Here is a 144179-nt window from a genome sequence, read left to right as displayed (position 1 = left end):
GCCAGTCCAGTCCAGTCCAGCTTCTCCACCACAGAGCTCCCTCTGGCTCTGTGCCAGTCCAGTCCAGTCCAGCTCCATCACCACAGAGCTCCCTCTGGCTCTGTGCCAGTCCAGTCCAGTCCAGCTTCTCCACCACAGAGCTCCCTCTGGCTCTGTGCCATGCCAGTCCAGCTCCTCCACCACAGAGCTCCCTCTGGCTCTGTGCCAGTCCAGCTCCTCCACCACAGAGCTCCCTCTGGCTCAATGCCAGTCCAGTCCAGCTCCTCCACCACAGAGCTCACTCTGGCTCTGTGCCAGTCCAGTCCAGTCCAGCTCCTCCACCACAGAGCTCCCTCTGGCTCTGTGCCACTCCAGTCCAGCTCCTCCACCACAGAGCTCCCTCTGGCTCTATGCCAGTCCAGTCCAGCTCCTCCACCACAGAGCTCCCTCTTGCTCTGTGCCAGTCCAGTCCAGCTCCACCACCACAGAGCTACCTCTGGCTCTGTGCCATGCCAGTCCAACTCCTCCAACACAGAGCTCCCTCTGGCTCTATGCCAGTCCAGTCCAACTCCTCCACCACAGAACTCCCCTCTGGCTCTGTGCCAGTCCAGTCCAGTCCAACTCCTCCACCACAGAGCTCCATCTGGCTCTATGCCAGTACAGTCCAGCTCCTCCACCACAGAGCTCCATCTGGCTCTATGCCAGTCCAGTCCAGCTCCTCCACCAAAGAGCTCCCTCTGGCTCTGTGCCAGTCCAGTCCAGTCCAGCTCCACCACCACAGAGCTCCCTCTGGCTCTGTGCCATGCCAGTCCAGCTCCTCCACCACAGAGCTCCCTCTGGCTCTGTGCCAGTCCAGTCCAGCTCCACCACCACAGAGCTCCCTCTGGCTCTGTGCCAGTCCAGTCCAGCTCCACCACCACAGAGCTCCCTCTGGCTCTGTGCCAGTCCAGTCCAGCTCCTCCACCACAGAGCTCCCTCTGGCTCTGTGCCAGTCCAGTCCAGTCCAGCTTCTCCACCACAGAGCTCCCTCTGGCTCTGTGTCAGTCCAGTCCAGTCCAGCTCCATCACCACAGAGCTCCCTCTGGCTCTGTGCCAGTCCAGTCCAGTCCAGCTCCTCCACCACAGAGCTACCTCTGGCTCTGTGCCATGCCAGTCCAACTCCTACACCACAGAGCTCCCCCTGGCTCTATGCCATTCCAGTCCAACTCCTCCACCACAGAACTCCCTCTGGCTCTGTGGCAGTCCAGTCCAGTCCAACTCCTCCACCACAGAGCTCCATCTGGCTCTGTGCCAGTCCAGTCCAGTCCAGCTCCACCACCACAGAGCTCCCTCTGGCTCTGTGCCATGCCAGTCCAGCTCCTCCACCACAGAGTTCCCTCTGGCTCTATGCCAGTCCAGCTCCTCCACCACAGAGCTCCCTCTGGCTCTGTGCCAGTCCAGTCCAGCTCCACCACCACAGAGCTCCCTCTGGCTCTGTGCAAGTCCAGTCCAGTCCAGCTCCACCACCACAGAGCTCCCTCTGGCTCTGTGCCAGTCCAGTCCAGCTCCTCCACCACAGAGCTCCCTCTGGCTCTGTGCCAGTCCAGTCCAGTCCAGCTTCTCCACCACAGAGCTCCCTCTGGCTCTGTGCCAGTCCAGTCCAGTCCAGCTCCATCACCACAGAGCTCCCTCTGGCTCTGTGCCAGTCCAGTCCAGTCCAGCTTCTCCACCACAGAGCTCCCTCTGGCTCTGTGCCACGCCAGTCCAGCTCCTCCACCACAGAGCTCCCTCTGGCTCTGTGCCACTCCAGTCCAGCTCCTCCACCACAGAGCTCCCTCTGGCTCTATGCCAGTCCAGTCCAGCTCCTCCACCAAAGAGCTCCCTCTGGCTCTGTGCCAGTCCAGTCCAGTCCAGCTCCACCACCACAGAGCTCCCTCTGGCTCTGTGCCATGCCAGTCCAGCTCCTCCACCACAGAGCTCCCTCTGGCTCTTTGCCAGTCCAGTCCAGCTCCTCCACCACAGAGCTCCCTCTGGCTCTGTGCCAGTCCAGTCCAGTCCAGCTCCACCACCACAGAGCTCCCTCTGGCTCTGTGCCATGCCAGTCCAGCTCCTCCACCACAGAGCTCCCTCTGGCTCTGTGCCAGTCCAGTCCAGTCCAGTCCAGCTCGTCCACCACAGAGCTCCCTCTGGCTCTGTGCCAGTCCAGTCCAATCCAGCTCCTCCACCACAGAGCTCCCTCTGGCTCTATGCCAGTCCAGTCCAGCTCCTCCACCACAGAGCTACCTCTGGCTCTGTGCCAGTCCAGTCCAGCTCCTCCACCACAGAGCTCCCTCTGGCTCTGTGCCAGTCCAGTCCAGCTCCACCACCACAGAGCTCCCTCTGGCTCTGTGCCAGTCCAGTCCAGTCCAGCTCCACCACCACAGAGCTCCCTCTGGCTCTGTGCCAGTCCAGTCCAGCTCCTCCACCACAGAGCTCCCTCTGGCTCTGTGCCAGTCCAGTCCAGCTTCTCCACCACAGAGCTCCCTCTGGCTCTGTGCCAGTTCAGTCCATTCCAGCTCCACCACCACAGAGCTCCCTCTGGCTCTGTGCCAGTCCAGTCCAGCTCCTCCACCACAGAGCTACCTCTGGCTCTGTGCCATGCCAGTCCAACTCCTACACCACAGAGCTCCCCCTGGCTCTATGCCATTCCAGTCCAACTCCTCCACCACAGAACTCCCTCTGGCTCAATGCCAGTCCAGTCCAGCTCCTCCACCACAGAGCTCACTCTGGCTCTGTGCCAGTCCAGTCCAGTCCAGCTCCTCCACCACAGAGCTCCCTCTGGCTCTGTGCCACTCAAGTCCAGCTCCTCCACCACAGAGCTCCCTCTGGCTCTATGCCAGTCCAATCCAGCTCCTCCACCACAGAGCTCCCTCTGGCTCTGTGCCAGTCCAGTCCAGTCCAGTCCAGCTCCACCACCACAGAGCAACCTCTGGCTCTGTGCCATGCCAGTCCAACTCCTCCAACACAGAGCTCCCTCTGGCTCTATGCCAGTACTGTCCAGCTCCTCCACCACAGAGCTCCCTCTGGCTCTTTGCCAGTCCAGTCCAGCTCCTCCACCACAGAGCTCCCTCTGGCTCTGTGCCAGTCCAGTCCAGTCCAGCTCCACCACCACAGAGCTCCCTCTGGCTCTGTGCCATGCCAGTCCAGCTCCTCCACCACAGAGCTCCCTCTGGCTCTGTGCCAGTCCAGTCCAGTCCAGTCCAGCTCGTCCACCACAGAGCTCCCTCTGGCTCTGTGCCAGTCCAGTCCAGTCCAGCACCTCCACCACAGAGCTCCCTCTGGCTCTGTGCCAGTCCAGTCCAGCACCTCCACCACAGAGCTCCCTCTGGCTCTATGCCAGTCCAGTCCAGCTCCTCCACCACAGAGCTACCTCTGGCTCTGTGCCAGTCCAGTCCAGCTCCACCACCACAGAGCTCCCTCTGGCTCTGTGCCAGTCCAGTCCAGCTCCTCCACCACAGAGCTCCCTCTGGCTCTGTGCCAGTCCAGTCCAGCTTCTCCACCACAGAGCTCCCTCTGGCTCTGTGCCAGTCCAGTCCAGTCCAGCTCCACCACCACATAGCTCCCTCTGGCTCTGTGCCAGTCCAGTCCAGCTCCTCCACCACAGAGCTACCTCTGGCTCTGTGCCATGCCAGTCCAACTCCTACACCACTGAGCTCCCCCTGGCTCTATGCCATTCCAGTCCAACTCCTCCACCACAGAACTCCCTCTGGCTCTGTGCCAGTCCAGTCCAGTCCAACTCCTCCACCACAGAGCTCCATCTGGCTCTATGCCAGTCCAGTCCAGCTCCTCCACCAAAGAGCTCCCTCTGGCTCTGTGCCAGTCCAGTCCAGTCCAGCTCCACCACCACAGAGCTCCCTCTGGCTCTGTGCCATGCCAGTCCAGCTCCTCCACCACAGAGTTCCCTCTGGCTCTATGCCAGTCCAGCTCCTCCACCACAGAGCTCCCTCTGGCTCTGTGCCAGTCCAGTCCAGCTCCACCACCAAAGAGCTCCCTCTGGCTCTGTGCCAGTCCAGTCCAGTCCAGCTCCACCACCACAGAGCTCCCTCTGGCTCTGTGCCAGTCCAGTCCAGCTCCTCCACCACAGAGCTCCCTCTGGCTCTGTGCCAGTCCAGTCCAGTCCAGCTTCTCCACCACAGAGCTCCCTCTGGCTCTGTGCCAGTCCAGTCCAGTCCAGCTCCATCACCACAGAGCTCCCTCTGGCTCTGTGCCAGTCCAGTCCAGCTTCTCCACCACAGAGCTCCCTCTGGCTCTGTGCCATGCCAGTCCAGCTCCTCCACCACAGAGCTCCCTCTGGCTCTGTGCCAGTCCAGCTCCTCCACCACAGAGCTCCCTCTGGCTCAATGCCAGTCCAGTCCAGCTCCTCCACCACAGAGCTCACTCTGGCTCTGTGCCAGTCCAGTCCAGTCCAGCTCCTCCACCACAGAGCTCCCTCTGGCTCTGTGCCACTCCAGTCCAGCTCCTCCACCTAAGAGCTCCCTCTGGCTCTATGCCAGTCCAGTCCAGCTCCTCCACCACAGAGCTCCCTCTGGCTCTGTGCCAGTCCAGTCCAGCTCCACCACCACAGAGCTACCTCTGGCTCTGTGCCATGCCAGTCCAACTCCTCCAACACAGAGCTCCCTCTGGCTCTATGCCAGTCCAGTCCAACTCCTCCACCACAGAACTCCCTCTGGCTCTGTGCCAGTCCAGTCCAGTCCAACTCCTCCACCACAGAGCTCCATCTGGCTCTATGCCAGTCCAGTCCAGCTCCTCCACCAAAGAGCTCCCTCTGGCTCTGTGCCAGTCCAGTCCAGTCCAGCTCCACCACCACAGAGCTCCCTCTGGCTCTGTGCCATGCCAGTCCAGCTCCTCCACCACAGAGTTCCCTCTGGCTCTATGCCAGTCCAGCTCCTCCACCACAGAGCTCCCTCTGGCTCTGTGCCAGTCCAGTCCAGCTCCATCACCACAGAGCTCCCTCTGGCTCTGTGCCAGTCCAGTCCAGTCCAGCTCCACCACCACAGAGCTCCCTCTGGCTCTGTGCCAGTCCAGTCCAGCTCCTCCACCACAGAGCTCCCTCTGGCTCTGTGCCAGTCCAGTCCAGTCCAGCTTCTCCACCACAGAGCTCCCTCTGGCTCTGTGCCAGTCCAGTCCAGTCCAGCTCCATCACCACAGAGTTCCCTCTGGCTCTGTGCCAGTCCAGTCCAGTCCAGCTTCTCCACCACAGAGCTCCCTCTGGCTCTGTGCCATGCCAGTCCAGCTCCTCCACCACAGAGCTCCCTCTGGCTCAATGCCAGTCCAGTCCAGCTCCTCCACCACAGAGCTCACTCTGGCTCTGTGCCAGTCCAGTCCAGTCCAGCTCCTCCACCACAGAGCTCCCTCTGGCTCTGTGCCACTCCAGTCCAGCTCCTCCACCACAGAGCTCCCTCTGGCTCTATGCCAGTCCAGTCCAGCTCCTCCACCACAGAGCTCCCTCTGGCTCTGTGCCAGTCCAGTCCAGCTCCACCACCACAGAGCTACCTCTGGCTCTGTGCCATGCCAGTCCAACTCCTCCAACACAGAGCTCCCTCTGGCTCTATGCCAGTCCAGTCCAACTCCTCCACCACAGAACTCCCTCTGGCTCTGTGCCAGTCCAGTCCAGTCCAACTCCTCCACCACAGAGCTCCATCTGGCTCTATGCCAGTCCAGTCCAGCTCCTCCACCAAAGAGCTCCCTCTGGCTCTGTGCCAGTCCAGTCCAGTCCAGCTCCTCCACCACAGAGCTACCTCTGGCTCTGTGCCATGCCAGTCCAACTCCTACACCACAGAGCTCCCCCTGGCTCTATGCCATTCCAGTCCAACTCCTCCACCACAGAACTCCCTCTGGCTCTGTGGCAGTCCAGTCCAGTCCAACTCCTCCACCACAGAGCTCCATCTGGCTCTGTGCCAGTCCAGTCCAGTCCAGCTCCACCACCACAGAGCTCCCTCTGGCTCTGTGCCATGCCAGTCCAGCTCCTCCACCACAGAGTTCCCTCTGGCTCTATGCCAGTCCAGCTCCTCCACCACAGAGCTCCCTCTGGCTCTGTGCCAGTCCAGTCCAGCTCCACCACCACAGAGCTCCCTCTGGCTCTGTGCAAGTCCAGTCCAGTCCAGCTCCACCACCACAGAGCTCCCTCTGGCTCTGTGCCAGTCCAGTCCAGCTCCTCCACCACAGAGCTCCCTCTGGCTCTGTGCCAGTCCAGTCCAGTCCAGCTTCTCCACCACAGAGCTCCCTCTGGCTCTGTGCCAGTCCAGTCCAGTCCAGCTCCATCACCACAGAGCTCCCTCTGGCTCTGTGCCAGTCCAGTCCAGTCCAGCTTCTCCACCACAGAGCTCCCTCTGGCTCTGTGCCACGCCAGTCCAGCTCCTCCACCACAGAGCTCCCTCTGGCTCTGTGCCACTCCAGTCCAGCTCCTCCACCACAGAGCTCCCTCTGGCTCTATGCCAGTCCAGTCCAGCTCCTCCACCAAAGAGCTCCCTCTGGCTCTGTGCCAGTCCAGTCCAGTCCAGCTCCACCACCACAGAGCTCCCTCTGGCTCTGTGCCATGCCAGTCCAGCTCCTCCACCACAGAGCTCCCTCTGGCTCTTTGCCAGTCCAGTCCAGCTCCTCCACCACAGAGCTCCCTCTGGCTCTGTGCCAGTCCAGTCCAGTCCAGCTCCACCACCACAGAGCTCCCTCTGGCTCTGTGCCATGCCAGTCCAGCTCCTCCACCACAGAGCTCCCTCTGGCTCTGTGCCAGTCCAGTCCAGTCCAGTCCAGCTCGTCCACCACAGAGCTCCCTCTGGCTCTGTGCCAGTCCAGTCCAATCCAGCTCCTCCACCACAGAGCTCCCTCTGGCTCTATGCCAGTCCAGTCCAGCTCCTCCACCACAGAGCTACCTCTGGCTCTGTGCCAGTCCAGTCCAGCTCCTCCACCACAGAGCTCCCTCTGGCTCTGTGCCAGTCCAGTCCAGCTCCACCACCACAGAGCTCCCTCTGGCTCTGTGCCAGTCCAGTCCAGTCCAGCTCCACCACCACAGAGCTCCCTCTGGCTCTGTGCCAGTCCAGTCCAGCTCCTCCACCACAGAGCTCCCTCTGGCTCTGTGCCAGTCCAGTCCAGCTTCTCCACCACAGAGCTCCCTCTGGCTCTGTGCCAGTTCAGTCCATTCCAGCTCCACCACCACAGAGCTCCCTCTGGCTCTGTGCCAGTCCAGTCCAGCTCCTCCACCACAGAGCTACCTCTGGCTCTGTGCCATGCCAGTCCAACTCCTACACCACAGAGCTCCCCCTGGCTCTATGCCATTCCAGTCCAACTCCTCCACCACAGAACTCCCTCTGGCTCTGTGCCAGTCCAGTCCAGTCCAACTCCTCCACCACAGAGCTCCATCTGGCTCTATGCCAGTCCAGTCCAGCTCCTCCACCAAAGAGCTCCCTCTGGCTCTGTGCCAGTCCAGTCCAGTCCAGCTCCACCACCACAGAGCTCCCTCTGGCTCTGTGCCATGCCAGTCCAGCTCCTCCACCACAGAGTTCCCTCTGGCTCTATGCCAGTCCAGTCCAGCTCTTCCACCACAGAGCTCCTTCTGGCTCTGTGCCAGTCCAGTCCAGCTCCACCACCACAGAGCTCCCTCTGGCTCTGTGCCAGTCCAGTCCAGTCCAGCTCCAACACCACAGAGCTCCCTCTGGCTCTGTGCCAGTCCAGTCCAGTCCAGCTTCTCCACCACAGAGCTCCCTCTGGCTCTGTGCCAGTCCAGTCCAGTCCACCTCCACCACCACAGAGCTCCCTCTGGCTCTGTGCCAGTCCAGTCCAGTCCAGCTCCTCCACCACAGAGCTCCCTCTGGCTCTGTGCCATGCCAGTCCAGCTCCTCCACCACAGAGCTCCCTCTGGCTCTGTGCCAGTCCAGCTCCTCCACCACAGAGCTCCCTCTGGCTCAATGCCAGTCCAGTCCAGCTCCTCCACCACAGAGCTCACTCTGGCTCTGTGCCAGTCCAGTCCAGTCCAGCTCCTCCACCACAGAGCTCCCTCTGGCTCTGTGCCACTCAAGTCCAGCTCCTCCACCACAGAGCTCCCTCTGGCTCTATGCCAGTCCAATCCAGCTCCTCCACCACAGAGCTCCCTCTGGCTCTGTGCCAGTCCAGTCCAGTCCAGTCCAGCTCCACCACCACAGAGCTACCTCTGGCTCTGTGCCATGCCAGTCCAACTCCTCCAACACAGAGCTCCCTCTGGCTCTATGCCAGTACTGTCCAGCTCCTCCACCACAGAGCTCCCTCTGGCTCTTTGCCAGTCCAGTCCAGCTCCTCCACCACAGAGCTCCCTCTGGCTCTGTGCCAGTCCAGTCCAGTCCAGCTCCACCACCACAGAGCTCCCTCTGGCTCTGTGCCATGCCAGTCCAGCTCCTCCACCACAGAGCTCCCTCTGGCTCTGTGCCAGTCCAGTCCAGTCCAGTCCAGCTCGTCCACCACAGAGCTCCCTCTGGCTCTGTGCCAGTCCAGTCCAGTCCAGCACCTCCACCACAGAGCTCCCTCTGGCTCTGTGCCAGTCCAGTCCAGCACCTCCACCACAGAGCTCCCTCTGGCTCTATGCCAGTCCAGTCCAGCTCCTCCACCACAGAGCTACCTCTGGCTCTGTGCCAGTCCAGTCCAGCTCCACCACCACAGAGCTCCCTCTGGCTCTGTGCCAGTCCAGTCCAGCTCCTCCACCACAGAGCTCCCTCTGGCTCTGTGCCAGTCCAGTCCAGCTTCTCCACCACAGAGCTCCCTCTGGCTCTGTGCCAGTCCAGTCCAGTCCAGCTCCACCACCACATAGCTCCCTCTGGCTCTGTGCCAGTCCAGTCCAGCTCCTCCACCACAGAGCTACCTCTGGCTCTGTGCCATGCCAGTCCAACTCCTACACCACTGAGCTCCCCCTGGCTCTATGCCATTCCAGTCCAACTCCTCCACCACAGAACTCCCTCTGGCTCTGTGCCAGTCCAGTCCAGTCCAACTCCTCCACCACAGAGCTCCATCTGGCTCTATGCCAGTCCAGTCCAGCTCCTCCACCAAAGAGCTCCCTCTGGCTCTGTGCCAGTCCAGTCCAGTCCAGCTCCACCACCACAGAGCTCCCTCTGGCTCTGTGCCATGCCAGTCCAGCTCCTCCACCACAGAGTTCCCTCTGGCTCTATGCCCAGTCCAGCTCCTCCACCACAGAGCTCCCTCTGGCTCTGTGCCAGTCCAGTCCAGCTCCACCACCAAAGAGCTCCCTCTGGCTCTGTGCCAGTCCATCCAGTCCAGCTCCACCACCACAGAGCTCCCTCTGGCTCTGTGCCAGTCCAGTCCAGCTCCTCCACCACAGAGCTCCCTCTGGCTCTGTGCCAGTCCAGTCCAGTCCAGCTTCTCCACCACAGAGCTCCCTCTGGCTCTGTGCCAGTCCAGTCCAGCTCCTTCACCAAAGAGCTCCCTCTGGCTCTGTGCCAGTCCAGTCCAGCTTCTCCACCACAGAGCTCCCTCTGGCTCTGTGCCAGTCCAGTCCAGCTCCTCCACCACAGAGCTCCCTCTGGCTCTGGTGCCAGTCCAGCTCCTCCAACACAGAGCTCCCTCTGGCTCTATGCCAGTCCAGTCCAACTCCTCCACCACAGAACTCCCTCTGGCTCTGTGCCAGTCCAGTCCAGTCCAACTCCTCCACCACAGAGCTCCATCTGGCTCTATGCCAGTCCAGTCCAGCTCCTCCACCAAAGAGCTCCCTCTGGCTCTGTGCCAGTCCAGTCCAGTCCAGCTCCACCACCACAGAGCTCCCTCTGGCTCTGTGCCATGCCAGTCCAGCTCCTCCACCACAGAGTTCCCTCTGGCTCTATGCCAGTCCAGCTCCTCCACCACAGAGCTCCCTCTGGCTCTGTGCCAGTCCAGTCCAGCTCCATCACCACAGAGCTCCCTCTGGCTCTGTGCCAGTCCAGTCCAGTCCAGCTCCACCACCACAGAGCTCCCTCTGGCTCTGTGCCAGTCCAGTCCAGCTCCTCCACCACAGAGCTCCCTCTGGCTCTGTGCCAGTCCAGTCCAGTCCAGCTTCTCCACCACAGAGCTCCCTCTGGCTCTGTGCCAGTCCAGTCCAGTCCAGCTCCATCACCACAGAGCTCCCTCTGGCTCTGTGCCAGTCCAGTCCAGTCCAGCTTCTCCACCACAGAGCTCCCTCTGGCTCTGTGCCATGCCAGTCCAGCTCCTCCACCACAGAGCTCCCTCTGGCTCAATGCCAGTCCAGTCCAGCTCCTCCACCACAGAGCTCACTCTGGCTCTGTGCCAGTCCAGTCCAGTCCAGCTCCTCCACCACAGAGCTCCCTCTGGCTCTGTGCCACTCCAGTCCAGCTCCTCCACCACAGAGCTCCCTCTGGCTCTATGCCAGTCCAGTCCAGCTCCTCCACCACAGAGCTCCCTCTGGCTCTGTGCCAGTCCAGTCCAGCTCCACCACCACAGAGCTACCTCTGGCTCTGTGCCATGCCAGTCCAACTCCTCCAACACAGAGCTCCCTCTGGCTCTATGCCAGTCCAGTCCAACTCCTCCACCACAGAACTCCCTCTGGCTCTGTGCCAGTCCAGTCCAGTCCAACTCCTCCACCACAGAGCTCCATCTGGCTCTATGCCAGTCCAGTCCAGCTCCTCCACCAAAGAGCTCCCTCTGGCTCTGTGCCAGTCCAGTCCAGTCCAGCTCCACCACCACAGAGCTCCCTCTGGCTCTGTGCCATGCCAGTCCAGCTCCTCCACCACAGAGTTCCCTCTGGCTCTATGCCAGTCCAGCTCCTCCACCACAGAGCTCCCTCTGGCTCTGTGCCAGTCCAGTCCAGCTCCGCCACCACAGAGCTCCCTCTGGCTCTGTGCCAGTCCAGTCCAGTCCAGCTCCACCACCACAGAGCTCCCTCTGGCTCTGTGCCAGTCCAGTCCAGCTCCTCCACCACAGAGCTCCCTCTGGCTCTGTGCCAGTCCAGTCCAGTCCAGCTTCTCCACCACAGAGCTCCCTCTGGCTCTGTGCCAGTCCAGTCCAGTCCAGCTCCATCACCACAGAGCTCCCTCTGGCTCTGTGCCAGTCCAGTCCAGTCCAGCTTCTCCACCACAGAGCTCCCTCTGGCTCTGTGCCATGCCAGTCCAGCTCCTCCACCACAGAGCTCCCTCTGGCTCTGTGCCAGTCCAGCTCCTCCACCACAGAGCTCCCTCTGGCTCAATGCCAGTCCAGTCCAGCTCCTCCACCACAGAGCTCACTCTGGCTCTGTGCCAGTCCAGTCCAGTCCAGCTCCTCCACCACAGAGCTCCCTCTGGCTCTGTGCCACTCCAGTCCAGCTCCTCCACCACAGAGCTCCCCTCTGGCTCTATGCCAGTCCAGTCCAGCTCCTCCACCACAGAGCTCCCTCTGGCTCTGTGCCAGTCCAGTCCAGCTCCACCACCACAGAGCTACCTCTGGCTCTGTGCCATGCCAGTACAACTCCACCAACACAGAGCTCCCTCTGGCTCTATGCCAGTCCAGTCCAGCTCCTCCACCACAGAGCTCCGTCTGGCTCTGTGCCAGTCCAGTCCAGTCCAGCTCCACCACCACAGAGCTCCCTCTGGCTCTGTGCCATGCCAGTCCAGCTCCTCCACCACAGAGTTCCCTCTGGCTCTATGCCAGTCCAGTCCAGCTCTTCCACCACAGAGCTCCTTCTGGCTCTGTGCCAGTCCAGTCCAGCTCCACCACCACAGAGCTCCCTCTGGCTCTGTGCCAGTCCAGTCCAGTCCAGCTCCACCACCACAGAGCTCCCTCTGGCTCTGTGCCAGTCCAGTCCAGCTCCTCCACCACAGAGCTCCCTCTGGCTCTGTGCCAGTCCAGTCCAGTCCAGCTTCTCCACCACAGAGCTCCCTCTGGCTCTGTGCCAGTCCAGTCCAGTCCACCTCCACCACCACAGAGCTCCCTCTGGCTCTGTGCCAGTCCAGTCCAGCTCCTCCACCACAGAGCTCCCTCTGGCTCTGTGCCAGTCCAGTCCAGTCCAGCTCCTCCACCACAGAGCTCCCTCTGGCTCTGTGCCATGCCAGTCCAGCTCCTCCACCACAGAGCTCCCTCTGGCTCTGTGCCAGTCCAGCTCCTCCACCACAGAGCTCCCTCTGGCTCAATGCCAGTCCAGCTCCTCCACCACAGAGCTCACTCTGGCTCTGTGACAGTCCAGTCCAGTCCAGCTCCTCCACCACAGAGCTCCCTCTGGCTCTGTGCCACTCAAGTCCAGCTCCTCCACCACAGAGCTCCCTCTGGCTCTATGCCAGTCCAATCCAGCTCCTCCACCACAGAGCTCCCTCTGGCTCTGTGCCAGTCCAGTCCAGTCCAGCTCCACCACCACAGAGCTACCTCTGGCTCTGTGCCATGCCAGTCCAACTCCTCCAACACAGAGCTCCCTCTGGCTCTATGCCAGTCCTGTCCAGCTCCTCCACCACAGAGCTCCCTCTGGCTCTTTGCCAGTCCAGTCCAGCTCCTCCACCACAGAGCTCCCTCTGGCTCTGTGCCAGTCCAGTCCAGTCCAGCTCCACCACCACAGAGCTCCCTCTGGCTCTGTGCCATGCCAGTCCAGCTCCTCCACCACAGAGCTCCCTCTGGCTCTGTGCCAGTCCAGTCCAGTCCAGTCCAGCTCGTCCACCACAGAGCTCCCTCTGGCTCTGTGCCAGTCCAGTCCAGTCCAGCACCTCCACCATAGAGCTCCCTCTGACTCTGTGCCAGTCCAGTCCAGCACCTCCACCACAGAGCTCCCTCTGGCTCTATGCCAGTCCAGTCCAGCTCCTCCACCACAGAGCTACCTCTGGCTCTGTGCCAGTCCAGTCCAGCTCCACCACCACAGAGCTCCCTCTGGCTCTGTGCCAGTCCAGTCCAGCTCCTCCACCACAGAGCTCCCTCTGGCTCTGTGCCAGTCCAGTCCAGCTTCTCCACCACAGAGCTCCCTCTGGCTCTGTGCCAGTCCAGTCCAGTCCAGCTCCACCACCACATAGCTCCCTCTGGCTCTGTGCCAGTCCAGTCCAGCTCCTCCACCACAGAGCTACCTCTGGCTCTGTGCCATGCCAGTCCAACTCCTACACCACAGAGCTCCCCCTGGCTCTATGCCATTCCAGTCCAACTCCTCCACCACAGAACTCCCTCTGGCTCTGTGCCAGTCCAGTCCAGTCCAACTCCTCCACCACAGAGCTCCATCTGGCTCTATGCCAGTCCAGTCCAGCTCCTCCACCAAAGAGCTCCCTCTGGCTCTGTGCCAGTCCAGTCCAGTCCAGCTCCACCACCACAGAGCTCCCTCTGGCTCTGTGCCATGCCAGTCCAGCTCCTCCACCACAGAGGTCCCTCTGGCTCTATGCCAGTCCAGCTCCTCCACCACAGAGCTCCCTCTGGCTCTGTGCCAGTCCAGTCCAGCTCCACCACCAAAGAGCTCCCTCTGGCTCTGTGCCAGTCCAGTCCAGTCCAGCTCCACCACCACAGAGCTCCCTCTGGCTCTGTGCCAGTCCAGTCCAGCTCCTCCATCACAGAGCTCCCTCTGGCTCTGTGCCAGTCCAGTCCAGTCCAGCTTCTCCACCACAGAGCTCCCTCTGGCTCTGTGCCAGTCCAGTCCAGTCCAGCTCCATCACCACAGAGCTCCCTCTGGCTCTGTGCCAGTCCAGTCCAGTCCAGCTTCTCCACCACAGAGCTCCCTCTGGCTCTGTGCCATGCCAGTCCAGCTCCTCCACCACAGAGCTCCCTCTGGCTCTGTGCCAGTCCAGCTCCTCCACCACAGAGCTCCCTAAGGCTCAATGCCAGTCCAGTCCAGCTCCTCCACCACAGAGCTCACTCTGGCTCTGTGCCAGTCCAGTCCAGTCCAGCTCCTCCACCACAGAGCTCCCTCTGGCTCTGTGCCACTCCAGTCCAGCTCCTCCACCTAAGAGCTCCCTCTGGCTCTGTGCCAGTCCAGTCCAGCTCCACCACCACAGAGCTCCCTCTGGCTCTATGCCAGTCCAGTCCAACTCCTCCACCACAGAACTCCCTCTGGCTCTGTGCCAGTCCAGTCCAGTCCAACTCCTCCACCACAGAGCTCCATCTGGCTCTATGCCAGTCCAGTCCAGCTCCTCCACCACAGAGCTCCCTCTGGCTCTGTGCCAGTCCAGTCCAGTCCAGCTCCTCCACCACAGAGCTCCCTCTGGCTCTGTGCCAGTCCAGTCCAGTCCAGCTCCATCACCACAGAGCTCCCTCTGGCTCTGTGCCAGTCCAGTCCAGTCCAGCTTCTCCACCACAGAGCTCCCTCTGGCTCTGTGCCATGCCAGTCCAGCTCCTCCACCACAGAGCTCCCTCTGGCTCTGTGCCAGTCCAGCTCCTCCACCACAGAGCTCCCTCTGGCTCAATGCCAGTCCAGTCCAGCTCCTCCACCACAGAGCTCACTCTGGCTCTGTGCCAGTCCAGTCCAGTCCAGCTCCTCCACCACAGAGCTCCCTCTGGCTCTGTGCCACTCCAGTCCAGCTCCTCCACCACAGAGCTCCCTCTGGCTCTATGCCAGTCCAGTCCAGCTCCTCCACCACAGAGCTCCCTCTGGCTCTGTGCCAGTCCAGTCCAGTCCAGCTCCACCACCACAGAGCTCCCTCTGGCTCTGTGCCAGTCCAGTCCAGCTCCTCCACCACAGAGCTCCCTCTGGCTCTGTGCCAGTCCAGTCCAGTCCAGCTTCTCCACCACAGAGCTCCCTCTGGCTCTGTGCCAGTCCAGTCCAGTCCAGCTCCATCACCACAGAGCTCCCTCTGGCTCTGTGCCAGTCCAGTCCAGTCCAGCTTCTCCACCACAGAGCTCCCTCTGGCTCTGTGCCATGCCAGTCCAGCTCCTCCACCACAGAGCTCCCTCTGGCTCAATGCCAGTCCAGTCCAGCTCCTCCACCACAGAGCTCACTCTGGCTCTGTGCCAGTCCAGTCCAGTCCAGCTCCTCCACCACAGAGCTCCCTCTGGCTCTGTGCCACTCCAGTCCAGCTCCTCCACCACAGAGCTCCCTCTGGCTCTATGCCAGTCCAGTCCAGCTCCTCCACCACAGAGCTCCCTCTGGCTCTGTGCCAGTCCAGTCCAGCTCCACCACCACAGAGCTACCTCTGGCTCTGTGCCATGCCAGTCCAACTCCTCCAACACAGAGCTCCCTCTGGCTCTATGCCAGTCCAGTCCAACTCCTCCACCACAGAACTCCCTCTGGCTCTGTGCCAGTCCAGTCCAGTCCAACTCCTCCACCACAGAGCTCCATCTGGCTCTATGCCAGTCCAGTCCAGCTCCTCCACCAAAGAGCTCCCTCTGGCTCTGTGCCAGTCCAGTCCAGTCCAGCTCCACCACCACAGAGCTCCCTCTGGCTCTGTGCCATGCCAGTCCAGCTCCTCCACCACAGAGTTCCCTCTGGCTCTATGCCAGTCCAGCTCCTCCACCACAGAGCTCCCTCTGGCTCTGTGCCAGTCCAGTCCAGCTCCGCCACCACAGAGCTCCCTCTGGCTCTGTGCCAGTCCAGTCCAGTCCAGCTCCACCACCACAGAGCTCCCTCTGGCTCTGTGCCAGTCCAGTCCAGCTCCTCCACCACAGAGCTCCCTCTGGCTCTGTGCCAGTCCAGTCCAGTCCAGCTTCTCCACCACAGAGCTCCCTCTGGCTCTGTGCCAGTCCAGTCCAGTCCAGCTCCATCACCACAGAGCTCCCTCTGGCTCTGTGCCAGTCCAGTCCAGTCCAGCTTCTCCACCACAGAGCTCCCTCTGGCTCTGTGCCATGCCAGTCCAGCTCCTCCACCACAGAGCTCCCTCTGGCTCTGTGCCAGTCCAGCTCCTCCACCACAGAGCTCCCTCTGGCTCAATGCCAGTCCAGTCCAGCTCCTCCACCACAGAGCTCACTCTGGCTCTGTGCCAGTCCAGTCCAGTCCAGCTCCTCCACCACAGAGCTCCCTCTGGCTCTGTGCCACTCCAGTCCAGCTCCTCCACCACAGAGCTCCCTCTGGCTCTATGCCAGTCCAGTCCAGCTCCTCCACCACAGAGCTCCCTCTGGCTCTGTGCCAGTCCAGTCCAGCTCCACCACCACAGAGCTACCTCTGGCTCTGTGCCATGCCAGTACAACTCCACCAACACAGAGCTCCCTCTGGCTCTATGCCAGTCCAGTCCAGCTCCTCCACCACAGAGCTCCGTCTGGCTCTGTGCCAGTCCAGTCCAGTCCAGCTCCACCACCACAGAGCTCCCTCTGGCTCTGTGCCATGCCAGTCCAGCTCCTCCACCACAGAGTTCCCTCTGGCTCTATGCCAGTCCAGTCCAGCTCTTCCACCACAGAGCTCCTTCTGGCTCTGTGCCAGTCCAGTCCAGCTCCACCACCACAGAGCTCCCTCTGGCTCTGTGCCAGTCCAGTCCAGTCCAGCTCCACCACCACAGAGCTCCCTCTGGCTCTGTGCCAGTCCAGTCCAGCTCCTCCACCACAGAGCTCCCTCTGGCTCTGTGCCAGTCCAGTCCAGTCCAGCTTCTCCACCACAGAGCTCCCCTCTGGCTCTGTGCCAGTCCAGTCCAGTCCACCTCCACCACCACAGAGCTCCCCTCTGGCTCTGTGCCAGTCCAGTCCAGCTCCTCCACCACAGAGCTCCCTCTGGCTCTGTGCCAGTCCAGTCCAGTCCAGCTCCTCCACCACAGAGCTCCCTCTGGCTCTGTGCCATGCCAGTCCAGCTCCTCCACCACAGAGCTCCCTCTGGCTCTGTGCCAGTCCAGCTCCTCCACCACAGAGCTCCCTCTGGCTCAATGCCAGTCCAGCTCCTCCACCACAGAGCTCACTCTGGCTCTGTGACAGTCCAGTCCAGTCCAGCTCCTCCACCACAGAGCTCCCTCTGGCTCTGTGCCACTCAAGTCCAGCTCCTCCACCACAGAGCTCCCTCTGGCTCTATGCCAGTCCAATCCAGCTCCTCCACCACAGAGCTCCCTCTGGCTCTGTGCCAGTCCAGTCCAGTCCAGCTCCACCACCACAGAGCTACCTCTGGCTCTGTGCCATGCCAGTCCAACTCCTCCAACACAGAGCTCCCTCTGGCTCTATGCCAGTCCTGTCCAGCTCCTCCACCACAGAGCTCCCTCTGGCTCTTTGCCAGTCCAGTCCAGCTCCTCCACCACAGAGCTCCCTCTGGCTCTGTGCCAGTCCAGTCCAGTCCAGCTCCACCACCACAGAGCTCCCTCTGGCTCTGTGCCATGCCAGTCCAGCTCCTCCACCACAGAGCTCCCTCTGGCTCTGTGCCAGTCCAGTCCAGTCCAGTCCAGCTCGTCCACCACAGAGCTCCCTCTGGCTCTGTGCCAGTCCAGTCCAGTCCAGCACCTCCACCATAGAGCTCCCTCTGACTCTGTGCCAGTCCAGTCCAGCACCTCCACCACAGAGCTCCCTCTGGCTCTATGCCAGTCCAGTCCAGCTCCTCCACCACAGAGCTACCTCTGGCTCTGTGCCAGTCCAGTCCAGCTCCACCACCACAGAGCTCCCTCTGGCTCTGTGCCAGTCCAGTCCAGCTCCTCCACCACAGAGCTCCCTCTGGCTCTGTGCCAGTCCAGTCCAGCTTCTCCACCACAGAGCTCCCTCTGGCTCTGTGCCAGTCCAGTCCAGTCCAGCTCCACCACCACATAGCTCCCTCTGGCTCTGTGCCAGTCCAGTCCAGCTCCTCCACCACAGAGCTACCTCTGGCTCTGTGCCATGCCAGTCCAACTCCTACACCACAGAGCTCCCCTGGCTCTATGCCATTCCAGTCCAACTCCTCCACCACAGAACTCCCTCTGGCTCTGTGCCAGTCCAGTCCAGTCCAACTCCTCCACCACAGAGCTCCATCTGGCTCTATGCCAGTCCAGTCCAGCTCCTCCACCAAAGAGCTCCCTCTGGCTCTGTGCCAGTCCAGTCCAGTCCAGCTCCACCACCACAGAGCTCCCTCTGGCTCTGTGCCATGCCAGTCCAGCTCCTCCACCACAGAGGTCCCTCTGGCTCTATGCCAGTCCAGCTCCTCCACCACAGAGCTCCCTCTGGCTCTGTGCCAGTCCAGTCCAGCTCCACCACCAAAGAGCTCCCTCTGGCTCTGTGCCAGTCCAGTCCAGTCCAGCTCCACCACCACAGAGCTCCCTCTGGCTCTGTGCCAGTCCAGTCCAGCTCCTCCATCACAGAGCTCCCTCTGGCTCTGTGCCAGTCCAGTCCAGTCCAGCTTCTCCACCACAGAGCTCCCTCTGGCTCTGTGCCAGTCCAGTCCAGTCCAGCTCCATCACCACAGAGCTCCCTCTGGCTCTGTGCCAGTCCAGTCCAGTCCAGCTTCTCCACCACAGAGCTCCCTCTGGCTCTGTGCCATGCCAGTCCAGCTCCTCCACCACAGAGCTCCCTCTGGCTCTGTGCCAGTCCAGCTCCTCCACCACAGAGCTCCCTCTGGCTCAATGCCAGTCCAGTCCAGCTCCTCCACCACAGAGCTCACTCTGGCTCTGTGCCAGTCCAGTCCAGTCCAGCTCCTCCACCACAGAGCTCCCTCTGGCTCTGTGCCACTCCAGTCCAGCTCCTCCACCTAAGAGCTCCCTCTGGCTCTGTGCCAGTCCAGTCCAGCTCCACCACCACAGAGCTCCCTCTGGCTCTATGCCAGTCCAGTCCAACTCCTCCACCACAGAACTCCCTCTGGCTCTGTGCCAGTCCAGTCCAGTCCAACTCCTCCACCACAGAGCTCCATCTGGCTCTATGCCAGTCCAGTCCAGCTCCTCCACCACAGAGCTCCCTCTGGCTCTGTGCCAGTCCAGTCCAGTCCAGCTCCTCCACCACAGAGCTCCCTCTGGCTCTGTGCCAGTCCAGTCCAGTCCAGCTCCATCACCACAGAGCTCCCTCTGGCTCTGTGCCAGTCCAGTCCAGTCCAGCTTCTCCACCACAGAGCTCCCTCTGGCTCTGTGCCATGCCAGTCCAGCTCCTCCACCACAGAGCTCCCTCTGGCTCTGTGCCAGTCCAGCTCCTCCACCACAGAGCTCCCTCTGGCTCAATGCCAGTCCAGTCCAGCTCCTCCACCACAGAGCTCACTCTGGCTCTGTGCCAGTCCAGTCCAGTCCAGCTCCTCCACCACAGAGCTCCCTCTGGCTCTGTGCCACTCCAGTCCAGCTCCTCCACCACAGAGCTCCCTCTGGCTCTATGCCAGTCCAGTCCAGCTCCTCCACCACAGAGCTCCCTCTGGCTCTGTGCCAGTCCAGTCCAGTCCAGCTCCACCACCACAGAGCTCCCTCTGGCTCTGTGCCAGTCCAGTCCAGCTCCTCCACCACAGAGCTCCCTCTGGCTCTGTGCCAGTCCAGTCCAGTCCAGCTTCTCCACCACAGAGCTCCCTCTGGCTCTGTGCCAGTCCAGTCCAGTCCAGCTCCATCACCACAGAGCTCCCTCTGGCTCTGTGCCAGTCCAGTCCAGTCCAGCTTCTCCACCACAGAGCTCCCTCTGGCTCTGTGCCATGCCAGTCCAGCTCCTCCACCACAGAGCTCCCTCTGGCTCTGTGCCAGTCCAGCTCCTCCACCACAGAGCTCCCTCTGGCTCAATGCCAGTCCAGTCCAGCTCCTCCACCACAGAGCTCACTCTGGCTCTGTGCTAGTCCAGTCCAGTCCAGCTCCTCCACCACAGAGCTCCCTCTGGCTCTGTGCCACTCCAGTCCAGCTCCTCCACCTAAGAGCTCCCTCTGGCTCTATGCCAGTCCAGTCCAGCTCCTCCACCACAGAGCTCCCTCTGGCTCTGTGCCAGTCCAGTCCAGCTCCACCACCACAGAGCTACCTCTGGCTCTGTGCCATGCCAGTCCAACTCCTCCAACACAGAGCTCCCTCTGGCTCTATGCCAGTCCAGTCCAACTCCTCCACCACAGAACTCCCTCTGGCTCTGTGCCAGTCCAGTCCAGTCCAACTCCTCCACCACAGAGCTCCATCTGGCTCTATGCCAGTCCAGTCCAGCTCCTCCACCAAAGAGCTCCCTCTGGCTCTGTGCCAGTCCAGTCCAGTCCAGCTCCACCACCACAGAGCTCCCTCTGGCTCTGTGCCATGCCAGTCCAGCTCCTCCACCACAGAGTTCCCTCTGGCTCTATGCCAGTCCAGCTCCTCCACCACAGAGCTCCCTCTGGCTCTGTGCCAGTCCAGTCCAGCTCCATCACCACAGAGCTCCCTCTGGCTCTGTGCCAGTCCAGTCCAGTCCAGCTCCACCACCACAGAGCTCCCTCTGGCTCTGTGCCAGTCCAGTCCAGCTCCTCCACCACAGAGCTCCCTCTGGCTCTGTGCCAGTCCAGTCCAGTCCAGCTTCTCCACCACAGAGCTCCCTCTGGCTCTGTGCCAGTCCAGTCCAGTCCAGCTCCATCACCACAGAGCTCCCTCTGGCTCTGTGCCAGTCCAGTCCAGTCCAGCTTCTCCACCACAGAGCTCCCTCTGGCTCTGTGCCATGCCAGTCCAGCTCCTCCACCACAGAGCTCCCTCTGGCTCTGTGCCAGTCCAGCTCCTCCACCACAGAGCTCCCTCTGGCTCAATGCCAGTCCAGTCCAGCTCCTCCACCACAGAGCTCACTCTGGCTCTGTGCCAGTCCAGTCCAGTCCAGCTCCTCCACCACAGAGCTCCCTCTGGCTCTGTGCCACTCCAGTCCAGCTCCTCCACCTAAGAGCTCCCTCTGGATCTATGCCAGTCCAGTCCAGCTCCTCCACCACAGAGCTCCCTCTGGCTCTGTGCCAGTCCAGTCCAGCTCCACCACCACAGAGCTACCTCTGGCTCTGTGCCATGCCAGTCCAACTCCTCCAACACAGAGCTCCCTCTGGCTCTATGCCAGTCCAGTCCAACTCCTCCACCACAGAACTCCCTCTGGCTCTGTGCCAGTCCAGTCCAGTCCAACTCCTCCACCACAGAGCTCCATCTGGCTCTATGCCAGTCCAGTCCAGCTCCTCCACCAAAGAGCTCCCTCTGGCTCTGTGCCAGTCCAGTCCAGTCCAGCTCCACCACCACAGAGCTCCCTCTGGCTCTGTGCCATGCCAGTCCAGCTCCTCCACCACAGAGTTCCCTCTGGCTCTATGCCAGTCCAGCTCCTCCACCACAGAGCTCCCTCTGGCTCTGTGCCAGTCCAGTCCAGCTCCATCACCACAGAGCTCCCTCTGGCTCTGTGCCAGTCCAGTCCAGTCCAGCTCCACCACCAAAGAGCTCCCTCTGGCTCTGTGCCAGTCCAGTCCAGCTCCTCCACCACAGAGCTCCCTCTGGCTCTGTGCCAGTCCAGTCCAGTCCAGCTTCTCCACCACAGAGCTCCCTCTGGCTCTGTGCCAGTCCAGTCCAGTCCAGCTCCATCACCACAGAGCTCCCTCTGGCTCTGTGCCAGTCCAGTCCAGTCCAGCTTCTCCACCACAGAGCTCCCTCTGGCTCTGTGCCATGCCAGTCCAGCTCCTCCACCACAGAGCTCCCTCTGGCTCAATGCCAGTCCAGTCCAGCTCCTCCACCACAGAGCTACCTCTGGCTCTGTGCCATGCCAGTCCAACTCCTCCAACACAGAGCTCCCTCTGGCTCTATGCCAGTCCAGTCCAACTCCTCCACCACAGAACTCCCTCTGGCTCTGTGCCAGTCCAGTCCAGTCCAACTCCTCCACCACAGAGCTCCATCTTGCTCTATGCCAGTCCAGTCCAGCTCCTCCACCAAAGAGCTCCCTCTGGCTCTGTGCCATGCCAGTCCAGCTCCTCCACCACAGAGTTCCCTCTGGCTCTATGCCAGTCCAGCTCCTCCACCACAGAGCTCCCTCTGGCTCTGTGCCAGTCCAGTCCAGCTCCGCCACCACAGAGCTCCCTCTGGCTCTGTGCCAGTCCAGTCCAGTCCAGCTCCACCACCACAGAGCTCCCTCTGGCTCTGTGCCAGTCCAGTCCAGCTCCTCCACCACAGAGCTCCCTCTGGCTCTGTGCCAGTCCAGTCCAGTCCAGCTTCTCCACCACAGAGCTCCCTCTGGCTCTGTGCCAGTCCAGTCCAGTCCAGCTCCATCACCACAGAGCTCCCTCTGGCTCTGTGCCAGTCCAGTCCAGTCCAGCTTCTCCACCACAGAGCTCCCTCTGGCTCTGTGCCATGCCAGTCCAGCTCCTCCACCACAGAGCTCCCTCTGGCTCTGTGCCAGTCCAGCTCCTCCACCACAGAGCTCCCTCTGGCTCAATGCCAGTCCAGTCCAGCTCCTCCACCACAGAGCTCACTCTGGCTCTGTGCCAGTCCAGTCCAGTCCAGCTCCTCCACCACAGAGCTCCCTCTGGCTCTGTGCCACTCCAGTCCAGCTCCTCCACCACAGAGCTCCCTCTGGCTCTATGCCAGTCCAGTCCAGCTCCTCCACCACAGAGCTCCCTCTGGCTCTGTGCCAGTCCAGTCCAGCTCCACCACCACAGAGCTACCTCTGGCTCTGTGCCATGCCAGTACAACTCCACCAACACAGAGCTCCCTCTGGCTCTATGCCAGTCCAGTCCAGCTCCTCCACCACAGAGCTCCGTCTGGCTCTGTGCCAGTCCAGTCCAGTCCAGCTCCACCACCACAGAGCTCCCTCTGGCTCTGTGCCATGCCAGTCCAGCTCCTCCACCACAGAACTCCCTCTGGCTCTATGCCAGTCCAGTCCAGCTCCTCCACCACAGAGCTCCCTCTGGCTCTGTGCCAGTCCAGTCCAGTCCAGTCCAGCTCCTCCACCACAGAGCTCCGTCTGGCTCTGTGCCAGTCCAGTCCAGTCCAGCTCCACCACCACAGAGCTCCCTCTGGATCTGTGCCATGCCAGTCCAGCTCCTCCAACACAGAGCTCCCTCTGGTTCTATGCCAGTCCAGTCCAGCTCCTCCACCACAGAGCTCCCTCTGGCTCTGTGCCAGTCCAGTCCAGTCCAGTCCAGTCCAGCTCCTCCACCACAGAGATCCCTCTGGCTCTGTACCAGTCCATCCAGTCCAGCTCCTCCACCACAGAGCTCCCTCTGGCTCTATGCCAGTCCAGTTCAGCTCCTCCACCACAGAGCTCCCTCTGGCTCTATGCCAGTCCAGTCCAGCTCCTCCACCAAAGAGCTCCCTCTGGCTCTGTGCCAGTCCAGTCCAGTCCAGCTCCACCACCACAGAGCTCCCTCTGGCTCTGTGCCATGCCAGTCCAGCTCCTCCACCACAGAGCTCCCTCTGGCTCTGTGCCAGTCCAGTCCAGCTCCACCACCACAGAGCTCCCTCTGGCTCTGTGCCATGCCAGTCCAGCTCCTCCACCAAAGAGCTCCCTCTGGCTCTGTGCCAGTCCAGTCCAGTCCAGCTCCACCACCACAGAGCTCCTTCTGGCTCTGTGCCATGCCACTCCAATTCTTCCACCACAGAGCTCCCTCTGGCTCTATGCCAGTCCAGTCCAGCTCCTCCACCACAGAGCTCCGTCTGGCTCTGTGCCAGTCCAGTCCAGTCCAGCTCCACCACCACAGAGCTCCCTCTGGCTCTGTGCCATGCCAGTCCAGCTCCTCCACCACAGAGCTCCCTCTGGCTCTATGCCAGTCCAGTCCAGCTCCTCCACCACAGAGCTCCCTCTGGCTCTGTGCCAGTCCAGTCCAGTCCAGCTCCTCCACCACAGAGCTCCCTCTGGCTCTGTGCCAGTCCAGTCCAGTCCAGCTCCTCCACCACAGAGCTCCCTCTGGCTCTATGACAGTCCAGTCCAGCTCCTCCACCACAGAGCTCCCTCTGGCTCTTTGCCAGTCCAGTCCAGCTCCTCCACCACAGAGCTCCCTCTGGCTCTGTGCCAGTCCAGTCCAGTCCAGCTCCACCACCACAGAGCTCCCTCTGGCTCTGTGCCATGCCAGTCCAGCTCCTCCACCACAGAGCTACCTCTGGCTCTGTGCCATGCCAGTACAACTCCACCAACACAGAGCTCCCTCTGGCTCTATGCCAGTCCAGTCCAGCTCCTCCACCACAGAGCTCCGTCTGGCTCTGTGCCAGTCCAGTCCAGTCCAGCTCCACCACCACAGAGCTCCCTCTGGCTCTGTGCCATGCCAGTCCAGCTCCTCCACCACAGAACTCCCTCTGGCTCTATGCCAGTCCAGTCCAGCTCCTCCACCACAGAGCTCCCTTTGGCTCTATGCCAGTCCAGTCCACCTCCTCCACCACAGAGCTCCCTCTGGCTCTATGCCAGTCCAGTTCAGCTCCTCCACCACAGAGCTCCCTCTGGCTCTATGCCAGTCCAGTCCAGCTCCTCCACCAAAGAGCTCCCTCTGGCTCTGTGCCAGTCCAGTCCAGTCCAGCTCCACCACCACAGAGCTCCCTCTGGCTCTGTGCCATGCCAGTCCAGCTCCTCCACCACAGAGCTCCCTCTGGCTCTGTGCCAGTCCAGTCCAGCTCCACCACCACAGAGCTCCCTCTGGCTCTGTGCCATGCCAGTCCAGCTCCTCCACCAAAGAGCTCCCTCTGGCTCTGTGCCAGTCCAGTCCAGTCCAGCTCCACCACCACAGAGCTCCTTCTGGCTCTGTGCCATGCCACTCCAATTCTTCCACCACAGAGCTCCCTCTGGCTCTATGCCAGTCCAGTCCAGCTCCTCCACCACAGAGCTCCGTCTGGCTCTGTGCCAGTCCAGTCCAGTCCAGCTCCACCACCACAGAGCTCCCTCTGGCTCTGTGCCATGCCAGTCCAGCTCCTCCACCACAGAGCTCCCTCTGGCTCTATGCCAGTCCAGTCCAGCTCCTCCACCACAGAGCTCCCTCTGGCTCTGTGCCAGTCCAGTCCAGTCCAGCTCCTCCACCACAGAGCTCCCTCTGGCTCTGTGCCAGTCCAGTCCAGTCCAGCTCCTCCACCACAGAGCTCCCTCTGGCTCTATGACAGTCCAGTCCAGCTCCTCCACCACAGAGCTCCCTCTGGCTCTGTGCCAGTCCAGTCCAGTCCAGCTCCATCACCACAGAGCTCCCTCTGGCTCTGTGCCAGTCCAGTCCAGTCCAGCTTCTCCACCACAGAGCTCCCTCTGGCTCTGTGCCATGCCAGTCCAGCTCCTCCACCACAGAGCTCCCTCTGGCTCTGTGCCAGTCCAGCTCCTCCACCACAGAGCTCCCTCTGGCTCAATGCCAGTCCAGTCCAGCTCCTCCACCACAGAGCTCACTCTGGCTCTGTGCCAGTCCAGTCCAGTCCAGCTCCTCCACCACAGAGCTCCCTCTGGCTCTGTGCCACTCCAGTCCAGCTCCTCCACCACAGAGCTCCCTCTGGCTCTATGCCAGTCCAGTCCAGCTCCTCCACCACAGAGCTCCCTCTGGCTCTGTGCCAGTCCAGTCCAGCTCCACCACCACAGAGCTACCTCTGGCTCTGTGCCATGCCAGTACAACTCCACCAACACAGAGCTCCCTCTGGCTCTATGCCAGTCCAGTCCAGCTCCTCCACCACAGAGCTCCGTCTGGCTCTGTGCCAGTCCAGTCCAGTCCAGCTCCACCACCACAGAGCTCCCTCTGGCTCTGTGCCATGCCAGTCCAGCTCCTCCACCACAGAACTCCCTCTGGCTCTATGCCAGTCCAGTCCAGCTCCTCCACCACAGAGCTCCCTCTGGCTCTGTGCCAGTCCAGTCCAGTCCAGTCCAGCTCCTCCACCACAGAGCTCCGTCTGGCTCTGTGCCAGTCCAGTCCAGTCCAGCTCCACCACCACAGAGCTCCCTCTGGATCTGTGCCATGCCAGTCCAGCTCCTCCAACACAGAGCTCCCTCTGGTTCTATGCCAGTCCAGTCCAGCTCCTCCACCACAGAGCTCCCTCTGGCTCTGTGCCAGTCCAGTCCAGTCCAGTCCAGCTCCTCCACCACAGAGATCCCTCTGGCTCTGTACCAGTCCATCCAGTCCAGCTCCTCCACCACAGAGCTCCCTCTGGCTCTATGCCAGTCCAGTTCAGCTCCTCCACCACAGAGCTCCCTCTGGCTCTATGCCAGTCCAGTCCAGCTCCTCCACCAAAGAGCTCCCTCTGGCTCTGTGCCAGTCCAGTCCAGTCCAGCTCCACCACCACAGAGCTCCCTCTGGCTCTGTGCCATGCCAGTCCAGCTCCTCCACCACAGAGCTCCCTCTGGCTCTGTGCCAGTCCAGTCCAGTCCAGCTCCACCACCACAGAGCTCCCTCTGGCTCTGTGCCATGCCAGTCCAGCTCCTCCACCAAAGAGCTCCCTCTGGCTCTGTGCCAGTCCAGTCCAGTCCAGCTCCACCACCACAGAGCTCCTTCTGGCTCTGTGCCATGCCACTCCAATTCTTCCACCACAGAGCTCCCTCTGGCTCTATGCCAGTCCAGTCCAGCTCCTCCACCACAGAGCTCCGTCTGGCTGTGTGCCAGTCCAGTCCAGTCCAGCTCCACCACCACAGAGCTCCCTCTGGCTCTGTGCCATGCCAGTCCAGCTCCTCCACCACAGAGCTCCCTCTGGCTCTATGCCAGTCCAGTCCAGCTCCTCCACCACAGAGCTCCCTCTGGCTCTGTGCCAGTCCAGTCCAGTCCAGCTCCTCCACCACAGAGCTCCCTCTGGCTCTGTGCCAGTCCAGTCCAGTCCAGCTCCTCCACCACAGAGCTCCCTCTGGCTCTATGACAGTCCAGTCCAGCTCCTCCACCACAGAGCTCCCTTTGGCTCTATGCCAGTCCAGTCCACCTCCTCCACCACAGAGCTCCCTCTGGCTCTATGCCAGTCCAGTCCAGCTCCTCCACCACAGAGCTCCCTCTGGCTCTGTGCCAGTCCAGTCCAGTCCATTCCAGCTCCTCCACCACAGAGCTCCCTCTGGCTCTGTGCCAGTCCAGTCCAGTCCAGCTCCTCCATCACAGAGCTCCCTCTGGCTCTATGCCAGTCCAGTCCAGCTCCTCCACCACAGAGCTCCCTCTGGCTCTATGCCAGTCCAGTCCAGCTCCTCCACCACAGAGCTACCTCTGGCTCTGTGCCAGTCCAGTCCAGCTTCTCCACCACAGAGCTCCCTCTGGCTCTGTGCCAGTCCAGTCCAGTCCAGCTCCTCCACCACAGAGCTCCCTCTGGCTCTGTGCCACTCCAGTCCAGCTCCTCCACCACAGAGCTCCCTCTGGCTCTATGTCAGTCCAGTCCAGCTCCTCCACCACAGAGCTCCCTCTGGCTCTGTGCATTTCCAGTCATGTCCAGCTCCACCACCACAGAGCTCCCTCTGGCTCTGTGCCATGCCAGTCCAGCTCCTCCCCCACAGAGCTCCCTCTGGCTCTATGCCAGTCCAGTCCAGCTCCTCCACCACAGAGCTCCCTCTGGCTCTGTGCCAGTCCAGTCCAGTCCAGCTCCTCCACCACAGAGCTCCCTCTGGCTCTGTGCCAGTCCAGTCCAGCTCCTCCACCACAGAGCTCACTCTGGCTCTATGCCAGTCCAGTCCAGCTCCTCCACCACAGAGCTCCCTCTGGCTCTATGCCAGTCCAGTCCAGCTCCTCCACCACAGAGCTACCTCTGGCTCTGTGCCAGTCCAGCCCAGCTCCACCACCACAGAGCTCCCTCTGGCTCTGTGCCAGTCCAGTCCAGTCCAGCTCCTTCACCACAGAGCTCCCTCTGGCTCTGTGCCAGTCCAGTCCAATCCAGCTCCACCACCACAGAGCTCCCTCTGGCTCTATGCCAGTCCAGTCCAGTCCAGATCCTCCACCACAGAGCTCCCTCTGGCTCTATGCCAGTCCAATCCAGTCCAGCTCCACCACCACAGAGCTCCCTCTGGCTCTATGCCAGTCCAGTCCAGTCCAGTCCAGCTCCTCCACCACAGAGCTCTCTCTGGCTCTGTGCCAGTCCAGTCCAGCTCCTCCACCACAGAGCTCCCTCTGGCTCTATGCCAGTCCAGTCCAGCTCCTCCACCACAGAGCTCCCTCTGGCTCTGTGCCAGTCCAGTCCATTCCAGCTCCACCACCACAGAGCTCCCTCTGGCTCTGTGCCATGCCAGTCCATCTCCTCCACCACAGAGCTCCCTCTGGCTCTATTCCAGTCCAGTCCAGCTCCTCCACCACAGAGCTCCCTCTGGCTCTGTGCCAGTCCAGTCCAGTCCAGCTCCTCCACCACAGAGCTCCCTCTGGCTCTGTGCCAGTCCAGTCCAGTCCAGCTCCTCCACCACAGAGCTCCCTCTGGCTCTATGCCAGTCCAGTCCAGCTCCTCCACCACAGAGCTCCCTCTGGTTCTATGCCAGTCCAGTCCAGCTCCTCCACCACAGAGCTACCTCTGGCTCTGTGCCAGTCCAGTCCAGCTCCTCCACCACAGAACTCCCTCTGGCTCTGTGCCAGTCCAGTCCAGCTCCACCACCACAGAGCTCTCTGTGGCTCTGTGCCAGTCCAGTCCAGTCCAGCTCCACCACCACAGAGCTCCCTCTGGCTCTGTGCCAGTCCAGTCCAGCTCCTCCACCACAGAGCTCCCTCTGGCTCTGTGCCAGTCCAGTCCAGTCCAGCTTCTCCACCACAGAGCTCCCTCTGGCTCTGTGCCAGTCCAGTCCAGTCCAGCTCCACCACCACAGAGCTCCCTCTGGCTCTGTGCCAGTCCAGTCCAGTCCAGCTCCTCCACCACAGAGCTCCCTCTGGCTCTGTGCCAGTCCAGCTCCTCCACCACAGAGCTCCCTCTGGCTCTATGCCAGTCCAGTCCAGCTCCTCCACCACAGAGCTCCCTCTGGCTCTGTGCCACTCCAGTCCAGCTCCTCCACCACAGAGCTCCCTCTGGCTCTATGCCAGTCCAGTCCAGCTCCTCCACCACAGAGCTCCCTCTGGCTCTGTGCCAGTCCAGTCCAGTGCAGCTCCACCACCACAGAGCTCCCTCTGGCTCTGTGCCATGCCAGTCCAACTCCTCCACCACAGAGCTCCCTCTGGCTCTATGCCAGTCCAGTCCAGCTCCTCCACCACAGAGCTCCGTCTGGCTCTGTGCCAGTCCAGTCCAGTCCAGCTCCACCACCACAGAGCTCCCTCTGGCTCTGTGCCATGCCAGTCCAGCTCCTCCCCCACAGAGCTCCCTCTGGCTCTATGCCAGTCCAGTCCAGCTCCTCCACCACAGAGCTCCCTCTGGCTCTGTGCCAGTCCAGTCCAGCTCCTCCACCACAGAGCTCCCTCTGGCTCTGTGCCAGTCCAGTCCAGCTCCTCCACCACAGAGCTCCTTCTGGCTCTATGCCAGTCCAGTCCAGCTCCTCCACCACAGAGCTCCCTCTGGCTCTATGCCAGTCCAGTCCAGCTCCTCCACCACAGAGCTACCTCTGGCTCTGTGCCAGTCCAGTCCAGCTCCTCCACCACAGAGCTCCCTCTGGCTCTGTGCCAGTCCAGTCCAGCTCCACCAACACAGAGCTCCCTCTGGCTCTGTGACAGTCCAGTCCAGTCCAGCTCCTCCACCACAGAGCTCCCTCTGGCTCTGTGCCAGTCCAGTCCAGCTCCACCACCACAGAGCTCCCTCTGGCTCTGTGCCAGTCCAGCCCAGCTCCACCACCACAGAGCTCCCTCTGGCTCTGTGCCAGTCCAGTCCAGTCCAGCTCCTTCACCACAGAGCTCCCTCTGGCTCTATGCCAGTCCAGTCCAGTCCAGCTCCACCACAACAGAGCTCCCTCTGGCTCTATGCCAGTCCAGTCCAGTCCATCTCCACCACCACAGAGCTCCCTCTGGCTCTATGCCAGTCCAGTCCAGTCCAGTCCAGCTCCTCCACCACAGAGCTCTCTCTGGCTCTGTGCCAGTCCAGTCCAGTCCAGTCCAGCTCCTCCACCACAGAGCTCCCTCTGGCTCTATGCCAGTCCAGTCCAGCTCCTCCACCACAGAGCTCCCTCTGGCTCTGTGCCAGTCCAGTCCATTCCAGCTCCACCACCACAGAGCTCCCTCTGGCTCTGTGCCATGCCAGTCCAGTTCCTCCACCACAGAGCTCCCTCTGGCTCTATGCCAGTCCAGTCCAGCTCCTCCACCACAGAGCTCCCTCTGGCTCTGTGCCAGTCCAGTCCAGTCCAGCTCCTCCACCACAGAGCTCCCTCTGGCTCTGTGCCAGTCCAGTCCAGTCCAGCTCCTCCACCACAGAGCTCCCTCTGGCTCTATGCCAGTCCAGTCCAGCTCCTCCACCACAGAGCTCCCTCTGTCTCTATGCCAGTCCAGTCCAGCTCCTCCACCACAGAGCTACCTCTGGCTCTGTGCCAGTCCAGTTCAGCTCCTCCACCACAGAGCTCCCTCTGGCTCTGTGCCAGTCCAGTCCAGCTCCTCCACCACAGAGCTCCCTCTGGCTCTGTGCCAGTCCAGTCCAGTCCAGCTTCTCCACCACAGAGCTCCCTCTGGCTCTGTGCCAGTCCAGTCCAGTCCAGCTCCACCACCACAGAGCTCCCTCTGGCTCTGTGCCAGTCCAGTCCAGCTCCTCCACCACAGAGCTCCCTCTGGCTCTGTGCCAGTCCAGCTCCTCCACCACAGAGCTCCCTCTGGCTCTATGCCAGTCCAGTCCAGCTCCTCCACCACAGAGCTCCCTCTGGCTCTGTGCCACTCCAGTCCAGCTCCTCCACCACAGAGCTCCCTCTGGCTCTATGCCAGTCCAGTCCAGCTCCTCCACCACAGAGCTCCCTCTGGCTCTGTGCCAGTCCAGTCCAGTCCAGCTCCACCACCACAGAGCTACCTCTGGCTCTGTGCCATGCCGGTCCAACTCCTCCACCACAGAGCTCCCCCTGGCTCTATGCCATTCCAGTCCAGCTCCTCCACCCAAGAGCTCCCTCTGGCTCTATGCCAGTCCAGTCCAGCTCCTCCACCACAGAGCTCCCTCTGGCTCTATGCCAGTCCAGTCCAGTCCAGTCCAGCTCCACCACCACAGAGCTCTTCTACCAGGATACATCCTTTATTTGTGTGTGTGTGACGGGGTACCGATATCTGAGAAGAACCAAAATAGAGATGGAATCAGTCCTGAGGAGGCTGGACTTAAAACCTGTTGGGGCTCGGGGGCAGTATTGAGACATTTTGAAAAAAATATGTGCCCATTTTTAACTGCCTCCTACACCAACTCAGAAGCTAGGATATGCATATTATTAACACATTCGGATAGAAAACACTCTGAATTTTCTAAAACAGTTTGAATGGTGTCTGTAAGTATAACAAAACTCATATTGCAGGCAAAAACCTGTGAAAAATAGATTTTAAAAAATGTGAATTTTGTGACTGTACTATTTAGTGTCATTGTTTTATAGATACCATAGTGAGAAAGGATTCATTTCGCAACACCTACGGCTTCCACTAGATGTCAACGATCTTTATAAAGTTGTTTGAAGCGTCTATGATAAACAGAGAGCAAATTAGAATGCAAGGAAGTTGACATGTCGTCACTTCATTTTTTGCGCCTGCGCATAAATCTGAGAAGCGTGAGTTTGTCATTAATTGTTTATCAAGACATAGGATAGGTTGTGTGAAAATATTACTGATGTTTAACGTTAAAAATGGACCAAAAGATTAATGCTAAACAACGTTTGACATGTTTGAACGAACGTAAATAGATTATTTACTAGGTTTTTTTAGCTTTTCGGCGTGATTTTACAACCCCCCCCCACCACGTTTTGTGGGAGCATAATGAACGCTAACTACTTGGTGTTATTTGGACATAAATTATGAACTTTGTCAAAAGAAACCACATTTGTTCCGGACCTGGGATTCCTGGCAGTGCCTTCTGATGGAGATAATCAAAGGTAAGGGGATATTTACAATGTTATTATCGATATTAGATGATGCTAACTGTATAGCATAGCTTATTGTTCTTAGCATAGCACCCCGTTTATTGCAAAATGTGATTTCCCAGTAAAGTTATTTTGAGATCTGGCCATTCGGTAGCAATTACGAGATGATAATATATTATTCTTTGAATGACAATATTATAATTTACCAATGTTTTCGAATAGTAATTTTGTTATGTTCACCGGAAGCATTTCAGAGAAGAAAAAATCTGAATTTCACGCTACTGTAAAATGCTGTTTTTGGATATAAATATGAACTTGATGGAACAAAAAATGCATGTATTGTATAACATAATGTCCTAGGAGTGTCATCTGATGGAGATTGACAAAGGTTAGTGCATAATTCTAGCTGGTTTCTGCTTTTGGTGACGCCTGACCTTGAATTGAAAATGGATGTTTGTACTTTTGTGGCTATGTACTGTCCTAACATAATCTAACTTTATGCTTTTGCCGTGAAGCCTCTTTGAAAATCGAACAATGTGGTTAGATTAAGGAGATGTTTATCTTTTAAATTGTGTAAAATAGTTGATTGTTTGAAAAATTGAAATTATTAGATTTTTGATGTTTTGAATTTCCAGCCTTGTTAGCAATCCCGACTCGGGGTTCATTGCTAACCTGTAGCCCCAACAGTAACCATCACGCAACACTGCACAAATCAGATGAGATGCGAGGACAGCGGAGTCAATCACCACCTTCCGGAGACACCTGAAACCCCACCTCTTTAAGGAATACCTGGGATAGGATATAGTAATCCTTCTAACCCCCACCCCCAAAAAAGATATAGATGTACTATTGTAAAGTGGTTGTTCCACTGGATATCATAAGGTGAATGCACCAATTTGTAAGTCGCTCTGGATAAGAGCGTCTGCTAAATGACGTAAATGTAAATGTAGATGCGAGCAACGCCATTGAAATCATATGCTGCCAGTTGACATCACCTTCCTCCACACCCATAGCGTCTCTCCCGTCAAGTCACTGCACTGTGGAAGACGATGTTAAACACTCACAATTACCTTCGCCTGACTTACTGCATGATGTTAATGACGTGGTTTTATCATCAGCCCAATGCTACCTGGGGGAAAAAAAACTCAAATATTGGTTCACAGAATTCTTGACAATGTCACCACCTAGTGTCTATGAGGTCGGTGCGCTCTGTAAAGGGCCAGTCTGGCAGTGGGCTTGCTATGCTGGCAGGATGTGTAGAGGTCTATGGAGGTAGGTGTGCTCTGTAAAGGGCCAGTATGACAGTGGGCATGCTATGCTGGCAGGATGTGTAGAGGTCTATGGAGGTAGGTGTGCTCTGTAAAGGGCCAGTATGACAGTGGGCATGCTATGCTAGCAGGATGTGATGAGGTCTATGGAGGTAGGTGTGCTCTGTAAAGTGTCCAGTCAAAGTGGGCATGCTATGCTAGCAGGATGTGATGAGGTCTATGGAGGTAGGTGCGCTCTGTAAAGGGCCAGTCTGACAGGGCATGCTATGCTAGCAGGATGTGATGAGGTCTATGGAGGTAGGTGCTCTGTAAAGGGCCAGTCAAAGTGGGCATGCTATGCTAGCAGGATGTGATGAGATCTATGGAGGTAGGTGTGCTCTGTAAAGGGCCAGTATGACAGTGGGCATGCTATGCTAGTAGGATGTGATGAGGTCTATGGAGGTAGGTGCGCTCTGTAAAGGGCCAGTCTGACAGGGCATGCTATGCTAGCAGGATGTGATGAGGTCTATGGAGGTAGGTGCTCTGTAAAGGGCCAGTCAAAGTGGGCATGCTATGCTAGCAGGATGTGATGATGAGAAAAACAGATGTTACAGATTCAACATTGAAATCGCTTAAATACTTTTAGGAAACCATTCTTTATTTCAACAAACAGACATGTACCTGTTTGTTAAATAGATGTGACATTTACAGAACAACATGGACTGTTATACAGAACTATAAATCTGTGTTTCTAGAAAAGTGACGGGGAAAAAAAACACTTCATAGATTCAGGTAGTATAAAATTATCTTACAAAAGTACTCTACCCTTCATTAGTGTGACACGACAACATAACATACCTTCCCAGCTTTTTTTTCCCTACGTCATCAATTGATCGTTTTACAAATCAATCAGTATTTATAAAAACATTTCTCCAAGATACTTGTGCATTCTTTCAAAGATTAATAAAAAAAAAAAAAGTTTATTTTAATGACAAAGAATAGCAAAAACAATAAAGTTCAATGGCTACATATTGGAAACTGTCTTTGTGGGTGTTTTAGTAGTGCTTTCTTTGCAACTGAAACATTAAAAAAGGATAAGTTAGCTTTTTTTTATACAACTAAATCTCTATTTTCTTCCACTTGTTTTTGAGAAAATTACCCAAACCTGCGATTCACTTCCTCGTTGTGTAGTACGGGTGCTCTGAAAAAAATATATATAAAGATTATTTTTTATTTGTATTTTTTTTTTAATCGCTCCAAAAACACCCAAATACGTCCTTTTAGAAATGGAAACGCACTCAGTATAGTGCTGCAGGTCTTTTCATGTTGTACACATGACATTGTGTCCTTCCGAACTTTATCCGCAAACGTTATATTCCATTTTGTGCAACTCAAGCCATTTCCCCCATCCAGCTGTTCCATTCTCTGTATAGTCTGCTGCTAGAATGAACAAAGAAGTGACGCTTCAGTCGCCACAAAATTAAATATAATGTAGTGGATAAAAGTTCAGAATGACACAATTTCATCTGTACAACATCTAACGATTTCTAAAAGGACGCATTTGAATGTTTTGGGCACATTTGTTCGTTTTTTCAGAGCCCCCGTACTGCACAACGAGGATTGGGGTTAGTAAAAAAATATATAAAATAAAAAATAGTGTATGGATCCTCAAAAAACTTTAGATTTGGGTCTTAAAAAAAGCTAAATGATACTTTGAGACTAGCATTCCCCCTTTTGCCCTCAGAAACGCCTCAAATTCTTCGGGGCATGGACTCTACAAGGTGTCGAAAGTGTTCCACAGGGATGCTGGCCCATGTTGACTCCAATGCTTCCCACAGTTGTGTCAAGTTGGCTGGATGTCCTTTGGGTGGTGGACCATTCTTGATACACACAGGAAACTGTTGACCATGAAAAACCCAGCAGCATTGTAGTTGTTGACACAAACCGGTACGCCTGGCACCTACTACCATACACCATTCAAAGGCACATAAATCTTTTGTCTTGCCCATACATACATAATCCATGTCTCAAATGTCTCAAGGCTTAAAAATACTTCTTTAACCTGTCTCCTCCCCTTCATCTACAGATTGAAGTGGATTTAACAAGTGACATAAATAAGGGATCATAGCTTTCACCTGGTCAGTCTATGTAATGCAACAAGCAGGGGTTAACCTTTTCTATACTCAGTGTATACTGTAAAACGACAGTATTATTTGTGCTAATTCTGGACAGTAAACATTTTGTAGATTAGATATGGCACATCTAGAAATTATACAGAAATAATTTGTTGTTGCATAAATATTGGATGTCTTTTTGGACAGTGTTAAAGGGAAGTGGTCGTAAACACTTCCTGATTGTGCTCCTCCCCTAAACTTCACATTCCACAGAGTGGGAGATGCTGGTGATTTACTGTGTGTGTGTGTCCAGCAGATCGTCTGTCTCTAAAACCTGGTTCCTTCGAGGACTGCGGAGGCAGGGAGGTTCCCATCCTCGGGATCTGAAGGGACCTGTCAATCAACAACAAAAAATGTCAATCACGTTCCAGCTTAAGACGATCCCGATAAGAGTTGCAAAGTTCTTTCCCAACATTTCCAGGTTTTCCATAAATCCTGCTTATTTCCTTCCGATTCCAGGAATCTTACAACCAGGATTTCTGGAAACTGAATTTTCTTTCCTCGAAACAAGAATTTTGCAACCCTAAACCTGATGCAAATAATATTACAAAAACAAGTAGACCAACTGTTTTAGTATCCCTGGCAACATAACGGAAAAACTAAAGTACAAATAAACATAATACGCTACATAAATACAAGGATGTACACTGGGTGTACAAAACATTAGGAACACCGGCTCTTTCCATGACATAGACCAGGGGTATTCAGCTCACCCTACGAGGTGCCAGTTTTCTATCCTACCTAATAATGAATTGCACACACACCTGGTGTCTCAGGTCTAAAAATCAGTCCCTGATTAAAGGGGAACAATGAAAAAAATGCAATGGAACTGGCTTCAAGGTCCAGAGATTAGTCTGAGGGACATAGACCAGGTGAATCCAGGTGAAAGCTAGGATCCCTTGTGTTCAATCCACTTCAATCAGTGTAGATGAAGGGGAGGAGACAGGTTAAAGAAGGATTTTTAAGCCTCGAAACAATTGAGACATGGATTGCGTATATGTGCCAGTCAGAGGGTGAATGGGCAAGACAAAATATTTAAGTGCCTTTGAACGGGGTATGGTAGTAGGTGCCAGGCACACCGGTTTGAGTGTGTCAAGAAGTACAACTTGACAACTTAAGAACTGCAACTTGACACAACTGTGGGAAGCATTGGAGTCAACATGGGCCAGCATCCCTGTGGAACGCCAAAAACAGAGGTTGTTGTGAGGGCAAAAGGGGGTGCAACTCAATATTAGGAAGGTGTTCTTAATGTTTTGTCCACTCAGTGTATTATAGACCCACTACACAAATATGAGTTACCACATACATCCTATTATACTACAGAGATACTACATAAATCCTATTATACTACAGAGATACTACATACATCCTGTTATACTACAGAGATCCTACATACATCCTATTATACTAGAGATACTACATAAATCCTATTATACTACAGAGATACTACATACATCCTATTATACTACAGAGATACTACATACATCCTATTATACTACAGAGATACTACATACAGGTGAAAAGATCAGAAGCTGTGCATAAATCATGGAATCTGGAGTGTGAGGTAGAAAGTGAAGATGGAAGAAGAGGTTTGAGGGGTGCAGGGTGAGAGGTAACGTTTTTCAAGAAAACTTCAAAATCATGTGAAGTCCATTCTTTAGCCAATAGAAAAGACAAATCTTAGTAATAAAATAAATCTTCCAGGAAATCTCAAACCCTGGTCAAAGGTGAAAGAGGTACAGATAGAGGGAATCCTAACTTCGACTTGTTTATGCACTAATGTCAAAATGGGGAGACTACATTTTAATCTGACTCAAATAGAAGTTAGGATTCACCCCTAAGAGAATAATGGACAGAGAAGCATGTGGTGATTGTTGGTTCGGTTTGCTGTGCCCCTACCTTGGCTCGTCTGAGGTTCGAGCTAAGAGTGTAAAGGGTTAGGGGGGGTAGGGGTTAGTGATCAAGCCTGAGAAGAATCAGAAGGGCTGTCCTGTCTCTTGATTAGAGTCGTGGCCCCGTAGCCCTGCTGCTGTCCAGAGAGCTGTCCGTCTGCCTGGAACATAGTTTTTTTTTTTTATTGACCTTTATATACGGTCAAGGGGTAAGAAAGTGCTATATTATCATCGCTGTCTAAAACCATATTTTCAGGAAAAAGGAAAAGAACATCCATGTTTGACCATTAATGAACATACATTTATGAAACTTCAGAAGTTATTTTGAAAACGTTTTCCTTGGTTCTAGACTAGAGTCATGAAATGTTCCGATTACATCGATGGGATTGCTTACTTCCAATACATTGTAACAATTTAAAAAAGGGGGCCAAAAATGGAGTTAAAAAGTTTTCTTTCCCCGAGAGTGACGATATCTTATCTTAGGTGTTTTAAACCTCAATAGGAAAACCTGATCAACTATCTCAGATCTGCCCGTCAACAGACTATGTCCCAAACGGAACGCTAGTCTGAGGCCTGGGGGCAAAGGTCAAGAATGACGCTCTCTTCAACCCTTCGATCAGCCACAAGGTCTTGTCAGTCACCTCTGGTTAACACTGCTCTCATGGCTAACTGTCTCAAATATATCTGTCTATTGATACAATCTCTTTCTTGCTTTCTCTGACCTCTTGTTCATGTTTTTTGCTTTCTCCTTTTTTTTTATATATCTCACAGCAATTTTACCGGAAGTGAGACAAGCACGTGATCATAGGATTCAACATTCTGCGGTGCAACAGATACAATCTCAATAGAATTAGAAAATAAAAAATAAAAAATAATAATTACAACTGATGACAGTTACTGGAGGTTAGCGTATAGTCATGGCCAAAGGTTTTGAGAATGACACAAATATTAATTTTCACAAAGTCTGCTGCCTTAGTTTGTATGATGGCAATTTGCATATACTCCAGAATGTTAAGAAGAGTGATAAGATGATTAGCAATTACTTGCAAAGTCCCTATTTGCCATGCAAATGAACTGAATCCCCAAAAACACATTTCCACTGCATTTCTGCCCTGCCACAAAAGGACCAGCTGACATCATCTCAGTGATTCTCTCGTTAACACAGGTGTGAGTGTTGACGAGGACAAGGCTGGAGATCACTCTGTCATGCTGATTGAGTTCAAATAACAGACTGGAAGCTTTAAAAGGAGAGTGATGCTTGGAATCATTGTTCTTCCTCTGTCAACCATGGTTACCTGCAAGGAAACACGTGCCATCATCATTGCTTTGCACAAAAAGGGCTTCACAGGCAAGGATATTGCTGCCAGTAAGATTGCACCTAAATCAACCATTTATCGGATCATCAAGAACTTCAAGGAGAGCGGTTCAATTGTTGTGAAGAAGGCTTCAGGGCACCCAAGAAAGTTCAGCAAGCGCCAGGACCATCTCCTAAAGTTGATTCAGCTGTGGGATCGGGGAACCACCAGTACATAGCTTGCTCAGGAATGGCAGCAGACAGGTGTGAGTGCATCTGCACGCACAGTGAGGCAAAGACTTTTGGAGGATGGCCTGGTGTCAAGAAGGGCAGCAAAGAAGCCACTTCTCTCGAGGAAAAACATCAGGGACAGACTGATATTCTGCAAAAGGTACAGGGATTGGACTGCTGAGGACTGGGGTAAAGTCATTTTCTCTGATGAATCCCCTTCCCGATTGTTTGGGGCATCCGGAAAAAAGCTTGTCCGGAGAAGACAAGGTGAGCGCTACCATCAGTCCTGTGTCATGCCAACAGTAAAGCATCCTGAGACCATTCATGTGTGGGGTTGTTTCTCAGCCAAGGGAGTGGGCTCACGCACAATTTTGCCTAAGAACACAGCTATGAATAAAGAATGGTACCAACACATCCTCCGAGAGCAACTTCTCCCAACCATCCAGGAACAGTTTGGTGACGAACAATGCCTTTTCCAGCATGACGGAGCACCTTGCCATAAGGCAAAAGTGATAACTAAGTGGCTCGGGGAACAAAACATCAATATTTTGGGTCCATGGCCAGGAGACTCCCCAGACCTTAATCCCATTGAGAACTTGTGGTCAATCCTCAAGAGGCGGGTGGGACAAACAAAAACCCACAAATTCTGACAAACTCCAAGCATTGATTATGCAAGAATAGGCTGCCATCAGTCAGGATGTGGCCCAGAAGGGTCAACACTGCAAATATTGACTCTTTGCATCAACTTCATGTAATTGTCAATAAAAGCCTTTGACACTTATGACATGCTTGTAATTATACTTCAGTATTCCATAGTAATATCTGACAAAAATATCTAAAGACACTGATGCAGCAAACTTCGTGGAAATTAATATTTGTGTCATTCAAAACTTTTGGCCAAGACTGTACAATGGAAATGGCATCGGTCTGTATGATCAACTCTTTCTCCAGTCAGAAGTCATCAAATTTGACCTCAGGCAACAGTGGACATCAAACACAGATAGACAGACATCAAACAGATAGACAGAACATCAAACAGAACATCAAACAGAACATCAAAGACAGACAGAACATCAGACAGACAGACCATCAGACAGACAGACAGACCATCAAACAGACAGACAGACCATCAAACAGACAGACAGACCATCAAACAGACAGACAGAACATCAAACAGACAGAACATCAAACAGACAGACAGAACATCAGACAGACAGAACATCAAACAGACAACAGACAACATCAAACAGACAACATCAAACAGACAAAAGAGGAGACAAGTTATTCTAGGAACAACATCAAAGGACTGTTAGGTGACTTTGGGAGCATGCTGCACACCAGAAATACTCAGCTACGTATATCACACACACAATGTTCCTAGGCCGTCATTGTAAATAAGAATTTATTCTTAACTGACTTGCCTAGTTAAATAAAGGTGAAATAAAAAATAAAAATGTTCTTATATCCTCGTATGGACCTAAAATGAATTTATATTCAAAATACTATTTTCCTTAACCCTAAACCTAACCCTTACCTTAACCCTAAACCTAACCCTTACCTTAACCTTAACCCTAAACCTAACCCTTACCTTAACCCTAAACCTAACCCTTACCTTAACCCTAAACCTAACCCTTACCTTAACCCTAAACCTTACCCTTACCTTAACCCTAAACCTTACCCCTAAACCTAACCCTTACCTTAACCCTAAACCTAACCCTTACCTTAACCCTAAACCTAACCCTTACCTTAACCCTAAACCTAACCCTTACCTTAACCCTAAACCTTACCCCTAAACCTAACCCTTACCTTAACCCTACACCTAACCCTTACCTTAACCCTAAACCTAACCCTTACCTTAACCCTAAACCTTACCCCTAAACCTAACCCTTACCTTAACCCTAAACCTAATCCTTACCTTAACCCTAACCCTTAACCCTAAACTTAACCCTTACCTTAACCCTAAACCTAACCCTCACCTTAACCCTTAACCCAACCCTAACCTTAACCCTAACCTTAACCCTAACTCTTACCTTAACCCTAAACCTAACCCCTAAACCTAACCCCTTAACCTAACCCTTAACCTAACCCTTAACCTAACCCAACCCCTTAACCCTAAACCTAACCCTTACCTTAACCCTTAACCCAACCCTTACCTTAACCCAACCCTTACCTTAACCCTAAACCTAGCCCTTTCCTTAAACCTAACCCTTACCTTAACCCTAAACCTAACCCTTACCTTAACCCTAACCCTTACCTTAACCCTTACCTTAACCCTAAACCTTACCTTAACCCTAAACCTAGCCCTTACCTTAATCCTTAACCCTAAACCTAACCCTTACCTTAACCCTAAATTTAAAATAGCCTTTGTCCTCAAGGGGATGTGGGAAATGTCCCCATGAGGTACAACTTTCCTTCTTTCACTATCCTCTCCCCCACACACACACAAAACCACCCACTGCCCTAATCCCCGTCCACATCTACCCATACTTACAGCTGCCTTGGCCAACTGGTTAGCCTTCTGTCTCTGCAGGTCTGACTTGATGAAGCCTGGAGAAACAGAAATACATGTCTTAGAAAGACAACATACTGTTGCCAGTCAAAAAAAAAGTCAGAATAGTCAGAATATTCCATTGCAAAAGACAGTAAGGTACAACTTCCACTAGGGGGCACTACTAACACAATGATAGACCATACAGTATGAAGTCAGTTCCTAAATACTGCACAGTAGCCAGCTGGGCTGACCCATCTCGTTAACATAACCGTCTAGCAGAGCTCTCATGTGGGTGAACGTGGACTTCAGCCCTGGTCTGTAGTAGCCATTATGTATGTCATTATAACACAGTAGCTCTCTAGACTGACCCTTAAATCGTATAGACCCATCATTAACAGTCAGGTCAACAGGTCATCTAAAAGTTGTCTCACAGCCCTGGACTTCAGTAGCCAACGGCTACATCCCAAACGGCACCCTATTCCCTATGTAGTGCACTACTTTTGACCAGAGTCCATATAGGTAGTGCACTACTTTTGACCAGAGTCCATATAGGTAGTGCACTACTTTTGACCAGAGTCCATATAGGTAGTGCACTACGTAGGGAACAGGGTGCTATTTGGTACACACACACACACACACAATATGTTTTTATTTTTATTTTTTTATTGTAACCGCCATTGGGAAGTTTATGGTGCAAATCAGAGGACCTGGGTATTAACTCTCTCTCTCTCTCTCTGTGTAATGTTGAAGTACGGCCTGAGGTGGGCCTTCCCCACCCGGTACCCAGCACCTCAACATGCCATTTCTGCTACTGCTTTGTAACCTTCAAATAATACAGTTAGGTTGTTACACAGTAACCACGACGACACAGACACATTCCAAGAGCTCAAGATGTTGCAGGAAAACATTATTGCCCCCGTAACAAAAACCCATGTCGACTGAACATTAACTATGGACTGCACATAAACCCTTAGAAGAAGAAAAAAATTATGCAGTAACTGCAGTCGACTGTGGTATTTTTTGGACGCAGTAATTACAGAACAACTGCTGTTATACGGCATTGTACTGCAGTTATTACTGCACTCTGACTGAAATAAATCTTTTTCGTAAAAAGGAAGTGATATACTTTTCACTCAAACTGAGCTGAGCTGTACAGTGCTGGGCCTGGTTACACATCCACTCGAGTGTTGCTGGAACCATGTAGGAAAGGAACTATCGGAGCCAGCAGAAGGGTTCAGATCGGATTCGGCACCATAGTGTGAATAGGGTCTAGGTACATGAGTTTAGGCTCTTTTCACATTGACGAGAGTTAACGAGATTTTGATTCTTGAGACATTAATAAAAATGTACACTTGCTCATTTCCTCCGGAGGTCACACACACACACACGACACTTGCTAGACAGTCCCCCCCCCCCTCCAAGCAGGACAGTTTAAACAGAATTGTATCGTTAGCAGAGCAATGTTTTTGAAACAGCTGAAATGTATAGGCATTTTCCTTATTAGAGACTTCATTTATTTCATTTTTTTTTTTTTTAATCTGATATTGCAGTATGGGAATCTTCATAACATCATTTATTTTAATGCAAAAGCCCAATGAATTAACAATGTAATGATTTGCATGATCTTTATGAAATTTAGCATGTTTTGTTCTAAGGTAGGTCGAAATGCAATCTATCTATTGTTTAGCTAACATTAGCTGACGTTAGCATTTAGCCTAGGTTGAAGATATACAGGTTAAGACAACGTCGTCACTAATCTGGGACCAGCGCAGTTGCTAACTACCAACCCCGTTGCTACATAGCAACGCTAGTCCCGTTGTTATAATGAGTTATGGAATATTAGAATCCCATTGTCATCTTCAACCTAGCATTCGGCTAACTAGTAAGCTAATGGGTGCAGACATTTTGTTTAGCTTGCTAGCTACCTAGCTTTGTATAATACGAATGACAGTATGATAACGTTACTGTACTTTGATATTCATATGAGAGGGGTAAACGTCCATTTTTTTTTTAATGAAGTTACTTGATGAAGTAAATGTTGTTCGCTAACGTTAGCTAGCAGCTGTGCCACTTTGTCTGTCTGTCTTGCAACTAACTAAAAAAAGAAACCCTTTAGATGTCTGCACATGCTTGTGAATTATTTCCATTAAATCAGGAGTGTAATACGGTAGATGCATGAAAAGTTTCTTGCATAAAGTGAGCTAGGAACTAGCTAGTTGAATAGTTTACATGCTTAGCCTACTGGCTAATTGTAACATTTACAGTACATATGAGCTGTGACATTGCAAATGTGAATTGAAAAGTTTATCTACATATTATTGACATTTTAATAATAAAAAGAGTGAAGAGAGTCTGCCAGAGATCAGCTTATTTAATTTTTATCAAACCTTTATTTAACTAGGCAAGTCAGTTAAGAACAAATTCTTATTTACAATGACGGCCTACCCCGGCCAAACACGGACGACGCTGGGCCAATTGTGCACCGCCTTATGGGACTCCCAATCACGTCCGTTTGTGATACAGCCTGGAATCGAACCAGGGTGTCTGTAGTGACGCCTCAAGCACAGATGCAGTGCCTTAGACCGCTGCGCCACTCGGGAGCCCAAGAGCTTAGTGGTCAACACAGTCGTCTTCGGCCCTTGCGCAGCGCCCGGTCGTCTTCGGCCCTTGCGCAGAATCCGGTCTGGGGATTGAATCCCCTTTCTGCTAGATTCTACACCAGGGGTGTCAAACTCCTTCCTTGGAGGGCTGTGTGTCTGCTGGTTTTTGTCATTTCCTTTCGGGTCCAAATAAGTCATAAACAACCAGGTGAGGGGAGTTCCTGACTAATCAGTGACCTTAATAGATCAATCAAGTACAAGGGAGGAGTGAAAACCAGCTTGACTCCTGTGTTTTACAGTGCTCATCCTTTTCAATCTGTTTCTCCCTCTGTCTATTTAAGTACATAATAGTCTCCTCACGTAAAAATGTAAAGGGTCCGTACCTGTGAGGACCGATCCGATGAAGAGGAAGACACAGAGGAAGATGTTTCCTGCCAGCGTCCCGTAGTTATCTATAATCTTCCCCTGGCAGATAGTGAAGATGATACCAAACACCTGTATAGGGAGAGACAGGTTGTATCGATATACGCAGCCAGGCAGCCAGGCAGACGTCTAGCCAGCCAGCCAGGCAGATGTCTAGACAGCCAGCCAGCCAGCCAGCCAGCCAGTCAGCCAGGCAGACGTCTAGACAGCCAGCCAGCCAGCCAGGCAGACGTCTAGACAGCCAGCCAGCCAGCCAGGCAGACGTCTAGACAGCCAGCCAGCCAGGCAGACGTCTAGACAGCCAGCCAGCCAGGCAGCCGTCTAGACAGCCAGCCAGCCAGCCAGGCAGACGTCTAGACAGCCAACCAGCCAGGTGTCTAGGCAGCCAGGCGTCTAGGCAGCCAGGCGTCTAGACAGCCAGGCACACAGACAGCCAGGCGTCTAGACAGCCAGGCACACAGACAGGCGTCTAGACAGCCAGGCACACGTATATTTTCACAAACACAATATATACACAAACATACCCCAACATTTTCCCATTCTGTTATGGTTCTCTATTATCCCATGGATATGAAAAGCTTTGATCTGTCAACTGTCAGAAGCAGCAACAGTGTGTTCACCTGTGCAGAGCAGTTGAGCAGGCCTGAAGAGGTGCCTTCACACTCGGGGTAGGTTAGCTCCACACCAAACTCAAAGCCCAGGGGAAGATAGCCTGTCATGAAGAATCTATAGACATAGAAATACAACACAGTGTTGTATTCCTTATTGAAGTCACTTGTTAAATCCACTTCAAAATCAGTGTAGATGAAGGGGAGGAGACGGGTTAAAGAAGGATTTTTAAGCCTTGAGACATGGATTGTGAATGGTGTTCCATTCAGAGGGTGAATGGGCAAGACAAAATATGAAGTTCCTTAAAACATGGTATGGTAGTAGATGCCAGGCGTACCGGTTTGTGTCAAGAACTGCAACGCTGCTGTTTTTTTTCACGCTCAACAGTTTTTTTTTTCTCTCCACACTCAATGTTAGGAAGGTGTTCTTAATGTTTGGTATAGTCAGTGTACATAGGGATCGTAGAATTCAGTTCCTACATAAAACAAAAAATGATGTCTCATCACTATTTGGCCAAGTTGTAAAAATCAGAAGTATGGGGTATAGTTTAACAATTTCTCTTCTTAAAATCTGATTTAAATCAAACCCTAACCTTACCTAAACCGCTAACATTATGCCTAACCTTAAATGAAGACCAAAAAAAGCAACTAAAATAAATAAATATCATACATTTTTACAATCTAGAAATTTTTTACTTTTGTAGCTTGACCATATAGTGGGAAACATTTTCTTGACCATGACGGTAGGATACCAAAATGTTCACTCTAGTCTTCTATTTAATTCTGTGGTAATACGGCGCCTTGCAAAAGTATTCAGACCTCTTGTATTTATTCACATATTATTAAAATCAAAGTGCTTATACAGAAACCCAGCAGCTTAAACCCCCAGAGAGCAAAGCGATGCAGGTGTAGAAGCACAGTGATTCTAGTAGGAAACATCTTTCTGTTACAAAGTGGGATTCAAATTTATAGAATTGAAAAAATAAAATCAACAAATCTACCCAAAATACTCAAAGTGGAAGAAAAATGTGAACATTTGTTAAAAAGATTAATAAAAATGGAATAACTAAAATATAGTCATTGCATAAATATCCAGCCCATTTGTTTATGCAAGCCTAAACTAATTCAGGAATAACATTTGACTTAACAAATCACATCATTGACATGGACTCACTGTGTGTGAAATAATAGGGGTTGACATGATTTTTTGCATGACTACCCCTTCCTCTGTCCCCCATACATACAACATCTGTAAGGTCATTCTGTAATTTCAAGCACAGATTCAACTCCAAAAGACCAGGGAGCCTGTCGAAAGCCTCACAAAAAAAGGCCAGTGATTGGTAGAAGGTTAACAATAACAAATCAGACATTGAATATGTCTTTAGGCATGGTCAAGTTAATAATTATGCTGTGGACGTATTAACCCCCCCCCGAGACAAGTCAAAGATACAGTCGTCCTTCGGAACTGAACTGAGCTGCAGGACAGGAAGGAAACTGCTCAGGGATTTCACCATGAGGCCATTGGTGATTTTAAAACAGCTGCAGAGTTCGATGTCTGATGGTAGAAAACTGAGGATGGATCAACAACATTGTCCACAATAATGACCTAAATGACAGAGTGAATAGAATACAAATATACAGAATCAAGGCATTAAAGTAATACTGTAAAAAAACACAGGAATAAACTTTTTGGCCTAAATGCAAAGCCTTATGTTTGGGGGTAAATCCAACAACACATCACTGATTAACTGTCTTGTTATTTTCAGGCATGATGGTGGCTGGACCACGGTATGTGTATACTTGACATCAGAAAAGACGGAGGGTTTTCAGAGTAAAAAGAAACAGGATGGAGCGCAGCACAGGCAAAATCCTAGAGGAAAACCTGCTTCAGTCTGCTTTACACCAATCACTGGGAGACAAATTCACCTTTCAGCAGGACAATAACCTAGAACTCAAGGCCAAATCTACACTGGAGTTGCTTTCCAAGAACACAGTGAATGTTCCTGGGTGGCCAAGTTATATTTAAGTCAAAACTGTATATGCCTTGACAGAGCTTGAAGAATTATGAAATGAATAAATGGGTTAATATTGTACAATCCAGGTGAGTAGAGACGTACCCAATAAAACTCACAACTGTAATCGCTGCCAAAAGGTGAATCTAACGTGTATTGACTCTGGGAGCTGAATACATTTACATTTACATTTTAGTCATTTAGCAGACGCTCTTATCCAGAGCGACTTACAGTAGTGAATGTATACATTTCATACATTAAAAAAAAAAAAAATGTATATTTTTTTTTTTGTATTGGCCCCCCCGTGAATACTTATGTAATGACTATATTTTAGTTATTTTATTAATTTTTTACCTTTATTTAATTTCTATTAGTCTTTTTTTTTAAATACATGAAAAAAATCCACTTTGACAGAGAATGTGGTGTAGATTGTTGGCAATTTACAATTAAATCCATTTCGATCCCACTTTGTAACAATAATCCCACTTTTAATCCCACTTTGTAACAATAAAATGTAAAGAAATTGAAGGGGTATGAATACTTCTGCTAGACACTGTGTATATTGATGCCTAGAGACACCACAGTAAACAAGGAGAAAGGAGACGTGTATATTGATGCCTAGAGACACCACAGTAAACAAGGAGAAAGGAGACGTGTATATTGATGCCTAGAGACACCACAGTAAACAAGGAGAAAGGAGACGTGTATATTGATGCCTAGAGACACCACAGTAAACAAGGAGAAAGGAGACGTGTATATTGATGCCTAGAGACACCACAGTAAACAAGGAGAAAGGAGACGTGTATATTGATGCCTAGAGATGCCAAAGTTAACAAGGAGAAAGGAGACGTGTGTATATTCATACCGAGAGACACCACACAGTCAACAAGGAAATCTTTCTGATTGAGAGGGTGTCAAATACTTATTTCCCTCACTAAAATGCAAATCATTTTATAACATTTTTGACATGCGTTTTTCTGGATTTTTTTGTTGTTATTCTGTCTCTCACTGTTCAAATAAACCTACCATTAAAATGATAGACTGATCATTTCTTTGTCAGTGGGCAAACGTACAAAATCAGCAGGGGATCAAATACTTTTTTCCCTCATACTTAGCCTACTGTAACTACCAGAATAGCCTGGGTTGACAGATGGCTTCAGAAATGTGAGGATGTTGGTCAGTGTGTGTAAAAGGCAGAGGTAGCAGCTCAGGTGTTTCAGAGAGAGAGAGAAAGAAGTGACAGCGAGAGAAAGAGCGAGAGAGACAGAGAGAGAGACAGACAGAGAAAGAGACAGAAAGAGAGAGAGACAGAAAGAGAGACAGACAGAGAAAGAGAGAGACAGAGAGAGAGACAGTGAGAGAAAGAGAGACCGAGAAAGAGAGAGAGAGAGAGAGAGAGAGAGAAAAAGAGAGACAGCGAGAGAGAGAGAGACAGCGAGAGAGAGAGACAGCGAGAGAGAGAGACAGCGACCAAATGATGAGAAAGCAAACATATTACTATATTCCACACTGGAAAGAATCAACCAAAAAACAGAGCAAATTGGAATGCTATCTGGCCATAAACCGAGACACAAAGAGACAAAGAGACAGAGAGAGAGACAGACAGAAACAGACAGACGGAGGTCTTACCCCAGAGCTCCAGCGGTGAGGAAGACTACCCAGAGATGACCCAGACTGAGGGTGAAGGCGTAGACCAACATCCCTACGAAGGACATGAGGTAGACAGCCAGGGTAGTCTGTCTGAAAGACACAATCAATGAGATATATATTTTTTTTAACAATATAAAATAAAAAATAAAAATAAAAAAATAACAAAATAATTACTTTATTTAATTAACAAAAAGTTATGCAACACCCAATTCCCCTGTGTGAAAAGTAATTGCCCGTTACACTCTAACTGGTTGTTCCACCTTTAGCTGCTATGACTCTAAACAAACACTTCCTGTAGTTGTTGATCAGTCTCTCATATCACTGTGGAGGAATTCTGGCCCACTCTTCCATGCAGAACTGCTTTAACTCAGAGACATTTGTGGGTTTTCAAACATGAACTGGCCGTTTCAAGTCCTGCCACAACATCTCAATTGGGAATAGGTCTGGACTTCTCATGTAGAATTGATTGTGTTTTTTGGGATCATTGTCTTGCTGCGTGACCCAGCTGTGCCTCAGCTTCAGCTCACAGACGGATGGGCTTGACATTCTCCTGTAGAATTCTCTGATACAGAGCAGAATTCCATGGTTCCTTCTATTAAGGCAAGTCGTCCAGGTCCTGAGGCAGCAAAGCATCCCCAAACCATCACACTACCACTACCATGCTGTTGGTATGAGGTTCTTACTGTGGAATTGCAGTGTTTGGTTTTCACCAGACATAATAGGACCTATGTCATCCAAAAAGTTGACTCAAGTTTTCCAGAAAGCATCTGGATGACCACCAATACTCTTGGAAGAATGTTCTATGGACAGACGAGTCAAAAGTATAACAACTTTTTGGACGATACATGTGTTGTGTACGTCTTTAGACAGCGATTGCCAACCAATGAACTGATCGTGAACAACACTTACGGATGTCTCCGTCTGTTGAACTGAGAGGACGGAGTGGGGCAGGAAACAAGGTCACGTAAACAGACAATGTCGGTGATGGGGCTGATTGGCTCAGGAGACTGGTTGACTGCCAGTTATTGGGACTGATGTCAACCGTAGACAGGGATTCTGATGAACCAACCAGAGCAGACCTCAGCTAAAAATGGCCTCTATGACATCATCTTACCTAGGGTTCTAGATCAATGTCAACTCGTGGTGTGTTCGTATATTCATACTGGAGTGCCAGAGGGTGCTCACAGTGCACTCTGGGCTTTTGAAAAATTCAGAACGTTGTCAAGATTGTCCGCTTCGCTCTCTGAAGCGTTCATAGCGCACACTGGACGCTCCTCTGAACGAGGAGCTGGGTTGACCTGAGCGTTCTGACCTCACAACGGCAGTCAAGCACCCAAGCTAACATGGCTAACGTTGGCTAGCTTGCTAGCTACTTCCAGACACATAATGAGAGAACAGCTCACACTGACCATTTTACTCTCCCTAGCAGAGCTGGTTAGGCTGTTTTCATGTTATCCAGAGCATTGGTGACTGTACCTGTGCTGCTGGCAACTATTTCATTACGCTTTTTTGCCAACGTTTACTGACACCGGCCAGATTCAACGGGTGTTGAGCGTTAGTAAATTCATCAGTTATTCTGTGCTGCAGCGAGAGTGCTCTGATATCGGAGTAGATAGCCAGAGTGAATTTACGAACGCACCCTTTAAAATTGACATCATGTGCCCATTTAATATCTAAGATAAAGACAGAGTTGAGTTGGCATATTAAATAGTTTCACAGACCAAGCGGTTCTATCACCCAAATCAAGCCGTAACAGTGAATTTAAAAAAAACTGGATGTCATGAGTGAGTCAGTATGCCGTTTTGTCCTATAGTATATTATTTTTAATCCCAGCCCCCGTCCTCGCAGGCCTTTTACCTTTTTGTAGGCCGTCATTGTAAATAAGAATTTGTTCTTAACTGAATTGCCTAGTTAAATAAAGGTGAAATAAAAAAATTAAAAAAACACGACATGAAACAGCAAACAACATGAAACAAGGCCAGCCAAGAAGAAGAAACAATGCTAATCAACATCCTGTATAGTCAAGTAGACGGAAGTCACACACAGCTGGTCAACAACATGAAAAGGATAAAACATGGACAGTACAGAACGCAAGACAATAGCATCACACAAATCCATTGGTGAGAGTTGCTCAGTGAGTTTCTTTCCCAGCGTTCAAAACTGGTTGAAAAAAATCTATGAAACCAGCTTTGTCCAGTGGGTCGGTTCCAGACAGTGTTTTGAAATTAGACAAGGAAACATATGGGAATACTGTATCTTATTCCACATCTCCATACCCCCTGTCCCCCATCCCCCTGTCGCCCGTCCCCCTGTCCCCTGTCGCCCTGTCCCCCCTGTCGCCCGTCCCCCTGTCGCCCGTCCCCCTGTCCCCCGTCCCCCTGTCGCCCGTGCCCCTGTCGCCCGTCCCCCTGTGGCCCGTGCCCCTGTCGCCCGTCCCTCTGTCGCCCATGCCCCTGTCGCCCGTCCCTCTGTCGCCCGTCGCCCGTCCCCCTGTCGCCCGTCCCCGTCGCCCTGTCCCCCTGTCGCCCGTCCCCCTGTCGCCTGTCGCCCGTCCCCCTGTCGCCCGTCCCCCTGTCGCCCGTGCCCCTGTCGCCCGTGCCCCTGTCGCCCGTCCCTCTGTCGCCCGTCCCGTCCCCCTGTCGCCCTGTCCCCCTGTCGCCCTGTCCCCTGTCGCCCGTCCCCTGTGGCCCGTGCCCCTGCGCCCGTCCCTCTGTCGCCCGTGCCCCTGTCGCCCCGTCCCTCTGTCGCCCGTCGCCCGTCCCCCTGTCGCCCGTCCCCGTCGCCCTGTCCCCCTGTCGCCCGTCCCCCCTGTCGCCTGTCGCCCGTCCCCCTGTCGCCCGTCCCCTGTCGCCCCGTCCCCTGTCGCCCGTGCCCCTGTCGCCCGTGCCCCTGTCGCCCGTCCCTCTGTCGCCCGTCCCGTCCCCTGTCGCCCTGTCCCCCTGTCGCCCTGTCCCCCGTCCCCCTGTCGCCCGTCCCCCTGTCGCCCGTCCCTCTGTCGCCCGTCCCCCTGTCCCCCTGTCGCCCTGTCCCCCGTCCCCCTGTCCAGAGTCACTTCAAATTCCTTTAATGATGTAAAATGTACTGTAGTTACTAGGGTTGCAAAATTCCAGGAACTTTCAATAAATTCCCTGGTTTTCCTGAAGTCCCAGTTGGAGATTTCCCAGAATAAGCAGGAAATCTGGAATTCTCCAACCAGGAATTCTGGGAAAAACCAGGGAATTTATTGAAAGTTCCCAGAATTTTGCAACCCTAGTAGTGACCCACGAGAAATGCACGTTAAATAACCTAGACTTTACTTACTTGTATGTTTTGGTGCTGTCCAGCCAGATACCACAGATCAGCGACCCCACCATGCCAGCGATAATGATGGTGAGGCCTATCCTCCCTGCATTCAACTCTTCACCCTGCGGGTCAGAACAGACAGGCAGACGACAGTAGGGTTAGTGTCAGTGTGTCTGTGTAGCTCAGGTCAAGCGTAGTACGCTATATAGGGAATTCTGTGCCATTGGGACGCATCCCATGTCTCAGGGTTACCCTTGTGCATGCTACTCTAACCCAGTGGTTCCCAAACTGTGGGGCGCAAGGGGTTGGCAAGGCCCCCCCCCCCCCCAAAAAAAACTTGTAATAGTAGATTTTAAAAAATTGGGTAGTGCATCATCAGTTCCTCTTGTCATGTTACTTCAGACGTTAGAGAGATATTTATAACTGGTCAGTAATGTCCAGATCAACTAGCCCAAGTCAGCTAGCTTTAGCTAGCTTTTTTTAGCCCATAGATTTTGGTTGTAAATGTTTGAGTCACTCAAACATCCCATGAACACACATAAGGCATGGCAACATGTGTAGAATTGCAAGAAAATAATTAGCAAATTATCTGCAACCCATTGCAAAATGTGTATTATTGCAGGAAATGTAAAACCTGCAAACTTCTTCTCTCCGCCAACAAGGGGGGTGTGAACAGTTTGGAAGGTGGGGGGGGGGGCCTGAGTGAAAAAGTTTGGGAACAACCTGCACTAACCAACTGGTGACTATACCGGAAAGGTTTCTGAGAGCTGTCTTCAGTGTTGAACAGAGTAATGAGATAAATGTGATGCTATACAGCAGGGGGGTCAAACTCCACGGAGGGCAGAGTCTCTGCAGGTTTTTGGTATTTCTTTTCAACTACGACCTAAACAACCAGGTGAGAGAAGTTCCTTAATCATCAGTGACCTAGACAACCAGGTGAGAGAAGTTCCTTAATAATCAGTGACCTAGACAACCAGGTGAGAGAAGTTCCTTAATAATCAGTGACCTAGACAACCAGGTGAGAGAAGTTCCTTAATAATCAGTGACCTAGACAACCAGGTGAGAGAAGTTCCTTAATAATCAGTGACCTAGACAACCAGGTGAGAGAAGTTCCTTAATAATCAGTGACCTAAACAACCAGGTGAGAGAAGTTCCTTAATAATCAGTGACCTAAACAACCAGGTGAGAGAAGTTCCTTAATCATCAGTGACCTAGACAACCAGGTGAGAGAAGTTCCTTAATAATCAGTGACCTAGACAACCAGGTGAGAGAAGTTCCTTAATAATCAGTGACCTAGACAACCAGGTGAGAGAAGTTCCTTAATAATCAGTGACCTAGACAACCAGGTGAGAGAAGTTCCTTAATAATCAGTGACCTAGACAACCAGGTGAGAGAAGTTCCTTAATAATCAGTGACCTAAACAACCAGGTGAGAGAAGTTCCTTAATAATCAGTGACCTAAACAACCAGGTGAGAGAAGTTCCTTACTAATTAGTGACCTAGACAACCAGGTGAGGGGAGGTGCTTAATAATCAGTGACCTAGACAAGCAGGTGAGGGGAGTTCCTTAATAATCAGTGACCTAGACAACCAGGTGAGAGAAGTTCCTTAATAATCAGTGACCTAGACAACCAGGTGAGAGAAGTTCCTTAATAATCAGTGACCTAGACAACCAGGTGAGGGGAGTTCCTTAATAATCAGTGACCTAGACAACCAGGTGAGGGGATTTCCTTAATAATCAGTGACCTAGACAACCAGGTGAGAGAAGTTCCTTAATAATCAGTGACCTAGACAACCAGGTGAGGGGCGTGACCACCCTCTCTCCCCACGTACTGCCACCCGGTGACCACCCTCTCTCCCCACGTACTGCCACCCGGTGACCACCCTCTCTCCCCACGTACTGCCAGAGCAGTGAAAGGCAAGGGTGGTAAGGGGTGAACACCGGGGCCGTGTTAGGTAAGGGGTGAACACCGGGGCCGTGTTAGGTAAGGGGTGAACACCGGGGCCGTGTTAGGTAAGGGGTGAACACCGGGGCCGTGTTAGGTAAGGGGTGAACACCGTGTTAGGTAAGGGGTAAACACCGGGGCCGTGTTAGGTAAGGGGTGAACACCGTGTTAGGTAAGGGGTGAACACCGGGGCCGTGTTAGGTAAGGGGTGAACACCGTGTTAGGTAAGGGGTAAACACCGGGGCCGTGTTAGGTAAGGGGTGAACACCGTGTTAGGTAAGGGGGGAATACCGGGGCCGTGTTAGGTAAGGGGTGAACACCGGGGCCGTGTTAGGTAAGGGGGGAACACCGGGGCCGTGTTAGGTAAGGGGGGAACACCGTGTTAGGTAAGGGGTGAACACCGTGTTTGGTAAGGGGTGAACACCGGGGCCGTGTTAGGTAAGGGGTGAACACCGTGTTAGGTAAGGGGGGAACACCGGGGCCGTGTTTGGTAAGGGGTGAACACCGTGTTAGGTAAGGGGGGAACACCGGGGCCGTGTTAGGTAAGGGGTGAACACCGGGGCCGTGTTAGGTAAGGGGTGAACACCGTGTTAGGTAAGGGGGGAACACCGGGGCCATGTTTGGTAAGGGGTGAACACCGTGTTAGGTAAGGGGGGAACACCGGGGCCGTGTTAGGTAAGGGGTGAACACCGGGGCCGTGTTTGGTAAGGGGTGAACACCGTGTTAGGTAAGGGGGGAACACCGGGGCCGTGTTTGGTAAGGGGTGAACACCGGGGCCGTGTTAGGTAAGGGGTGAACACCGGGGCCGTGTTAGGTAAGGGGTGAACACCGTGTTAGGTAAGGGGGGAACACCGGGGCCGTGTTAGGTAAGGGGTGAACACCGGGGCCGTGTTTGGTAAGGGGTGAAACACCGGGGCCGTGTTTGGTAAGGGGGGGAAACACCGGGGCCGTGTTTGGTAAGGGGGGAAACACCGGGGCCGTGTTAGGTAAGGGGGGAACACCGTGTTAGGTAAGGGGGGAACACCGGGGCCGTGTTAGGTAAAGGGGGAAACACCGGGGCCATGTTAGGTAAAGGGGGAAACACCGGGGCCATGTTAGGTAAAGGGGGAAACACCGGGGCCATGTTAGGTAAAGGGGGAAACACCGGGGCCATGTTAGGTAAAGGGGGAAACACCGGGGCCATGTTAGGTAAAGGGGGAAACACCGGGGCCGTGTTAGGTAAAGGGGGAAACACCGGGGCCATGTTAGGTAAAGGGGGAAACACCGGGGCCATGTTAGGTAAAGGGGGAAACACCGGGGCCATGTTAGGTAAAGGGGGAAACACCGGGGCCGTGTTAGATAAAGAGTCTTGGTTCAAATCACTTACAGTAATGTCTTTTAACCTTTTACTCTACTTGTAGAATAATGTATCCATTGTTAACCTAATAATACGGTCATGTTCCAGTTGCCACATAAAGAGGATCGGACTTACAGGGTACAGTAAATGAGGGAAGGACGATAATGTCTGGAGTGGGGTCTACTGTAAATGTTCCTGCTGGTCTTTATATCCCCACATACAGGGAAGAGATCAGGACTTACAGGGTAGTCATCGAGTCGTCTCTCCTTATCATTTATCATATACTGTAGGCTACTTGGCATAAAGCCTGTATTGTTACTCAAATTATTCTTGTTCCAATATTTCAATGCTGTTTGACTGTAGTGTTTCAGTGCCCACGGGCTGCATTAAAGATCAGAGCGATCAGGACATGCTATAGGGTACAGCAGAAGAGGGAAGGACAACAATGTGTCTATTGTGATCTAAATGAGACTCGCTCCAGCTGTAGTTGCACTGTTTTCAATGAATAGTTCCAGTGTTCCCATACTGCACTGTAGATCCCACAGGGTCAGAACTTAGTTCCAGTGTTCCCATACTGCACTGTAGAGCCAACAGGGTCAGAACTTAGTTCCAGTGTTCCCATACTGCACTGTAGACAGGGTCAGAACTTAGTTCCAGTGTTCCCATACTGCACTGTAGATCCCACAGGGTCAGAACTTAGTTCCAGTGTTCCCATACTGCACTGTAGAGCCAACAGGGTCAGAACGTAGTTCCAGTGTTCCCATACTGCACTGTAGAGCCAACAGGGTCAGAACTTAGTTCCAGTGTTCCCATACTGCACTGTAGATCCCACAGGGTCAGAACTTAGTTCCAGTGTTCCCATACTGCACTGTAGATCCCACAGGGTCAGAACTTAGTTCCAGTGTTCCCATACTGCACTGTAGAGCCAACAGGGTCAGAACTTAGTTCCAGTGTTCCCATACTGCACTGTAGAGCCAATAGGGTCAGAACTGAGTTCCAGTGTTCCCATACTGCACTGTAGAGCCAACAGGGTCAGAACTGAGTTCCAGTGTTCCCATACTGCACTGTAGAGCCAACAGGGTCAGAACTTAGTTCCGGTGTTCCCATACTGCACTGTAGAGCCAATAGGGTCAGAACTGAGTTCCAGTGTTCCCATACTGCACTGTAGAGCCAACAGGGTCAGAACTGAGTTCCAGTGTTCCCATACTGCACTGTAGAGCCAACAGGGTCAGAACTTAGTTCCAGTGTTCCCATACTGCACTGTAGAGCCAACAGGGTCAGAACTTAGTTCCAGTGTTCCCATACTGCACTGTAGAGCCAACAGGGTCAGAACTGAGTTCCAGTGTTCCCATACTGCACTGTAGAGCCAACAGAGTCAGAACTGAGTTCCAGTGTTCCCATACTGCACTGTAGAGCCAACAGGGTCAGAACTTAGTTCCGGTGTTCCCATACTGCACTGTAGAGCCAATAGGGTCAGAACTGAGTTCCAGTGTTCCCATACTGCACTGTAGAGCCAACAGGGTCAGAACTGAGTTCCAGTGTTCCCATACTGCACTGTAGAGCCAACAGGGTCAGAACTTAGTTCCAGTGTTCCCATACTGCACTGTAGAGCCAACAGGGTCAGAACTTAGTTCCAGTGTTCCCATACTGCACTGTAGAGCCAACAGGGTCAGAACTTAGTTCCGGTGTTCCCATACTGCACTGTAGAGCCAACAGGGTCAGAACTTAGTTCCAGTGTTCCCATACTGCACTGTAGAGCCAACAGAGTCAGAACTGAGTTCCAGTGTTCCCATACTGCACTGTAGAGCCAACAGGGTCAGAACTGAGTTCCAGTGTTCCCATACTGCACTGTAGAGCCAACAGAGTCAGAACTGAGTTCCAGTGTTCCCATACTGCACTGTAGAGCCAATAGGGTCAGAACTGAGTTCCAGTGTTCCCATACTGCACTGTAGAGCCAACAGGGTCAGAACTGAGTTCCAGTGTTCCCATACTGCACTGTAGAGCCAACAGAGTCAGAACTTAGTTCCAGTGTTCCCATACTGCACTGTAGAGCCAACAGAGTCAGAACTGAGTTCCAGTGTTCCCATACTGCACTGTAGAGCCAACAGGGTCAGAACTTAGTTCCAGTGTTCCCATACTGCACTGTAGAGCCAACAGGGTCAGAACGTAATTGTAAATACACCACAGGAGGCTCGTGGCGCCTTAATTGGGGAGGATGGGCTCGTGGAATAGTAACAAATACAAAGACATGGTTTCCAGGTGTTTGATGTCGTTCCATTTGCTCCATTCTCAGACATTGTTGTGAGCCGTCCTCCCTTCAGCAGCCTCATGTGGTCCACACAGTGTGTAGAGGAAAGAAGGGCAGAACTTACAGGGTAATGCTCGATGATCATGCGGTTCAGCAGTGTGCCAACAGCATAGAAGCAGCCCACGTTCAGTCCTGTGGGAGAGAGACACAGTGAGATACAGCCAATAGGGACTCGGCACACTCGGAGAGCAGCCAATAAGGGTTGACGTTAGAGGTAGGTCGCCCGTCCGTGGTTGATAACAGTATTAACAGAGGCAAAGGGGATCAGTGAGTCAGGAGAGAGAGAGAGGTAGTGGTTAGGGTTGTTACGGTGACCGTATTACCGCCACGCCGGCGGCCACGAGTCATGATTGCAGTCAAATTCCACGTGACCGTTTAGTCACTGTAATTAGGTTTCTCCGAGCTCTGATGCTGCTGCTGGTCATTAGCCTAACAAACTTGCTAACTGCCTGGTACTCAGCACTCTATTGTCCATCTAATCACTCTGACATCAATGTACTGTAATTTCCGGACTATTGAGCGCACCTGAATATAAGCCGCACCCACTGAATTAAAAAAATATATATATCTTGAACATAATGTCTATAAGCCGCAGGTGCCTACCGGTACATTGAAACAAATGAACTTTACACAGGCTTTAACGAAACACGGCTTGTAACAAAAAATTTGAAAGCGGGAAAAAATCCATATATTAGCAGCGTCATTGTTTAAGCCGCGAGGTTCCAAGCCTGGGAAAAAAGTTGCGGCTTATAGTCCGGAAATTACAGTAAATGTCATGGAAAATCTAATCAAACACTTCATGAGAGCCTATGAGTTCTATAGGTTATGCAATTGCGTGATAAAACAGAGTGATGGCCTCTATTAAAAAGAGGAGGATCCCATCAGCTTTCTATAGGCTAGGCCTACTATATTTATTTCTTAACTTTCCTAATGTTAAGCATATTGCTTCTCTTTACAACAGGAGTATAGCCTACCTGGCTGGTATGAAAATGAACCACGGGGAAAAGTGTCCTCCATTCGCTATTTAAGTGCAGAGATGACATGTATTTTTCCCCCTGACCTGTTTCAGACAGGTGCATGATAATGGTCCATTCTAAATAAAAACTAATGTCACACATACATTATTTAGTATATGTAAATGACAAGATTAAACCAAGAATAGTCTGATGGGTGACAATATTAGCCTATCACTTGTGAATGATGCCCAGCGTAAGAAACAATGCCTTTTTTGGTGACTTTTTATAAATCATAGTCGCACACTTCTCATGTAGCCTAGCTCATCGGCCTATATGTTTTGATAAGGTTTGTATCACAACTAAAGTGGCCAAATAACTTCTTAAAATGAAGCGCATTAACCTCTATGGGCTAGGTGGGACGCTTGCAGCCAGTGGAATCCCGTGGCGCGATTTTCAAATACCTTAGAAATCCTATTACTTCAATTTCGCAAACATATGACTATTTTACACCATTTTAAAGACAAGACTCTCGTTAATCTAACCACACTGTCCGATTTCAAAAAGGCTTTACAACGAAAGCAAAACATTAGATTATGTCAGCAGAGTACCCAGCCAGAAATAATCAGACACCCATTTTTCAAGCTAGCATATAATGTCACAAAAACCAAAACCACAGCTAAATGCAGCACTAACCTTTGATGATCTTCATCAGATGACGCACCTAGGACATTTTGTTACACAATACATGCATGTTTTGTTCAATCAAGTTCAAATTTATATCAAAAACCAGCTTTTTACATTAGCATGTGACTAGCATGTGACTAGCATTCCCACCGAACACTTCCGGTGAATTTACTAAATTACTCACGATAAACGTTCACAAAAAAACATAACAATTATTTTAAGAATTATAGATACAGAACTCCTTTATGCAATCGCTATGTCCGATTTTAAAATAGCTTTTCGGTGAAAGCACATTTTGCAATATTCTGAGTAGATAGCCCGGCATCACAGGCTAGCTATTTTGACACCCACCAAGTGTGTCACTCACCAAACTAAGATTTACTATAAGAAAAATGTGATTACCTTTGCTGTTCTTCGTCAGAATGCACTCCCAGGACTTCTACTTCAATAATAAATGTTGGTTTGGTTCAAAATAATACATATTTATATCCAAATAGCGGCGTTTTGTTTGTGCGTTCAAGACACTATCCGAAGGGTAAAGAAGGGTGACGCGCCCGACGCGTTTCGTGACAAAAAAATTCAAAATATTCCATTACCGTACTTCGAAGCATGTCAAATGCTGTTTAAAATCAATTTTTATGCGATTTTTCTCATAAAAAAAGCGATAATATTCCGCCCGGGAAACCCTGTTTTAGTTCAAAGACGAAAAAATAAAAACATGGTGTCGCCTCGTGCACACGCCTCAGTCTCATTGTCCTCAGATCGACCACTATCCAAATGCGCTACTGTTTTTCAGCCATGGCCTGCAAAGCCACCATTCATCGTTCTGGCGCCTTCTGAGAGCCTATGGGAGCGTTAGAAAATGTCACGTTATGCCAGAGATCCCCTGTTTTGGTTAGAGATGATCAAGAAGGCCAAGAAATAGTCAGAGAGAGCGCTTCCTGTTTGGAATGTTCTCAGGTTTTGGCCTGCCAAATGAGTTCTGTTATACTCACAGACACCATTCAAACCGTTTTAGAAACTTTAGGGTGTTTTCTATCCAAATCAAACAATTATATGCATATTCTAGTTACTGGGCAGGAGTAGTAACCAGATTAAATCGGGTACGTTTTTTATCCGGCGGTGCAAATACTGCCCCCTATCCCCAACAGGTTAATCCACTTTACAAGGGGTGTAGAGCCTAACTCAACCTATTTCTTTGTTCGATTGTATTCTTCATACTATAAAATAATGCCACGGAATTCTAAGCAAATCTTGTCTGCTAAATGAACTAGTGTAGCCCCACAGCCATATGGCATAGCCACATCAGGACCTGCTAAATGAACTAGTGTAGCCCCACAGCCATATGGCATAGCCACATCAGGACAACTCAGAGTATGCTATTCTGTTCTTCTGAAATAGACTACATATTCTTCATATCCTGTTCCTTTAGACCTGTCTAAAATAAATAATGGATTTATTGTGAAGGTGGAGGCTATATTACATGGATTTATTGTGAAGGTGGAGGCTATATTACATGGATTTATTGTGATGGTGTAGACTATATTACATGGATTTATTAGACTTTTTAAAATGTAGACGTTCCAAAAGGTCTGAATCAGTGGCTTGTTGTCTGTGTGTGGAAGCCAGGAGATACTAACTGTGTTAATGTTAATGAAATAGGTCCTCCTACATATTTAAATTTTTTTTTAAATCAGAGAAGCACTTGATACTGCCTCACATCCCCTTTGTGCGGCCATAATGCACCCCCCCCCCAAAAAAAAAATCCATGCCTTTTGCAGCCCTTCTTCCTGAATTCCGTTCCGAAGCACCTCTCACTCACATGGCTCTGCATCAGGTGATCGGGTCTTTCTCACAGGCTACAAGTGAAGACAGACACGTCGGGGACACATCCTTATCCAATTCCGAGGTGCATATTTTAAGATATTGGAAGAACTGTCCACATTTACTTTGTCGTCAGCCAACAAGATGAGTAGGCCTAACGAGAAAAAAAGGAAAAGCACTAGTCTATGTAAATCTATTATCCCCCATTAGTACAAAAGTCGACCTATTCTGTGCGAGAAATAAATATTCCAGAACATGGTCTGGGACAGTTGTAGGATGTGATAGATCCCAAATTAATACAAACACTGGCATCCCAAAAACCTTTAAAAGCAATGAGGCTGATGCATCAGATGCTTCTACCCCTGTATTGCTTGCTGTTTGGGGGTTTTAGGCTGGATTTCTGTACAGCACTTTGAGATATCAGCTGATGTAAAAAGGGCTTTATAAATAAATTTGATTGATTAAGATCAGAACGTTTAGCAAAAATGTTTTGAGAAATTATTAGGCTATTTCTTCACATTACAAGCGCAGCAATGCTCACATGGCAGTAGGCTATAACTGCAAATGCTCCTTTAGCTGGAAAAACACCAGTATCTAAAGTGACCACAAATGAAATTATGAGCGTTAAGCTTTTATTATAAAAGGTGCATTTTTAAATGGTGAAAATTGTCTTCCACAAACTTGAAACTCACGTGCTGTAAATTACCACGAGACCGACAGTTATTTGCTTGACAATCATCGGCAGACGAAATGTCGTGACCGCAACAGCTCTAGTAGTGAAACCAGGCCAGGGGGAAACGCATGTAGCAGGGGATTTAACCACAGTATCACACACTTACGGTGTAGAGACACACAGTATCACACACAGTGTAGAGACATACAGTATCACACACACAGTGTAGAGACACACAGTATCACACACAGTGTAGAGACACACAGTATCACACACAGTGTAGAGACACACAGTATCACACACAGTGTAGAGACACACAGTATCACACACAGTGTAGAGACACACAGTATCACACACAGTGTAGAGACACACAGTATCACACACAGTGTAGAGACACACAGTATCACACACAGTGTAGAGACACACAGTATCACACACACACACACACACACGGTGTAGAGACACATGGTATCACACACACACACACACACCATGGCCTTAGCAGTTTAGTTTCATGTCCTGGTACACAACAAGGACACCATTATCCACCTTGCCCAGAGAATGACCCTAACCCATATCAGAGAGGTCAGGAGAGGAGACAGAACCAAGCTGATACTATTCCCTATATAGTGGTACTACTATAGACCAGAGCCCTATTCCCTATATAGTGCACTACTATAGACCAGAGCCCTATTCCCTATATAGGGGTACTACTATAGACCAGAGCCCTATTCCCTATATAGTGCACTACTACAGACCAGAGCCCTATTCCCTATATAGTGGTACTACTATAGACCAGAGCCCTATTCCCTATATAGTGCACTACTATAGACCAGAGCCCTATTCCCTATATAGGGGTACTACTATAGACCAGAGCCCTATTCCCTATATAGTGCACTACTACAGACCAGAGCCCTATTCCCTATATAGTGGTACTACTATAGACCAGAGCCCTATTCCCTATATAGTGCACTACTATAGACCAGAGCCCTATTCCCTATATAGTGCACTACTATAGACCAGAGTCCTATTCCCTATATAGTGCACTACTACAGACCAGAGCCCTATTCCCTATATAGTGGTACTACTACAGACCAGAGCCCTATTCCCTATATAGTGGTACTACTATAGACCAGAGCCCTATTCCCTATATAGTGCACTACTATAGACCAGAGCCCTATTCCCTATATAGTGCACTACAATAGACCAGAGCCCTATTCCCTATATAGTGGACTACAATAGACCAGAGCCCTATTCCCTATATAGTGGTACTACTATAGACCAGAGCCCTATTCCCTATATAGTGCACTACTAGACCAGAGCCCTATTCCCTATATAGTGCACTACCTCTGACCAGAGCCCTATTCCCTTTATAGTGCACTACTTTAGACCAGAACCCTATTCCCTATATAGTGCACTACTATAGACCAGGGCCCTATTCCCTATATAGTGCACTACTATAGAGCAAAATACATTTAGCCCATGATAACAATTGAATTATCAATAAACGTTTAACCTTTCGGGTCAAAAACGTGTAACATCTGAGTGTTAAACAGCCAATAAGCCTGACATGAATTTAGATCAAATAATGAAAGGAATATGAGAGCATAACACTTCCTCTGTTTGGGACAGCCAATAGCATCCTAGCCAGCACAAAGTCCTTTCCCATAGGATAATACATTAACGGTGTACCTGTGATGCAGTGTGGGAAATATGGTGCGTCGGATACTAAAAACGGAAACTTGGAGAGAATTCGGAAGTAACCACTAGAACGTCCTTCCTAGTGGGAAACCCGGGTTCAGAATGATGACCAGTTTGTGACGTTTCATCACTGACATTTTACCTTTCGGAACCAAAAGATAGTAACAAACACGTAGCTCGGTTAACCCATACGGTCAAGTGGAGGTAGGAGTTCCTTAGTACCATCCGAACGCACCAATAACCACCTGACAACTAAAGACTCAACTGGTCGTTCTACTGTGGTAGATCAGACTGACAGTGACGATCATTATCCTGTTAGGGCTAGGGGGCAGTATTTGCACGGCCGGATAAAAAACGTACCCGATTTAATCTGGTTACTACTCCTGCCCAGTAACTAGAATATGCATATAATTGTTTGATTTGGATAGAAAACACCCTAAAGTTTCTAAAACTGTTTGAATGGTTTCTGTGAGTATAACAGAACTCATATGACAGGCAAAAACCTGAGAAGATTCTGTACAGGAAGTGCCCTCTCTGACCATTCCTTGGGCTTCTTGGCTCTCTTTATTGAAAACTGAGGATCTTTGCTGTAACGTGACACTTCCTACGGCTCCCATAGGCTCTCAGAACCCGGGAAAAAGCTGAATGATGTAATTCCAGCCCCAGGCTGAAACACATTAGCGCCTTTGGTAAGTGGTCGATCAGAGGACCATCAGACTGAGGCTCGTGCACGAGGGGATCCCATGTTTTTATTTTCTCTCTCTTTGAACGTAAACACGCTTTCCCGGTCGGAATATTATCGCTTTTTTACGAGAAAAATGGCATAAAAATTGATTTTAAACAGCGGTTGACATGCTTCGAAGTACGGTAATGGAATATTTAGAATTTTTTTGTCACGAAACGCGTCGTGCGCGTCACCCTTCTTTACACTTCGGATAGTGTCTTGAACGCACGAACAAAACAGAGGATATTTGAACATAACTATGGATTATTTTGAACCAAACCAACATTTGTTATTGAAGTAGAAGTCCTGGGAGTGCATTCTGACGAAGAACAGCAAAGGTAATAACATTTTTCTTATAGTAAATCTGACTTTGGTGAGGGCTAAACTTGGTGGGTGTCTAAATAGCTAGCCCTGTGATGCCGGGCTATCTACTTAGAATATTGCAAAATGTGCTTTCACCGAAAGGCTAATTTAAAATCGGACATAGCGAGTGCATAGAGGAGTTCTGTATCTATAATTCTTAAAATAATTGTTATGTTTTTTGTGAACGTTTATCGTGAGTAATTTAGTAAATTCACCGGAAGTTTGCTAGTATGCTAGTATGCTAGTTCTGAACGTCACATGCTAATGTAAAAAGCTGGTTTTTGATATAAATATGAACTTGATTGAACAAAACATGCATGTATTGTATAACATAATGTCCTAGGTGTGTCATCTGATGAAGATCATCAAAGGTTAGTGCTGCATTTAGCTGTGGTTTGGGTTTATGTGACATTATATGCTAGCTTGAAAAATGGGTGTCTGATTATTTCTGGCTGGGTACTCTGCTGACATAATCTAATGTTTTGCTTTCGTTGTAAAGCATTTTTTGTAATCGGACAGTGTGGTTAGATTAACGAGAGTCTTGTCTTTAAAATGGTGTAAAATAGTCATATGTTTGAGAAATTGAAGTAATAGCATTTCTAAGGTATTTGAATAACGCGCCACAGGATTCCACTGGCTGTTACGTAGAGAGGTTATCAGACTTTTATAACCCTAGCATTTATCACGCTTCCTCCTGGCTCCAGAATAACCTTCTTTGCTTGTAATAGAATTTTATTATTTATTTAACTAGGCAAGTCAGTTAAGAACAAATTCTTATTTTCAATGACAGCCTGTGGGTTAACTGCCTTGTTCAGGGGGCAGACCGACAGATTTGTACCTTGTCAGCTCGGGGGGTTTGAACTTGCAACCTTTCAGTTACTAGTCCAACACGCTAACCACTAGGCTACCCTGCCTCCCCAGAATGGCCGATCACCAAGTACTGAAGCCCAGTACAGCATGGCTCAGCTCAGCTTGGCATGGTTCAGATTGGCTCGGTTCAATAGTGTGGTAGAATAGTTACAATAGTGATTACCAGGGTGGTGTACTAACCGTATGTGAGGATAAGGAGGAGGAAGGGTTTGTTTCGGAGCAGCCTGAGGATGGAGGCTGTGTAAGAGTACTGTTCTGGAGGGATGCAGCGAGCTGTGGCCTGGGCCTGGGTGGGAGGAAGCTCCGGACGCTCCTGGAACACTGTGGAGAGAGGAAGGGAGAGATGGAGAGAGGGAGGGGGATGGAGAGATGGAGAGAGGGAGGGGAGATGGAGTGATGGAGGGGGGATGGAGAGATGGAGGGGAGATGGAGAGAGGGAGAGAGGGAGGGGAGATGAAAAGAGGGGGGGTGGAGAGATGGAAAGAGGGAGGGGTGATAGGGAGGGGAGATGGAGAGAGGGAGGGGGGGATGGAGAGAGGGAGGGAGAGATGGAGAGATGGTGAGAGGGAGGGGAGATGGAGAGAGGGTGGGGGGATGGAGAGATGGTGAGAGGGAGAGATGGAGAGATGGTGAGAGGGAGAGAGTGAGGGGGGGATGGAGAGAGGGAGGGAGAGATGGAGAGATGGTGAGAGGGAGGGGAGATGGAGAGAGGGAGGGGGGATGGAGAGAGGGAGGGGGATGGAGAGAGGAGAGAGGGAGGGGGATGGAGAGAGGGAGGGGAGATGGAGAGAGGGAGGGAGGGGGGGATGGAGAGAGGAAGGGGAGATGGAGAGAGGGAGGGGGGATGGAGAGAGGGAGGGGGATGGAGAGAGGGAGGGGGGATGGAGAGAGTGAGGGGGATGGAGAGAGGGAGGGGGAGATGGAGAGAGGGAGGGGGGATGGAGAGAGGGAGGGGGGATGGAGAGAGGGAGGGGAGATGGAGAGAGGGAGGGGGGATGGAGAGAGGGAGGAGAGAGGGAGGGAGGGAGGGATGGAGAGAGGGAGGGGAGATGGAGAGAGGGAGGGGGATGGAGAGAGGGAGGGGAGGATGGAGAGATGGAGGGGGGATGGAGAGAGGGAGGGGGAGATGGAGAGAGGGAGGGGGATGGAGAGAGGGAGGGGGGATGGAGAGAGGGAGGGAGATGGAGAGAGGGAGGGGAGATGGAGAGAGGGAGGGGGGATGGAGAGAGGGAAGGGAGATGGAGAGGGGATGGAGAGAGGGAGGGGAGGATGGAGAGATGGAGGGGGATGGAGAGATGGAGGGGGATGGAGAGAGGGAGGGGGAGATGGAGAGAGGGAGGGGGATGGAGAGAGGGAGGGGGATGGAGAGAGGGAGGGGAGATGGAGAGAGGGAGGGGAGATGGAGAGAGGGAGGGGGATGGAGAGAGGGAAGGGAGATGGAGAGGGGATGGAGAGAGGGAGGGGAGATGGAGAGATGGAGGGGGATGGAGAGAGGGAGGGGGAGATGGAGAGAGGGAGGGGGGATGGAGAGAGGGAGGGGGATGGAGAGAGGGAGGGGAGATGGAGAGAGGGAGGGGAGATGGAGAGAGGGAGGGGGGGATGGAGAGAGGGAAGGGAGATGGAGAGGGGATGGAGAGAGGGAGGGGAGATGGCGAGAGGGAGGGGGAGATGGAGAGAGGGAGGGGGGATGGAGAGAGGGCGGGAGTTAACCTGTTAACCTCACTACAGTACAACTAGAGAATGGTGTTAACCTCACTACAGTACCACTAGAGAATGGTGTTACAAATGTCCTTTTGTTTTTCACAATGAGCATAATAACCACTCCCCCCAGCAACAAGACAATGGTGTTTTCATCCGTTGTGTTCCGCTCTACAACTCGTGACCCGGCCCTCTGAGTGGGTGACTTGTATGTCACACCGTGATGACACGGTTCCCTACAGTCTGCGGCCACTCCTACACGTGTCAGCAATAAATCAGTTAAACCAGTTTGTTTCAGTGCTGAAAACAGTTGCTTCTTGGCCACGGCAAAAATATCTGCTTTTGCATGTCTGTGCTTGTTATGAGAAATAAAACAGAGTTTATGGGATAAACAGAAAGCAATAAGAAGAGGGGAGACACAGAAATACAGACAGACGAGAGTGGGGAGAGAGAGAGAGAGAGACAGAGACGAAGAGAGAGCGGAGGGTCTTTGTGCTGACACATTTCCTGTCTGTAGTAACGGGTCACTTCCTACAGAACGCAGCCCTTCTCCCACTCAGAGCGCTCCCCTAACTTTTCTAAGTCAGAAAGCACACTTAAGAAATCGGTGTGTTGTCCAAAACTGTATTGAGGCGTTTACTGTTCATAGAACGCTAATGAAGTACCTAAACAAATACCTCTTTCCAGCATACTCTCACAATGACAGACATTCTACAATCTCCTCTGGAGGGAAAGTTCTGGAATTATAAAGTCAAGTCTACTAATTCTCCCTTTGTCAATGTTTCGTATGTTCATGGTAAAAGCCTGAGTGTCCTAAATTACATCACAAGTGGACAGGCGTACCTATGCGCCAACACACACACACACACACACACACACCCCACTATGAACCCAACACACACACACTTTACATAACTGACATACAGGCCAGATGCTTCAAAAGGGGGAAGTATGAGCAAGAAAGAGGAAGAACAACAAAAGCCTGAATAATTTGATATGTCATTCAGAATAACTATTTAACCCTTTTGTTATGGTAAGCTTAAACAAGTTCAGGAGTATACATGTGCTTAAATCACATAAGGTTGGACTCACTCTGTACGCAATAATAATGTTTAACATGATTTTTGTAATGACTACCTCATCTCTGTACCCCACACATACAATTATGTGTAAGATCCCTCAGTCAAGCAGTGAATTTAAATGCGATGATGCATGGAATGCTTTATTATACAGGTGCTTTTCTATGGTAAAAATGTGCTTCCCCAAACTTGAAACTAATGCGCAGCCTATATACGCTAGGCAGGCTACACCGGTTGTAAAGCGGATTAATGTGCTTAATATAACATGAGCAATAAACACAGGAGAAAGCTGAGATACTCTTTTCAATAGAGGCCAGTAAAAACTCTGTTTTCACACACAACTGCACAGTGACTGGGAACACAAGTTTCACTAGGCTCTGTAGGCTAAGGGTTCTCCAACCCTGTTCCAGAGGTCTTGTTTCACTAGGCTCTGGGTTCTCCAACCCTGTTCCAGGGGTCTTGTTTCACTAGGCTCTGTAGGCTCTGGGTTCTCCAACCCTGTTCCAGAGGTCTTGTTTCACTAGGCTCTGGGTTCTCCAACCCTGTTCCAGGGGTCTTGTTTCACTAGGCTCTGTAGGCTCTGGGTTCTCCAACCCTGTTCCAGGGGTCTTGTTTCACTAGGCTCTGTAGGCTCTGGGTTCTCCAACCCTGTTCCAGGGGTCTTGTTTCACTAGGCTCTGTAGGCTCTGGGTTCTCCAACCCTGTTCCAGGGGTCTTGTTTCACTAGGCTCTGTAGGCTCTGGGTTCTCCAACCCTGTTCCAGAGGTCTTGTTTCACTAGGCTCTGGGTTCTCCAACCCAGTTCCAGAGGTCTTGTTTCACTAGGCTCTGGGTTCTCCAACCCTGTTCCAGAGGTCTTGTTTCACTAGGCTCTGGGTTCTCCAACCCTGTTCCAGAGGTCTTGTTTCACTAGGCTCTGGGTTCTCCAACCCTGTTCCAGAGGTCTTGTTTCACTAGGCTCTGGGTTCTCCAACCCTGTTCCAGAGGTCTTGTTTCACTAGGCTCTGGGTTCTCCAACCCTGTTCCAGGGTTCTTGTTTCACTACGCTCTGGGTTCTCCAACCCTGTTCCAGAGGTCTTGTTTCACTAGGCTCTGGGTTCTCCAACCCTGTTCCAGAGGTCTTGGCTCTGGGTTCTCCAACCCTGTTCCAGAGGTCTTGTTTCACTAGGCTCTGTAGGCTCTGGGTTCTCCAACCCTGTTCCAGAGGTCTTGGCTCTGGGTTCTCCAACCCTGTTCCAGAGGTCTTGTTTCACTAGGCTCTGTAGGCTCTGGGTTCTCCAACCCTGTTCCAGGGGTCCTAAGCCTATAGGCTACATTTTAAGTATTTTGGCCACTTTAGTTGTGATACCAACCTGATCAAAACATATAGGTCTATAGACTAGATTACATGATGCATGCTACTATGATTTGAAAAAGCTGACTGCCTCAGACTGCACACACATCATTCACAAGTGATAATATTGTCACTCACCAGACTGACTATTCTCAATTTAATCTGGTAATAAATAAATAATGTGTGAAATTAGTGAAATTAGTTTTGATTTAGATTGGACCATTATGCGTCTGTCAGAACAGGGGGAAATACATGTCAACCATATGCACTTGAATAGGGAATAGAGGACGCTTTTCCCGCAATTCATGTTCATGCCAGCCAGGTAGGCTATACTCCTGTTGTAACAATAAGCAATGTGTTAAATATTAGGAAAGTTGAGAAATAAATATAGTAGGCCTAGCCAAAAGAAATCTGATGGGATCCTCCTCTTTTTAATAGAGGCCATCACTCTGTTTTCTCACGCAATGACATACCCTATAGAAATGTGGTGTAACATGAGCTCATGGGCTCTCATGAAGTGTTCGATTAGATTTTCCATTACATTAGCATTGATGTCAGCGTGATTATGGTCACCGTAACAGCCCTAGTCCTTCCTAACTCAGTTGGTGGAGAGGAAGGAAACCGCTCAGGGATTTCACCATGAGGCCAATGGTGACTTTAAAACAGTTCCAGAGATTCATGGCTGTGATAGGAGAAAACTGAGGATGGATCAACAACATTGTAGTTACTCCACAATACTAACCTAAATGATAGAGTGAAAAGAAGGAAGTCTCCACAGAATAAAAATATTCCAAAACATGCATCCTGTTTGCAATGAGGCACTAAAGTAAAACTGAAGAAAAACAAATGTGGCAAAGAAATGCACTTTATGTCCTGAATACAAAGCATTATGTTTGGGGCAAATCCAACACATCACTGAGTACCCCTCTTCATATTTTGAAGAATATTGATGGCTGCATCATGTTATGGGTATACTTGTCATTGGCAAGGACTAGGGAGTTTTTTAGGATAAAAAGAAACGGAATAGAGCTAAGCAGAGGAAAATCCTAGAGGAAGACCTGGTTCAATCTGCTTTCCACCAGACACTGGGAGATTAATTCACCTTTCAGCAGGACAATAACCTAAAACACAAGGCCAAATCTACACTGGAGTTGATTACCAAGAAGACATTGAATGTTCCTGAGGGGCCTAGTTACTATGTTGACTTACATCAGCTTGAAAATCTATGATAAAACTTGAAAATGGCTGTCAGCAATGATCAATAACCATCCTGACAGAGATTGAAGAATTTAAAAAATAATATTCTGCAAATATTGTACAATCCAGGTGTGAAAAAATCTTAGAGACGTACCCAGAAAGACTCATAGCTGTAATCACTATCGCAGGTAGAAGAGACGTACCCAGAAAGACTCATAGCTGTAATCACTATCGCAGGTGATTCTACCATGTATTGTCTCAGATTGTAATTTTTTTTTTTTTATAAATAAAAAGTTTGAATTTCAATCCATTTTAATCCCACTTTCACACAACAAAATGTTTAAAAGGTCAAGGGGTTATATATGCATTAGTAAGAGTTTGATGATGTGATGTTTATATTTATAGTATAATAATAAACATGTTACCTATGACAACCAGTATGAAGAGCAGTGTAGCAACTCCTGCTGTGATGTAGAACATTATACTGATGTGATAGGCCAGCTGATCCATGTCCTCAACGTTAGGCACCAGGATGGGAGGGACCAAGAACCCAATGGCTATACCCAACTGGAAGAGAAGAAACAGACAGCATAGCTTTAAAAAAAAAAACTGCAGAGACAACGACCACCCTTATTAGAGATGCATGTTGGGAGACAGAGAGGCTGGAGATAGCCAATAGGGGTGGCTGTTGTAGACAGAGGGCATTCATTCATTGTAGTACAAATTGAACTCAAACTGGCTGAACGACAGTGCATGTTGGGCCATCCCTTCAGAGGTCCCAGTGATCAAATCAAAATGTATTTATAAAGACATTTTTACATCAGCAGATGTGACAAAGTGCTTATACAGAAACCCGGCCTGAAACCCAAACCGCAAGCAATGCAGATGTAGAAGCATGGTGGCTAGGAAAAAACTCCCTAGAAGAAGCCTGGTGTCTAGGAAAAACTCCCTAGAAGAAAAGAGGAACCAGGCTCTGAGTGAGTGGCCAGTCCACACTAAGTGATATAAGTGGAAACATTAAACAGCCAGTTGATGGAGGAAGCCATGATGCAGCATGTGTAATAAGACCATAACAGGCCATGGGCCATACAGGACCTACTATACTGTAAGTGTTATAGTGACATCAAAGTGGGAACACCTGCCCAGCCTCACGGACCGGAGGATTCAGAGGAACACCTGCCCAGCCTCACGGACCGGAGGATTCAGAGGAACACCTGCCCAGCCTCACGGACTGGAGGCTTCAGAGGAACACCTGCCCAGCCTCACGGACCGGAGGCTGCTTCAGAGGAACACCTGCCCAGACTCACGGACCGGAGGAGACTTCAGAGGAACACCTGCCCAGCCTCACGGACCGGAGGATTCAGAGGAACACCTGCCCAGCCTCACGGACTGGAGGCTTCAGAGGAACACCTGCCCAGCCTCACGGACTGGAGGCTTCAGAGGAACACCTGCCCAGCCTCACGGACTGGAGGCTTCAGAGGAACACCTGCCCAGCCTCACGGACTGGAGGCTTCAGAGGAACACCTGCCCTGCCTCACGGACCGGAGGCTGCTTCAGAGGATCACCTGCCCAGCCTCACGGACCGGAGGAGGCTTCAGAGGAACACCTGCCCAGCCTCACGGACTGGAGGATTCAGAGGAACACCTGCCCAGCCTCACGGACTGGAGGCTTCAGAGGAACACCTGACCAGCCTCACGGACTGGAGGCTTCAGAGAAAACACCTGCCCAGCCTCACGGACTGGAGGCTTCAGAGGAACACCTGCCCAGCCTCACGGACTGGAGGCTTCAGAGAAACACCTGCCCAGCCTCACGAACTGGAGGCTGCTTCAGAGGAACACCTGCCCAGCCTCACGGACCGGAGGCTTCAGAGGAACACCTGCCCAACCTCACGGACCGGAGGCTTCAGAGAAAACACCTGCCCAGCCTCACGAACCGGAGGCTTCAGAGAAAACACCTGCCCAACCTCACGAACTGGAGGCTGCTTCAGAGGAACACCTGCCCAGCCTCACGGACCGGAGGCTTCAGAGAAAACACCTGCCCAGCCTCACGGACCGGAGGCTTCAGAGGAACACCTGCCCCGCGTCACGGACCGGAGGCTGCTTCAGAGGAACACCTGCCCAGCCTCACAGACCGGAGGCTTCAGAGGAACACCTGCCCAGCCTCACGGACCGGAGGATTCAGAGGAACACCTGCCCAGCCTCACGGACCGGAGGATTCAGAGGAACACCTGCCCAGCCTCAAGGACCGGAAGCTGCTTCAGAGGAACACCTGCCCAGCCTCACAGACTGGAGGCTTCAGAGGAACACCTGCCCAATCTCACGGACTGGAGGCTTCAGAGAAAACACCTGCCCAGCCTCACGGACCGGAGAATACTTCAGAGGAACACCTGCCCAGCCTCAAAGACCGGAGGCTTCAGAGGAACACCTGCCCAGCCTCACGGACCGGAGGCTGCTTCAGAGGAACACCTGCCCAGCCTCACGGACTGGAGGCTTCAGAGGAACACCTGCCCAGCCTCACGGACTGGAGGCTTCAGAGGAACACCTGCCCAGCCTCACGGACTGGAGGCTTCAGAGGAACACCTGCACAGCCTCACGGACTGGAGGCTTCAGAGGAACACCTGCCCAGCCTCACGGACTGGAGGCTTCAGAGGAACACCTGCCCAGCCTCACGGACCGGAGGCTGCCTCAGAGGAACACCTGCCCAGCCTCACGGACCGGAGGCTTCAGAGAAAACACCTGCCCAGCCTCACGGACCGGAGGCTTCAGAGGAACACCTGCCCAGCCTCACGGACCGGAGGATTCAGAGGAACACCTGCCCAGCCTCACGGACCGGAGGCTGCTTCAGAGAAACCCCTGCCCAGCCTCACGGACCGGAAGAGGATTCAGAGGAACACCTGCCCAGCCTCACGGACTGGAGGCTTCCGAGGAACACCTGCCCAGCCTCACGGACTGGAGGCTTCAGAGAAAACACCTGCCCAACCTCACGGACCGGAGGAGGATTCAGAGGAACACCTGCCCAGCCTCATGGACCGGAAGCTGCTTCAGAGGAACAGCTGCCCAGACTCACGGACAGGAGGCTGCTTCAGAGGAACACCTGCCCAGCCTCACGGACCGGAGGCTGCTTCAGAGGAACACCTGCCCAGGCTCACGGACCAGAGGCTTCAGAGGAACACCTGACCAGCCTCACGGACTGGAGGCTTCAGAGAAACACCTGCCCAGGCTCACGAACTGGAGGCTGCTTCAGAGGAACACCTGCCCAGCCTCACGGACCGGAGGCTTCAGAGAAACACCTGCCCAGCCTCACGGACTGGAGGCTTCAGAGAAAACACCTGCCCAGCCTCACAAACTGGAGGCTGCTTCAGAGGAACACCTGCCCAGCCTCACGGACCGGAGGCTTCAGAGAAAACACCTGCCCAGCCTCACGGACCGGAGGCTTCAGAGGAACACCTGCCCAGCCTCACGGACCGGAGGCTGCTTCAGAGGAACACCTGCCCAGCCTCACAGACCGGAGGCTTCAGAGGAACACCTGCCCAGCATCACGGACCGGAGGATTCAGAGGAACACCTGCCCAGCCTCACGGACCGGAGGATTCAGAGGAACACCTGCCCAGCCTCAAGGACCGGAGGATTCAGAGGAACACCTGCCCAGCCTCACGGACCGGAGGATTCAGAGGAACACCTGCCCAGCCTCAAGGACCGGAGGCTGCTTCAGAGGAACACCTGCCCAGCCTCACGGACCGGAGGCTTCAGAGGAACACCTGCCCAGCCTCACAGACCGGAGGCTGCTTCAGAGGAACACCTGCCCAGCCTCACGGACCGGAGGAGGATTCAGAGGAACACCTGACCAGCCTCACGGACCGGAGGCTTCAGAGAAAACACCTGCCCAGCCTCACGGACCGGAGAATGCTTCAGAGGAACACCTGCCCAGCCTCACGGACCGGAGGCTTCAGAGGAACACCTGCCCAGCCTCATGGACCTGAGGCTGCATCAGAGGAACACCTGCCCAGCCTCACGGACCGGAGGAGGATTCAGAGGAACACCTGCCCAGTCTCACAGACTTGAGGCTTCAGAGGAACACCTGCCCAGCCTCACGGACCGGAGGCTGCTTCAGAGGAACACCTGCCCAGCCTCACGGACCGGAGGCTGCTTCAGAGGAACACCTGCCCAGGCTCACGGACCAGAGGCTTCAGAGGAACACCTGACCAGCCTCACGGACTGGAGGCTTCAGAGAAACACCTGCCCAGGCTCACGAATTGGAGGCTGCTTCAGAGGAACACCTGCCCAGCCTCACGGACCGGAGGCTTCAGAGAAACACCTGCCCAGCCTCACGGACTGGAGGCTTCAGAGAAAACACCTGCCCAGCCTCACAAAGTGGAGGCTGCTTCAGAGGAACACCTGCCCAGCCTCACGGACCGGAGGCTTCAGAGAAAACACCTGCCCAGCCTCACGGACCGGAGGCTTCAGAGGAACACCTGCCCAGCCTCACGGACCGGAGGCTGCTTCAGAGGAACACCTGCCCAGCCTCACAGACCGGAGGCTTCAGAGGAACACCTGCCCAGCATCACGGACCGGAGGATTCAGAGGAACACCTGCCCAGCCTCACGGACCGGAGGATTCAGAGGAACACCTGCCCAGCCTCAAGGACCGGAGGCTGCTTCAGAGGAACACCTGCCCAGCCTCACGGACCGGAGGCTTCAGAGGAACACCTGCCCAGCCTCACAGACCGGAGGATTCAGAGGAACACCTGCCCAGACTCACGGACCGGAGGCTGCTTCAGAGGAACACCTGCCCAGCCTCACGGACCGGTGGCTTCCGAGGAACACCTGCTCAGCCTGACGGACCGGAGGCTTCAGAGGAACACCTGCCCAGCCTCACGGACTGGAGGAGGCTTCAGAGAAACACCTGCCCAGTCTCACGGACCGGAGGCTGCTTCAGAGGAACACCTGCCAGCCTCACGGACCGGAGGCTGCTTCAGAGGAACACCTGCCCAGCCTCACCGTCCGGCAGCTGCTTCAGAGGAACACCTGCCCAGCCTCACGGACCGGAGGCTTCAGAGGAACACCTGCCCAGCCTCACGGACCGGAGGCTGCTTCAGAGGAACACCTGCCCAGCCTCACGGACCGGAGGCTTCAGAGGAACACCTGCCCAGCCTCACAGACTGGAGGCTTCAGAGGAACACCTGCCCAGCCTCACGGACCGGAGGCTTCAGAGGAACACCTGCCCAGCCTCACGGACTGGAGGATTCAGAGGAACACCTGCCCAGACTCACGGACCGGAGGCTGCTTCAGAGGAACACCTGCCCAGCCTCACGGACAGGTGGCTTCCGAGGAACACCTGCCCAGCCTCACGGACCGGAGGCTTCAGAGAAACACCTGCCCAGCCTCAAGGACCGGAGGCTGCTTCAGAGGAACACCTGCCCAGCCTCACGGACTGGAGGAGGCTTCAGAGGAACACCTGCCCAGGCTCACGAACTGGAGGCTGCTTCAGAGGAACACCTGCCCAGCCTCACCGTCCGGAAGCTGCTTCAGAGGAACACCTGCCCAGCCTCACGGACCGGAGGCTTCAGAGGAACACCTGCCCAGCCTCACGGACCGGAGGCTGCTTCAGAGGAACACCTGCCCAGACTCACGGACCGGAGGCTTCAGAGGAACACCTGCCCAGCCTCACAGACTGGAGGCTTCAGAGGAACACCTGCCCAGCCTCACGGACCGGAGGCTTCAGAGGAACACCTGCCCAGCCTCACGGACTGGAGGATTCAGAGGAACACCTGCCCAGACTCACGGACCGGAGGCTGCTTCAGAGGAACACCTGCCCAGCCTCACGGACAGGTGGCTTCCGAGGAACACCTGCCCAGCCTCACGGACCGGAGGCTTCAGAGAAACACCTGCCCAGCCTCAAGGACCGGAGGCTGCTTCAGAGGAACACCTGCCCAGCCTCACGGACTGGAGGAGGCTTCAGAGGAACACCTGCCCTGGCTCACGAACTGGAGACTGCTTCAGAGGAACACCTGCCCAGCCTCACGGACCGGAGGCTTCAGAGAAACACCTGCCCAGCCTCACGGACTGGAGGCTTCAGAGAAAACACCTGCCCAGCCTCACAAACTGGAGGCTGCTTCAGAGGAACACCTGCCCAGCCTCACGGACCGGAGGCTTCAGAGAAAACACCTGCCCAGCCTCACGGACCGGAGGCTTCAGAGGAACACCTGCCCAGCCTCACGGACCGGAGGCTGCTTCAGAGGAACACCTGCCCAGCCTCACAGACCGGAGGCTTCAGAGGAACACCTGCCCAGCATCACGGACCGGAGGATTCAGAGGAACACCTGCCCAGCCTCACGGACCGGAGGATTCAGAGGAACACCTGCCCAGCCTCAAGGACCGGAGGCTGCTTCAGAGGAACACCTGCCCAGCCTCACAGACCGGAGGCTGCTTCAGAGGAACACCTGCCCAGCCTCACGGACCGGAGGAGGATTCAGAGGAACACCTGACCAGCCTCACGGACCGGAGGCTTCAGAGAAAACACCTGCCCAGCCTCACGGACCGGAGAATGCTTCAGAGGAACACCTGCCCAGCCTCACGGACCGGAGGCTTCAGAGGAACACCTGCCCAGCCTCACGGACTGGAGGATTCAGAGGAACACCTGCCCAGACTCACGGACCGGAGGCTGCTTCAGAGGAACACCTGCCCAGCCTCACGGACAGGTGGCTTCCGAGGAACACCTGCCCAGCCTCACGGACCGGAGGCTTCAGAGAAACACCTGCCCAGCCTCAAGGACCGGAGGCTGCTTCAGAGGAACACCTGCCCAGCCTCACGGACTGGAGGAGGCTTCAGAGGAACACCTGCCCAGGCTCACGAACTGGAGGCTGCTTCAGAGGAACACCTGCCCAGCCTCACGGACCGGAGGCTTCAGAGAAACACCTGCCCAGCCTCACGGACTGGAGGCTTCAGAGAAAACACCTGCCCAGCCTCACAAACTGGAGGCTGCTTCAGAGGAACACCTGCCCAGCCTCACGGACCGGAGGCTTCAGAGAAAACACCTGCCCAGCCTCACGGACCGGAGGCTTCAGAGGAACACCTGCCCAGCCTCACGGACCGGAGGCTGCTTCAGAGGAACACCTGCCCAGCCTCACAGACCGGAGGCTTCAGAGGAACACCTGCCCAGCATCACGGACCGGAGGATTCAGAGGAACACCTGCCCAGCCTCACGGACCGGAGGATTCAGAGGAACACCTGCCCAGCCTCAAGGACCGGAGGCTGCTTCAGAGGAACACCTGCCCAGCCTCACAGACCGGAGGCTGCTTCAGAGGAACACCTGCCCAGCCTCACGGACCGGAGGAGGATTCAGAGGAACACCTGACCAGCCTCACGGACCGGAGGCTTCAGAGAAAACACCTGCCCAGCCTCACGGACCAGGAGAATGCTTCAGAGGAACACCTGCCCAGCCTCACGGACCGGAGGCTTCAGAGGAACACCTGCCCAGCCTCATGGACCTGAGGCTGCTTCAGAGGAACACCTGCCCAGCCTCACGGACCGGAGGAGGATTCAGAGGAACACCTGCCCAGTCTCACGGACTGGAGGCTTCAGAGGAACACCTGCCCAGCCTCACGGACCGGAGGCTTCAGAGGAACACCTGCCCAGCCTCACGGACCGGAGGCTGCTTCAGAGGAACACCTGCCCAGCCTCACGGACCGGAGGCTTCAGAGAAACACCTGCCCAGCCTCACGGACTGGAGGCTTCAGAGAAAACACCTGCCCAGCCTCACAAACTGGAGGCTGCTTCAGAGGAACACCTGCCCAGCCTCACGGACCGGAGGCTTCAGAGAAAACACCTGCCCAGCCTCACGGACCGGAGGCTTCAGAGGAACACCTGCCCAGCCTCACGGACCGGAGGCTGCTTCAGAGGAACACCTGCCCAGCCTCACAGACCGGAGGCTTCAGAGGAACACCTGCCCAGCATCACGGACCGGAGGATTCAGAGGAACACCTGCCCAGCCTCACGGACCGGAGGATTCAGAGGAACACCTGCCCAGCCTCAATGACCGGAGGCTGCTTCCGAGGAACACCTGCCCAGCCTCACGGACCGGAGGCTTCAGAGGAACACCTGCCCAGCCTCACAGACCGGAGGATTCAGAGGAACACCTGCCCAGACTCACGGACCGGAGGCTGCTTCAGAGGAACACCTGCCCAGCCTCACGGACTGGAGGAGGCTTCAGAGGAACACCTGCCCAGGCTCACGAACTGGAGGCTGCTTCAGAGGAACACCTGCCCAGCCTCACGGACCGGAGGCTGCTTCAGAGGAACACCTGCCCAGCCTCACCGTCCGGAAGCTGCTTCAGAGGAACACCTGCCCAGCCTCACGGACCGGAGGCTTCAGAGGAACACCTGCCCAGCCTCACGGACCGGAGGCTGCTTCAGAGGAACACCTGCCCAGCCTCACGGACCGGAGGCTTCAGAGGAACACCTGCCCAGCCTCACAGACTGGAGGCTTCAGAGGAACACCTGCCCAGCCTCACGGACCGGAGGCTTCAGAGGAACACCTGCCCAGCCTCACGGACTGGAGGATTCAGAGGAACACCTGCCCAGACTCACGGACCGGAGGCTGCTTCAGAGGAACACCTGCCCAGCCTCACGGACAGGTGGCTTCCGAGGAACACCTGCCCAGCCTCACGGACCGGAGGCTTCAGAGAAACACCTGCCCAGCCTCAAGGACCGGAGGCTGCTTCAGAGGAACACCTGCCCAGCCTCACGGACCGGAGGCTTCAGAGAAACACCTGCCCAGCCTCACGGACTGGAGGCTTCAGAGAAAACACCTGCCCAGCCTCACAAACTGGAGGCTGCTTCAGAGGAACACCTGCCCAGCCTCACGGACCGGAGGCTTCAGAGAAAACACCTGCCCAGCCTCACGGACCGGAGGCTTCAGAGGAACACCTGCCCAGCCTCACGGACCGGAGGCTGCTTCAGAGGAACACCTGCCCAGCCTCACAGACCGGAGGCTTCAGAGGAACACCTGCCCAGCATCACGGACCGGAGGATTCAGAGGAACACCTGCCCAGCCTCACGGACCGGAGGATTCAGAGGAACACCTGCCCAGCCTCAAGGACCGGAGGCTGCTTCAGAGGAACACCTGCCCAGCCTCACAGACCGGAGGCTGCTTCAGAGAAACACCTGCCCAGCCTCACGGACTGGAGGCTTCAGAGAAAACACCTGCCCAGCCTCACAAACTGGAGGCTGCTTCAGAGGAACACCTGCCCAGCCTCACGGACCGGAGGCTTCAGAGAGAACACCTGCCCAGCCTCACGGACCGGAGGCTTCAGAGGAACACCTGCCCAGCCTCACGGACCGGAGGCTGCTTCAGAGGAACACCTGCCCAGACTCACGGACCGGAGGCTTCAGAGGAACACCTGCCCAGCATCACGGACCGGAGGATTCAGAGGAACACCTGCCCAGCCTCACGGACCGGAGGATTCAGAGGAACACCTGCCCAGCCTCAAGGACCGGAGGCTGCTTCAGAGGAACACCTGCCCAGCCTCACGGACCGGAGGCTGCTTCAGAGGAACACCTGCCCAGCCTCACGGACCGGAGGAGGATTCAGAGGAACACCTGACCAGCCTCACGGACCGGAGGCTTCAGAGAAAACACCTGCCCAGCCTCACGGACCGGAGAATGCTTCAGAGGAACACCTGCCCAGCCTCACGGACCGGAGGCTTCAGAGGAACACCTGCCCAGCCTCACGGACTGGAGGATTCAGAGGAACACCTGCCCAGACTCACGGACCGGAGGCTGCTTCAGAGGAACACCTGCCCAGCCTCACGGACAGGTGGCTTCCGAGGAACACCTGCCCAGCCTCACGGACCGGAGGCTTCAGAGGAACACCTGCCCAGCCTCAAGGACCGGAGGGCTTCAGAGGAACACCTGCCCAGCCTCACGGACTGGAGGAGGCTTCAGAGGAACACCTGCCCAGGCTCACGAACCGGAGGCTGCTTCAGAGGAACACCTGCCCAGCCTCACGGACCGGAGGCTTCAGAGGAACACCTGCCCAGCCTCACGGACTGGAGGCTTCAGAGAAAACACCTGCCCAGCCTCACGAACTGGAGGCTGCTTCAGAGGAACACCTGCCCAGCCTCACGGACCGGAGGCTTCAGAGAAAACACCTGCCCAGCCTCACGGACCGGAGGCTTCAGAGGAACACCTGCCCAGCCTCACGGACCGGAGGCTGCTTCAGAGGAACACCTGCCCAGCCTCACGGACCGGAGGCTTCAGAGGAACACCTGCCCAGCATCACGGACCGGAGGATTCAGAGGAACACCTGCCCAGCCTCACGGACCGGAGGATTCAGAGGAACACCTGCCCAGCCTCAAGGACCGGAGGCTGCTTCAGAGGAACACCTGCCCAGCCTCACAGACCGGAGGCTGCTTCAGAGGAACACCTGCCCAGCCTCACGGACCGGAGGCTTCAGAGGAACACCTGCCCAGCCTCACGGACTGGAGGATTCAGAGGAACACCTGCCCAGACTCACGGACCGGAGGCTGCTTCAGAGGAACACCTGCCCAGCCTCACGGACCGGAGGAGGATTCAGAGGAACACCTGACCAGCCTCACGGACCGGAGGCTTCAGAGAAAACACCTGCCCAGCCTCACGGACCGGAGAATGCTTCAGAGGAACACCTGCCCAGCCTCACGGACCGGAGGCTTCAGAGGAACACCTGCCCAGCCTCACGGACTGGAGGATTCAGAGGAACACCTGCCCAGCCTCACGGACCGGAGGCTGCTTCAGAGGAACACCTGCCCAGCCTCACGGACAGGTGGCTTCCGAGGAACACCTGCCCAGCCTCACGGACCGGAGGCTTCAGAGAAACACCTGCCCAGCCTCAAGGACCGGAGGCTGCTTCAGAGGAACACCTGCCCAGCCTCACGGACTGGAGGTGGCTTCAGAGGAACACCTGCCCAGGCTCACGAACTGGAGGCTGCTTCAGAGGAACACCTGCCCAGCCTCACGGACCGGAGGCTTCAGAGAAACACCTGCCCAGCCTCACGGACCGGAGGCTTCAGAGAGAACACCTGCCCAGCCTCACGGACCGGAGGCTGCTTCAGAGGAACACCTGCCCAGCCTCACGGACCGGAGGCTTCAGAGAGAACACCTGCCCAGCCTCACGGACCGGAGGCTTCAGAGGAACACCTGCCCAGCCTCACGGACCGGAGGCTGCTTCAGAGGAACACCTGCCCAGCCTCACGGACCGGAGGCTTCAGAGGAACACCTGCCCAGCCTCACGGACCGGAGGCTTCAGAGGAACACCTGCCCAGCCTCACGGACCGGAGGCTTCAGAGGAACACCTGCCCAGCCTCAAGGACCGGAGGCTGCTTCAGAGGAACACCTGCCCAGACTCACGGACCGGAGGCTGCTTCAGAGGAACACCTGCCCAGCCTCACGGACCGGAGGAGGATTCAGAGGAACACCTGACCAGCCTCACGGACCGGAGGCTTCAGAGAAAACACCTGCCCAGCCTCAAGGACCGGAGGATGCTTCAGAGGAACACCTGCCCAGCCTCACGGACGCGGAGGCTTCAGAGGAACACCTGCCCAGCCTCATGGACCGGAGGCTGCTTCAGAGGAAAACCTGCCCAGCCTCACGGACCGGAGGAGGATTCAGAGGAACACCTGCCCAGCCTCACGGACTGGAGGCTTCAGAGAAACACCTGCCCAGCCTCACGGACCGGAGGCTTCAGAGGAACACCTGCCCAGCCTCACGGACCGGAGGCTGCTTCAGAGGAACACCTGCCCAGCCTCACGGACCGGAGGCTTCAGAGAAACACCTGCCCAGCCTCACGGACTGGAGGCTTCAGAGAAAACACCTGCCCAGCCTCACAAACTGGAGGCTGCTTCAGAGGAACACCTGCCCAGCCTCACGGACCGGAGGCTTCAGAGAAAACACCTGCCCAGCCTCACGGACCGGAGGCTTCAGAGGAACACCTGCCCAGCCTCACGGACCGGAGGCTGCTTCAGAGGAACACCTGCCCAGCCTCACAGACCGGAGGCTTCAGAGGAACACCTGCCCAGCATCACGGACCGGAGGATTCAGAGGAACACCTGCCCAGCCTCACGGACCGGAGGATTCAGAGGAACACCTGCCCAGCCTCAAGGACCGGAGGCTGCTTCAGAGGAACACCTGCCCAGCCTCACGGACCGGAGGCTTCAGAGGAACACCTGCCCAGCCTCACAGACCGGAGGATTCAGAGGAACACCTGCCCAGACTCACGGACCGGAGGCTGCTTCAGAGGAACACCTGCCCAGCCTCACGGACCGGTGGCTTCCGAGGAACACCTGCCCAGCCTGACGGACCGGAGGCTTCAGAGGAACACCTGCCCAGCCTCACGGACTGGAGGAGGCTTCAGAGAAACACCTGCCCAGCCTCACGGACCGGAGGCTGCTTCAGAGGAACACCTGCCAGCCTCACGGACCGGAGGCTGCTTCAGAGGAACACCTGCCCAGCCTCACCGTCCGGAAGCTGCTTCAGAGGAACACCTGCCCAGCCTCACGGACCGGAGGCTTCAGAGGAACACCTGCCCAGCCTCACGGACCGGAGGCTGCTTCAGAGGAACACCTGCCCAGCCTCACGGACCGGAGGCTTCAGAGGAACACCTGCCCAGCCTCACGGACTGGAGGCTTCAGAGGAACACCTGCCCAGCCTCACGGACCGGAGGCTTCAGAGGAACACCTGCCCAGCCTCACGGACTGGAGGATTCAGAGGAACACCTGCCCAGACTCACGGACCGGAGGCTGCTTCAGAGGAACACCTGCCCAGCCTCACGGACCGGTGGCTTCCGAGGAACACCTGCCCAGCCTCACGGACCGGAGGCTTCAGAGAAACACCTGCCCAGCCTCAAGGACCGGAGGCTGCTTCAGAGGAACACCTGCCCAGCCTCACGGACTGGAGGAGGCTTCAGAGGAACACCTGCCCAGCCTCACGGACCGGAGGCTTCAGAGAAAAAACCTGCCCAGCCTCACGAACCGGAGGCTTCAGAGAAAACACCTGCCCAGCCTCACGGACTGGAGGCTTCAGAGAAACACCTGCCCAGCCTCACGGACCGGAGGCTTCAGAGAAAACACCTGCCCAGCCTCACGGACCGGAGGCTTCAGAGGAACACCTGCCCAACCTCACGGACCGGAGGAGGCTTCAGAGGAACACCTGCCCAACCTGACGGACCGGAGGAGGCTTCAGACGAACACCTGCCCAGCCTCACGAACCGGAGGCTTCAGAGAAAACACCTGCCCAACCTCACGAACTGGAGGCTGCTTCAGAGGAACACCTGCCCAGCCTCACGGACCGGAGGCTTCAGAGAAAACAGGAATATGTCAACTAGAGTAGCAGACTGCCAGGGATACTAATGCTGCATTTAGACAGGCAGCCCAAATCTGATATTTGTTTTCACTAAATTGGTATTTTGACCAATCAGATGAATGAGCTCTGAAAAAAAAATCTGATGTCAAAAGATCTGATGTGATTGGTCAAAAGTAAACGCAGCCGGAGTCACATTTACCTTGCTTGCTGTGGTGATAATCCTTCTCAGAATGCTTGTCTGGCTGAAAGTGGCATTGCCAAACCCACAAACAATACAACAAGTTCAAATACTCTCAATGAAAGATTTGTACAGTCAACATTAAAAGATCCCAGCTTTTTGAAAAGTACAGTCTCTGTTGGCTCTTTTTGTAGATCAGGTCTGTACATTTAGTCCACTGAAGCTTATTGTCCAAGAGGACACCCAGATATTTGTATTCCTCTACAAATCTCTATGTTCTGACTAGAGGTCGACCGATTATGATTTTTCAGCGCCGTTATCGATACCGATTATTGGAGGGCCAAAAAAGCCGATACCGATTAAATCGGTCTATTTTTTTTTACATTATTATTATTTTTATTTTTTTTTGTAATAATGACAATTACAACAATACTGAATGAACACTTATTTTAACTTAATATAATACATGAACAAAATCAATTTAGCCGATCGGCCGATTAATCGGTATCGGCTTTTTTTGGTCCTCCAATAATCGGTATCGGCATTGAAAAATCATAGACGGTCGACCTCTAATCGAGATCATCCTGACCGGTTGCAACACCAGCTAGTATGGCAACTGTACGGCATCTGACCGTAAGGCGCTACAGAGGGTAGTGTGTACGGCATAGTGCATCACTGGAGCCAAGCTTCCTGCCATCCAGGACCTATATAATAGGTGATGTCACAGGAAAGACATAAAATTGTCAGAGACTTCAGTCACCCAAGTTATAGACTGTGTTCTCTGCTACCGTGCGGCAAGTGGTACCGGAGCGCCAAGTCTAGGACCAAAAGGCTCCTCAACAGCTTCTACCCCCAAGCCATAAGACTGCTGAACAATTAATACAATCGTCACCGGACTATTTACATTTGCCCCCCCCAACCCCCTTTGTACACTGCTGCTACTCGTTTATTATCTATGCATAGTCACTTCACCCCTACCTACATGTACCTCAACTAGCCTGTACCCCTGCACGCTGACTCAGTACCGGTAAACCCTGTATATATCCACGTTATTGTTATTCTTATTGTGTTACTTTTTACTATTACTTTTTACTTTAGTCTACTTGGTAAATATTTTCTTAACCAACAGTGCAATTCAAGAAGAGTTAAGGGCTTGTAAGTAAGCATTTCACAGTAAGGTCTACAATTGTTGTACTCAGCGCATGCGACAAATAAAGTTAGATTTGATGTAAGACAGGGAGTAGATCATAACCAATCGAGGGCTAGCTCATCGATGTTGTAGAAACGCATGAAAATGTTGCCGACGATTTCAAGCTATGTGAAGTTGGTTTTTGATCATTTCTAGGCAGCCATTTTCAAATCTTGCCATAGATTTACAAGGTGATTTTAAGTCAAAACTGTAACTAGGCAACTCAGGAACATTCAATGTTGTCTTGGCAATCAACTTCAGTGTAGATTTGGCCTTGTGTTTTAGGTTATTATCCTGCTGAAAGGTGAATTCATCTCCCAGGGTCTGATGGAAAGCAGACTGAACCAGGTTTCCGTCTAGAGTTTTGCCTGTGCTTAGCTCTATTCCGTTTCTTATCATTAAAAAAACTCACAAGTCCCTTCCGATGACAAGAATACCCATAACATGATGCAGCCAACACCATGCTTGAAAATATGAAGAGTGGTACTCAGTGATGTGTTGGATTTGCCCCAAACAGAACACTTTGATTTCAGGACATAAAGTTAATTTATTGCCACATTTTTGCAGTTTTATTTATTTATTTAAGCTTTATTTAACTGGGCAAGTCAGTTAAGAACAAATTCTTATTTTCAATGACGGCCTAGGAACAGCCTTGTTCAGGGGCAGAACGACATTTTTACCTTGTCAGTTCGGGGATTCGATCTTGCAACCTTTCAGTTACTAGTCCAACGCCACCCCAGGTAGCCTAGTGGTGTGCCTTCTTGCAAACAGGATGCATGTTTTGGAATATTTTTATTTTAACTTTCACCCTGTCAGTTAGGTTAGTATTGTGGAGTAACTACAATGTTGTTGATCCATCCTTAGTTTAGCTGTGCCACTAGAGATCCTGGTTCGAGTCCAGGCACTGTTTCAGCTGGCCGCGTTCGGAAGACCCATGGGGCGGCGCACAATTGGCCCAGCATCGTCCGGGTTAGGAGAGGGTTTGGCCGACAGGGATGTTCTTGTCCCGTCGCGCACTAGCGACTCCTGTGATGGGCCGGGCGCAATGCACGCGGACACGGTCGCCAGGTGTACGGTGTTTCCTCCGACACATTGGTGTGGCTGGCTTCCGGGTTAAGCGGGCATTGTGTCAAGAAGCAGTGCGGCTTGGCTGGGTTGTGTTTCGGAGGATGCACGGCTCTCGAACTTCGCCTCTCCCGAGTCCGTACGGGAGTTGCAGAGCTGAGACAAGACTAACCAATGGTGGAAAAAGTACCCAATTTTTCATACTTGAGTAAAAGTATAGACACCTTAATAGAAAGTTACTCAAGTAAGTCACCCAGTAAAATACTACTTGAGTAAAAGTCAAAGTATTTGGTTCTAAATATACTTAAGTATCAAAAGTATAAATAATTTCAAAGTCCTTATATTAAGCAAACCAGATGGCACCATTCTCTTGTTTTTGTGTTTTTAATTTACAGATAGTCAGAGGGACACACTCCAACACTCAGTCCTCATTTACAAATGATGCATGTGTTTAGTGAGTCTGCCAGAGCAGAGGCAGTAGGGATGACCGCGTGTTATCTTGATAAGTGGGTGAATTGGACAATTTTCCTGTCCTGCTAAGCATTAGAAATGTATATTTTTGACTACTTTTACTTCACTACATTCCTAAAGAAAATAAGGTAGTTTTTACTCCATACATTTTCCATGACACCCAACAGTACGTTGGGTGTCATGGAAAATGTATGGAGTAAAAACTACCTTATTTTCTTTAGGAATGTAGTGAAGTAAAAGTAGTCAAAAATATAAATAGTAAAGTACAGATACCACAAAAACTACTTAAGTAGTACTTTAAAGTATTTTTACTTAAGTACTTTACACCACTGACTGTAACTACCAATTGGATACCACGAAATTGGGGAGAAAAAGGGGTTAAAAAATATATATATAAAAAAATACCTTCAAAGGGATATTCAATGTCTGCTTTTTTATTTTTACCCATCTACCAATAGGTGCCAATAGGTGCCCTTCTTTGCGAGGCATTGGAAAACCTCCCTGGTCTTTGTGGTTGAATCTGTGTTTGAAATTCACTGCTCGACAGAAGTCATCGCTGGACAGAAGGACCTTACAGATAAATTGTATGTGTGGGGTACAGAGATGAGGTAGTCATTACAAAATCATATTAAACACTATTATTGCACACAGTGAGTCCATGCAACTTATTATGTGAAATTGTTAAGCACATTTTTACTCCTGAATTTATTTAGGTTTGCCATAAAAAAGGGGTTGAATACCTATTAAGTCAAGACATTTCAGTTTTTCATTTTCAATTAATTTGTAAACATTTCTAAAAACATAATTCCACTTTGACATTATGAGGTTATTGTGTGTAAACCAGTAACACAAGATCTCAATTTAATCCATTTTAAATTCAGGCTGTAAAACACAACAAAATGTGGAAAAAGTCGAAGGGGTGTGAAGACTCTCTGAAGACACTATGTATGATGACACTGACCTTTCACCTTTGAGGGCCGAGGATGAGAGATAACCAACTGACCAGTGGCTTGGGAGTCATGCGTAATTACGCAACTGGGTCAAATAGACATTCAGATAACTGACAAAATCAATAACACATCAAATTGTAATTGCATAATCAAATGGCTATATTAGCAATTACTTTTTTTTTCTTCTTTTTTTTAAACTTATTGGACCTTGGACTAGATAACATACCTGGTTTCCAAAGACCCCGATGGAACAAGCGGTGGACACTTCCTCCGATCCGAACCACACCGAGGCGATCTTCGACGGCATCCCGAGGATAAATACCTGCGCAAGGGAACAGCAGAACTGTCCGAGCATGGTCACCGCAAACAAATCCGGTCTCACGCTTGTCACCTTGATCCAAGTCCCCGTACAATTCATGGCCGTAGCCACCAGCGCAATAATACGGAGACCTTTCTTATCCAGTAACCAGGTGACCGGGAATATGAAGGGAATGTAAGTCAACATGTATATCATAGACATCCAATCTATAGTGAAAGACTCGACACCGTAAAACCTCATGAAAATGTTGTTGATGCTTCCGTACTGGATCCATTGGAAAGAGTTACAGAGAGAATACGAGCTGAATAGCAACACGATGAACCATCGCCGTTTATATAGTTTGATGGTTTGGGTTGTATCGTCTCCGTTCCGGTTGAGATGTATATTGTTATCGGTGCGCGTCTCCTCTCCGTCACCGGGAGACAACATCATTTTATTTTTTTCCAAATCCGACACATTTTCATTATCGTTGATTTCGCCATTAATAACCAAGGAGGGTTTTCCGCTGCTCATAATGTAGTTGACGTTGATTCAACGACGTGCTGGTGACTACGATACAGGACACGTATTTGTGTTACATTTTAGTGAGAGGTCAGAGTAGCCTGACTAACTTTATCTGTGACAGCGCCAAGATAGAAAACCAAGCTCGCGGATAAAACTACAAAAATCACACCAGCTTCTACTTATTATTGCCACGTTAGTATAACAAACAAAAAAGTCGTTTAAAGAAAATACATTCCCTGAGATAAAAATGAAAGTTAGTTAGAGAAACCAGGAAATGATTCGAAATTCGTGTAAAGGTTTTTTTTGAAGACAGCCTAGCTACATTACGAGTTAGCCTACACAGCTTCACTTCCTAGTGGGCTGGAGTTGACAAAACACTAGCCTGCTTTCACAAGCACTTCAAACTCAACATACACAACTATTTACACCGAAAAATGGCTGAAAATAACGCGTATTGACGCGCGAAGTATCAATTGTCCAATGTAAAGGCCGGTTTTACGTCACCACGTGGTGCCGACCCCCTCATAGTGACACCCTCATACAGCCCCCCTTCACAGTGACCCCCTTCACACTGACCCCCCTCACCGCCGTCTGTGTTGAAATGTGGCACTGGCTCCCCCGCCCTCATATATACATAGAAAAATACAATTTTGGCATTGATAGTGGAATCATTTAGTCTGTAATATTTTATATATATATATATATTCTACAAACTAAAATTACAGACTAAATTATTCCACTATCAATGCCAAAATGCTGTTTTTGTTGTTGGTGGCATAAGTTACACAACACACATATTCAAAGCACTGACCCGAGAATATAATAGAATATGGTTCTGGAATTACAATATAATTGATCGTGTTACTTTCACGTTTCATTAGTCGACTCGTACGCACAGCATACACGTGGTTTACACGTCCAACGAAATGCTGACTTCCAGGTTCCTTCTCCACAATGCAACAACAAAACATTTCACATGAAAATGTAAGCCTTGGCCTAAAAACATGAGGCTCACATCTCAACTTCACTATTTGTTTTTTTTTCTTCCGTTAACTTTATTTCTAAATGTACAGTAAGACAACATATATATATATTTATTAAAACAAATAAAAAAAAAAACGTTTCAATAAAACAGAAAATATATATATTTTTAAAAGTACAATCACAATACTACTTATGGTAAACTAAAGACAGTGTAAGTCCTGTCTCAGTGCTGTCCTGTCTCAGTGCAATTAGAGAAACATTCATATTGGAGCATACGATGCTTTACCGTACCTTACCTTTACTTATAGGTACACAGCGCCACCTAGCGACCATATAGATTAACAATAGAGTACCTTATAGGTACACAGCGCCACCTAGCGACCACATAGATTAACAATAGAGTACCTTATAGGTACACAGCGCCACCTAGCGACCACATAGATTAACAATAGAGACAATGCTTTACCGTACCTTACCGTTACTTATAGGTACACAGCGCCACCTAGCGACCACATAGATTAACAATAGAGACAATGCTTTACCGTACCTTACCGTTACTTAAAGGTTACTTATAGGTACACAGCGCCACCTAGCGACCAGATAGATTAACATGATGATTTCGTTATCAAAGTGATTGTCTGGTTGTCAGAGATATAGCACTTTACATGATGCAGATAATACATTTTTTGTTGGTATCAAAATAGAAAAGCAGCATTGTTTGTTTTTCGACAAGAATATTTTCAACATTACTGGAGTCATTAAAGCACAATTTATCAAATACCCTTCGACCTCCATCACAAATAGCCTGTTGTTATCGTCTACGATGTGGGATTGTATCCTGAGTATTTCCAGTAAAACAATTGCACTATTACACTTTTTCTTTTTTAGGCCAATAAACACTAAAATAACAAAACTGTTGAAAAATGTAGGAACAGTGATACAGTTCAGCGTTACTTCAAATATTTAAAAAGGTAAAATCTACAACTGACACAAGAGCAATGCACAAAAACACTGTAACCTCCAAGATTGAAGGGATCAAAGGTTATATACGAAAGATAAAAAAATAAATAAAAAAAAAACAACATAAAACTGAATCATTTTTATCATTCATCATTGTATGAATAGAGGACAAGAAACATTTCCAAAAACTGGTCTGGTATCGCGATCATGTTGGTTTTCTGTCCTACAGTTAGATATGGACTATTTGCATTGTCGATGCATTGATTGATTCTACAGTCACGTCATAGAGATGGGTTTGGAAGTCATTTTATATCAAACTGCCTTTTGTCATCTTTTCAAAATAAGAAAATCTGTTATTTTACACCAAGAAACCATTCCTAATTGCTGCTTGTTCTGTGCCGTTTCAAACGCCAGTCTTTACTCCATACTCTACCCATTCTGTTCAAGTGGCTCTATATAGTACACGACTTTTTGACACATCTGGTAAAAAGTAGTGCACTACTAAGGAAATAGGGTGCCATAGTGTACCAAGGTCACTAAACTTCTCCAGCTTCTCTCCAGTCCCCCTTGTTGATCTGTGGTTATCAGTGCTGGTAGTGAGACACAGCAATACTGTGCTGGTGGTGGAAGGCACTGCTCCCGTGGTGGTGGGGGGAGTACAGAAGGTCATGGGTCGTCTGAGGGGCCAGGCCGGTGCAGAGAGGCTCATGGGTAGTCAGGACGGAGGAGAGATACTTGGCCTCTTCTGTTAGTCTCTTCACCTCCTTCCTCAGAGCTGCGTTCTCCTTCTCTAGGTTCTCACTCTCCTGAAACCACAGAAACGAATCAATCAATCAAATGTATGTAGAAATGCTGCTTTACATCACTAGGTATCAAAAGTGCTTTACAGTAACCCAGCCTGCTTTACAGTAACTCAGCCTGCTTTACAGTAAGTCACCTCCAAAAATATAAGATCAGGAAACATGTTTTTTTATACATGTATTTAAGCCCTTCTTTTTGGAACTAAACAGTCAGAGGGGTGTTCTAGTAAGCTATATATAATGGTTTTAACTTCTTATGGATGATGGCAGTATTGAGTCGCTTGGATGACTGACGTGCCCAGAGTAAACAGCCTGCTACTCACTCCCAGAAACTAAGATATGCATATTATTAGTATATTTGGATAGAAAACACTCTGAAGATTCTAAACGTGCTTGAATGATGTCTGTGAGTATAACAGAACTCATATGGCAGGCAAAAACCTGAGAAAAAATCCAACCAGGAAGTGACTTGTAGTTTTTCTATCTAATCCCTGTTCAAACTACAGTGTCTGTGTGGTCATTTTGCACTTCCTAAGGCTTCCATTGGCTGTCAACAGCCTTTAGAAACTTGTTTCATCCGTCTACTATTACTGGGCAGAGAATAGGAGTTCAGTCAATCAGTGGACTGCCTGGGAGCAGTGAGTTGTTTACTGCGCAGGCACATTTGGCGCGCCGTTCCTTCTTTTTATTCTGTAATGAATACGCTATTGTCCGGTTGGAATATTATCGACGTTTTATGTTAAAAAGACCCTAAGGATTGATTGTAAACATCGTTTGACATGTTTCTACGAACGGTAATGGAACTATTTTACTTTTTGTCTCTGGTTTTACGCTCACGCATTATGCCTTTAGATAGTGAACTGAATGTGCGAACAAAACGGAGGTATTTGGACATAAATATGGAGTATTTCGAACAAAAATAACATTTCTTGTGGAAGTAGGAGTCCTGGGAGTGCATTCCGACGAAGATCAGCAAAGTAAGGGAAGATTTATAATACTAATTCTGAGTTTAGTTGACTCCAGAACTTGGCGGGTAACTGTATAGCTTGCTTTGATGGCTGAGCTCTGTACTCAGAATATTGAAAAATGTGCTTTCGCCGAAAAGCTATTTTAAAATCTGACACAGCGGTTGCATTAAATTAAGGAGTAGTATATCTATAATTCTTTCAATAACTGTTGTAAATTTTGTCAACGTTTATGATGAGTATTTTTGTAAATTGATGTGCTCATTCACTGGAGGTTTTGGTGGGAATTCATTTTCTGAACATCACGCGCCAATGTAAAATGGGGTTTATGGTTATAAATATGAACTTTATCGAACAAAACATACATGTATTTTGTAACATTGTGTCCTGGGAGTGTCATCTGATGAAGATCATCAAAGGTTAGTAATTAATTTTAGCTGTATTTCTGGTTTTTGTGACGCCTCTCCTTGCTTGGAAAATGGTCTGTGTGGTTTTTCTTGTTTAGGTGCTGTCCTAACATAATCTAATGTTTTGCTTTCGCCGTAAAGCCTTTTTGAAATCGGACACTGTGGTTAGATTAACGAGAATCTTATCTTTAAAATGGTGTATAATACTTGTATGTTTGAGAAATTTTAATTATGAGATTTGTTTTGTTTGGAATTTGCCGCCGTGCACTTTCACTGGCTGTCCTCATATCGATCCCGCTAACGGGATTCAAGCCATAAGATGTTTTAAGAAGGTCACACCAAGGATCATTTTGCTATTTGATTTAGAATTTTAAGACCCCTGAAAGTATCCCCCAAAAATATAGAAAAACCGATTTGATAAAAACATTTATTTGTCCTTTTTACATGTATTTAACCCCCCTTTTTTATTTTTTATTACAGGGACCAGTTTCCATATATACTTCCATTCATTTTTTTCTACTGGTACCAAGGGACCTTCAGACAAGTCTGGTGAGGCCTGAGGATGTCTTAGAGCAAAACCAACATGTACGTGTTCCTGAGAGCCTCACCTTTCCACAGAGGGGTCATATGAGCGTGGTAGCTCAAAGTGTTGGGACGCTACAGACAGAAGTTGGCAGATCGGCTGTACCGACTTCAGACGGGACCCGAGACGTAGAGCAAAACAGAGAACACCATTGTGTTCGTGAGAGTCTCATCTTTCCATTCGAAACGCTACATACGATTTTGTGAGAAGACCAATTTTCTGGATGTCTCATGGTCTGACAAACATTGCTCTAGCTCCGTCACCTTTCACTGCAGATGTGGAAGTGCGACATAGGCGGATGTGGTGGATTGAAACGATTCCAATACAACAACAACAAAAAAGATACCTCTAGTTTAAACTGACAGATTTTTATGGGGATTTTTGTATTATGCTAATTAGATTTCCGCGGGGGCACGGACATCGACCTTGTTTTTTTTTAAACAACCGATGCATCATCAGTCTGTAGCTCTGTAACTTCAAAGAAAAGAAATCCCCAGACAATTTCATTCATTTGTCAACAAATTATCTATTTTTAAATCTTTATTTTAACAGGGAAAACAGACTGAGACCTGGCTCTCTTTTACGGCTGTGCCCTGTGTAAACATGTTGACATGTACAGTTTTAGGCATACAGACAAGAACATTTCAAACATACAAAACAAAGACACAATTCAACAGAAACAATCACAGACAACATCATATTGATCCTCCATAACATTTTTGAAATGGGCAAGGGACACCAGAGTGTTTAACTTAAGTTGGATCTGCAGTTTGTTCCATAAATAAGGTGCAAAGGAACTAAAGGCAGTCCTACCCAACTCTGTGGAGACCGCAGGAGTCTCTAATGTAATCCACATCTGTGATCTGGTTTTAAAATTAGTATATCTAGTGGAAATGAATGATGATATATATGGAGGTAGTTTTAAAAGAAGCGCTTTATAAATAAACAAGAGAGCATGTTGCTCTCGCCTCACAGATAGAGAGGCCCAACCCACATGTTGATATAGGACACAGTGATGAGTTTTGTAACTATCACCCGTGATAAACCTGAGTGGTAAATGGTACAATGGTCAATAGCATCCAGTGGTTTTACTGTGTTTGCTGATGAATGCATATAGATAATATCACCATAATCTAAAACGGACATAAAAGTAGCCTGCACAATTTGTTTTCTATTTACGGAGGACAGACAAGCCCTGTTTCTGTAAAGGAACCCTATCTTGAATTTGAGCTTTTTTCCCAATTCAGTAACATGTTTTTTTAAAGAAAGCCTATCATCTAACCATACCCCTAAATATGTATATGCAGAGACCTGTTTGATTTGAGTACCATCCAAGCTAGTGATTACAAAAGTGTTTATAACTGAGAGTTTAGACCTAGAAAAAAACATGACATTTGTTTTCTTAGCGTTTTAAAACAAGTTTAAAACTGTAAAAGAGATCCCCAATTTTTTAAAAGAGATCTTCCAATTTCTTTTCACAGAAATGGCATTTCAGTGTCAATGTGGAAACCTAGGATGTGGGTGATGGTGGTTGGTCTGTGTGATTGAAGTGGGTGATGGTGGTTGGTCTGTGTCCAGTCTGTGTGATTACATTATCTGTAAACCATCCCACCTGGTCTAGTTCTGTGAGCCTTATCCATGTGTTGGCTCAGCCCAAGGCCTCACCAGAGCATGAGGGGTGACAGACCAGTGTTGGCTCAGCCCAGACCTCACCAGAGCATGAGGGGTGACAGACCAGTGTTGGCTCAGCCCAGACCTCACTAGAGCATGATGGGGGACAGACCAGTGTTGGCTCAGCCCAGACCTCACTAGAGCATGAGGGGTGACAGACCAGTGTTGGCTCAGCCCAGACCTCACCAGAGCATGGTGGGGGACAGACCAGTATTGGCTCAGCCCAAGGCCTTACTAGAGCATGAGGGGGGGGGACACGCCAGTGTTGGCTCAGCGTATTCTGTGGTTGTATGGTTACTTCAACTTGCTTGATAAACAGGAAGTTCAATTTCCCTCACTGTGACAGGTTTCCTTAGTAGAAGTCATTCAGAAGTCTCTCTCTCTCTTTCTGTGTCTCTGTCTCTCTCTCTCTCTCTCTCTCTCTCTCTCTCTCTCTCTCTCTCAAATTAGCTATAGTAGAAATCCGTGGGCAGGAGGGGAGAGAACGGCAGTCATTTCTGGTAAAGGACCCGTGTCAGTGGGTTGATAGCCTAAGTGACGTGAGCACTGGGATTTACCCAGGCCTGTCTCTGACAGTAATGCCTGTCTCTGACAGTAATGCCTGTCTCTCTGACAGTAATACCTGTCTCTGACAGTAATACTACACAGTCTAACACTGTCTATCTTCCCTCCTCTAAGCCTGGCCCTCTCTCGACCTTTAGAGGAACCAATAAGTGGAACATTTCTGTCTAACCTGTTTAGCTTCCTACACCTCTGGGAGCAAAAGGCCATCGTCACCCACGAACACGCAAAGCTCATCTGGCCCTGTGCAGGCCCACACTGTAATGGAACATCTACATACGTACATGAGGACCTCAGACAATGTTATTGTCTTTCTAAACCACTGAAAAATGTAAAAAACTATATCCGACCCACATTCTATTAAATGACAGACATATTTTGTCGATAGTTAGAGTTGAATGGGTGTCTTCTATCAACTGTAAATGCATTGATTTTGACATGACACCCTAGACCTTATGAAGAAAGTGTCCCCAGCTGAACTGCATGGCATCCCATTTATAATCTCTCCTCTCTTCTGCAACACTAACCGCTAAAGCTACATTTATTTGTAGCATCTAAAAACGGAAATAGGTGTTCTCTACTAGACTGTACCAAGCGACAGTAGTGAAAGGCAGTGACTAAAACCTCGACTCTGCAGCCAGCCAGTCGATCAACAGAAAGAGACGTTGAAATGAAAGTGACTGTGCTTTTTCACTTTGACTATACCTCAAGTACCTCCAGTCACGTGCCACATCGCTACTGCTACTCTGGTGCAGAAAACTACTGGAGTAGAGCCGTATTGCAACCAGCCTACCAGCCTACCACTACAGAGAACTACTGGAGTAGAGCCGTATTGCTACCAGCCTACCAGCCTACCACTACAGAGAACTACTGGAGTAGAGCCGTATTGCTACCAGCCTACCAGCCTACCACTACAGAGAACTACTGGAGTAGAGCCGTATTGCTACCAGCCTACCAGCCTACCACTACAGAGAACTACTGGAGTAGAGCCGTATTGCTACCAGCCTACCAGCCTACCACTACAGAGAACTACTGGAGTAGAGCCGTATTGCTACCAGCCTACCAGCCTACCACTACAGAGAACTACTGGAGTAGAGCCGTATTGCTACCAGCCTACCAGCCTACCACTACAGAGAACTACTGTCACGGTGGAGAATTCTAGGTAAAAACAGGAGGAAAAACACCCATTTCTGATGTTAATATTCAGTGCAATAATCATTAGTGCTGGTCTCTGGGTTGCTGACGCCCACACGTGATAATGAATACTCTCAGCACTACAGCAAACACATAGGCAGAGATCTGGCCACGGCGGCGTCTCAAATGACACCCTATTCCCTATTCAGTGCACGTATTTTTTGACCAGAGTTCGTAGCTATCAGAATCATAAGTAGTGCACCATATAGGGAGTAAGGAGCTATCTGGGACTCAAGCCCAAGTGTTGAGCCCAACAGAAGCCATGATGACACATCGCCACATGGTCCATCAGCAGCACCGTGTCAATATCATCTCACACAGACCAACACAGACCAACACAGATTCCCAACAACACAGCCTTATCGTGGTAGTTCACTGGAGAAATGGTCCCCGCGATTTGAAGGACTTGAAAATGTTTGATTACTACATAACCAGTCGGTTACTGACTTGTAGCCTGAGTACCAGTCTGTTTGTGCTATCATGCCCACTCCTTGTTTTGCTTGACCATGAGCAATGGAGTTGGCAAGAGCACAAACAGATCTGGGACCAGGCTATAGAAGGAGACAACAGATCTGGGACCAGGCTATAGAAGGAGACAACCGATCTGGGACCAGGCTATAGAAGGAGACAACAGATCTGGGACCAGGCTATAGAAGGAGACAACCGATCTGGGACCAGGCTATAGAATGAGACAACAGATCTGGGACCAGGCTATAGAAGGAGACAACAGATCTGGGACCAGACTATAGGAGGATATAACAGATCTGGGACCAGGCTATAGAAGGAGACAGTCTTTTTTGAAACACTATAAGATTCCTGTATGGGTGAAATGTTTATTTGTTATCATTCAGGCCACAACTGACTCACTGCTAAATTGCTCATGCCAGATCCAGTCGTGCTGGGATATGATATCATACATTAGGCCTTGTGGATAATCATCCTCAATTGATTCACTGCTCATGCCATGCCTAACTCATAGACAGACATGGTGCATGCATCGGTGTGTTGCATTGTGGGTAGTCAGTCTAACTCATAGCCAGACATGGTGCATGCATCGGTGTGTTGCATTGTGGGTAGTCAGCCTAACTCATAGCCAGACATGGTGCATGCATCGGTGTGTTGCATTGTGGGTAGTCATCCTCACCAGGTGTAGACTGTCTGCCTTCTGGGTCTGTCTCATCCTGCTCTTCTGGGCAGCGATACGGTTCTTTTCTCTTCTCATTACTTTCTTTATGTTGTCTGAGGAGCCCTGGGGAGAGACACGGGGAAGTCATCTTCCTGACAGGACGCTAACTGTTGCTCACCTTAACTAACTTACACTAATGGGTGGAGTATTAAGGTTCATTCCAATATATACAGTAGATATTGTAGATTGAAAATGTATAATCATGCTTAACAATATTGAGACAGTTCTAGGATGAGACATCTCTTTGATGTATGACTTGACTGACGCATCATTTCTACAAAGCTGTTCTGATACCTCGATCAGGACATGAAACAAGGCGTGATCTGAGGTGATGTGTTAACTGACGAGTCAGACCCACCCGACCCATCCTTTCTCAGCAGGTGTCTATCAGCTCATCAAACGGCCTTGATTCCCAGGCCACACCTAACTACACAAAGTCATTGTCATCAAGAAAACTCTTCAGTGTTGTCATGCATGATTCTACATGATTCTACGTGATTCAATGTGATTCTACGTGATTCTACGTGATTCTACATGATTCTACACGATTCTACGTGATTCTACACAATTCTACGTGATTCTATGTGATTCTACACGATTCTGCGTGATTCTACATGATTCTACATGATTCTCCATGATTCTACGTGATTCTACATGATTCTACATTCCAATCCAAATCTAAACACTATGGAAGAACACAGACTCTGTCCTGGGGAACCCAAGGGATGCACCTTTTGTTTTTTTGCTCTAGCACTACACAGCTGAATCAAATAATCAAAGCTTGACGATGAGTTCATTATTTGAATCAGCTGTGTAATGCCAGGGACAAAAAACAAAACGTGCACCCCAAACCTGTCTTAAATGACCAGTCGTGCGATGGTGATGTATGAAACCTCAACAATATGTTATTGAAAAGGTGATTATAATGCCCCATCCGAGCTGATGTACAAAACAATAACAATCATCTACCATGTCTCAACATACCAATGATAACACTTCATGACCGAATACATGTTATGAGAGAGAGACAGAGACACAGAGACAGACAGTCTAGACAGAGACACAGAGACAGACAGACAGACAGACAGACAGACAGACAGACAGACAGACAGACAGACAGACAGACAGACAGAAGAGGATACCTGTCTATGTGTTAATATCCTAATGATAACACTTCCTGACTGAATACACACTGCAACAACAGTGAAAGAAAATACAAAATAATAAGGGAGAAAAGGAAAGGTGGGGAGAGAGAGAGAGGATCTCCGTACCTGCCTGCTGCTCGCTGGCGAAGGGGACTTGGCATAACTGGAATCATTACTGTCAGGACCATGAGCCATAACCAACCACGTCGCCCCAAATCCAGAGCCTCTCTCCACTTCTGCTTTCTGTTTGTGTCTGTATCGATGTGTGTGTACCGCTGTGTGAGCGAGCGTGTGTGTGTGTGTGCAGCAGAGAGAGAGAAAGTGTGGGCTTAGCTGAACTTGGTCGATCGCTTAATGAGTAAGAACTCTTTCTCTCTCTCTCTCTTCTATTACTCTCCCGCCCTCCTTTCCTCTCTTACTCACTGACACACACACACACACACACACACACTGTCTAATTAGCAGCCAGTGTTTGATGTGGTTTCTGGTAAAACTGGGTTAGTGACACAGAACTGGAAGTCACATGACCCTTGGAAAGTTTGCATAGCGGTATCAACCTATAGGGGGCATATCTACTACCAAGTAAACCCCACAGTAAGTCCATTCTTCTATTTACAGGGGGAATATACACTGCTCAAAAAAATAAAGGGAACACTTAAACAACACAATGTAACTCCAAGTCAATCACACTTCTGTGAAATCAAACTGTCCACTTAGGAAGCAACACTGATTGACAATAAATTTCACATGCTGTTGTGCAAATGGAATAGACAACAGGTGGAAATTATAGGCAATTAGCAAGACACCCCCAATAAAGGAGTGGTTCTGCAGGTGGGGACCACAGACCACTTCTCAGTTCCTATGCTTCCTGGCTGATGTTTTGGTCACTTTTGAATGCTGGCGGTGCTTTCACTCTAGTGGTAGCATGAGACGGAGTCTACAACCCACACAAGTGGCTCAGGTAGTGCAGCTCATCCAGGATGGCACATCAACGCGAGCTGTGGCAAGAAGGTTTGCTGTGTCTGTCAGCGTAGTGTCCAGAGCATGGAGGCGCTACCAGGAGACAGGCCAGTACATCAGGAGACGTGGAGGAGGCCGTAGGAGGGCAACAACCCAGCAGCAGGACCGCTACCTCCGCCTTTGTGCAAGGAGGAGCAGGAGAAGCACTGCCAGAGCCCTGCAAAATGACCTCCAGCAGGCCACAAATGTGCATGTGTCTGCTCAAACGGTCAGAAACAGACTCCATGAGGCTGGTATGAGGGCCCGACGTCCACAGGTGGGGGTTGTGCTTACAGCCCAACACCGTGCAGGACGTTTGGCATTTGCCAGAGAACACCAAGATTGGCAAATTCGCCACTGGCGCCCTGTGCTCTTCACAGATGAAAGCAGGTTCACACTGAGCACATGTGACAGACGTGACAGAGTCTGGAGACGCCGTGGAGAACGTTCTGCTGCCAGCAACATCCTCCAGCATGACCGGTTTGGCAGTGGGTCAGTCATGGTGTGGGGTGGCATTTCTTTGGGGGGCCTCCATGTGTTCGCCAGAGGTAGCCTGACTGCCATTAGGTACCGAGATGAGATCCTCAGAGCCCTTGTGAGACCATATGCTGGTGCGGTTGGCCCTGGGTTCCTCCTAATGCAAGACAATGTTAGACCTCATGTGGCTGGAGTGTGTCAGCAGTTCCTGCAAGAGGAAGGCATTGATGCTATGGACTGGCCCGCCCGTTCCCCAGACCTGAATCAAATTGAGCACATCTGGGACATCATGTCTCGCTCCATCCACCAACGCCACGTTGCACCACAGACTGTCCAGGAGTTGGCGGATGCTTTAGTCCAGGTCTGGGAGGAGATCCCTCAGGAGACCATCCGCCACCTCATTAGGAGCATGACCAGGCGTTGTAGGGAGGTCATACAGGCACGTGGAGGCCACACACACTACTGAGCCTCATTTTGACTTGTTTTAAGGACATTACATCAAAGTTGGATCAGCCTGTAGTGTGGTTTTCCACTTTAATTTTGAGTGTGACTCCAAATCCAGACCTCTATGGGTTGATAAATTGGATTTCCATTGATTATTTTTGTGTGATTTTGTTGTCAGCACATTCAACTATGTAAAGAAAAAAGTATTTAATAAGATTATTTCTTTCATTCAGATCTAGGATGTGTTGTTTAAGTGTTCCCTTTATTTTTTTTGAGCAGTATATATCATACGCTGATCCTGGAATTAGCCTGACTGGTATATTAGACATTTACATTTTAGTCATTTAGCAGACGCTCTTATCCAGAGCGACTTACAGTAGTGAATGCATACATTTCATGCATTTCATACATTTCATTTCATGCATTCTTTTTTTTTTTTTGTACTGGAGGTAAAATGAGACACTGTTACACACAGTTTCATAGAGAGAGATGGTGATTATGAAATTAGATTTATTTTCATCTGACTACAGGGGAGGGGGGGGGACACCGATGCCGTAGAGGTTAATGGATGACTGGGGCAGAGGATCTACCGTACTGCAGTTTAGACAGAAACTCTTAACGGATGACTGAGTCTCACACATTAGCACATAGCTTTGTGGTTTCTACCAGCCTACACTACTCCCATCTCAGCACCTCACCAGCCTCAGGGGGATAGTCACAGGGGGTGAGACCTATTGCTCCCTGTCAGAAGTACCCAGTCAAACATCCAGTCAACCATCCAATCAACCACCCAGTCAACCATCCCGGTCAAAAACTCCACTCAGCTTTACTATAATGGGCGATGTGTAAGGTAACTGGAAGTTACACTATATATACAAAAGTATGTGGACACCCCTTCAAATTAGTGAATTTGGCTATTTCGGCCAAACCTGTTGCTGACAGGTGTATAAAATCGAGCACACAGCCATGCAATCTCCATAGACAAACATTGGCAATAGAATGGCCTTACTGAAGAGCTCAGTGACTTTCAATGTGGCACCGTCACAGGATGCCACCTTTCCAACAAGTCAGTTCATCAAATTTCTGCCCTGCTAGAGCTGCCCCTGGTCAACTAGGAGCAACAACGGCTCAGCCACGAAGTGGTAGGCCATACAAGATCACAGAACGGGATCGCTGAGTGCTGACTGTCTCTGGAAGCAACGTCAGCACAAGCACTGTTCGCAGGGAGCTTCATGAAATGGGTTTCCATGGCCGAGCAGCCGCACACAAGCCTAAGTTCACCATGTGCAATGCCAAGCGTTGGTTGGAGTGATATAAAACTCGCCGCCATTGGACTCTGGAGCAGTGGAAACACACTTTCTGGAGTGATGAATCACGATTCACCATCTGGCAGTCCGACGGAAGAATCTGGGTTTGGAGAGAACGCTACCTACCCGAATGCATAGTGCCAACTGTAAAGTTTGGTGGAGGAGGAATAATGGTCTGGGGCTGTTTTTCATGGTTCGGGCCCCTTTGTTCCAATGAAGGGAAATCTTAACGCTACAGCATACAATTACATTCTAGACGATTCTGGGCTTCCAACTTCGTGGCAACAGTTTTGAGAAGGCCCTTTTCTATTTCAGCATGACAAGGCCCCCGTGCACAAAGCGAAGTCCATACAGAAATGGTTTGTCGAGTTCAGTGTGGAAGAACTTGACTGGCCTGCACAGAGCCCTGACCTCAACCACATCGAGTACCTTTGGGATGAATTGGAATGCCGACTGCGAGCCAGGCCTAATCGCCCAACATCAGTGCCCGACCTCACTAATGCTCTTGTGGCTGAATGGAGCAAGTCCCTGCAGCAATGTTCCAACATGTAGTGAAAAGCCTAGCAGCAAAGGGGGGGTCCAACTCCATATTAATGCCCATGATTTTGGAATGAGATGTTTGACGAGCAGGTGTCCACATCATTGGTCATGTAGTGAACATCAACATGAAAGTCAGGACATTATTTAAATTTGTTTTGATTTTATGTATCACTTTTCCAGTTAGTGTAGAGGGGAGTGTACAGACTATATTGGTGAATACAGAAATAGCCTTGTGTATGTCTCCTGTCTTTCAGGGTTTTCTGATCGTTTTATTTTGTGAAGATGGCGCTCGCTGTTCCTGTGTATTTCATCAGAAACCATGAAATATTTGTCTATGTCCTCTAGTCTAGTACATAGGCAACATGTAACTTTACATGGAAGGTTTCTCTTCATAATGTAGCCACCATTTTGAAGTTATTGTTGTTGTTTTTGTTGCATTTGGTGTCATAAGATCAAGAAAATAATCATTGTACGCCTGAAGAAAGGGCAGACCTAAACACCTTCTGCCTGGCAGAAGAGCCTCCAACACAGAAACATGTTCTGAAGAGCTTCAAGGACAAGACCAGAATGCATCCCAATCAATGATGTATTTAAGCCCTGGATTGATGATGCTATGTATTGGCCATTGAGAGGCTTCAAAGCCACCGGTCAGCTATTTTGGCACTCCCCAGAAGGAGCAGTTAAGCTTTCATGATATAATTAAAGTCTGTAAGGTGTCTGTAATAGAATAGACGTGGCAAAAACGAATGTAGACATCAATACATGCATTAATACTAACAAAATTGTGATAAATAAAAAAGGTAACCAGTTTAATTTAAGGACCAAAAAAATTGACAGCCGTAACATATATATTGCAAAAAAGTCGGGAAGAGATTTTTGACGTACCGATTCCATGGCACATGGTTTATGAACTGATACGCAAAACGATGCCGGATTCCAAATTTAGAATTTTTCAATTTAAATTATTCGACAAAATTCCTGCAACCCAATAGAATGTTGTTTATATGGGGAATACAACCTTCTCAGCTCTGCAGATTTTGCAGCGAAGAGGCAGAATCATTAGATCATTTGTTTTGGTGCTGTCCATATTTAGCTTGTTTTTGGTCACAGGTACAGCAACGGCTGAAGAATTGCAATATTTACCTGGAGCTAACCCTGCAGATAGCAATACTGGGTGATCTGAAAAGTCCTAGTCAATCAATCTATAATATAATAATACTTTTAGCAACAACAACAACATTTCAATGTACAATCTGTAGAAGCAATGAGAATAGAAAGGTTCAGAACTTTTGTGAAACATCACAGTTGAAAAATATATGGCAAATAGAAATCCAATATGGATGGTGTTAAGAGATATATGAGAGAGGTTGAATGGAGCTGAAAGTTGGGACTAATAACAACAAATAATAACAAGATGTACTAATGTAAAACATACTGTGTCTGTAAAACGTGTACAGGTTAAGAACTTTGGTGAAAGAGCACAGTTTGAAAGATATGGCAAATAGAAATCAAACCGGATGGACATCAGAAATAGATGGAGAGGTTGAGGGTAGAGGAAGGACATCAGTAATAGATGGGAGAGGCTGAGGGTAGAGGAAGGACATCAGTAATAGATGGGAGAGGTTGAGGGTAGAGGAAGGACATCAGTAATAGATGGAGAGGTTGAGGGTAGAGGAAGGACATCAGTAATAGATGGAGAGGTTGAGGGTAGAGGAAGGACATCAGAAATAGATGGAGAGGTTGAGGGTAGAGGAAGGACATCAGTAATAGATGGGAGAGGTTGAGGGTAGAGGAAGGACATCAGTAATAGATGGGAGAGGTTGAGGGTAGAGGAAGGACATCAGTAATAGATGGGAGAGGTTGAGGGTAGAGGAAGGACATCAGTAATAGATGGGAGAGGTTGAGGGTAGAGGAAGGACAGGAGTAATAGATGGGAGAGGTTGAGGGTAGAGGAAGGACTTCAGAAATAGATGGGAGAGGTTGAGGGTAGAAGAAGTACAGGAGTAAAAACAAACAAAATAGAACTACTGTAAAATAGACTGTCTGTAAAATGTATATAGTATGAATATGCTGGAAATACAGGCCTAAGTGTTGTTGTTCACTAGTTTGCTCCAATTGGGGGAGGGGTGGTAGGGTTTGAGGGTAATAAAGGAAAATATATTTAAAATATATATAAATATATATGTATGTATATGTATGTATGTATGTAAGTATGTGTATATATGTGTACAGTACCGGTCAAAAGTTTTAGAACACCTACTCATTCAAGGGTTTTTCATTATTTTTACTATTTTCTACAATGTAGAATAAAAGTGTAGACATCAAAACTATGAAATAACACATATGGAATCATATAGTAACCGAAAAAAAGTGTTAAACAAACCAAAATAGATTTTAGATATTAGATTCTTCAAAGTTGCCACCCTTTGCTTTGATGACAGCTTTGCACACTCTTGGCATTCTCTCAACCAGCTTCACCTGGAATGCTTTTCCAACAGTCTTGAGGGAGTTCCCACATATGCTGAGCACTTTTCCTTCACTCTGCGGTCCAACTGTAAAGTCCATGGAGAATTAGAGCATCTCCTCCCAGCTGCCCACTGCACTAGGAAACACTGTCACCACTGATAAATCTACGATAATCGATCATTTCAATAAGCATTTTTCTACGGCTGCTCATGCTTTCCACCTGGCTACCCCTACCCCGGCCAACGTCTCAGCACCCCTTGCAGAAACTTGCCCCCCCCCCCCACATCCACAAATCCAGACAGCTGATGTTCTGAAAGAGCTGCAAAATCTGGATCCCTACAAATCAGCTGGGCTAGACAATCTGGATGCTCTCTTTCTAAAATTATCCGCCGAAATTGTTACAACCCCTATTACTAGCCTATTCAACCTCTCTTTCGTATCATCTGAAATCCACAAAGATTGGAAAGCTGCCACAGTCATCCCCCTCTTCGAAGGGAGAGACACTCTAGACCCAAACTGTTATAGACCTATATCCATCCTGCCCTGCCTTTCTAAAGTCTTCAAAAGCCAAGTTAACAAACAGATCACCAACCATTTCGAATCCCACCGTACCTTCTCCGCTATGCAATCTGGTTTCAGAGCTGGTCATGGGTGCACCTCAGCCACGCTCAAGGTCCTAAACGACATCATAACCGCCATCGATAAGAGACATTACTGTGCAGCCGTTTTCATCGACCTGGCCAAGGCTTTCGACTCTGTCAATCACCGTATTCTTATCGGCAGACTCAATAGCCTTGGCTTCTCAAATGACTGCCTCGCCTGGTTCACCAACTACTTCTCAGATAGAGTTCAGTGTGTCAAATCGGAGGACCTGTTGTCCGGACCTCTGGCAGTCTCTATGGGGGTACCACAGGGTTCAATTCTCAGGCCGGCTCTTTTCTCTTTATTTATCAATGATGTCGCTCTTGCTGCTGGTGATTCTCTGATCCACCTCTACGCAGACGACACCATTATGTATACATCTGGCCCTTCTTACTACCCACCATTGCGACCTGTATGCTCTCGTTGGCTGGCACTCACTACATATTCGTCGCCAAACCCACTAGCTCCAGGTCATCTATAAGTCTTTGCTAGGTAAAGCCCTGCCTTATCTCAGCTCACTGGTCACCATAGCAACATCCACCCGTAGAACATGCTCCAGCAGGTATCTTTCACTGGTCATCCCCAAAGCCAACACTTCCTTTGGCCGCCTTTCCTTCCAGTTCTCTGCTGCCAAAGACTGGGAAGAATTGCAAAAATCACTGAAGCTGGAGTCTTATATCTCCCTCTAACTTTAAGCATCAGCTGTCAGAGCAGCTTACCGATCACTGTACCTGTACACAGCCCATCTGTAAATAGCCCACCCAACTACCTCATCCCCATATTGTTATTTATCCTCTTGCTCTTTTGCACCCCAGTATCTCTACTTGCACATCATCATCTGCACATCCATCACTCCAGTGTTAATGCTATATTGTAATTATTTCGCCTCTGTGGTCTATTTATTGCCTTACCTCCCTAATCTTCTACATTTGCACACACTGTACATAGATTTTTCTATTGTGTTATTGACTGTACATTTGTTTATGTGTAACTCTGTGTTGTTTTTGTCGCACTGATTTGCTTTATCTTGGCCATGTCGCAGTTGTAAAGAGAACTGGCCTACCTGGTTAAATAAAGGTGAGATAAATAAATTAAATAAATAAATAAATAAAAACTCGTCCCAAACCATCTCAAATGGGTTGTGGTCGGGTGATTGTGGAGGCCAGGTCATCTGATGCAGCACTCCATCACTCTCCTTGGTTAAATAGCCTTTACACAGCCTAGAGGTGTGTTAGGTCACTGTTGAAAAACAAAGTTCCACTAAGCCCAAACCAGATGGGATAGCGTATCGCTGTAGTAGCCATGCTGGTTAAGTGTGCCTTGAATTCTAAATAAATCACAGTGTCACCAGAAAAGCACCCCCACACCATCACACCACCTTCTCCATGCTTCACATGCGGAGATCATCCATTCACCTACTCTGCGTCTCACTAAGACACAGCGGTTGGAACCAAAAATCTCTCATTTGGACTCATCAGACCAAAGGACAGATTTCCACTGGTCTAATGTCCACTGATCGTGTTTCTTGGCCCAAGCAAGTCTCTTTGTCTTATTGGTGTCCTTTAGTAGTGATTTCTTTGCGGAAATTCGACCATGAAGGCCTGATTCACGCAGTCTCCTCTGAACAGTTGATTTTGAGATGTGTCCGTTACTTGAACTCTATGAAGATTTTATTTGGGCTGAAATCTGAAGTGCAGTTAACTAATGAACTTGTCCTCTGCAGCAGAGGTAACTCTGGGTCTTCCTTTCCTGTAGCGGTCCTCATGTGAGCCAGTTTCATCATAGCGCTTAATGGTTTTTGCAACTGCACTTGAAGAAACTTTCAAAGTTATTTAAATTTTCCAGATTGACTGACCTTCATGTCTTAAAGTGATGATGGACTGTCGTTTCTCTTTGCTTATTTGAGCTGTTCTTGCCATAATATGGACTTGGTCTTTTACCAAATAGGGCTATCTTCTGTAAACCAACCCTACCTTGTCACAACACAAATTCCACAAATTAACTTTTAACAAGGCACACCTGTTAATTGAAACGCATTCCAGGTGACTAACTCATGAAGCTGGTTGAGATAATTCCAAGAGTGTGCAAAGCTGTCATCTTGGCAAAGGGTGGCTACTTTGAAGAATCTCAAATATAAAATATATTTTGATTTGTTTAACACTTTTTTTTATTTCATAGACTTGATGTCTTCGCTATTGTTCTACAATGTAGGTGTGTCCAAACCTTTGACTGGTACTGTATATAATATGGATATTCTGAATAAATGTGTCAACAATAGCCAGGTTATTTTTGTATTTGTTTTACCTCTAGCCTAATCCGACTGACACCTTCTATCTAATGCCTTCAAACAACAGCTGATCAGCAATCGTGATAGAGCTGTGGCCATGCATGATCACAATGAATAAACTTCCAATTGAATTAACTAAACATGGTCATTAATTATTGTATAATTTACACAATTTACACAACAACAATAAACTGAAGATATAGCCTATTAATTTAATCCGTTTGCAAGTGGCACAAATTGATTTGCAATGACTAGTGATATCGTCATTTCAACACATTTATTGCATAACATTTTAGGCTACAGTAGCCTACACTGGCATAGAAATGAATATGCTACTTAATGGCCAACAGATGCAAATGTAGCCTATCTTTCTCCACATTTAATGTCAGTTTTATTATGAACTTTTCGCCCCATAACAGACGCTAATGAGGGAGCTCAATAACTTCCGTTTCAAATGACCACTAGTGCAACGCTGACTGACCGCTCGAGACCCAAGAAGACCGGAGAGCGCCCGTGGCTAGATACGTTTTCCAGAAGCAAAGTCCACATTAGAATGCGGTTTAAACTAAAGACGTTTTACAGAAGTCCACATTAGAATGCGGTTTAAACTAAAGTGGTTTTCCAGAAGTAAAGTCCACATTAGAATGCGGTTTAAACTAAAGTGGTTTTCCAGAAGTAAAGTCCACATTAGAATGCGGTTTAAACTAAAGTCGTTTTCCAGTACTTTGTTGTGGTTATTTCTTGACGCACATCAGTTCTATCGTGGTAATGTTTTATGGGAAAAGGGTTCGACTTTAATTCGTGTCTCCATAAAGACAATCTAAAATAACCTACAACTGGTGAAAAGTTGTCAATTCCTGCGCGTACTCAGCAGCAGCCTGATACTCAGCAACAGCCTGATACTCAGCAACAGCCTGGTACTCAGCAGCAGCCTGATACTCAGCAACAGCCTGGTACTCAGCAGCAGCCTGGTACTCAGCAACAGCCTGGTACTCAGCAACAGCCTGGTACTCAGCAACAGCCTGATACTCAGCAACAGCCTGGTACTCAGCAACAGCCTGGTACTCAGCAACAGCCTGATACTCAGCAACAGCCTGGTACTCAGCAACAGCCTGGTACTCAGCAACAGCCTGATACTCACAGTGAAATAGATGGTTTTGTTGTTGAAACGCCACAATGGTCGCGGAGCAATTCAGAAGTAGCCCCAAAAAAACCCTGCAACCAATACATTTTCACCCGTGACATGGTTGAACCACCGGGAAAAAGCCGCAACGGAGGAGCGCCCTCTCCACCGGAACAGTAATCTGCGACGCTCGGCCATGTTGTCAAGGAAGCATGATGCATTGTCCAGATAAAAATACTTACAATATATATTTTTAAAATTTTCAAACTAGTCACTCTGTCACTTTTGTTTTGAGCTGACTAAGCCTTAGGGTTTTGAATGGGGCACCTGGCTCATACAGCAGCGTGGCCTGAGGCATTGTCCTATGGCTCAGGTCCTCCGAGAAAGAAAGAAAGAAAGAAAGAAAGAAAGAAAGAAATAGAGAGAGCATACTTAAATTCACACAGGACACCGGATAAGACAGAAGAAATACCCCAGATATAACAGACTACTGCAGCATAAATTAAGAAAAACAATGTATATGACTGCTTGTGCTGAATTTAAAGCACTAAAATGGCACATCATACATAAAAAACTATTAAAACAAAACGTTTTAATGAGAATAAGATATAAGGTGCAAAACGCGCATCATGAAATATAGGGGTGAATAGCTCAATAACCAATCAAAAAACCTGTTGTGATACACCACCAGCCGCCAAACCCACACATAGAAGTCTCTACCAGTCGACGGTCAAACAGCGGCCCCTGTTGGATATTTTAAGTAACGCTTTCTAATAATACTGATTATTTCACCTTTATTCCAGTAGGAGGCGATATAGAAGTCAGTGTTTGAGGCGTCTTTCCATAAAGAAACATTTATTTATTTCCGTAGTTTCGTGAGCTGAAACGAACAGAAAACAATTACAGTTCATTGATTATACTACAGACATTAAGTAATATCACCAACGTTTCACACACATTATATGGACAGTTCTGGACATATATATATATATATATATATATATATTTCCTTTACACGTGTTCAAGCTAGAAGAAGAAAAAAACATCGAACGGATTTACAAGAGGAAAATGAACATGTCATTTTTAAAAACCAAAAAATCCATCTCAAAAAGACTGTGTCCCGCTGTATTGCTCAGGCTGCACTACAGCGTCTATTCACAGGCGCGATCCCACTACTGAGCGGCACGGGGGCTTTGGCCTGCTCCGTTTCCGACCTGGGCCGGTGCACCCCTCCTTAGACGACCTGGTGGTCCCGGGCTCCCCCAGGAGCACCATATCGATACCGAACTTAGTGCGGACACCCGATCGGCATAGTCCACTGGAGCTCAGAACTCCTGAGCTCAAACGATCCGCCAGCCTAAGCCTCCCAGCAACTTGGATTACAGGCGCACGCCACTGCACCCGGCGAGAGACGAGGGGATTTTTAAAGCATTTCAAGTTAAATTCGTGACGTCACCCCACGCGTCACACGGTATATATTATTGTACAGCGGTCTCTTGTGGTGGCATATGGAAATACAGCGGTGTTCAAATTTCGTTTTGTCTCTTCCATGCTGAACACTTGTTATGGGTGAACCAGTATGGTATGTACTGTATTGCCGCATTCAAGACAACTGGGAACTCGGAAATCTCTGACTTCTGACTTCAGTGCATTCAAGACGACTGGGAACTAGGAAAAGAAAGGAGGTCGACTGGGATTTTTTTTTTTGGTTTGTTGGAACGGTCATCCTACTCAGAATTCCAAGTTGGAAACTGGGTCATCTTTCTAGAGCTCCAACTTTCCGACCTGAAGATTACTGACATCATGGGATTAATGACGTCAGGAGGGGGAGGGCCAAGAGACGAGAGGTGGCAGAACGGCGTGCTCGGGTTGGGGTGTAGGGTTTGAGCATAGCCTGAAGGTAGGGAGGGGTAGTTCCTCTTGCTGTTCCATAGGTAAACACCATGGTCTTGTAGTGGATGTGAGCTTCTTGTGGAAGCCAGTGGAGAGTGTGGAGGAGCGGGGTGACATGGGAGAACTTGGGATGGTTAAACACCAGGCGGCCTGCAGCATTCTGGACAAAGTTGCTGGGGTTTGATGGCAGTACATCATGTATATGAGGCTAACCGTAAGACAGATTTGCTACATGATTTTTCTGACTTGAAATTGATTAGTAAGCAAATCCAACCCTTGTATTCTAGGTACCGAACTGGACATGGAAATGGGGATGAATTTCAGGAATTTGAGACCCTGGTTTGATTCCATCTGTATCACAGTGGTCTAAATCACTTCATCTCTGTGCTAGAGGTGTCACTACAGACCCTGGTTTGATTCCATCTGTATCACAGTGGTATAAATCACTTCATCTCAGTGCTAGAGGTGTCACTACAGACCCTGGTTTGATTCCATTGGGAGTCCCATAGGCACAATTGGCCCACTGTGGTTAGGGTTTGGCAGGGGTAGGACGTCATTGTAAATAAGAATTTGTTCTTAACTGACTTGCCTAGTTAAATAAAACATTTGACCTTGTTTATTTGCTGAGAATTATTGTAGAATACAGAGACAAAATCAATCAATCAATCAAATGTATTTATAAAGCCCTTCTTACATCAGCTGATATCTCAAAGTGCTGTACAAAAACCCAGCCTAAAACCCCAAACAGCAAGCAATGCAGGTGTAGAAGCACAGTGGCTAGGAAAAACTCTCTAGAAAAACTCCCTAGAAAGGCCAGAACCTAGGAAGAAACCTAGAGAAGAACCAGGCTATGAGGAGTGGCCAGTCCTCTTTTGGCTGGAGGGTGGATATTATAACAGAACATGGCCAAGATGTTCAAATGTTCATAAATGACCGGCATGGTCAAATAATAATAATCACAGTAGTTGTCGTGGGAGCAACAGGTCAGCACCTCAGGAGTAAATGTCAGTTGGCTTTTCATAGCCGATCATTGAGAGTATCTCTACCACTCCTGCTGTCTCTAGAGAGTTGAAAACAGCAGGTCTGGGACAGGTAGCACGTCCAGTGAATAGGTCAGGGTTCCATAGCCGCAGGCAGAACAGTTGAAACTGGAGCAGCAGCACGGCCAGGTGGACTGGGGACAGTAAGGAGTCATCAGGCCAGGTAGTCCTGAGGCATGGTCCTATGGCTCAGGTCCTCCAAGAGAGAGAAAGAAAGAAAGAAAGAGAGAAAGAGAGAATTAGAGAGAGCATACTTAAATTCACACAGGACACCGGATAAGACAGGAGAAATACTCCAGATATAACAGACTGACCCTAGCCCCCCGACACATAAGCTACTGCAGCATAAATACTGGAGGCTGAGACAGGAGGGGTCAGAAGGTCAATGAAGGTCAATAGCACGGAGGAGGATTGCAAAGATTGTTGGTGTTGATGGTGGGTGAAGAGAGATTTGCACAGCAATGTTTGCAAGTCAAAGCCACAATTTCCTTTCTCCAAAGTACCCATTCAGGTGCATTTTACATGAAGGCCTATGTATTTTACATGAAGGCCTATGTATTTTACAAGAAGGCCTATGTATTTTACAGGAAGGCCTATGTATTTTTACATGAAGGCCTATGTATTTTACAGGAAGGCCTATGTATTTTACAGGAAGTGAGCTTTAATCTTCAATGTCATGACATAAGAGGGGGGGGGACCCATTTGCGGTCACAAAGATGGTGAAGAATGCATTGGGAGAAGTGGAGTGTGTCCGAGTGACCAGGAGTGGTATGATGTTGATTTCACATGTGTCAAAAGAACAAAAGGAGAAAGCACAGCGGATGGACAAATGATCCATTTATGAAGTGGAATGCTATGATTATATCGGACTAGGGCATTGATGAAAAGGGTGTCATATCTGACGTCTCGGTAGAGATTGAGGTTTCATGGTTTATTAAGATAAATAGGCCAGGAATAGTTGATTTACGTCACTTATGGCATTGTATGTACAAAAAGCCACTTCAAATATCATAAACGTAAAAAACGTTTGGTCACGTGTCAAGTGTTTGCAAACGGAATAGCACTGTTGGTGTAACAGTGTAGGTTCCGTCCCTCTCTTCGCCCCAACCTGGGCTCGAACCAGGGACCCTTGCACACATCAACTACTGACACCCCACGAAGCATCGTTACCCATCGCGCCACAAAAGCCACGGCCCTTGCAACGCAAGGGGAAACCCTACTTCAAGTCTCAGAGCGAGTGATGTCACCGACTGAAACGCTATTAGCGCGCACCACCGCTAACTAACTAGCCATTTCACATCAGTTACACAGAGGCAGTGAGAATGATTGAAGCAGCGAGTAGAGATGATGAAGCTATGGCAGTGGATGCCCAAAACAGTCTGTGGATGTCAGTCAGTTGGGAGATCATGAAACACTAATCGGTGAAAAAAAGGTTGATTTTATTTGCGTTTATTGCGCAGGTGATTCATTGTACGGGACAAACTAACAAACAATAGAAGTACATGGAAATCATTGTGAAAGAGACTAAAAACAGGTGATTGGATCTCCAGGATTTCAGGCTGGAATATTGCAGGGAATTCTGTCAGAAGATGCTTCCCCATCTCAGGCCCCAGCCTGTGTAAGGATCTGTAGGGAGTAAGTGAAGGAGTACATTGACTTTTTTCTTTTTGAGAATATTAGAAGTGGGGTTTATTTGTAATATATGTATTTTAAAAAAAAATTTTAAGTGTCTCTGTTTTTACCCCACCCAGCGGGTGGTGGCAATACACCTTTTTGGATGTAGTCTGCCAATAAAACCTGGAGGAAGAAGAAGAAGCGAGGCATAACTCGGGACAAATATATGTATTATCCAGTGCTCACCGAGCAATGAGTTTTTGTATGGAGGTCAATGAGTGTCGAATTTGGTCAACAACAACAAAACATGTAATGGCTTATTTGCTTCGTGAGGTTTATTTGAGCGAATAAAATGGTGCATTCAAGACAACTGCTAACTCGAAGAAGAAAAAAAATACGAGGTCAAATCATGATGTCATTGATTTCAGGTCGGAAAGTCGAAGCTCTGGAAAGGGGCTAAGTTCCCGAGTTGGATGACCGTTCTAAATGATTTTTCCCGAGTCGGAGCTCGTGTTTTTGCGAGTTCACAGTTGGACGAACTAAAATCGGAGTTCGGAGATTTACGAGTTCCGAGTTGTTTTGAAGAAATCAGAAGTTTCGTAATAGCTGAGCTACCTCTGGTATGTTCAGCCATCCCTTTTGGAAAATGAATGGCGAAAAAATAGGGTTTTGGAATAAACGCCGAAAATAAGGTTAACACAGGTTTAGGAGATCTTATACGTTTTGTTCAATGAGATAATAGCAGTCAGTTAACATGACCTTCATGAATTATGAAGACTTTACATGCTTTTATAATTACATAAATAATTCACAAAAAGTGACGTTAGCTAATGAAGATTTTCTCATAGAACAAAACGTATCAGATCGGCGTTTATCCAAAAACCTTACAAAAAACGCCATTCATTTTCTCCGTAGGCTTTGTCCAAAGAACCAGGGTGGAGTTAGTCCCTACAAAAATACCTCATAACTATTTATCTCTATGCTTATGTTGTTACAAGTTTACCGATATACGTAGGTCACGTGACATCCCGGTAACTTTGGAGGAAAAAAAACCGACATGGTACTTGTCTCGAGATGGCTATGCATATTCATGACATGAGGCTTGTAGTGCAGCGTTTCTCTCCATTGAATACAAGCGGTTAATGTCAACACCCCTCATCGAATATTCAAAACACGAATATTCAAAACATTATTCAAATAACGAGATGTATCCACCAATCCAAAGAGAGGAATAGTCGGGAGCTTGGCAGCCCGCGATTCCGCTCAGTGGACAACGAATCCCATTGTTAGGGTGGAGATATAGGTACACTATATTTACAAAAGTATGTGGACACCCCTTCAAATTAGTGGATTTGTCTATTTCAGCCTCACCTTTTGCACACAGCCATGCAATCTCCATAGACAAACATTGGCTGTAGAATGGCCTTACTGAAGAGCTCAGTGAATTTCAACGTGGCACCGTGATAGGATGCCACCAGTGGCAACGTCTAGGAGCAACAACGGTTCAGCCACAAAGTGGTAGGCCACACAAGCTCACAGAACGGGACCGCCGAGTGCTGAAGAACGTATCGCGTTTAAAATAGTTTGTCCTCGGTCGCAACACTCACTACCAAGTTCCAAACTGCCTGTGGAAGCAACGTCAGCACAATAACTGTTCGAACGGAGCTTCATGAAATGGGTTTCCATGGCCGAGCAGCCGCACACAAGCCTAAGATCACCATGCACAATACCAAGTGTCGGCTGGAGTGGTGTAAAGCTCGCCGCCATTGGACTATGGAGCAGTGGAAACGCTTTCTCAGGAGTGACGCTACCTACCTGAATGCATAGTGTCAACTGTAAAGTTTGGTGGAGGAGGAATAATGATCTGGGAATAGTGTTCACGGTTTGGGCTCCGCCTCTTAGTTCCAGTGAAGGGAAACCTTAACGATTCGGTGCTTCCAACTATGTGTCAACAGTTTGAGGAAGGCCCATTCCTGTTTCCTGTGCACAAAGCAAGGTCCAGACAGAAATGGTTTGTCATGATCGGTGTGGAAGAACTTGACTGGCCTGCACAGAGCCTTGACCTCAAACCCATTGAACACCTTTGGGATGAATTGGATATTCCATATTAATGCCCATGATTTTGAAATGAGATGTTATACTAGCAGGTGTCCACATACTTTTGGCCATGTAGAGTATCTCGTCATTATGTCCAAATATCCAGTAGAGCTCAACTTTTTAGAGAAGGGGGTAGCTACCTCCCAATATGGCGACCGGAGTATTGGCGAGTAGGTGAAAGTAGTGGGCATGTGGAAAGGAGTGGGTGTGTTGAAATGAAAGTAGGGGGCATGTGAACATTTCTGGGTAACAATTTAAGGACCTTACTGTGGTCCAAAAATAAATAACAAAAAAATTGCTTCTTAGCAAAGAGCAATTTCTCAAGCATTAATTTTGCTAGGACTGTCTGGGAGTGGTTTGAGTTGGGGAGGGGAAAACGGAAAATTAGCTGTTATTGTCAGAGAGATTTGGAACAACATTATTCCAACCTCATAGTGTGGAAATATATATAAAACACAGGTAAATAACTTTTTTGACTGCTCTGGGCCTTTTAATATTGAAAAATACAACGGGACACTAATGTCAAATGCAAAAAATCACATCAAGTGATTACAACAATACAGGGCACTTCATACACATTTCATACACATTATAAAGCAGTATAAAATAAGTATATTGAAATACAGACATTTGAATTAACAATGCCTTTTTTATAAACAACAGGAGTGTAAACATTATTTCATATAGTATATATATGTGCTTTTACTTTATGACGCCAGCGTCACCTCAAATCGGATCAACCGGATACTTCCATCGTCAAGGCAGAGGATATACAACAACACAAAAATAGCATTATAATATGAAATAAAAATATGTTCCAACTTGGTAATGGACTTGCATGTAATGGACAAATCCTAGAATACTACTACACCTGTATATTTCAACATGGTATACAGTACACTGGCTGACTACACCTGTATATTTCAACATGGTATACAGTACACTGGCTGACTACACCTGTGTATTTCAACATGGTATACAGTACACTGGCTGGCTACACCTGTATATTTCAACATGCTATACAGTACACTGGCTGACTACACCTGTATATTTCAACATGGTATACAGTACACTGGCTGGCTACACCTGTGTATTTCAACATGGTATACAGTACACTGGCTGGCTACACCTGTGTATTTCAACATGGTATACAGTACACTGGCTGGCTACACCTGTGTATTTCAACATGGTATACAGTACACTGGCTGGCTACACCTGTGTATTTCAACATGGTATACAGTACACTGGCTGGCTACACCTGTGTATTTCAACATGGTATACAGTACACTGGCTGGCTACAGCTGTGTATTTCAACATGGTATACAGTACACTGGCTGGCTACAGCTGTGTATTTCAACATGGTATACAGTACACTGGCTGGCTACACCTGTGTATTTCAACATGATATACAGTACACTGGCTGGCTACAGCTGTGTATTTCAACATGGTATACAGTACACTGGCTGGCTACACCTGTGTATTTCAACATGGTATACAGTACACTGGCTGGCTACAGCTGTGTATTTCAACATGGTATACAGTACACTGGCTGGCTACATCTGTGTGCCTCTACCGTTATAGAATATCACAATAACAACCTCTTTGTTTGTCTCAGAGTCGGTAAGTGCCGGTAAGAAGTGTCGGTAAGAAGTGTCGTTAAGAAGTGTCGGTAACAGATCACCATCGTGATTGATCTTAGTGTTTCCTCTTCAACATTATAGTTTCCACTACCGTCTTCCATCTGTCCCTTATTGTAATGGTGGTTGGTTGCAGTAAGTAAACGTTGTGGCACTGACTTGGGTTTCAAAACAAAACACTTATTATGATGCAGAGATAACTGGGTTGGGCATTAGGCTCCGCCCTCTTCCCTCAGAACCCAATCAGGTAACGTTACCAAGGTGTTACCGAGGCAACGGAACCCTAACAACCCTCCGGTGGTCTTTTGGGAAAAGACAGAGACAAGAGTCTCCAAAAGTCTCCAGCTTGGCGCTCGAGACAGTACATAAGTGCTTCAACAACAAATGCATCAGGTGATTTAAAAAAATAATAATATTTCGTCATCATTGATGACAGTTTTTTCTCTCTCTCTCTCTCGGTGGATTCCTTCCTTCCCACCCTTGGGTTTCACTTTTCCGTCTGTGGTTTCACTTAGAGGCCTCCATCTTTTCAGCGGCCAGGTGTTCGAGCAGGGGGTTGGCCTCGCTCTCAGGGGTCTTGACGCTGTCGGTGCGGACGATGCAGGTGGGGCGGTGGAGGTTGAGCATTACCATTAGCGTCTGTCTCTCCATCCTCAGCTCCTCGATTTGGGCCTTTAGGTCAGAGTTCACCACCTCCAGACGCTCCGACTCCTACAGGGAGGACAGAGAGGGGAGGGGGGTATACTGTAAGGTCATTGATTTAGCCTTTATTTAACCAGGTAAGTCATCGAGAACACTTTCTCTTTTACAATAATGACCTGAGGTCCCACTTTAAACAAACTATAAGCAGGACTGGGATGTAATGGATTACATGTAACAGATCTTTTTTTAAATGAACTGTAATCCGTTACTTTACCAGCATTAAAACGGTAATCCGTTACTTTACCAGCATTAAAACTGTAATCCGTTACTTTACCAGCATTAAAACGGTAATCTGTTACTTTACCAGCATTAAAACGGTAATCCGTTACTTTACCAGCATTAAAACTGTAATCCGTTACTTTACCAGCATTAAAACTGTAATCCGTTACTTTACCAGCATTAAAACGGTAATCCGTTACTTTACCAGCATTAAAACTGTAATCTGTTACTTTACCAGCATTAAAACTGTAATCCGTTACTTTACCAGCATTAAAACTGTAATCCGTTACTTTACCAGCATTAAAACGGTAATCCGTTACTTTACCAGCATTAAAACTGTAATCTGTTACTTTACCAGCATTAAAACTGTAATCCGTTACTTTACCAGCATTAAAAATATACTTTTGAAAAACGGGATGATTACCTCCAATGATTACTTTTAAATTCAGAAAAAAAGGATGTTTGCGAAAAAAAAACCTTTGACACTTTTCTGTTTTCTCATTCAAATCAGTGTTGAAAAAAAAGTATCAAATTTAAATTTGTTATTTCCTGAACGAGTCTGACCACCAATCAGAGACCACTATGATGACACACCAAATGATGACCACCAATCAGAGACCACTATGATGACACACCAAATGATGACCACCAATCAGAGACCACTATGATGACACACCAAATGCGTTTGGATTGTGGGGAAAAAGCGGGAATAGGCTGTTATAGACTACAGTCCAAGCTATATCTTATAATGGTGCGACTGCTGTCGACATCCAGAGATGATCCAACTTGATTAAACGCTTGGAGGTAAGGATGACAGCAGTGGTGTAGTCTACAGGCGATACGGATATCACTTATTATTGATAATCTCTGTAGCGCATTGATGTGAATCACACTGCTGCTCTGTCATGTAACTATTATTATTGATAACTACATTGATGTGAATCACTCTGCTGCTCTGTCATGTAACTATTATTATTGATAACTACATTGATGTGAATCACTCTGCTGCTCTGTCATGTAACTATTATTATTGATAACTACATTGATGTGAATTACTCTGCTGCTCTGTCATGTAACTATTATTATTGATAACTACATTGATGTGAATCACTCTGCTGCTCTGTCATGTAACTATTATTATTGATAACTACATTGATGTGAATCACTCTGCTGCTCTGTCATGTAACTATTATTATTGATAACTACATTGATGTGAATCACTCTGCTGCGCTGTCATGTAACTATTATTATTGATAACTACATTGATGTGAATCACTCTGCTGCTCTGTCATGTAACTATTATTATTGATAACTACATTGATGTGAATCACTCTGCTGCTCTGTCATGTAACTATTATTATTGATAACTACATTGATGTGAATCACACTGCTGCTCTGTCATGTAACTATTATTATTGATAACTACATTGATGTGAATCACTCTGCTGCGCTGTCATTTAACTTTTTGCGCCTTACGGGTTGTGGTTGTTGTGGATGGCTGTTCACAAAAGTATATGTGTATTTTAAGCCAGTAATAGTTGAATTGAAGAAGTTTAAGCTGCCTATCGCTCATTGTTTTTGCGACCAGTGGACAGCCAGTGAAAAATGTTCTCTTGCAACAGCTGCATAGTGAGGATCCCAGCCTATGGAATAGAAGTTTGAGGAGAGTTCCTCCCTTCTAAACCCCACCGTGGTGTTGGGCTCCATACTGTCAAAAACAAGTTTCATTTGAGAAGACCACAAGTGGGACATTTATTGAAAATCCATACGCCTAACAGAGACATGCACACTTTTGACAGACTTAAACAGCTGCAAATTATCAAGATATTTAAAGTGTCACCAACAAAAACTTAAACAATAGCAAACTATAGCAAATGCAACATGCAAATAGCACTTTTCAGTAGTGCTCAAAATATGCCATTCCATGACCAGAGTTGATTTTTCAACTGGAAGCAATGAGCCGAATCAGTCCTCCATGACAACAAAATCATAAACAGAGTAGGCTAATTATGCTCAGTCTAATCTATATTTCCATATTTCCAAGTCCTATTCTTGAAGATCAAGGAGTATTAAACTAATTAGAATGACTAGAAATCTGACAGACTTTGTTTATTAATGTAAAGATATAGCCTAATCATATTATTATATGTAGTAGAAAGCGATGGGTTAGAATAAGCCTACATAACCCATAAAGTAAAATGCGACATACATTTATGGCCAGCTATGTACACGCTAACGTTGATTTATCCTGCAATAAATGTTGTTCAATTGGTAATATACATTTTTTGTCTTCTTCTAATGTTTCTTGAAAGTTATTAAAAAGTAACTGGAAGTAATCAGATTACTTTGGGTAATCCAAAAGTTATGTTACCGATTGTAATTTTGGACGGGTAACTAGTAACTAATGGATTACATTTAGAAAGGAACCTACCCAACCCTGACTATATATAAAGAACACCAGAGTATACATAAAGAACACCAGAGTATACATAAAGAACACCAGAGTATACATAAAGAACACCAGAGTATACATAAAGAACACCAGAGTATACATAAAGAACACCAGAGTATACATAAAGAACACCAGAGAATATATAAAGAACACCAGAGTATACATAAAGAACACCAGAGTATACATAAAGAACACCAGAGTATACATAAAGAACACCAGAGTATACATAAAGAACTCAGCCGCCATTTTGAAAAAGAAAAGAGACTGACCCTTTGGAGGAAGTCTGTTCTCTCCTTCTTCTTGTTCCGACATCGTGCTGCTGCCACTTTGTTCTTATCTCTCCTCCGTCTCCTCCTCTCATCGTCCTCGTCCATCTGCAGGGAGAAGAAGTATTGTGATTAGCTAATGGTGACCTTATTCAAGGCCTACATATTATTAAATATAGTTATTCCAACCTTGGGTTCTATCTTTCCTGCATTTTATACTCCTGACACAATAGTGTTTCACTCCTAGTTTTGTTTTATTGGGAATTTCAAGTTACTACGTCTCAGTTTGATACCTGTGCTTGCCATCTTGGAGGCAAAAGTGAATAGTTTCAGAGAACCCAGATTGAAATGATTAAAGGCTGAGTCAAAAACATGATTTTCCTGTGTTTTATATATATATATATTTCCACACTATGAGGTTGGATTAATACTGTGAAATTGTGTAAAAGGCCCTTTTACAGTAAGAGCTGTTTGAAAAGACCGCCTGAAATTTCAGCCTGTTTTGGTGGGATGGAGTTTTGGCCTGCCTCATCTCCAGGCCGTAAATTAGTTAATAGACCAATAAGAAAGATAGTTCCAAACCTCTCTTCCAATAACAGCTAGTTTTCAGTTGTCCCCTCCCCACTCAGACCACTCCCAGACAGTCCGAGCAAAAATCTTGCTTGAGAAATTGCTCTACGCTAAGAAGCAAGTTCTGTTTTGTTTTACCATTTTAATTGAAAACAATCACAGTAAGGTACTTAATTGCTCCCCAGAAAGGATTTGATATAAAGATAAAAATGGCTGCATTGACGCTTTAAGTTGTGTAACATCTAAACTACTTCTGAAATTGCCCACTTGGTGGAGCTAAAAGTTAGACAGGCTGACAATATCTAAAAATCAGTCGATCATAAAATAACAGATCCTGGCATCCCTCGAAAAAATCAACATCCACCACCATTCCTCCTCTTCATCCTCCTCTTCCTCCACCTCCTCCTCCTCACCTCTCCCTTGATAGCGGTGAGCGGCCTCTTGCCCAGCCGTCCCAGGATATGCAGCGGTGACAACATGGCACCCAGGTTCCTAAAGTCCTGTGCCAGTTTGAGCTGGTCGGTGAGCGTGGTGGCAGATATGCCGGCCAGAAGGCCCAGGCTGGGCAAGGACCCAGCCGTCAGGGAGGGGTCAGGAATCTGACCGGGCATCATGTCAGACCCAGCTACCATACACCACTGCTGTGGAAGGAGAGAGAGGGAGAGAGGAGAGGTAGAGCGAGGAGAGGAAGGGAGAGGGAGAGAGGGAGGAGAGGAAGGGAGAGGGAGAGAGAGAGGGAGAGAGAAGGGAAAGGAAGGGAAAGAGAGAGAGAAGGGAAAGGAAGGGAGAGAGAGAGAGAGAGGAGAGGAAGGGAGAGGGAGAGAGAGGAAGGGAGAGGGAGAGAGAGAGAAGGGAAAGGAAGGGAGAGAGAGAGGAGAGAGGAAGGGAGAGGGAGAGAGGAGAGGGAGAGTAACGAGATGAAGGGAGAGGGAGAGAGGAGGGAAAGGAAGGGAGAGAGAGAGAGAGAGAGAGAAGGGAAAGGAAGGGAGAGGGAGAGCGAGGAGAGGAAGGGAGAGGGAGAGAGAGGAGAGGAAGGGAGAGGGAGAGAGAGGAGAGGAAGGGAGAGGGAGAGAGAGGAGAGGAAGGGAGAGGGAGAGAGAGAGAGGTTAAGATTAAAATCATCCTGTCAATGACTGATGTAATAACATTATTTGTCACATCAGAACCAACCACACAGGGAGAAGAAGAAGAAAAAGGAGGTTAATTTAATTTCAACCATAGGATATTTTCCTTTCCCACCCAGTTTAAAAGCTATTGTCCAATATCCTCCACAGACAGCCATTTAACGGAATTGGCAGACTGGATTTAGCTGAATTCTACACTGGAATGTTAATCTACACTAGTATCTTGGCTCCATGTTCAGCCTGTGATTAATCATGTATTGCATTGATTTGCCCACAATCACTGAACAAAAAAAGAGAGGGGTGGTATGCAATAAAAAAAAATCAAGAGTTTGACCACAGGACTTCTTATTGCAATCAGAGAGAGCGAGACAGAGAGAGAGAGACAGAGAGAGAGAGCGACAGAGAGAGAGAGAGACAGTGAGAGAGAGACAGTGAGAGAGGGACAGTGAGAGAGAGAGAGAGACAGAGAGAGAGAGACAGAGAGAGAGCGAGACAGAGAGAGAGAGCGAGAGAGAGAGAGAGAGAGAGAGAGAGAGAGAGAGAGAGAGTGAGAGACAGAGAGAGAGAGAGTGAGAGACAGACAGAGAGAGACAGAGAGAGAGTGAGAGAGAGTGAGAGAGAGAGTGAGAGAGAGAGTGAGAGAGAGAGAGAGAGAGAGAGAGAGTGTGAGAGAGAGAGAGAGACAGTGAGGGACAGAGAGAGACAGAGAGAGAGAGACAGCGAGAGAGAGAGACAGCGAGAGAGAGAGACAGCGAGAGAGAGACAGAGACAGAGAGTGAGAGACAGAGACAGAGAGAGTGAGAGAGAGTGAGAGAGAGAGTGAGAGGCAGAGAGAGAGTGAGAGACAGAGAGAGAGAGAGAGAGAGAGAGAGAGAGAGAGAGACAGAGAGAGTGAGAGGCAGAGAGAGAGTGAGAGAAAGAGTGAGAGAGACAGAGAGAGAGTGAGAGACAGAGAGTGAGAGACAGAGACAGAGAGAGAGAGAGTGAGAGAGAGAGAGAGAGACAGAGAGAGAGAGGCAGAGAGAGAGAGAGAGTGAGAGAGACAGAGTGAGAGGCAGAGAGAGAGTGAGAGGCAGAGAGAGAGAGAGAGGCAGAGAGACAGAGAGAGAGTGAGAGAGACAGAGAGAGAGTGAGAGACAGAGAGAGAGTGAGAGACAGTGAGAGAGACAGAGACAGAGAGTGAGAGACAGTGAGAGAGACAGAGACAGAGAGTGAGAGACAGAGAGAGAGAGTCTCAGAGAAACATGCAGTCACAGTCCTCTGTGAGAGAAATAAAGGCTGTACAAAGCAGCCCCACAGTTAAGACATTTCTCTAATAACATGTTAAAACCAAAACTCCTGATGGCCAAATAGAAAACAAATGTTGCTCATGGAACGGTGCATCTGAACCCTACTGTCTGTATTTAATTCCCATACAATGGGCGTATGTCTAGTTCACATGCACCTCGGCTCCAATACACACCAGTATTTTCAGTATCAAGCAGTGAATCAAAAGGTTATGGCCTCTCTGTACAAAGCCCTCATCTCAGCCTAGACCCAACAAAGATGTGTATTGTGAGGTGAGCAGGACAGGACAGCTGACTGTGTGCTGCTTGTGGAGCTGACCAGCTGACTCCCTGTCTGGGTCCCAAAAGGAACCCTATTCCATATCGAAATAGGAACCATAGAGCCCTGGTCAGATGTAGGGACCATAGAGCCCTGGTCAGATGTAGGGACCATAAGGCCCTGGTCAAATAGTGCACTATATAGAGAATAGGGTGCCATTTGGGACTCAGTACCCTGTTCCTTACTGACGACACTGGAAGACTGTAGTTCCTTTCTCAGCTAAATAAAAAAAAGCCAGAAAGAGAGACAGAGAGAGAGTAGTCTGACAGACTACCACCCCCAGACATACAGCTACCTAGACCAGCTGGCCTACTGTAGTCTGACAGACTACCACCCCCAGACATACAGCTACCTAGACCAGCTGGCCTACTGTAGTCTGACAGACTATCACCCCCAGACATACAGCTACCTAGACCAGCTGGCCTACTGTAGTCTGACAGACTACCACCCCCAGACATACAGCTACCTAGACCAGCTGGCCTACTGTAGTCTGACAGACTACCACCCCCAGACATACAGCTACCTAGACCAGCTGGCCTACTGTAGTCTGACAGACTACCACCCCCAGACATACAGCTACCTAGACCAGCTGGCCTACTGTAGTCTGACAGACTATCACCCCCAGACATACAGCTACCTAGACCAGCTGGCCTACTGTAGTCTGACAGACTACCACCCCCAGACATACAGCTACCTAGACCAGCTGGCCTACTGTAGTCTGACAGACTACCACCCCCAGACATACAGCTACCTAGACCAGCTGGCCTACTGTAGTCTGACAGACTACCACCCCCAGACATACAGCTACCTAGACCAGCTGGCCTACTGTAGTCTGACAGACTACCACCCCCAGACATACAGCTACCTAGACCAGCTGGCCTACTGTAGTCTGACAGACTACCACCCCCAGACATACAGCTACCTAGACCAGCTGGCCTACTGTAGTCTGACAGACTATCACCCCCAGACATACAGCTACCTAGACCAGCTGGCCTACTGTAGTCTGACAGACTACCACCCCCAGACATACAGCTACCTAGACCAGCTGGCCTACTGTAGTCTGACAGACTACCACCCCCAGACATACAGCTACCTAGACCAGCTGGCCTACTGTAGTCTGACAGACTACCACCCCCAGACATACAGCTACCTAGACCAGCTGGCCTACTGTAGTCTGACAGACTACCACCCCCAGACATACAGCTACCTAGACCAGCTGGCCTACTGTAGTCTGACAGACTATCACCCCCAGACATACAGCTACCTAGACCAGCTGGCCTACTGTAGTCTGACAGACTACCACCCCCAGACAAACAGCTACCTAGACCAGCTGGCCAACTGTAGTCTGACAGACTACCACCCCCAGACATACAGCTACCTAGACCAGCTGGCCTACTGTAGTCTGACAGACTACCACCCCCAGACATACAGCTACCTAGACCAGCTGGCCTACTGTAGTCTGACAGACTACCACCCCCAGACATACAGCTACCTAGACCAGCTGGCCTACTGTAGTCTGACAGACTATCACCCCCAGACATACAGCTACCTAGACCAGCTGGCCTACTGTAGTCTGACAGACTACCACCCCCAGACATACAGCTACCTAGACCAGCTGGCCTACTGTAGTCTGACAGACTACCACCCCCAGACATACAGCTACCTAGACCAGCTGGCCTACTGTAGTCTGACAGACTACCACCCCCAGACATACAGCTACCTAGACCAGCTGGCCTACTGTAGTCTGACAGACTATCACCCCCAGACATACAGCTACCTAGACCAGCTGGCCTACTGTAGTCTGACAGACTACCATATTTTCTCCTCTTTCTCAGGCTGCTACCCAGGATCAGTGTTTGATGATGCAACACCCTCTCTGTGTTCTTGCAGTCAAGCAGAACAGCCAGCTGGCACACACACACACACACACACACACACACACACACACACACACACACACACACACACACACACACACACACACACACACACGCACTGTACCCAGACCAGACAGACAAAGACAGCCACACAGAACAGGGTAGAACACAACAGGATATAACAGGGTAGGGCAGGGGAGAACAGGGGAGAACAGAGCATAACAGGGTAGAGCAGGGTAGAACAGGGTAGAACAGGGTAAGGCAGGGTAGAACAGAGGAGAACAGGGGAGAACAGAGCATAACAGGGTAGAACAGGGTAGAACAGGGTAGGGAAGGGGAGAACAGAGGAGAACAGGGGAGAACAGAGCATAACAGGGTAGAGAAGAGCAGGGTAGAACAGGGTATAGCAGGGTAGAACAGGGTAGAACAGGGTAGGGCAGGGGAGAACAGAGGAGAACAGGGGAGAACAGAGCATAACAGGGTAGAGAAGAGCAGGGTAGAACAGGGTATAGCAGGGTAGAACAGGGTATAGCAGGGTAGAACGGAACACGGTAGAACGAAACAGGGTAGAAAATAACAGGGTATATCAGGGTAGTACCGAACAGGGTAGTGCGGGTAGAGAAGAATAGGGCAGAGCAGAACAGGGTAGAGCAGAGCAGGGTAGAGCAGAATAGGGCAGAGAAGAACAGGGCAGAGCAGAACAGGGCAGAGCAGAACAGGGTAGAGCAGAGCAGAATAGGGTAGAGCAGAACAGGGTAGAGCAGAGCAGGGTATAGAAGAGCAGAACAGGGTAGAACCAAACAGAGCAGAACAGGGTAGAACAGAGCAGAGCAGGGTAGAGCAGAACAGGGTAGAGCAGAGCAGGGTAGAGAAATTAGAGCAGAACAAGGCAGAGCAGAACAGGGTAGAGCAGAGCAGGGTAGGGATGAATAGGGTAGAGCAGAAGAGGGTATAACAGAGCAAGGGAAGAGCAGAGTATAGCAGGGTAGAACAGAGCAGAGCAGGGTAGAGCAGAGCAGGGTAGAACAGAGCAGAGCAGGGTAGAGAGGAGCAGGGTAGAACAGAGCAGAGCAGGGTAGAGCAGAGCAGGGTAGAACAGAGCAGAGCAGGGTAGAGAGGAGCAGGGTAGAACAGAACAGAGCAGAGTAGAGCAGGGTAGAGCTGAGCAGAGTAGAGCAATGTAGAACAGAGCAGAGTAGAGCAGGGTAGGACAGAGCAGAGCAGAACAGAGCAGGGTAGAGCAGAACAGAGCAGAGTAGGGTAGCACAGAGCAGAGCAGAGTAGAGCAGGGTAGAGCTGAGCAGAGCAGAGTAGAGCAGGGTAGAACAGAGCAGAGCAGAGCAGGGTAGAACAGAGCAGAGCAGAGCAGGGTAGAGAAGAACAGAGTAGAGCTGAGCAGAGCAGGGTAGAGCAGAGCAGGGTAGAGCTGAGCAGAGCAGGGTAGAGCTGAGCAGGGTAGAGCTGAGCAGGGTAGAGCAGAGCAGGGTAGAGCAGAGCAGGGTAGAGCAGAACAGAGCAGAGCAGGGTAGAACAGAGCAGAGCAGAGTAGAGCAGGGTAGAGAAGAGCAGGGTAGAACAGAACAGAGCATAGCAGGGTAGTACAGAACAGAGCAGGGTAGAGCTGAGCAGAGCAGGGTAGAGCCGAGCAGGGTAGAACAGAGCAGGGTAGAACAGAGCAGAGCAGAGTAGGGTAGAGCTGAGCAGAGCAGGGTAGGACAGAGCAGAGCAGAGTAGAACAGAGCAGAGCACTGCCTAGTGGAAGGGGCCTCAGGAGAAGCCAAACACACAGCACAGTCTGGGTGGGAGAGGAAATGGCATGTATTAGTTAGGAAATAGAACTGCACTCAAGGCAAGTCCTGTCCTGCAAGCACACGCCCAGGATCAATCAAATATGACACGTGGGTGTGTGTAGGTGGGTGCGTGAGCATGTCTGTCTGTCTGTCTGTCTGTCTGTCTGTCTGTCTGTCTGTCTGTCTGTCTGTCTGTCTGTCTGTCTGTGTACATAAGTATGTGTGTGCACTCAGGCACATGTACACTCAGTGTATATAAATATATATATACACATACTGAGTGTACAAAACATTAGGAACACCCCACCCCTTTTACCCTCAGAAAAGCCTCAAGTCGTCAGGACATGAACTCTAAAAGGTGTGGAAAGCGTTCCACAGGGATTCTGGCCCATGGTGACTCCAATGCTTCCCAAAGTTGTGTGAAATTGGCTGGATGTCCTTTGGGTGGTGGGCCTTTCTTGATACATCCGGGAAACTGTTAGCCTAGTATCTAGCTTATACAGGGTCAGCAGTAGGCCTACATAGAGCAACCTTCAAACTTAGTGATAGGCCTACATAGAGCAACCATACACTGTCTCCCCCAAACTCAACTCTGGACCTCGAAGTCAGTTCCACTGCTTTTTAAATTGTTTTATTGTTCCCCTCTAATCAGGGACTGATTTCGACCTGGGACACCAGGTGGGTGATTCCCCCTCTAATCAGGGACTGATTTAGACCTGGGACACCAGGTGGGTGATTCCCCCTCTAATCAGGGACTGATTTAGACCTGGGACATCAGGTGGGTGTAATTAATGATCAGGTAGAACAGAGAACCAGCAGGCTCCGGACCTGGTAGGGTAAGAGTTGAATACCCCTGGTCTATCTACTATGGGAACAACTGCAACCTTTTTGCAAGCAACATTGCAAAAAATGAATAAAATAACATTTACCTCATAATATATGTTAACTGGAATGCTCATTTCCTGTTTCCTAATTGTCATCTCCTTATTTTCATACTGGACCTAAATTACAAGGGTTGCATTTGTACTAAACAATTTTATATGTCAGAACTTAAAAGGAATGTACAAAATCTGGTATATGGTTTGCCTCATACATTGTCTACTGTTATAATTTTAAATTGACAACATAGAGCTCAACATGTAAACAATGTCTGAGTTTAGCTATTCTCTGCTTCAGATGACAGATGACCATTAGGCCAATAATGCCATCACACTGTAGGCCTATGGCTGCATTGGTGATGCATGCTATAGGATAAGCTACAGAATGGGTTCAGATAGCTGATATACTGACAAAGAGTGACAATCAAATAAAATAGATTTCAGATTTTACAACTAGACAAAATGAAAATGTTGATTTGAGAATACCAACACAGAAACACTATCTGTCTTTTAGAGTGGCAGGGAACCTAGTGGTTAGAGTGTTGGACCAGTAACCAAAAGGTTTCTGGATCGAATCCTCGAGCTGATAAGGTAATAATCTGTCGTTCTGCCCCTGAACAAGGCAGTTAACCCAGTGTTCCTATGCTGTCATTGTAAATAAGAATTTGTTCTTAACTGACTTGCCTAGTTAAGAGTAGTTCACTATGTGAGAACAGAGTGCCATTTTGGACTTAGACATTGACTTATGTTTGCTGCAACTGACCACACCACTCTGGTCAGAGAGAGAGATAGTGTGTTTGACATGGAGAGGAGAGGAGAGGAGAGGAGAGGAGAGGAGAGGAGAGGAGAGGAGAGGAGAGGAGAGGAGAGGAGAGGAGAGGAGAGGAGAGGAGAGGAGAGGAGAGGAGAGGAGAGGAGAGGAGAGGAGAGGGGAGAGGCTATTGGCCAGTGTTACATCATCTACTGACGGGAGGAGAGGAGAGGAGAGGAGAGGAGAGGAGAGGAGAGGAGAGGAGAGGAGAGGAGAGGAGAGGAGAGGAGAGGAGAGGAGAGGAGAGGAGAGGAGAGGAGAGGCTGTTGGCCAATGTTTCGCTGGCTGTTGGCCAATGTGTTAATTTCTAGCATTGCTTGAAAAGCCAAGGTTATGTGGTATAGGCGTACAGGGAACTCCATGAATTCTTGTACTGCAGCGGCTGGGTTCTGGTTAGTCCGTACTTGAATGCAGCTCCTCCGTGGTTATTTAACCCACTCATGACCTAATGCTTGTGGCAGTAGTCAGCTGGTCTAGATGCTTCTGATCCCATTGCAGGTGCCTCGACTTAGTCAGGATTTGACTGAAACGTGAATTGCAATGATCCTCGGCCTGCGTTCCAAAAGGTATACTATTCCCAGTAGCGCACTATATAGGAGATAGAGCACCATTTAGCACGCATCCTGGATGATGGATGATCACCCTGGATGAATGATGGATGATCACCCTGGATGAATGATGGATAATCACCCTGGATGACAAATGATGGATGATCACCCTGGATGAATGATGGATGATCACCCTGGATGAATGATGGATGATCACCCTGGATGAATGATGGATGATCACCCTGGATGAATGATGGATGGTCACCCTGGATGAATGATGGATGGTCACCCTGGATGAATGATGGATGGTCACCCTGGATGAATGATGGATGGTCACCCTGGATGAATGATGGATAATCACCCTGGGTGAATGATGGATGATCACCCTGGATGATGATGGATGATCACCCTGGATGACAAATGATGAATGATCACCCTGGATGATCACCCTGGATGAATGATGGATGATCACCCTGGATGAATGATGAATGATCACCCTGGATGAATGATGGAGGATCACCCTAGATGAATGAAGTACCTATCTTGGATATTAACCCATCCTGAAGTCTCTTACATAATGTCCTCATGATCTGTTCCAGACATTTCCACTAATATGAATAATACCAATCCCTTCTACCGCCCTACCACACAGACAGGCTACCATTTGGCTAATGATATCTATTAATGATAGCTAATGATAGCGACTGTCATAGCCTCAGACAACTCATACATGACAATACAAACAGGTCTGGGACCAGGCTTAAATTTGGTAATGAATATTATGGAAAGGTTTAGTCATAGTGAACACGGTTTTGAGAGGCTTGTTTCTCAACGCTGGGCCTGCCAGAGGAAGGATGCATGCTGCGTGCACATCAAGCCTGATGAGGCCGTTAGAAGAAGGAGAAATGAAAGCTGTGGGCTGAGATCCTGTATTCTTTTCTCACACGTTTCTATGAGTTGAATGACTCAAGATGAACCACAACAGAGCAGAGAAGAGCACAGAACAGCACTACGCTGTCCCACACTACACTACACTGTCCTACACTACACTACACTGTTCTACACTACACTGTCCTACACTACACTGTCCTACACTACACTACACTACACTGGCCTACACTACACTACGCATCACTACACTGTCCTACACTATACCTCACTACACTACACTGGCCTACAATACACTACACTGGCCTACACTACACTATCCTACACTCCACTGTCCTAAACTACACTGTCCTACACTACACTGTCCTACACTACACCTCACTAAACTACACTGGCCTACACTACACTGGCCTAAACTACACTGTCCTACACTACACCTCACTACACTGCCCTACACTACACTGTCCTACACCACAGAGCCCTATTTGTTACTACTCAATGATCTATTTAACCAATAAGGTCCGAGGGGGTGGTGGTATATGACCAATATACCATGGCTAAGGGCTGTTAGGCACAATGCAACGTGGAGTACAGCTCTTAGCTGTGGTATATTGGTCATATACCAACAACCCCCAAGGTGCCTTATTGCTGTTATAAACTGGTTACCAAAGTAATAAGAGCAGTAAACAAGCCATTTGTGTCATACTCACAAATATATATATATACCATTCAGGACTCGAACGACCCAATTTATAACGTTGTTTACACCTGGATGTCTAGTCTTTACATACACGTTGTCATATTTGTACATTTTGTAGTGAAGTGTTGATTCATTGAAGTGAAGTGTTTAAACTTGTTTTAATTGTTAAACTATTATTCAAGATGAACTAGTTTCAATGTTGATTAATCACAGTGGTTCTGTCTGTATTTTCTATTTAACCTTTTTCTAACCAGGGCCCTATGGGAACTTTTCTTAATTAACCAGGACGTGTCTTAACCAGGGCCCTATGGGAACTTTTCTTAATTAACCAGGACGTGTCTTAACCAGGGCCCTATGGGAACTTTTCTTAATTAACCAGGACGTGTCTTAACCAGGGCCCTATGGGAACTTTTCTTAATTAACCAGGACGTGTCTTAACCAGGGCCCTATGGGAACTTTTCTTAATTAACCAGGACGTGTCTTAACCAGGGCCCTATGGGAACTTTTCTTAATTAACCAGGACGTGTCTTAACCAGGGCCCTATGGGAACTTTTCTTAATTAACCAGGACGTGTCTTAACCAGGGCCCTATGGGAACTTTTCTTAATTAACCAGGACGTGTCTTAACCAGGGCCCTATGGGAACTTTTCTTAATTAACCAGGACGTGTCTTAACCAGGGCCCTATGGGAACTTTTCTTAATTAACCAGGATGTGTCTTAACCAGGGCCCTATGGGAACTTTTCTTAATTAACCAGGACGTGTCTTAACCAGGGCCCTATGGGAACTTTTCTTAATTAACCAGGATGTGTCTTAACCAGGGCCCTATGGGAACTTTTCTTAATTAACCAGGACGTGTCTTAACCAGGGCCCTATGGGAACTTTTCTTAATTAACCAGGACGTGTCTTAACCAGGGCCCTATGGGAACTTTTCTTAATTAACCAGGACGTGTCTTAACCAGGGCCCTATGGGAACTTTTCTTAATTAACCAGGACGTGTCTTAACCAGGGCCCTATGGGAACTTTTCTTAATTAACCAGGACGTGTCTTAACCAGGGCCCTATGGGAACTTTTCTTGACTAGGGCCTTAATGGGGATTTTATTTTTTTACCAGGGCCCTATGGGGCCTTTCTTTGACCAGCCCTATGTGACCTGTAGTGCAATATGTAGGGAATAGGGTGCCAATTGGGACACAGCCATAGTCACACATCAGGCAATGTCACAACACAATAGCAGCATGTGTATATATATAATTATTTCGCTTCACAAAAGAACGGTGACATCTGGAAGTGATATAGTTCTATAGCTGTTGCTTCTGTCTCAGGGTGTTTCATGACCTCTCAATGGCTTTCTGTCTTTTTCTTTTTCTATAAAATATGTTGTTCCAGAGACTACATACATTTTTTTTTTGTTTTAAATAGGTTTCACCCTTCCACTTCTGGGTGTTCACTTCCATACTGTCCATCTAGGTTAGGCCGTCTCAGCCTCTGTCCAATGTTTATACATGCCATGTGGATTGACTTAGAGACAAAGAAAACACACTGCCATGTGCCCATAGCACTAGGCAAGGATCTGCTCCTACTCCAGCTGTTGTGTGGATAGCTGTTAACTAGGTCTAGTTGTTGTGTGGATAGCTGTTAACTAGGTCTACTTGTTGTGTGGATAGCTGTTAACTAGGTCCAGTTGTTGTGTGGATAGCTGTTGACTAGGTCTAGTTGTGTGGATAGTTGTTAACTAGGTCTAGTTGTTGTGTGGATAGTTGTTAACTAGGTCTAGTTGTTGTGTGGATAGTTGTTAACTAGGTCTAGTTGTGTGGATAGTTGTTAACTAGGTCTAGTTGTGTGGATAGTTGTTAACTAGGTCTAGTTGTGTGGATAGCGGTTAACTAGGTCCAGTTGTTGTGTGGATAGCTGTTAACTAGGTCTAGTTGTTGTGTGGATAGCGGTTAACTAGGTCCAGTTGTTGTGTGGATAGCTGTTAACTAGGTCCAGTTGTTGTGTGGATAGCTGTTAACTAGGTCTAGTTGTGTGGATAGCTGTTAACTAGGTCCAGTTGTTGTGTGGATAGCTGTTAACTAGGTCTAGTTGTTGTGTGGATAGCTGTTAACTAGGTCTAGTTGTTGTGTGGATAGCTGTTAACTAGGTCTAGTTGTTGTGTGGATAGCTGTTAACTAGGTCCAGTTGTTGTGTGGATAGCTGTTAACTAGGTCCAGTTGTTGTGTGGATAGCTGTTAACTAGGTCCAGTTGTGTGGATAGCTGTTAACTAGATCTAGTTGTGTGGATAGCTGTTAACTAGGTTTAGTTGTTGTGTGGATAGCGGTTAGCTAGGTCGAATTGTTGTGTGGATAGCTGTTAACTAGGTCTAGTTGTTGTGTGGATAGCTGTTAACTAGGTCTAGTTGTTGTGTGGATAGCTGTTAACTAGGTCTAGTTGTGTGGATAGCTGTTAACTAGATCTAGTTGTGTGGATAGCTGTTAACTAGGTTTAGTTGTTGTGTGGATAGCGGTTAGCTAGGTCGAATTGTTGTGTGGATAGCTGTTAACTAGGTCTAGTTGTTGTGTGGATAGCTGTTAACTAGGTCTAGTTGTTGTGTGGATAGCTGTTAACTAGGTCTAGTTGTTGTGTGGATAGCTGTTAACTAGGTCTAGTTGTGTGGATAGTTGTTAACTAGGTCTAGTTGTTGTGTGGATAGTTGTTAACTAGGTCTAGTTGTTGTGTGGATAGCTGTTAACTAGGTCCAGTTGTTGTGTGGATAGCTGTTAACTAGGTCTAGTTGTGTGGATAGCTGTTAACTAGGTCCAGTTGTTGTGTGGATAGCTGTTAACTAGGTCTAGTTGTTGTGTGGATAGCTGTTAACTAGGTCTAGTTGTTGTGTGGATAGCTGTTAACTAGGTCCAGTTGTTGTGTGGATAGCTGTTAACTAGGTCCAGTTGTTGTGTGGATAGCTGTTAACTAGGTCCAGTTGTGTGGATAGCTGTTAACTAGATCTGGTTGTGTGGATAGCTGTTAACTAGGTTTAGTTGTTGTGTGGATAGCGGTTAGCTAGGTCGAATTGTTGTGTGGATAGCTGTTAACTAGGTCCAGTTGTTGTGTGGATAGCTGTTAACTAGGTCTAGTTGTTGTGTGGATAGCTGTTAACTAGGTCTAGTTGTGTGGATAGCTGTTAACTAGATCTAGTTGTGTGGATAGCTGTTAACTAGGTTTAGTTGTTGTGTGGATAGCGGTTAGCTAGGTCGAATTGTTGTGTGGATAGCTGTTAACTAGGTCTAGTTGTTGTGTGGATAGCTGTTAACTAGGTCTAGTTGTTGTGTAGATAGCTGTTAACTAGGTCTAGTTGTTGTGTGGATAGCTGTTAACTAGGTCTAGTTGTGTGGATAGTTGTTAACTAGGTCTAGTTGTTGTGTGGATAGTTGTTAACTAGGTCTAGTTGTTGTGTGGATAGTTGTTAACTAGGTCTAGTTGTTGTGTGGATAGTTGTTAACTAGGTCTAGTTGTTGTGTGGATAGTTGTTAACTAGGTCTAGTTGTGTGGATAGTTGTTAACTAGGTCTAGTTGTGTGGATAGCGGTTAACTAGGTCCAGTTGTTGTGTGGATAGCTGTTAACTAGGTCTAGTTGTTGTGTGGATAGCTGTTAACTAGGTCTACTTGTTGTGTGGATAGCTGTTAACTAGGTCTAGTTGTTGTGTGGATAGCTGTTAACTAGGTCTAGTTGTTGTGTGGATAGCTGTTAACTAGGTCTAGTTGTTGTGTGGATAGCTGTTAACTAGGTCTAGTTGTTGTGTGGATAGCTGTTAACTAGGTCTAGTTGTTGTGTGGATAGCTGTTAACTAGGTCTAGTTGTTGTGTGGATAGCTGTTAACTAGGTCTAGTTGTTGTGTGGATAGCTGTTAACTAGGTCTAGTTGTTGTGTGGATAGCTGTTAACTAGGTCCAGTTGTTGTGTGGATAGCTGTTAACTAGATCCAGTTGTTGTGTGGATAGCTGTTAACTAGGTCCAGTTGTTGTGTGGATAGCTGTTAACTAGGTCTAGTTGTTGTGTGGATAGCTGTTAACTAGATCCAGTTGTTGTGTGGATAGCTGCAATGCATTAATGTAGGGGAGGAACGAGGCAGGCAGCCTGGCTACCATCTCTCCCAAGAGAAAGGCACTGGAAGGCATTTCTACTTAAAATAAACCCAGAGAGACAGAGAGAGAGAGAGAGAGAGAGAGCGAGAGACAGCGAGAGACAGAGATAGAGAGCGAGAGACAGAGAGCGAGAGACAGAGCGAGAGACAGAGAGCGAGAGACAGAGAGAGCGAGAGACAGAGAGAGCGAGAGACAGAGAGAGCGAGAGACAGAGAGCGAGAGCGAGAGACAGAGAGAGCGAGAGACAGAGAGCGAGAGACAGAGAGCGAGAGAGACAGAGAGAGATGTTCAGTCCGGGTCCCGTCGGCCCTAGTAGCCTGTCGGCTCGCCAACCCTCCCCATTAATCCACAGCAGTGTTCAATATACGCAGAAACCATCCCACGGATGTGCCCGGGCAGGCAGCCAGGCACTGGGGCATTTAAACCCCTCAACACACACTCATAGGCATGCACATAGACAAACACTCATAGGAACACACAAACACACTAATTAATATATACTGTTAGAATGAGCAGGGGTTAAGTTGGAGCTGTTAGGCCGGGGTATTGATGGTAGAAGAGTCTGGGGCTGTTAGGTCGGGGTATTGATGGTAGAAGAGTCTGGGGCTGTTAGGCCGGGGTATTAATGGTAGAAGGGTCTGGGGCTGTTAGGCCGGGGTATTGATGGTAGAAGAGTCTGGGGCTGTTAGGCCGGGGTATTAATGGTAGAAGAGTCTGGGGCTGTTAGGCCGGGGTATTGATGGTAGAAGAGTCTGGGGCTGTTAGGCCGGGGTATTGATGGTAGAAGAGTCTGGGGCTGTTAGGTCGGGGTATTGATGGTAGAAGAGTCTGGGGCTGTTAGGCCGGGGTATTAATGGTAGAAGGGTCTGGGGCTGTTAGGCCGGGGTATTGATGGTAGAAGAGTCTGGGGCTGTTAGGCCGGGGTATTAATGGTAGAAGAGTCTGGGGCTGTTAGGCCGGGGTATTGATGGTAGAAGAGTCTGGGGCTGTTAGGCCGGGGTATTGATGGTAGAAGAGTCTGGGGCTGTTAGGCCGGGGTATTGATGGTAGAAGAGTCTGGGGCTGTTAGGCCGGGTATTGATGGTAGAAGAGTCTGGGGCTGTTAGGCCGGGGTATTGATGGGAGAAGAGTCTGGGGCTGTTAGGCCGGGGTATTAATGGTAGAAGAGTCTGGGGCTGTTAGGCCGGGGTATTAATGTAAACCTAACCAGACTAAGGGTATAGGGTGCTATATTAGGGTATAGGATGCTATATTAGGGTATAGGATGCTATATTAGGGTATAGGGTGCTATATTAGGGTATAGGGTGCTATATTAGGGTATAGGCTGTTATATTAGGGTATAGGCTGTTATATTAGGGTATAGGGTGCTATATTAGGGTATATGGTGCTATATTAGGGTATAGGGTGCTATATTAGGGTATAGGGTGTTATTTAGGGTGTTATATTAGGGTATAGGTTATTATATCGGGTATGGGGTGCTATATAGGGAATAGGGTGCTATAAATAGGGAATTGGGTGCTATAAATAGGGAATAGGGTGCTATAAATAGGGAATAGGGTGCTATAAATAGGGAATAGGGTGCTATAAATAGGGAATAGGGTGCTATATAGGGAATTGGGTGCTATATAGGGAATTGGGTGCTATATAGGGAATTGGGTGCTATATAGGGAATTGGGTGCTATATAGGGAATTGGGTGCTATATAGGGAATTGGGTGCTATATATAGGGAATAGGTGCTATATAGGGAATAGGTGCTATATAGGGAATTGGGTGCTATATAGGGAATAGGGTGCTATATAGGGAATAGGGTGCTATATATAGGGTATAGGGTCCTATATAGGGTATAGGGTGCTATATAGGGAATTGGGTGCTATATAGGGAATAGGGTGCTATATAGGGAATTGGGTGCCAATATAGGGAATAGGGTGCTATATAGGGAATAGGTTATTATATAGGGAATAGGGTGCTATATAGGGAATAGGGTGCTATATAGGGAATAGGGTGCTATATAGGGAATAGGGTGCTATATAGGGAATTGGGTGCCAATATAGGGAATAGGGTGCCATTTCAGACGCATCCAGTGACTGAGGCCATTTCCAGGACAACATTAACTTCATGACACTGTTTCTTTCACTGATGGAACACCAACAACCATGTAAAACATTGAGAAACCAGGCGATGTAAACTCTAATAACAGACTGTAATAACACACTGGTTATCTCACAAGGAGCAGACGGATCATTTTCATAAAGATGATGATAATGGAATAGGCAACTTACTCACAAGTTGGACTGCAATCCCCTTCTGGTGGCTGGTGGTGGTACAGTATGTTTTAGACACTGTAAGAAGATATGAATAATAGTTATTTTAACTCATATAACCTGTTTCAAAATAGAAGAAACATGCTTCAGATATACAGTACCAGTCACTGTATAGTTTGGACACACCTACTCATTCAAGGGTTTTTTATTTTTTATTTTTTTTACTATTTTCTACATTGTAGAACAATAGTGAAGTCATCAACACTATGAAATAACACACATGGAATCATGTAGTAACCAACAAAAAGTGTTAAACAAATCAAATTATATTTTAGATTCTTCAAAGTAGCCACCCTTTGCCTTGACGACAGCTTTGCACACTCTTGGTATTCTCTCAACCAGCTTCATGAGGAATGATTTTCCAACAGTCTTGAAGGAGTTCCCACATATGCTGAGCACTTGTTGGCTGCTTTTCCTTCACTCTGCGGTCCAACTCATCCCAAACCATCTCTATTGGGTTGAGGTCGGGTGATTGTGGAGGCCAGGTCATCTGATGCAGCACTCTCCTTGGTCAAATAACCCTTACACAGCCTAGAGGTGTGTTTTGGATCATTGTCCTGTTGAAGAACAAATGATAGTCCCACTAAGCGCAATCCAGATGGGATGGTGTATCGCTGCAGAATGCTGTGGTAGCCATGCTGGTTAAGTGTGCCTTGAATTCTAAATAAATCACATACAGTGTCACCAGCAAAGCACCCCCACACCATCACAACTCCTCCATCCTTAACGGTGGGAACCACACATGCGGAGATCATCCGTACACCTACTCTGCGTCTCTCAAAGACACGGCGGTTGGAACCAAAAATCTCAAATTTGGACAAATCAGACCAAAGGCCAGATTTCCACCGGTCTAATGTCCATTGCTCATGTTTCTTGGCCCAAGCAAGTCTCTTCTTCTTATTAGTGTCCTTGAGTAGTGGTTTCTTTGCAGCAATTCGACCACAAAGGCCTGATTCCTCTGAACAGTTGATGTTGAGATGTGTCTGTTACTTGAACTCTGTGAAGCATTTATTTGGGCTGTAATTTCTAAGGCTGGTAAATCTAATGAACTTATCCTCTGCAGCAGAGGTAACTCTGTGTCTTCCTTTCCTGTGGTGGTCCTCATGAGAGCCAGTTTCATCAAAGCGCTTAATGGTTTTTGCGACTGCACTTGGAGAAACTTTCAAAGTTATTGAAATGTTCTAGATTGACTGACCTTCATATCTTAAAGTAATGAGGGACTGTTGTTTCTCTTTGCTTATTTGAGCTGTTCTTGCCATAATGTGGACTTGGTCCAAATAGGGCTATCGTCTGTATACCACCACTACCTTGTCACAACACAACTGATTGTCTCAAACGCATTAAGAAGGAAAGAAATTCCACAAATTAACTTTTAACAAGGCACACCTGTTAATTGAAATGCATTCCAGGTGACTACCTGAGAGAATGCCTAGGTTGTGCAAAACTGTCATCAAGGCAAAGAGTAGCTACTTTGATGAATCTCAAATATAAAATATATTTAGACTTCTTTAACACTGTTTTGGTTCCAAATGTGTTATTTCATAGTTGTGATGTCTTCACTATTATTCTACAATGTGGAAAATAGTTTTTTTTAAAAAAGTTAAGAAAAACCCTTGAATGAGTAGGTGTGTCTGAACTTTTGACTGTTACTGTATATATATATATTATTAACTTTCTAAATGATGAAGATGATGGAGATAAAGGAGGAAGAAGAGGGATGATGAGGATGATAATAATTTATCGTCATCATAAACATATAATCGAGTTATTTGCCACGAGCATGGCAGTGAGTTCACATGCAACTTCAAATGCATAAACGGAAATGTCAGCCTGTCTGTGTGAACTTGAGTGGGCTGCTAGTCTGTAACTGTAGCCTACAAAAGCAATGTGAAACAATACTATGCATTTTTTTTTTCAACACAAATAAAATCACCAAGAAAACTAAAACAAAACGTTCTCCCCTCATACGAAAGAATGTCTTTCAATTCCGCTTTCTGTTCTACATACTGCTGATAGCCCACAATGCTGCAATGTATAACAAACCTAATGTTACATAAGGTTGAACCTCGCAGCGGGGATTGCTTGTGGTTGATATTAACTTTCACCGTCTCCTTACATCGTAACAGCGAAAAATGAATTCTCGGACATGGCAGAATCTATTCTATAGTAGTGTTCAAGGCAAGCTGCAAGCGATATTCATTCGCTACGTTGTACCGTTTGACAAAGAGGTTGTAACAATATAACAACAAAAGAGTTGTTGTGCAAAATCCATGAGAAAAAGTTACAATATAAATGCTTTTATAATGCGTCTAGTCTAGTGCATTACACTATCGCAAGCGGAAACTAGTCAAATAAAGTTGTTGTAAAATAATACAATTGTAAAAACCGATCATGAAACACAAAAACATAACTTAAAACCTATTAGAAAAAAGTTTAAAATTTGTAAAAATGTCTAAACAGTTAATCGAGTTAGTCTAAATTTAGTAACCTAAACCAGAAATAGTAAATTAATAGGTTAATTTACCTGTATTAGGTCCCGTAATCCGTGGTGATATAACGTGTCCGTAACTTATGAATCGGATATAGGTTTTGATACTAAAAGTCGTTGCGTCAGCCGGTTTAAATAGTGATCGGTATTTGGGAGGGTTCGGGAATGCGGAACTTGCTTGTCCCAGACCTGAGCATGGATAGAAATACAGGCAGGCCTGAATAAAACGTTCCACCCCTAGCAACCAGAAAAACACACAACATTCTGGTGTGAGGAAACTTTCAGATGCCTGTTTTGTTAAACTGGAGAGACCCAGTGCATCCACGCCAAGTTGTGGCTATAAACATACAAATGCATTAACAAAATAAAAGTTATTGTGTGTCTCTGTGTGTGTGTGTGTGTGTGTGCGCGCGTGCGTGTGTGCGTGTGCGCATGCGTGCGCGCGTGCGTGTGTGTGCGTGTGCTAAAGAGGGAGAGCAAGAGAGCAATTTAATATATTTAGAGTTGTAATCGGATGCTCCGTCAATTCACCTTAAAGTCAGTTCAGCATGTTGCACGGGCTGCTCTTATTTGGTGTACTGTAATTCTGAACATTCCTCTCAGTGTTAGCTCCCTATAGTCTGAGTCTTTTCACTTGTCTCTGTCTACCTGTCTGACTGTACAGTAACGGAGACATGAGCATGGTCTGATAGTTAGCTAACTAACCCAGTATACCACTTCTCTCAGATTAATTATGATACTGTAAGTGTCTCCAAATACAACGTAAATGTAATCAACAGATGAACTACAAATATAAAATATGTTATGTTTTGTTGGCATCAGTTACTGAAGCATTTATCCATTATCATCTCTATCAAGAACAGTGTACTTGTATGTAAAACATGACTTAAAAACTTGCAAAACTGTATCTGTCTGGGTGTTGATTTATACATTCTAGATATTAGATATTAGTCGGGTGGGTACTTGAATTGATAAGACAGCCAGTCCTACAATGCCCTCTCAACCGTCCGTGGTCCACCTGGAAGGAACAAGCAGCTGTTCTTCTATCTGAACCGGTCCGTTACCACAAATACCCCCTCCTCTTGTTTCTTTTTAGGGATTCTAATTTGGTTTCAGCGTCATTGATTTACGTCCAGTTCTGAGGAAGGGGAGGGTTCTGAGGAAGGGGGAGGGTTCTGAGGAAGGGGGGGTATAAGGAAGGGGGAGGGTTCTGAGGAAGGGGGGTTCTGAGGAAGGGGGGGGTTCTGAGGAAGGGGGGTATAAGGAAGGGGGGGTTCTGAGGAAGGGGGGTATAAGGAAGGGGGAGGGTTCTGAGGAAGGGGGGTTCTGAGGAAGGGGGGGGTTCTGAGGAAGGGGGGGTATAAGGAAGGGGGGGTTCTGAGGAAGGGGGGGTATAAGGAAGGGGGGGGTTCTGAGGAAGGGGGGGTATAAGGAAGGGGGGAGGGTTCTGAGGAAGGGGGGGGGGGGGGGTCTATGCGTCACAGTCTCTCTCCAAACACAGATGACAAGTCGAGGTGGATTGGAGGCATTTCACAATGGGGTCCTGAGTGGGTTGGGAGAAATAGAAATAGAGAGAGAGAGAGAGAGATAGAAAAGGTGGCATGGCTATAGTCTACATCCTCCCTGTTACGCTGGCTCTAGCTTACTCCCCGGTGGCGTCAGAAATGGCACCTTTTTCTATATATAATTCCACCCTATTCTCTAAATAATGGCACCCTATTCTCTATATAATGGCACTCTATTCCCTCCATAATAGCACCCTATTCCCTCCATAATAGCACCTTATTCCCTCCATAATGGCACCCTATTCTCTACATAATGACACCCTATTCCCAACATAATGGCACCCTGTTCTCTATATAATGGCACCCAATTCTCTACATAATGGCACCCTATTCCCAACATAATGGCACCCTATTCTCTACATAATGGCACCCTATTCTCTACATAATGGCACCTTATTCTCTACATAATGGCACCTTATTTTCTACATAATGACACCCTATTCCCAACATAATGGCACCCTGTTCTCTATATAATGGCACCCAATTCTCTACATAATGGCACCCTATTCCCAACATAATGGCACCCTATTCTCTACATAATGGCACCTTATTCTCTACATAATGGCACCCTATTCTCTACATAATGGCACCCTATTCTCTACATAATGGCACCTTATTCTCTACATAACGACACCCTATTCCCAACATAATGGCACCCTATTCTCTACATAATGGCACCCTATTCCCTCCATAATGGCACCCTATTCTCTACATAATGGCACCTTATTCTCTACATAATGGCACCTTATTCTCTACATAATGGCACCCTATTCTCTACATAATGGCACCTTATTCTCTACATAATGGCACCTTATTCTCTACATAATGGCACCCTATTCCCTCCATAATGGCACCTTATTCTCTACATAACGACACCCTATTCCCAACATAATGGCACCCTATTCCCTCCATAATGGCACCCTATTCTCTACATAATGGCACCTTATTCTCTACATAATGGCACCTTATTCTCTACATAATGGCACCCTATTCCCTCCATAATGGCAACCTATTCTCTACATAATGGCACCTTATTCTCTACATAATGGCACCTTATTCTCTACATAATGGCACCCTATTCGCTCCATAATGGCACCCTATTCTCTACATAATGGCACCTTAATCCCTCCATAATGGCACCCTATTCCCTCCATAATGGCACCCTATTCCCTCCATAATGGCACCTTATTCTCTACATAACGACACCCTATTCCCAACATAATGGCACCCTATTCCCTCCATAATGGCACCCTATTCTCTACATAATGGCACCTTATTCTCTACATAATGGCACCCTATTCCCTCCATAATGGCACCCTATTCTCTACATAATGGCACCTTATTCTCTACATAATGGCACCTTATTCTCTACATAATGGCACCCTATTCCCTCCATAATGGCACCCTATTCTCTACATAATGGCACCTTATTCCCTCCATAATGGCACCCTATTCCCTCCATAATGGCACCCTATTCTCTACATAATGGCACCTTATTCTCTACATAATGGCACCTTATTCTCTACATAATGGCACCTTATTCTCTACATAATGGCACCTTATTCTCTACATAATGGCACCCTATTCCCTCCATAATGGCACCTTATTCTCTACATAATGCTCTACCAACTGAGCCACATGGGACCATGACATTATATAGGGAATAGGGTGCCATTGTATAGGGAAGTGGGTGCCATTATATAGGGAATAGGGTGCCACTATATAGGGAATAGGGTGCCATTATATAGGGAATAGGGTGCCATTATATAAGGAATAGGGTGCCATTATATAGGGAATAGGGTGCCATTATATAGGGAATAGGGTGCCATTATATAGGGAACAGGTGCCATTATAGAGGGAATAGGGTGCCATTATAGAGGGAATAGGGTGCCATTATATAGGGAAGTGGGTGCCATTATATAGGGAAGTGGGTGCCATTATATAGGGAATAGGGTGCCATTATATAGGGAGTAGGGTGCCATTATATAGGGAATAGGGTGCCATTATATAGGGAAGTGGGTGCCATTATATAGGGAATAGGGTGCCATTATATAGGGAATAGGGTGCCATTATATAGGGAATAGGGTGCCATTATATAGGGAATAGGGTGCCATTATATAGGGAATAGGGTGCCATTATATAGGGAGTAGGGTGCCATTATATAGGGA

At 49.0% G+C, this 144179-nt stretch overlaps 3 protein-coding genes across 9 annotated transcripts; all 3 read right to left on the bottom strand.

The window, feature by feature from the left end:
* Positions 1 to 33351: 33351 nt before the first annotated feature.
* On the bottom strand, positions 33352 to 88605 carry LOC106571030 (feline leukemia virus subgroup C receptor-related protein 2). Of its 4 annotated transcripts, XR_006759132.1 has the most exons (11): positions 87468 to 88601; positions 70486 to 70627; positions 64935 to 65075; positions 57024 to 57091; positions 51390 to 51493; positions 48069 to 48179; positions 44440 to 44545; positions 43780 to 43891; positions 40797 to 40852; positions 36788 to 36941; positions 33352 to 35221 (listed from the first exon to the last, which is right to left on the bottom strand). XR_006759132.1 is itself a non-coding variant. In XM_045695536.1 (10 exons), exons 1-10 carry the CDS (start codon positions 88071 to 88073, stop codon positions 36849 to 36851), a joined length of 1539 nt encoding a protein of 512 aa, XP_045551492.1. In that variant the 5' UTR covers positions 88074 to 88601; the 3' UTR covers positions 33352 to 36848. The 4 variants fall into 4 exon arrangements, 3 of the variants coding, with proteins under 3 accessions (XP_045551492.1, XP_045551493.1, XP_045551491.1); XM_045695536.1 differs by having other exon boundaries at positions 33352 to 36941; XM_045695537.1 differs by lacking the exon at positions 36788 to 36941.
* Positions 88606 to 89095: 490 nt separating this feature from the next.
* Positions 89096 to 98973, bottom strand: LOC106571033 (basic leucine zipper transcriptional factor ATF-like). Its single transcript, XM_014143666.2, has 3 exons — positions 98647 to 98973; positions 97334 to 97438; positions 89096 to 90814 (listed from the first exon to the last, which is right to left on the bottom strand). Exons 1-3 carry the CDS (start codon positions 98713 to 98715, stop codon positions 90593 to 90595), a joined length of 396 nt encoding a protein of 131 aa, XP_013999141.1. The 5' UTR covers positions 98716 to 98973; the 3' UTR covers positions 89096 to 90592.
* Positions 98974 to 115913: 16940 nt separating this feature from the next.
* LOC106571029 (jun dimerization protein 2) lies at positions 115914 to 140674 on the bottom strand. Of its 4 annotated transcripts, none has more exons than XM_045695530.1 (5): positions 140483 to 140674; positions 137917 to 137976; positions 121709 to 121936; positions 120729 to 120833; positions 115914 to 117797 (listed from the first exon to the last, which is right to left on the bottom strand). In XM_045695530.1, the coding sequence occupies exons 3-5, from the start codon at positions 121925 to 121927 to the stop codon at positions 117594 to 117596; spliced, it is 528 nt and encodes a 175-aa protein (XP_045551486.1). In that variant the 5' UTR covers positions 121928 to 121936; positions 137917 to 137976; positions 140483 to 140674; the 3' UTR covers positions 115914 to 117593. The 4 variants fall into 4 exon arrangements, with proteins under 4 accessions (XP_045551486.1, XP_045551489.1, XP_045551488.1 ...); XM_045695533.1 differs by having other exon boundaries at positions 121709 to 121933; positions 140483 to 140646; XM_045695532.1 differs by having other exon boundaries at positions 137921 to 137976; positions 140483 to 140640.
* Between the last annotated feature and the right edge of the window lie 3505 nt (positions 140675 to 144179).

Source organism: Salmo salar, chromosome ssa15 (genome assembly GCF_905237065.1).
Source record: "Salmo salar chromosome ssa15, Ssal_v3.1, whole genome shotgun sequence".
Classification (NCBI taxonomy): Eukaryota; Metazoa; Chordata; class Actinopteri; order Salmoniformes; family Salmonidae; genus Salmo; species Salmo salar.
The sequence above is the reverse complement of the archived record's forward strand: the minus strand, read 5'-3'. Positions and strand labels throughout refer to the sequence as shown.

Bases quoted from the DNA above. Each gene is read 5' to 3' on its own strand.
- LOC106571029 (XM_045695530.1), bottom strand. From the start codon at position 121,927: ATGGTAGCTGGGTCTGACATGATGCCCGGTCAGATTCCTGACCCCTCC. The intron at 120,834-121,708 runs GTGAGGAGGAGG...TTCTCCCTGCAG, and splicing joins TCACCGCTATCAAGGGAGAG to ATGGACGAGGACGATGAGAG. The intron at 117,798-120,728 runs GTCAGTCTCTTT...TCCTCCCTGTAG, and splicing joins GAACAGACTTCCTCCAAAGG to GAGTCGGAGCGTCTGGAGGT.
- LOC106571030 (XM_045695535.1), bottom strand. From the start codon at position 88,073: ATGAGCAGCGGAAAACCCTCCTTGGTTATTAATGGCGAAATCAACGAT. The intron at 57,092-64,934 runs GTTAGTACACCA...TCTCTCCCACAG, and splicing joins CCTCCTTATCCTCACATACG to GACTGAACGTGGGCTGCTTC. The intron at 44,546-48,068 runs GTAAGACCTCCG...CTATGTCTATAG, and splicing joins CTCACCGCTGGAGCTCTGGG to ATTCTTCATGACAGGCTATC.
- LOC106571033 (XM_014143666.2), bottom strand. From the start codon at position 98,715: ATGGCTCATGGTCCTGACAGTAATGATTCCAGTTATGCCAAGTCCCCT. The intron at 97,439-98,646 runs GTACGGAGATCC...GTCTCTCCCCAG, and splicing joins CGCCAGCGAGCAGCAGGCAG to GGCTCCTCAGACAACATAAA. The intron at 90,815-97,333 runs GTGAGGATGACT...CTGTGGTTTCAG, and splicing joins AGGCAGACAGTCTACACCTG to GAGAGTGAGAACCTAGAGAA.